This window comes from Aquarana catesbeiana, linkage group LG06 (genome assembly GCF_042186555.1).
Source record: "Aquarana catesbeiana isolate 2022-GZ linkage group LG06, ASM4218655v1, whole genome shotgun sequence".
Lineage (NCBI taxonomy): Eukaryota > Metazoa > Chordata > Amphibia > Anura > Ranidae > Aquarana > Aquarana catesbeiana.
The window spans coordinates 55,686,148-55,812,473 of NC_133329.1; the positions used below are offsets into that span (position 1 = coordinate 55,686,148).

The 126,326-nt window shown below is 46.3% G+C and overlaps 1 pseudogene; it reads left to right on the plus strand.

Moving 5' to 3' along the window:
* Positions 1 to 17,319: 17,319 nt before the first annotated feature.
* LOC141147571 (zymogen granule membrane protein 16-like) lies at positions 17,320 to 77,342 on the plus strand (annotated as a pseudogene).
* The last annotated feature ends 48,984 nt before the right edge of the window (positions 77,343 to 126,326 follow it).

Genomic DNA, 126,326 nt, shown 5'->3' on the forward strand with positions numbered 1-126,326 from the left:
TGCAAATGTGTGACTTACTCCCATCACTGTTAAATTGTATTGGCAGGGGCAGGACTTGCATATAAGCTGGGGTCACATGCTTGGAAGAGGAGATTCAGGAGGAAGAGGAGTTGGAACCATGTAAAGAGTGCTGGAGGAGGAGGCTTGAAGGCCTGGGGGTTCAGAGACCCCAGTGCTGGATAGCAGGAGGAATTCGGGGGTGCTGGAGGAGGTTTGAAGGCCTGGGGGTTCAGAGACCCCAGCGCCGGTAGCAGGAGCAGAGGTCATCATGTAGACCAGAGGAGAAACCGGGCCTCCCAGCTGGGGATGTACCAGGCCATGAGGATGAGGAATTAGGAGCAAAGCGAACAGAGGAAACTGGGAATTGACTTTCTGTGAGTACCATGGACTCTTTGTTTCCCTGCAAAGGTAAAGCATAATGGGCTACTATGTATTGCATAGTAGCCCATTATGTGTCACTTGCCTAACACAGGAGCCTGCGATGTCCCCGATTTCCTCGCTGGCTGGAAGCGTCCATCTTCCTTCCGGGGTCGGGGACTCCGGCTCTGCGACTGGCTGGAGTCGCGTGACGTCACTCCCGCATGTGCGCACGGGAGCAGCCAGTCACGGCATGACCCTCACTTGGAACGGCACAGCGAGAGATTTCTAAAGGGCGCATGCGCCGAACAGGTTGGCGCATGCGCAGAAGAAATCCTTGTACGGGGAATTGTAAATATCTCCTAAACCATATAGGTTTAGGAGATATTTACAGCACCTACAGGTAAGCCTTAATATAGGCTTACTTGTAGGTAAAAGTGTGTTGTAAGGGTTTACGACCACTTTAATTGGGTGTGAGCAAAGGGAGTGCAACCCAGTGGTGCTTATCCGTAAACTTGCTATGAGCTCAAGGACTTATGCCCCGTACACACGATCGGATTTTCCGACGGAAAATGTGTGATAGGACCTTGTTGTCGGAAATTCCGACCGTGTGTAGGCTCCATCACACATTTTCCATCGAATTTTCCGACACACAAAGTTTGAGAGCAGGCTATAAAATTTTCCGACAACAAAATCCATTGTCGGAATTTCCTATCGTGTGTACACAAATCCGACACACAAAGTGCCACGCATGCTCAGAATAAATAAAGAGATGAAAGCTATTGGCCACTGCCCCGTTTATAGTCCCGACGTACGTGTTTTACATCACCGCGTTTAGAACGATCGGATTTTCCGACAACTTTGTGTGACCGTGTGTATGCAAGACAAGTTTGAGCCAACATCTGTCAGAAAAAATCCTAGGATTTTGTTGTCGGAATGTCCGAACAAAGTCCGACCGTGTGTACGCCCTATTAGTGTGAAGTACTTTTCTGAACTGACAGGGATTGATTGCAAGAGTCAAGGAATTAGGCGGTGGAGGCCTGGGATTTTGGAATCTTTTATCCACAGCATTATTCAGAGTGATGCTGGTCAGCTCAGAAAAAAAGGAAAGTACACAAGACCAGAGACAGGAACCAGAATTAATAGAGGCATCTCATATTTTCTATCTACTTGTTTACCAACCCAAGTTCAAGAATAAAGTTCTTTAAAAAATATAAAGACTGTCTGGTGTTCTGAAGTTGCATGGGAAGGAAGATCGGGGGTCATTGACAAAAAGGTAATGAACAACTTTGCAGCTCCCAAGGGAGTAGTGCGCTACATGGAGGTCCCACCGAGATTATCTTTATTGTCAACCCGTTACCCATGGCAACTATGTTGGATTTAAACACTGTCTTGCATCACAGTTCGAGATGTGTATGGGGCTTGTAGATGTCGCTGTTGCCCTTGGAAACATGGACACAAGGAGTGGCATGGCCGGGGACTATGGAGAAATTGATCCCTTACAGTGGGACATCGCAAGAGGAACATTTTCATTTACTGTGAAAATCATGACTGCTGCTTTAGCCTGCAATTCTACAGTGCCTGCCACCAGGTGTCGCTGGGGTGCACAAAGAAAATGTAGTGTTGCAGTTCCTTGTGCGCTGAATCAACGATTGAAGGGGCGGAGCCTCGCCCAGGAGGAGAAGATACCAGCGTTCAGCATGCCACATGCCACACCCAAGGTGGAGGAAGATGACGGAGGGTGTTCAGAGCACACCTGCCATGTAGCGGTTATCTGATCAGCAGGACAAAGTCCTTGTGGACACCAGTATTAGACTGGAACATCTCCGGAGGACTGGCGCTAGGAGTAGTAGGAGGAGTGGAGAGGCTCTGCATGTTGTGTCACGGCTGTCAGAAGCCTATCGTAGGAGTCAATGCCTGGGCCGGTGTGGGCATTGTGGTATGCAACTGACACGCCTGGGACCTGTACAGCAGGAGCTCCAGTACTACTACTACTGCCAGTTCTGTAACCGGACTATGTCTGCCGCAAATCCAGAAGACCCGGAGGGCTGGAGAGGGCCGCGTGTCACCTGTGTCTGCAGTGGAGGAGTTCCCGACTGGTTCAGGGGAATTGGAAGTACAGGTAGGACCTGATGGGGAAGCCTGTGGCCTGGCCAGGGACCTGGGGACTGCTGGTGTTATTGGGCAATCCCCGGGAGAACACCCTGAAGAGCCGGCTGCTTTAAGTAAGCCCCTTGCTGACCCCTTTTGGAAGGAGCCACAGTTGCAGGAGGAGGATCCCTCGGGTGAGCCAGACAGGGTAGGCAAGGGCCGGGCTGTGGACTGGAGGTCACCAGAGGTGCTGGACAAGTATGGATCCATGGAGCGTCTTTTTGAGTGGTCATCTCCAGAAGAAGGTGATTGCAGTGAAGAGGAGGAATGGCTCCTAATAAGTTCTACCTCCGCAGGAGCTTCCACTGGAGTTCCTGAGAGTAAACCAACCTACTTAAAACCCTCAGTATCCCCATTAGACTTTCATCCAAGTCATCAAAGACTCTTTCTTCTGGAACATTCTCCTACCAACAATGGGCTATAAGAGCCCCAGCCTCATGCGTTCTGCCTGGGCGGGGAAGGCCAAAGGAACTGCCACGGTTGTCTCGATACCAGAGGGATATGCAAAAAGGAGTCGCACAGGAGTGGGGTCTTGATTATTCGTACGTTCCAGATCAGGCCATGGAGACAGTTGAGGCCTCCCGGGAACAGTGGGAGAGTGACCTGATCTGGGATTACTTGCATGTCCCTAAGCCCCAGTGGACACCTGACAGTGAGGTATGGGTCAGATTCCAAGATATTTATAGACAGTGGAAGCTTGGGAGGACCATCTATAAGGACAGGGTTTTAGTCCTTAAAGCGGGGCAACACATCCGCAGTTATTACATCTCTGTGAAAGGGGAAGGAGACACTAGTAAAAGGCTACCAGACCCTTGGTATTATCTTTTAACAGGATCACAGAAAAGATGGTCACAGATGTTCTGGAAAATACCTATTGACTGCAAGTGGGCAGCTGGGTTAGGGTGGGTCTATCCCCATTGACTGCCTATACAGGGCTGTAGCTCCGGGTGCCTGACAAACAAGAGTTATGGACACTAGAGCGTGCCATTCCTGTTCATTTTCCCTTTGTTTAAAAACAAAAACAAAAAAAATGGGACTTCTGTTTAGAAGCCAAACAGAAAGTAGTTTGGCATACGGACATATGTATATTGTCATAGGCGTGTCTGCTCAGGTTGCATCCTGTAGAAATCTTCTAGATTTCTTTTGAGGGGATGGCAAAGCTGGCAGAAGAACCCATGGCAAGTTGTCTGTCAACAGACAGACGATAATAACCCCTTTGTTTGTTGAAGTGTTAAGTGATTAGATAAGTTGTAGATTAGGATGAATATTATTTGTTTTCTCTTAGGAACCATCGGAAGTGACGGTTGTCTGTCCCCCTTATGGAAACAGATGAAGACCTGCGGCAACCAGAGTGTTCCTCCTGAGGGAACCATGCTCTGGTTCTGTTTGTAGGGATTATTAACTATAGGGACCTATAGTTAGGCTGTATTAACCATTTCTGGACCGGCGCACGCCGATGTACGTCCAAAGTTTGGCGGCGGATATCGTTGTTATGGCAGCAGCTAGCTGCCATAACCCCGGTATCCCTGTTTTCATGCGGCGGCTGTCTTTCTCATAAAAGTGGTCCCTGGGGCGGATTCGCCGCGAGATCACTTTTATCGGTGGCGGGAGAGGGCCCCCCTCCCACCGCGATCGGGTGCTCTCCGCCGCTTACCGGAGCCGTCAGTAGCGGCGGAGGCAATTGCATCTGTCTCCCTTCTGTGCCTGGAGACGAGCGAGGCTAAGATGGCTCCCACTCATCTCCATGACACTGCTGGGCGGAAGCGATGTCAAAACGTCACTTCCAACCACGCCTCTTAAAGGCATATTTTTTTCAATGTCATTTTTTTAAATGACTTTTTTTTTTTTTAATTGCATTTTAGTGTAAATATGAGATCTGAGGTCTTTTTGACCCCAGATCTCATATTTAAGTGGTCCTGTCATGCTTTTTTCTATGTTTACATCCCATTTAAACATTTAAAACAGTGTAAAAATAAATAAAATAATGTAAAATAAATAATAAAAATAAAAAATAAAAATTTTAAAACCCCCCCGTTCCGACGAGCTCGTGCGCAGAAGCGAACGCATACGCGAGTAGCTCCTGCATATGAAAACGGTGGTCAAACCACACATGTGAGGTATCGCCGCAACCGGTAGAGTGAGAGCAATAATTCTAGCCCTAGACCTCCTCTGTAACGTAAAACATGCAACCTGTAGAATTTTTTAAACATCGACTATGGAGATTTTTGAGGGTAAAAGTTTGACGCCATTCCATGAGCGGGCACAATTTTGAAGCGTGACATGTTGGGTATCAATTTACTTGGCATAACATTATATTTCACAGTATTAAAAAAAATTGGGCTAACTTTACTCTTGTCTTATTTTTTATTCAAAAAAGTGAATTTTTTCCAAAAAAAGTGCGCTTATAAGACCGCTGCGCAAATACAGTGCAAAAAAAAGTATTGCAATGACTGCCATTTTATTCTCTAGGGTGTTAAAAAAACCATATATAATGTTTGGGGGTTCTAAGTAATTTTCTAGCAAAAAAAACTGTTTTAAACATGTAAAATCCAAAAGGAGGCTGGTCCTTAAGTGGTTAATGTGTACAAAAATAATGTCTGTGTTGTTTGTACATTTTCTATTAATGTTACCCTTATGTTCCCTTCCTTTATGATAAGGAGAATATGAGATGCCTTCCTCTTTGAACAAAAAAGGGAAATTTTTCAATTTCCATTTTTACCCACAAACTAAGGACAGTTTGAATTTTTAGAGGGGGTGTATTCCATTCAGGTGGGTGCTTAATGTGTTCTGTGATAGGTAAATTTGGCCTAGGCCTTGCATTTTTTTTCCTTAGGCCTGGTTGTTTATTTGTGGGTGGGAGTGTTAGAGTAGAGATCGGCGTGGCCACCTACACTCTGGCTCAAGGAAGTCCCCTCATCCTTCCAGTGGAAATGTTCTGGAAGGGAGGCAGGATTTGGGAATTGAGTGTCAGGCAGCTTATATGGAGAGCTCTGGACCAATAATTAAATTGTATTGGCAGGGGCAGGACTCGCATATAAGCTGGGGTCACATGCTTGGAAGAGGAGATTCAGGAGGAAGAGGAGTTGGAACCATGTAAAGAGTGCTGGAGGAGGAGGCTTGAAGGTCTGGGGGTTCAGAGACCCCAGTGCTGGATATCAGGAGGAATTCGGGGGTGCTGGAGGAGGAGGCTTGAAGGCCTGGGGGTTCAGAGACCCCAGTGCTGGATAGCAGGAGGAAATCGGGAGTGCTGAAGGAGGAGGCTTGAAGGCCTGAGGGTTCAGAGACCCCAGTGCTGGATAGCAGGAGGAATTCGGGGGTGCTGGAGGAGGAGGCTTGAAGGCCTGGGGGTTCAGAGACTCCAGTGCTGGATAGCAGGAGGAAATCGGGAGTGCTGAAGGAGGAGGCTTGAAGGCCTGGGCGTTCAGAGACCCCAGCGCTGGATAGCAGGAGCAGAGGTCATCATGTAGACCAGAGGAGAAACCGGGCATCACAGCTGGGGATGTACCAGGCTATGAGGAGGAGGAAGTAGGAGCAAAGCAGACGGAGGAAACTGGAATTTGACTTTCTGTGAGTACCATGGACTGTTAATTGGGTGTGAGCAAAGGGAGTGCAACCCAGTGGTGCTTATCCATAAACTTGCTATGAGTCCAAGGACTTAGTGAGAAGTACTTTTCGAACTGACAGGGATTGATTGCAAGAGTCAAGGAATTAGGCGGTGGAGGCCTAGGATTTTGGAATCTTTTATCCACAGCATTATTCAGAGTGAAGCTGGTCAGCTCAAAAAAAGGAAAGTACACAAAACCAGAGACAGGAACCAGAATTAATAGAGGCATCTCATATCTTCTATCTACTTGTTTACCAACCCAAGTTCAAGAATAAAGTTCTTTATAAAATATAAAGACTTTCTGGTGTTCTGAAGTTGCATGGGAAGGAAGATCTGGGGTCATTGACTAAAAAGGTAATGAACAACTTGTCAGCTCCCAAGGGAGTAGTGTGCTACACAAGCAAAGCAACAACTGTGGAGGCTTGCTGTGGGGGCACGTAAGTATACATGTGTTTGTCATTTGTTATCGATTTTGTTTTGTGTTTTTTATGAAGGTGATATTTACAGTGTTATCACTTGCATTAAAAAAACTTTTTTTAATGCAAGTGATAACACTGTAAATCTCACCTTCATAAAAAACAAAATCAATAATTATTCAAATGAAACAAATGCAAAATAGCAGCCAGCAATAAATAAATGATTACCTTGGATCGAGTAAGGTAGCGATGCAGTAAAGTGGATTGTAAAGTGGATTGTGGATTGATTAAAGTGGATGTCAGAGAACATCCTTCTGCAAAGCACCAAGCAATGTGTTCTTCATCTTTTTAACACCGTGGTCCTCATGCACTTCTTTCAATAATAATCGCTGTAGCACAGTGACTGCAGGAATTATATCTGAGCAGGGCCGGACTGGCCTACTGGGATACTGGGAAATTTCCCGATAGGCCGCCTGCCCTGGGGCTGCTTTGATCTCCGCTCCCCTCTCTCTCCTCCTGTGTATAACGGAGCTGGGTCTGTGTTCGGTTGTGCTGTTACAAGGTCCCGCCCCCCCTGGACTTTCTCATGTGATAGGTGGAACCTTCAATCTACTATCACATGAGCCTAGGGGGGCGGGACCTTGTAACAGCGTGGCTGCTGAACACAGACCCAGCTCTGTGATGCAACACGTGAGATATGCGCTGTCTCTGTGTGTGTGTCTTACAATGGTGGGAAAAGTGAGGCTGAATTCACGGGCACAGGCTGCAATGGTGGGCACATGAGGCTGAATTCATGGGGACAGGCTGAATGCACGGGCACAGTGAGGCTGCAATGGTGGGCACAGTGAGGCTAAATTTAGGGGCACGGGCCTGCAATGGTGGGCACAGTGAGGCTGAATGCACAGGCACAGTGAGGCTGCAATGGTGGGCCCAGTGATGCTGCATTCATGGGCACAGTGAGGATGTAATGGTGGGCACAGTGAGGCTACATTCATGGGCACAGTGAGGCTGCAATGGTGGGCACAGTGAGGCTGCATTCACGGGCACAGTGAGGATGCAATTGTGGGCACAGTGAGGCTGAATTCACAGGCACAGGCTGCAATGGTGGGCACAGTGAGGCTGAATTCATGGGCACAGGCTGCAATGGTGGGCACAGTGAGGCTGAATTCATGGAAACAGGCTGCAATGGTGGGCACAGTGAGGCTGAATTCATGGCAGAGTGAGGCTGCAATGGTGGACACAGTGATGATGCATTCATGGGCACAGTGAGGCTGCAATGGTGGGCACAGTAATGCTGCATTCACGGGCACAGTGAGGCGGCAATGGTGGGCACAGTGAGGCTGAATTCATGGGCACAGTGAGGCTGCGATGGTAGGCACAGTGATGCTGCATTCACGGGCACAGTGAGGATGCAATGGTGGGCACGGTTATGCTGCATTCACAGGCATAGTGAGGATGCAATGGTGGGCACAGTTAGGCTGCATTCATGGGCACAGTGAGGATGCAATGGTGGGCACAGTGAGGTGGAATTCATGGGCACAGGCTGCAATGGTGTGCACAGTGAGGCTGAATTCACGGACACAGTGAGGCTGCCTTTACGGGCACAGTGAGGATGCAATGGTGGGCACGGTTAGGCTGCATTCACAGGCATAGTGAGGATGCAATGGTGGGCACAGTTAGGCTGCATTCACGGGCACAGTGAGGCTGCAATGGTGGGCACATGAGGCTGAATTCATGGGCACAGGCTGAATGCACGGGCACAGTGAGGCTGCAATGGTGGGCACAGTGAGGCTGAATTTAAGGGCACGGGCCTGCAATGGTGGGCACAGTGAGGCTGAATGCACAGGCACGGTGAGGCTGCAATGGTGGGCCCAGTGATGCTGCATTCATGGGCAGAGTGAGGATGTAATGGTGGGCACAGTGAGGCAGCATTCACGGGCACAGTGAGGCTGCAATGGTGGGCACAGTGAGGCTGCATTCACGGGCACAGTGAGGATGCAATGGTGGGCACATTGAGGCTGAATTCACGGGCACAGGCTGCAATGGTGGGCACAGTGAGGCTGAATTCATGGGCACAGGCTGCAATGGTGTGCACAGTGAGGCTGAATTCATGGAAACAGGCTGCAATGGTGGGCACAGTGAGGCTGAATTCACGGCACAGTGAGGCTGCAATGGTGGACACAGTGATGTTGCATTCATGGGCACAGTGAGGCTGCAATGGTGGGCACAGTAATGCTGCATTCACGGGCACAGTGAGGCTGCAATGGTGGGCACAGTGAGGCTAAATTCACGGGCACAGTGAGGCTGCAATGGTAGGCACAGTGATGCTGCATTCACGGGCACAGTGAGGATGCAGTGGTGGGCACGGTTAGGCTGCATTCACAGGCATAGTGAGGATGCAATGTTGGGCACAGTTAGGCTGCATTCATGGGCACAGTGAGGATGCAATGGTGGGCACAGTGAGGTGGAATTCATGGGCACAGGCTGCAATGGTGTGCACAGTGAGGCTGAATTCACGGACACAGTGAGGCTGCCTTTACGGGCACAGTGAGGATGCAATGGTGGGCACGGTTAGGCTGCATTCACAGGCATAGTGAGGATGCAATGGTGGGCACAGTTAGGCTGCATTCACGGGCACAGTGAGGCTGCAATGGTGGGCACATGAGGTTGAATTCATGGGCACAGGCTGAATGCATGGGCACAGTGAGGCTGCAATGGTGGGCACAGTGAGGCTGAATTTATGGGCACGGGCCTGCAATGGTGGGCACAGTGAGGCTGAATGCACAGGGACAGTGAGGCTGCAATGGTGGGCCCAGTGATGCTGCATTTATGGGCACAGTGAGGATGTAATGGTGGGCACAGTGAGGCTGCATTCACGGCCCAGTGAGGCTGCAATTGTGGGCACAGTGAGGCTGCATTCACGGGCAGAGTGAGGATGCAATGGTGGGCACAGTGAAGCTGAATTCACGGGCACAGGCTGCAATGGTGGGCAAAGTGAGGCTGAATTCATGGGCACAGGCTGCAATGGTGGGCACAGTGAGGATGAATTTATGGAAACAGGCTGCAATGGTGGGCACAGTGAGGCTGAATTTATGGCACAGTGAGACTGCAATGGTGGACACTGTGATGTTGCATTCATGGGCACAGTGAGGCTGCAATGGTGGGCACAGTAATGCTGCATTCACGGGCACAGTCAGTGAGGCTGCAATGGTGGGCACAGTGAGGCTGAATTCACGGGCACAGTGAGGCTGCGATGATAGGCACAGTAATGCTGCATTCACGGGCACAGTGAGGATGCAATGGTGGGCATGGTTAGGCTGCATTCATAGGCATAGTGAGGATGTAATGGTGGGCACAGTTAGGCTGCATTCACGGTCTCAGTGAGGATGCAATGGTGGGCACAGTGAGGTGGAATTCATGGGCACAGGCTGCAATGGTGTGCACAATGAGGCTGAATTCACGGACACAGTGAGGCTGCCTTTACGGGCACAGTGAGGATGCAATGGTGGGCACAGTGAGGCTGCATTCATGGGTACAGGCTGCAATGGTGGGCACAGTGAGGCTTCACTCTTGGCCACAGTGAGGATGCAATGGTGGGCACAGTTAGGCTGCATTCACGGGCACAGTGAGGATGCAATGGTGGGCACAGTGAGGCGTAATTTATGGGCACAGGCTGCAATGGTGTGCACAGTGAGGCTGAATTCACAGACACAGTGAGGCTGCCTTTACGGGCACAGTGAAGATGCAATGGTGGGCTCAGTGAGGCTGAATTCATGGCACAGGCTGCAATGGTGGGCACAGTGTGGTTGAATTTGCGGGCACAGGCTACAATGGTGGGCACAGTGAGGATGAATTCATGGGCACAGGCTGCAATGGTGGGCACAGTGATGCTGCATTCATGGGCACAGTGAGGCTGCATTCATGGGCACAGTAAAGCTGTATTTGATAGGCACAGTGATGCTGCATTGATGGGCAGTGAAGCTGCAATGAAGACCACAGTGAGGCTGCATTGGTGAGTACAGTGAGGCTGCATTGGTGAGCACAGTGAGGCTGTAATGATGGGCACAGTGAGGCTGCATTGATGAGCACAGTGAGGCTGAATTCATGGGCACGGTAAAGCTGCATTTGATGGGCACAGTGATGCTGCATTGATGGGCAGTGAGGCAGCATTCATGGCAGTGAGGCTGCAATGATGGGCACAGTGAGGCTGCATTCACGGGCACAGTGAGGATGCAATGGTGGGCACAGTAGGGCTGAATTCTCAGCACAGGCTGCAATGGTGGGCACAGTGAGGCTTCATTCACGGGCACAGTGAGGATGCAGTGTTGGGCACAGTGCGGCTGAATTCACAGGCATAGGCTGCAATGGTGGGCACAGTGATGCTGAATTCATGGGTACAGGCTGCAATGGTGGGCACAGTGATGCTGCATTCATGGGCACAGTGAGGCTGCATTCATGGGAACAGTAAAGCTGCATTTGATAGGCACATTGATGCTGCATTGATGGGCAGTGAGACTGCAATGAAGGGCACAGTGAGGCTGCATTGGTGAGTACAGTGAGGCTGCATTGGTGAGCACAGTGAGGCTGCAATGATGGGCACAGTGAGGCTGCATTGATGAGCACAGTGAGGCTGAATTCATGGGCACGGTAAAGTTGCATTTGATGGGCACAGTGATGCTGCATTGATGGGCAGTGAGGCAGCATTCATGGCAGTGAGGCTGCAATGATGGGCACAGTGAGGCTGCATTCACGGGCACAGTGAGGATGCAATGGTGGGCACAGTGAGGCTGAATTTATGGGCACAGGCTGCAATGGTGGGCACAGTGAGGCTGAATTCACAGGCTACAATGGTGGGCACAGTGTGGCTGAATTCACAGGCTGCAATGGTGGGCACAGTGATGCTGCATTCATGGGCACAGTGAGGATGCAATGGTGGGCACAGTGAGGCTGCATTCACGGGCACAGTGAGGATGCAATGGTGGGCACAGTGAGGCTGAATTCACGGGCACAGGCTGCAATGGTGGACACAGTGAGGCTGCATTCACAGGCATAGTGAGGATGCAAAGGTGGGCACAGTGAGGTTGAATTCACGGGCACAGACTGAAATGGTGGGCACATTGAGGCTGCATTCACGGCACAGTGAGGCTGCAATGGTGAGCACAGTGATGCTGCATTCACGGGCACAGTGAGGCTGCAATGGTGGGCACAGTGAGGCTGCATTCACGGGCACGGTGAGGATGCAATGGTGGGTACAGTTAGGCTGCATTCACAGGCACAGTGAGGATGCAATGGTGGGCACAGTTAGGCTGCATTCATGGGCTCAGTGAGGATGCAATGGTGGGCACAGTGAGGCGGAATTCATGGGCACAGGCTGCAATGGTGTGCACAGTGAGGCTGAATTCATGGGCACAGTGAGGCTGCCTTTACGGGCACCGCGAGGATGCAATGGTGGGCACAGTGAGGCTGAATTAATGGTCACAGGCTGCAATGGTGGGCACAGTGAGGCTTCACTCATGGGCACAGTGAGGATGCAATGGTGGGCACAGTGAGGCTGAATTCACGGCACAGGCTGCAATGGTGGGCACAGTGAGGCTTCATTCACAGGCACAGTGAGGATGCAATGGTGGGCACAGCGCGGCTGAATTCACAGGCACAGGCTGCAATGGTGGGCACAGTGAGGCTGAATTCATGGGCACAGGCTGCATGGTGGGCACAGTGATGCTGCATTCATGGGCACAGTGAGGTTGCATTCATGGGCACAGTAAAGCTGCATTTGATAGGCACAGTGATGCTGCATTCATGGGCAGTGAGGCTGCAATGAAGGGCACAGTGAGGCTGCATTGGTGAGTACAGTGAGGCTGCATTGGTGAACACAGTGAGGCTGCAATGATGGGCACAGTGAAGCTGCATTGATGAGCACAGTGAGTCTGAATTCATGGGCACAGTAAAGCTGCATTTGATGGGCACAGTGATGCTGCATTGATGGGAAGTGAGGCAGCATTCATGGCAGTGAGGCTGCAATGATGGGCACAGTGAGGCTGCATTCACGGGCACAGTGAGGATGCAATGGTGAGCACAGTGAGGCTGCATTCAGGGGCATAGTGAGGATGCAATGGTGGGCACAGTGAGGTTGAATTCACGGGCACAGGCTGCAATGGTGGGCACAGTGAGGCTGAATTCACAGGCACAGGCTGCAATGGTGGTCACAGTGAGACTGCATTCATGGGCACAGTGAGGCTGCAATGGTGGGCACAGTGAGGCTGAATTCACGGGCACAGTGAGGCAGCGATGGTGGGCACTAGGGATGAGCCGAACACCACCCCGTTCGAACAGGAAAAAAGTTTGCTTGAACACGCGAACACCGTTAAAGTCTATGGGTCACGAACATGAATAATCAAAAGTGCTAATTTTCAAGGCTTATATGCAAGTTATTGTCATAAAAAGTGTTTGGGGACCCGGGTCCTGCCCCAGGGGACATGGATCAATGCAAAAAAAAGTTTTAAAAACGACCGTTTTTTTCAGGAGCAGTGATTTTAATAATGCTTAAAGTCAAACAATAAAAGTGTAATATCCCTTTAAATCTCGTACCTGGGGGGTGTCTATAGTATGCCTGTAAAGGGGCACATGTTTCCCGTGTTTAGAACAGTCTGACAGCAAAATAACATTTGGAAGGAAAAAACCCATTTAAAACTACCCGCGGCTATTGCATTGCCGACAATACACATAGAAGTTCATTGATAAAAATGGCATGGGAATTCCCCACAGGGAAACCCCGAACCAAAATTTAAAAAAAAAATGACGTGGGGGTCCCCCTAAATTCCATACCAGGCCCTTCAGGTCTGGTATGGATATTAAGGGGAACCCCGGCCAAAATTAAAAAAAAAAAATGACGTGGGGTTCCCCCTAAATTCCATACCAGACCCTTCAGAAGAGAAAGAAGAGATGAAGAGAAGAAGGAAGAAGAGAAGAAGAGAAGAAGAAAGAAGAGAAGAGGATGAAGAAGAAGATGAAGAGAAGAGCGGGAGCCTCCCCCCATGCCATGGGTACGGAGCGGCCCGAGGAGAAGAAGATAGAAGATGCCGCGGAGGAGATGCTGAACGAGAACGCCGGAGGAAGAACCAGAAGAGCCAGAAGAACCAGAAGAAGAAGAAGATGAAGGAAGATAGAAGAAAGAAGAAGCATTTAAATAAAGGAATTGTCAAAAACTGTCTCTTGTCATTTTTAACATTTTTGACAGTTTTTTAGTGAAATGGTAGGGGTAAGTACCCCCTTACCATTTCACACAGGGGGGGGCCGGGATCGGGGGGTCCCCTTGTTAAAGGGGGCTTCCAGATTCCGATAAGCCCCCCGCCCGCAGACCCCCACAACCACCGGCCAGGGGTGTGGGGATGAGGCCCTTGTCCTCATCAACATGGAGACAAGGTGTTTTGGGGGGCTACCCCAAAGCACCCTCCCAATGTTGAGGGCATGTGGCCTGGTACGGTTCAGGAGGGGGGGCGCACTCTCGTCCCCCCCTCTTTTCCTGCGGCCTGCCAGGTTGCGTGCTCGGATAAGGGTCTGGTATTGATTTTTGGGGGGACCCCACGCCGTTTTTTTTTTTTTTTTGGCGCGGGGTTCCCCTTAAAATCCATACCAGACCTGAAGGGCCTGGTATGGAATTTAGGGGGACTCCCACGCCATTTTTTTTTAAATTTTGGTTCGGGGCTTCCCTGTGGGGAATTCCCATGCCGTTTATATCAATGAAATTCTATGTGTATTGTCGGCAATGCAATAGCCACGGGTAGTTTTAAATGGGTTTTTTCCTTTCAAATGTCATTTTGTTGTCAGACTGTTCTAAACACAGGAAACATGCGCCCCTTTACAGGCATACTATAGACACCCCCAGCTACGAAATTTAAAGGGATATTACACTTTTATTGTTTGACTTTAAGCATTATTAAAATCACTGCTCCTGAAAAAACGTCTGTTTTTAAAACTTTTTTTTGCATTGATCCATGTCCCCTGGGGCAGGACCCGGGTCCCCAAACACTTTTTATGACAATAACTTGCATATAAGCCTTTAAAATTAGCACTTTTGATTTCTCCCATAGACTTTTAAAGGGTGTTCTGCGGCATTCGAATTTGCCGCGAACACCCCAAATTGTTCGCTGTTCGGCGAACTTGCGAACAGCTAATGTTCGAGTCGAACATGAGTTTGACTCGAACTCGAAGCTCATCCCTAGTGGGCACAGTGAGGCTGCATTCACGGGCACAGTAAGGATGCAATGGTGGGCACAGTTAGGCTGCATTCACGGGCACAGTGAGGATGCAATGGTGGGCACAGTGAAGCAGAATTTTTGGCCACAGGCTGCAATGGTGTGCACAGTGAGGCTGTATTCACGGGCACAGTGAGGCTACTTTTAGGAGTACAGTGAGGATGCAATGGTGGGCACAGTGAGGCTGCATTCATGGGCACAGGCTGCTATAGTGGGCACAGTGAGGCTTCACTCATGGGCATAGTGAGGATGCAATGGTGGGCACAGTGAGGCTGAATTCACGGCACAGGCTGCAATGGTGGGCACAGTGAGGCTTCATTCACGGGCACAGTAAGGATGCAATGGTGGGCAGAATGCAGCTGAATTCACGGGCACACGCTACAATGGTGGGTACAGTGAGGCTGAATTCATGGGCACAGGCTGCAATGGTGGGCACAGTGAGGCTGAATTCATGGGCACAGGCTGCAATGGTGGGCACAGTGATGCTGCATTCATGGGCACAGTGAGGCTTCATTCACAGGCACAGTAAGGATGCATTTGATGTGCACAGTGATGCTGCATTGATAGGCAGTGAGGCAGCATTCATGGCAGTGAGGCTGCAATTATGGGCACAGTGAGGCTGTATTCACGGGCACAGTGAGGATGCAATGGTGGACACAGTGAGGCTGCATTCACAGGCATAGTGAGGATGCAAAGGTGGGCACAGTGAGGTTGAATTCATGGGCACAGACTGAAATGGTGGGCACATTGAGGCTGCATTCACGGCACAGTGAGGCTGCAAGGGTGAGCACAGTGATGCTGCATTCACGGGCACAGTGAGGCTGCAATGCTGGGCACAGTGATGCTAAATTCACAGGCACAGTGAGGCTGCGATGGTGGGCACAGTGATGCTGCATTCACGGGCACGGTGAGGATGCAATGGTGGATACAGTTAGGCTGCATTCACAGGCACGGTGAGGATGCAATGGTGGGCACAGTGAGGCTGCATTCATGGGCACAGTGAGGATGCAATGGTGGGCACAGTGAGGCGGAATTCATGGGCCCAGGCTGCAATGGTGTGCACAGTGAGGCTGAATTCATGGGCACAGTGAGGCTGCCTTTACGAGAACCACGAGGATGCAATGGTAGGCACAGTGAGGCTGAATTAATGGGCACAGGCTGCAATGGTGGGCACAGTGAGGCTGAATTCATGGGCACAGGCTGCAATGGTGGGCACAGTGAAGCTGCATTCATGGGCACAGTGAGGCTGCATTCATGGGCACAGTAAAGCTGCATTTGATAGGCACAGTGATGCTGCATTGATGGGCAGTGAGGCTGTAATGAAGGGCACAGTGAGGCTGCATTGGTAAGTACAGTGAGGCTGCATTGGTGAACACAGTGAGGCTGCAATGATGGGCACAGTGAAGCTGCATTGATGAGCAGAGTGAGTCTGAATTCATGGGCACAGTAAAGCTGCATTTGATGGGCACAGTGATGCTGCATTGATGGGCAGTGAGGCAGCATTCATGGCAGTGAGGCTGCAATGATGGGCACAGTGAGGCTACATTCACGGGCACAGTGAGGATGCAATGGTGAGCACAGTGAGGTTGAATTCACAGGCACAGGCTGCAATGGTGGGCACAGTGAGACTGCATTCATGGCACAGTGAGGCTGCAATGGTGGGCACAGTGATGCTGCATTCATGGGCACAGTGAGGCTGCAATGGTGGGCACAGTGAGGCTGAATTCATGGGCACAGTGAGGCTGCGATGGTAAACACAGTGAGGCTGCATTCACGGGCTCAGTGAGGATGCAATGGTGGGCACAGTTAGGCTGCATTCACGGGCACAGTGAGGATGCAATGGTGGGCACAGTGAGGCGGGATTCATGGGCACAGGCTGCAATGGTGTGCACAGTGAGGCTGTATTCACGGGTACAGTGAGGATGCAATAGTTGGCACAGTGAGGCTGCATTCATGGGCACAGGCTGCAATGGTGGGCACAGTGAGGCTTCACTCATGGGCACAGTGAGGATGCAATGGTGGGCACAGTGAGGCTGAATTCACGGCACAGGCTGCAATGGTGGGCACAGTGAGGCTTCATTCGTGGGCACAGTAAGGATGCAATGGTGGGCACAGTGCTGCTGAATTCACGGACACAGGCTGCAATGGTCGGTACAGTGAGGCTGAATTCATGTGCACAGGCTGCAATGGTGGGCACAGTGAGGCTGAATTCATGGGCACAGGCTGCAATGATGGGCACAGTGAGGCTGCATTCACAGGCACAGTGAGGCTGAATTCACAGGCAGAGTGAGGCTGAATTCACAGGGCATGGTGAGGCTGCAATTGATGAGCACAGTGAGGCTGCAATTGATGAGCACAGTGAGGCTGCATTTGATGGGCACAATAAGGCTGTATTTGATGGGCACAGTGAGGCTGCATTTGATGGGCACAGTAAAGCCGCATTTGATGGGCACAGTGAGGCTACATTTGATGGGAACTGGTGAGGCTGAATTGATCTCCCGTATCATGTCTGCAGTCTCTGACCATCTCTTGTAGCATGTCTGCATTCTCTTACCATCTTTGTTATGATGTCATCAGTCTCTAACCATCTCTTGTATCATATCCGCAACCTCTGACATCTCCTGTATCATAAAAGTAATAAAAGGTCTTGCGAGCCACAAATGGATTAATGCCTCTGGAATGAGTTCCATTTAGAGATAAGCTGCAAACACTAACCACGTTTCATTTCGTGTGCATACCAAAGTTATATAAATAATTGTGTCTGCGCTGGGAAGTAGATAATATAAAAATGAAAAAAAGTATGTGATAAATAATAAATATCGATAATTCAATAAGAAAACTAACAATGTCAATAATCAAAGAAAATCAAAATTATATACTAAGCAATAATATGTGCAATTTGTCTGTGATATATGACCAAAGTGCAATATGCAGAAAAAATATTAATGTAAAATCCAGATCCCCAGATGAAGGCACGTGATCCCTGTGCCGAACACGCGTAGGGGAGGGGCCAGGACGGAGCTGTCAGCACGGAGGATCAGAGGAGACTAACACACCACACCGCACGCCATACAAGCATTCCCTGCACATTATATTCTGGATAGGATGGTGCACTCACGCACCTGCACATTGTGAGTACCCTCATGAGGGGAATTTTTTAGTTTATTTAATAAATCCCTGACTTTATTACGCTATGGAGTTTCTTCTTTCTTATATGTGAAATCATTGATGTTATATGAGCGAGCTGGAGATCAGCATCAACACACCCTGTATGAGCCCAGGAGTGACTCCAATGCGTGTTAGACACTGTTTAGTTACTGTGTCACACGCTCAGAGGTGAGCGCATACACGGTTGGGGGTCACAGAAGGGCACTGAAGCATGTTTTATTCTGTACACTGTTAAAGATGAGCATGATGGATACCAGTTTTTATGGACACTATGTTTATGCACTTTACGGTTGTTACTTATGAACTTTTTTGAACTTAGACGTGGATACTCTATTGTTATGCAATCAGCACTTGGATTTTACATTAATATTTTTTTGCATGTTGCACTTTGGTCATATATCACAGAAAAATTGCACATATTATTGCTTAGTATATAATTTTGATTTTCTTTGATTATTGACATTGTTAGTTTTCTTATTGAATTATCGATATTTATTTATCACATACTTTTTTTCATTTTTATATTATCTACTTCCCAGCGCAGACACAATTATTTATATAATCTCCTGTATCATGTCTGCAGTCTCTGAGGGAGTATGCAGAGGAGTCAAGAATGGGAGCACTGCCGGGATGGGGGTCATGGGAGAAGTCAGACATGTGTGGACTGTGGTGAGGAGACTGTAGAATAAAACCAGAGCCACCAAGCTGGAGCCAACTGACTGAGCCCTGCATGGTGCACCTGAGAGGAGGTCAGTGACAGCACCGCAAGGCCAGTCGGACTGTCCAGAGAGACAGTGGTGGTATTCTTCTCCTCAAGCTCATCTGGGGCCAGAGGACCGAGTTCAGTGGAAGGCAGAAACCACTAAGAAAAGACTTCCTGGATTGGCGGTACCTCCTTGGGGGTCATCATCTCCTCTGTCTGCAGCAGGTTTAGAGGAACAGTCCCCACTCAGCACACAGGGTCACAGCAGCTCGTGGTGGAGCTGTCTTTTAAGTGGTTCTTGGCCTTCTGAGACCACATTGTACACAGGGGTTGGTGGGAAAGGCTGTTTGTCCACACAATTGGGGTGCGTTCCCACTTAGGTTTCAACTTGCTACCTCTTTCACATTTCAGGTTCTTTACCAGGACCTGGCCCAGTCAGGTCAACGCCCTCAACCCGATACAACACCTTTGGGATGAATTAGAGCAGAGGCTGTGAGCCAGGACTTCTCGTCCTACATTAGTGCCGGACCTCACAAATGCGCTTCTGGAAGTTCCCATAGACACACTCCTAAACCTTGTGGATGGCCTTCCCAGAAGAGTTGAAGCTGTTATAGCTGCTAAGGGTGGGCGAACTCAGTATTGAACCCTACGGACTAAGATTGGGATGCCATGAAAGTGGTAGTAGACTCTGTGCTATTTGTACCTACAGGTAAGCCTATCATAAGGCTTACCTGTAGTTACTGTGAATATCACCACAGTACCTAGTGTTCCTGGCGTGCACTCTGAAAGTCCGACTTACAGTGTAGGGCCTTCAGAGCAAGGGCCAGAAATGCAGCAGTGATGTCATCGTGTCCCCAGCTGTCTCAGCAGTGACATTGCGGAGTGGGGGGCTTTGTTCTAAGGTAAGTTTCCCATAATGTGCTAGTATGCAAAGCATACTAGCATATTATGACATTGCCTTGCGGGATTTTTTTTTTTATAACAACCAGCGCTTGACTAAAGTGTGCATGTAAAGGTCCCAATACTCTTGACAATATAGTGTATATAGACACATGTATATATTGGAACTTTGCACTGTGTTATCTCTTGCAACGCCCCTTTCTTCATATTATTATTAGTGGGAATGCTTTAGCAGTCCCACTATTGTTATTCAATTTTATTTATTTTTAATTTTAATTTTAATTTTATTCCGTACGTTTTTCGGTAATGCGTAACTTCTGTATACTTTCAGCTATTAAAACCATTCAACTATCAAAATGTTCGTCTCTTTTAGCTGAGGTGTGCTCTTTTTCAACTTTTTTTCTACCATTTATACTTTTTAAAATATTAAGCTTTTTATCACTTTTTTTTAACATTGAAGTCAATGGGAGCATGCTTGAAATCCTTAAATTTTTCTTCCGCTCCCAAAAGTTTCAGCTCCTTCATACTTTCACCTAGAGACACCAAACAAACTTTAAAATGTTCACAAAATATTCAGCTATCTGGCTATATCTTTTCAGTTTGATATCTTTTACAGTTTTTGAGAAAAAGCTTTTTGTTTAGAGGTCATTTCAAGAAATTTTAGCCATTAATCAGAGTGTACTGTGTGTGTTTTGTTGCCATGGTTACCAAAGCTTCTGTTATACACAGGGTGGGAGGTGGCTGGAGCATCTCAGCTCTGATTAGAGCCCGGGGGAGGGGACAAAAGCTGGAAAATCAGAACATGATTTCTAAACTGCCGCCACTCCCTCATTTTCAAGCCCACCTACATAAATCTTATATCAAAACGTTAAGCTATCCCTGCTGCCACTAAACATGTCCACGGCTAAGCCATAGTCCTGATAGTTTTCACAATATGACCATTTGTTTGCAACTCACGCCGTCCATTGACATTCATTGAAACTACACTCTAGCCCCTTCAAATTTGAAGGGCAATTTCTAAACTGCGACTGTGCCTTCATTTTTAATATTTCAGAGACATACTATACATCAAAATCTAGGTCTGGGTCTTGTGATTCTCACAATATAAAGATCTTCGCTGTAGGATGTATAGTTTTTAAAATACGGCCATTTGTTTAGAGGTCATTTCAGGAAATTTTAGCCATTAATCAGAGTGTACTGTGTGTGTTTTGTTGCCATGGTTACCAAAGCTTCTGTTATACACAGGGGGGGAGGTGGCTGGAGCATCTCAGCTTTGATTACAGAGCCCGGGGGAGGGGACAGACACACCATGTACTGATTTATAATAGAGGAATATGATGGGGCAGTTTTGATGGGGTAATTCTGATGGGGCAGTTTTGATGGTGGCAATATGATGGGGCAGTTTTGATGGTGGCAATATGATGGGGCAGTTTTGATGGTGGCAATATGATGGGGCTGTTTTGATGGTGGCAATATGATGGTGCAGTTTTGATGGGGCAATTCTGATGGGGCAGTTTTGATGGTGGCAATATGATGGGACAGTTTTGATGGGGCAATTCTGATGGGGCAGTTTTGATGGTGGCAATATGATGGGGCAGTTTTGATGGTGGCAATATGATGGGGCTGTTTTGATGGTGGCAATATGATGGTGCAGTTTTGATGGGGCAATTCTGATGGGGCAGTTTTGATGGTGGCAATATGATGGGACAGTTTTGATGGCAATATGATGGGGGCAATTTTGCTGGGGGCCGTTTTAGCAATTCAGCATTCCCACGCATTTTCCCCAGGAAATGCATTTTCTAGTTATTATTAGTGGGACTGCTTTAGCAGTCCCACTATTGTTATTCGATTTTATTAGTGGGAATGCTTTAGCAGTCCCACTATTGTTATTCGATTATATTTATTTTTATTCCGTACGTTTTTTGGCTCTGCGTAACTTCTGCATACTTTTAGCTATTAAAACCATTCAACTATTAAAATGTTCATCTCTTTCAGCTGATGATGGGACTTTTTCAACTTTTTTTCTACCATTTATACTTTTTAAAATATTAAGCTTTTTATCACTTTTTTTAACATTGAAGTCAATGGGAGCATGCTTCAGATCCTTAAAATCTTCTTCCGCTCCCAAAAGTTTCAGCTCCTTCATACTTTCACCTACAGACGCCAAACAAACTTTAAAATGTTCACAAAATATTCAGCTATCTTGCTATATCTTTTCAGTTTGATATCTTTTACAGTTTTTGTGAAAAAGCTTTTTGTTTAGAGGTAATTTCAGGAAATTTTAGCCATTAATCAGAGTTTACTGTGTGGCTTTTGTTGCCATGGTTACCAAAGCTTCTGTTATAATCAGGGCAGAGGTGGCTGGAGCATCTCAGCTCTGATTACAGAGCCCGGGGGAGGGGACAGACACATCATGTACTGATTTATAATAGAGGAATATGATGGGGCAGTTTTGATGGGGCAATTATGATGGGGCGGTTTTGATGGTGGCAATATGATGGGGCAGTTTTGATGGGACAATTCTAATGGGCCAGTTTTGATGGTGGCAATATGATGGGGCAATTCTGATGGGGCAGTTTTGATGGGGAAATTATGATGGGGCAATTCTGATGGGGCAGCTTTAATGGTGGCAATATGATGGGGCAGTTTTGATGGGGCAATTCTGATGGGGCAGTTTTGATGGTGGCAATATGATGGGGCAGTTTTGATGGGGCAATTCTGATGGGGCAATTCTGATGGTGGCAATATGATGGGGCAGTTTTGATGGGGACAATTTTAATGGAGCAGTTTTAAAGGTGGCAATATGATGGGGCAGTTATAATGGGGGCAGTTTTGATGGTGGCAATATGATGGGGTAGTTTTGATGGGGAAAATGTTTATGGGGCAATTATGATGGGGCAGTTTTGATGGTAATGTGATGGGGGCAGTTTTGCTGGGGGCCATTTTAGCAATTCAGCTATTCAGCATTCCTACGCATTTTCTAGTTATTATTTATTATTTAATTGTATTCCGTATGTTTTTTGGCTCTGTGTAACTTCTGCATACTTTTAGCTATTAAAACTATTCTACTATTAAAATGTTCGTCTCTTTCAGCTGATGATGGGACTTTTTCAACTTTTTTTCTACTATTTATACTTTTTAAAATATTAAGCTTTTTAACACTTTTTTTAACATTGAAGTCAATGGGAGCATGCTTGAAATCCTTAAAATCTTCCGCTCCCAAAAGTTTCAGCTCCTTCATACTTTCACCTACAGACGCCAAACAAACTTTAAAATGTTCACAAAATATTCAGCTATCTGGATATATCTATTCAGTTTGATATCTTTTATAGTTTTGTGAAAAAGCAGTTTGTTTAGTGGTCATTTCAGGAAATTTTAGCTATTAAACAGAGTGTACTGTGTTGCTTTTGTTGCCATGGTTACCAAAGCTTTTGTTATACACAGGGAGGAGGTGGCTGGAGCATCTCAGCTCTGATTACAGAGCCCGGGGGAGGGGACAGACACACCATGTACTGATTTATAATAGAGGAATATGATGGGGCAGTTTTGATGGGGCAATTCTGATGGGGCAGTTTTGATGGTGGCAATATGATGTGGAAGTTTTGATGGGGACAATTTTGATGGAGCAGTTTCGATGGTGGCAATATGATGGGGCAGTTTTGATGGGGCAGTTTTGATGGTGGCAATATGATGGGGCAGTTTTGATGGAGCAATTCTGCTGGGGCAGTTTTGATGGTGGCAATATGATGGGGCAGTTTTGATGGTGGCAATATGATGGGGCAGTTTTGATGGGGCAATTCTGATGGTGGCAATATGATGGGGTGGTTTTGATGAGGCAATTCTGATGGGACAGTTTTGATTGTGGCAATATGATGGGGCAGATTTGATGGGGACAATTTTGATGGGGCAATTCTGATGGGCCAGTTTTGATGGCAGTATGATGGGGGCAATTTTGATGGAGGCCGTTTTAGCAATTCAGCATTCCCACGCATTTTCCCCAGGAAATGCATTTTCTAGTTTATATTATTATTTCTTTATTATTCCGTACGTTTTTTTGGCTCTGCGTAACTTCTGCATACTTTCAGCTATTAAAACCATTCAACTATTAAAATGTTCGTCTCTTTCAGCTGATGATGGGACTTTTTCAACTTTTTTTCTACCATTTATACTTTTGAAAATATTAAGCTTTATAACACTTTTTTTAACATTGAAGTCAATGGGAGCATGCTTCAAATCCCTAAAATCTTCTTCCGCTCCCAAAAGTTTCAGCTCCTTCATACTTTCACCTAAAGACGCCAAACAAACTTTGAAATGTTCACAAAATATTCAGCTGTCTGGCTGTATCTTTTCAGTTTGATATCTTTTACAGTTTTTGTGAAAAAGCTGTTTGTTTAGTGGTAATTTCAGGAAATTTTAGCTATTAAACAGAGTGTACTGTGCTGGTTTTGTTTTCATGGTTACCAAAGCTTCTGTTATACACAGGGGGGAGGTGGCTGGAGCATCTCAGCTCTGATTACAGAGCCCGGGGGAGGGGACAGACACGCCATGTACTGATTTATAATAGAGGAATATGATGGGGCAGTTTTGATGGGGCAAATCTGATGGGGCAGTTTTGATGGTGGCAATATGATGGGGCAATTCTGATGGGGCAGTTTTGATGGTGGCAATATGATGGGGCAGTTTTGATGGGGCAATTCTGATGTGGCAGTTTTGATGGTGGCAATATGATGGGGCAGTTTTGATGGGGACAATTTTAATGAAGCAGTTTTAAAGGTGGCAATATGATGGGGCAGTTTTGATGGGGGTAGTTTTGATGGGGCAGTTTTGATGGTGTCAATATGATGGGGCAGTTTTGATGGTGGCAATATGATGGGGCAGTTTTGATGGGGCAATTCTGATGGGGCAGTTTTGATGGTGGCAATATGATGGAGCAGTTTTGATGGTGGCAATATGATGGGGCAGTTTTGATGGGGCAATTCTGATGGGGCAGTTTTGATGGTGGTAATATGATGGGGCAGTTTTGATGGTGGCAATATGATGGGGCAGTTTTGATGGGGGAATTCTGATGGGGCGTTTTGATGGTGGCAATATGATGGGGCAGTTTTGATGGGGCAATTCTGCTGGGGCAGTTTTGATGGTGGCAATATGATGGGGCAGTTTTAATGGGGACAATTTTGATGGGGCAGTTTTGATGGCAGTATGATGGGGCAGATTTGATGGGGGCCGTTTTAGCATTTTCTAGTTTTTATTATTATGACATATTAGTGAGACAGAATGTCTGCGTCTCCTCCAGCTCTCACCTCCCCCCTCCAGTCACAGCAATGTAGAGATCACAGGAGGGGGAGGAGGTAAAATCTCCTCATGTCTGACCAGCCCCTCCTATCAGCACACATAGAATGCAATGATTTGTGGGACTTGTCGTGTCTTCTTATCTCAGGGAACTACAACTCCCAGATGACATTACCAGGCGGAAACAGGAAGTAGAAGAGAAGCTCTGAGTGTATTTTGTAGAAGAACTCAGAAGAGATCCAGAACATCGGGGTATGAAATGTTTAGAAAAGAAAGAAATTATTCTGTACATGAAGATTGTCCTCTGTTAGGAATGATTTAATTTTTAGTGCTGAAGGTGAACTTATACGTTAACCGCTTAAAGTGGTGTTCAAGCCGAAATTATACTTTTTAAATAAAAATACCCCTATAATACACAAGCTTAATGTATTCTAGTAAAGTTAGTCTGTAAACTAAGGTCTGTTGTGTTAGTTTATAGCAGTAGTTTGTTATTTTATAAACTTACACCAGGCCGTGGCCATCTTAAGTGTGGGCATCTGAAGCCAGACTGTATTTCTTCCTGGATCTCATCCTTGCAGATCTCGCACATGCTCAGTGCAGCACAAGCAGTGTAATAGGTTTCAGGTCAGGTTTCCATAGCAATGGCAGTGTCAGAGGAAGTTGCCGCCCCTTCCCAAAAGGCATTGCAAACAGGAAATGATGCGATGGGCCACGGCCAGGGAGGAGGAAGTAAAAAATGAATTAAGCAGATATACAGTAGGTGCTGAGAAAAAAAAATATCTAATTCGTTTACAGTGCACAGTTTAGTGAGGGATGCTAAAGGGACACTAGTTAATGGGAGGTCAAGCCTAGAGAGAAGCTCGTGGATGTAAACTGGCAACCGAGCGGCGTGCGCCTCAGCTGCGCTCCACACTCTCTCTGACTTCCGCATGTGACGTAGGTACGTAGCTCTGCCTTATGCGTTTCGTCATCGACGTTGTCAAAGGCGTGTTTTTTAAAGGGGGGCTGCAAGCCTGGGTCCGTGAGCGCGGAAACCTTTCTCTATTACTAAGCATCTTTGGGGTGGTTTGGGAGCACTGTATGCAGCGCTCCTAAACCGCCCCTGCCTATTGAAATTAATGGGCAGCGCTTCCGAAACGCCTGAAAAGTGCTTCGGAAGCGCCCCAATATGTGAGTTTTTAACCCTTTCTTTGGGGGTTAAAAGCACCCCACTAGCGGCCCAAAAGCACCGCTTAAACAGCACTAAAGCGAGCAGCACTTTATCGCTGACGGCCAGCACTTTGTGTGAAAGCATTCTTGGGCTACTTTCACATAGAGGCGTTGGGGCGTGTCCGCGGTAAAGCTGCTATCTTTTGCGGCGCTTTTTGGACACTAGCGGGACGCTTTTAACCCCCGCTAGTGGCCAAAAAAGGGTTAAAACCGCTGGCAAATCGCCGATGTAGCAGCACTTTGCCGGCGGTTTGGCTGCGCTGCCCATTGATTTCAATGGGCAGGGGCGCTTTAGGAGCGGTGTATACATCCCTCCTACAGCGCTGCAAAGATGCGGCTAGCAGGACTTTTTTTTCCGTCCTGCCAGCGCACCGCTCCAGTGTGAAAACACTCGGACTTTCACATTGGAGTGAAAGGGCGCTTTGCAGGCGCCATTTTTAGCGTTATAACACCTGCAAAGCGCCTCAGTGTGAAAGCAGTCTTAATATTTTCCACAAAATGAAGGCCCAATTTAACCTGAACAAATGTGGTATAATTCACCAGGATACAATTAGTAGTTGCAATGTTATGTGCTGTTTTACTAACACAAGATGTCAACTTTCACTATGAAGGAGTCCATTTGCACGTCCAAAGTGAAGATATTTTGAACTCATATAATTGTTTTTTCTTGTTTTTTTTTTGCATGATCTCTTTTTCTTTTTGTCCCATTTTCCTTTCTATTGTCCTTTTTCTCACCCTTCCTCTCACCATCTCTCTCATTCATTCATTTTTTTTTATTCATTCTGGATAGCCAAGGGAAGGGTAATAATCCCTGTAATTGTTATTTTGCCTTTTTTATGTGTGCAGAAAATGAGCGGATGTTTTTCCAGTGTGAGGGAGATCTCTTCTTGCACAGTTGTCACAGGATCAAATGTTTCCAATGGAAGAATTTGTATTTCACTTTTATGCTGCTTTTTATTATTGGGGAGTGGGCACAGCTATATTAATCAGTTAATATTAAATATTGCCTTTTACTACAAGGTCCACTTGAAGGACATATTCACATCTACACTTATATCATAGACACATTCCAAATAGATATGGCACCAGAATAAGTCTGGATGCATCTATGGTGTAATCAGTGTGTGGGCAGCTTGAATAAAATATCGGAGAGTATTGGACAAAATAAGTGGACAAAAAAGTAGTGGACAAAAAACGTGGTCAAGAAGTTGGAAGAACAGGTTCAGTTGCCAAAGCTAACACATCAGGATGAGGATTCTTATTTTCAAAGGGGCAACATTATAAGATTCCAATAAGATTTTTAAAAAAATCACAGTCACATGGTTAAAATAAAGATCCTTATCCTTGTTTTAAAGAAAATGTAAACCTGAAATTTCATATTCCTGATATGTGGCTGCTGTACCATGTACTTGTATGAAAAAGTCTCCTGTTCTCTTTGTATTTCTTCCTTTGTGTGAAATCCCTGGTGTTCCTGCCAGTCCTTCTGCTTTCCCATTAAAAACTGATCACACTAGGCAGGAGAGCGCAGCCTGGTCAGTTCTTTAGCTGTGTAGGGAACTCAGCCTGCTCTTATCCACAGATCAGACTTGTACTGACATGTTGTACCCATCAGCATGCCCCTTAACTTAAAATGTGCCCATCAGAGTGAACCTTAACATAAAAAAAGGGGCATGCTGATGGACACATTTTATGATAAGGGGCACTCTGATGGGCACCACAAAATGTGCCCATCTGCATGTCCCTTAACATAAAATGTGCCCATCAGAGTGAACCTTAACATAAAAAAGGGGCATGGTGATGGACACATTTTATGATAAGGGGCACTCTGATGGGCACCACAAAACGTACCCATCTGCATGTCCCTTAACATAAAATGTGCCCATCAGAGTGCACCATAACATAAAATATGCCCATCAGAGTGCACTATAACAGATTATGCCCCACATACCTTGAGGGCAGGAGAGAGCACATTCTGCAAGCCGCAGAGGGGCGGCAGCTGTGAGATATACCTCACATGAGAGCCAGGAGAGGGGGGAGTTGGGGGCCGCAAGCAGCAGGGGGCGGGGTGCGCGTGATGTCACGCCCGGCTGGGATTAAGAGCCGCGGTGAGGAGCAGGAGGTGGGGTGCACACACGCATCATCACTGGTTGCTGGGAAACACATGGTCCCAGCAAACCAATGACTGGTACCCTGTGCAGTGGCATCCCTTTGCATTGCACTTAAAGCCAGAAATAAATAAGACTCTCCACCTTAGGGGGGAAAAAATGAGGAAAATAGGAAACAAATTTTGAGCCTAAATGTTTTTTTTACACATGACATTTACTATTATTTTTCAAGATAATGAAGCTGCTCTCACCACTGCTTGTTGTTCGTTTTTCCTGCTGCATCCAGCATCTTGGTATGGCCAAGTAAACCAGCAGGGAACATGAAATCCATCTGTCGGGTACGATCGATTCGTTATTGTAACGGTAACTCTACAATACAAAAAGCAGAGGATGGTCTCGGAAAGACACATGCAGGAAAATGTTAGGCGAGAGACAATGTGGGACAATGATGTAACAGCACTCACCGGCCGCCATGCAGGACATGTAAGAAGAAAGCAACAGAACAGACAATGTGGGACAATAACAGCACTCACCGGCCGCCATGCGGGGACATGGTGTAAGGACGCTCGCCATATGGGGCAGCCATTTAGCACTAGCAACAGACATGTCATGTGGGATGTAACAGCACTCACCGCTATGTGGTTAATGGGATATTTATTTGTATCTTTTTATTTTTTTGGTTGAAGTTCAGCTTTAATTAACAAAGTATAAGCTAAAATCTTCCATTAAACAGGGACATGATGGTCTGACTGCAGACTCAGTATGCTACTTATTGTAAAAAAAATTTTAATTAGGAAGAGCATAATTTTTCTATTGGGAATTGGCTGGTTCCTCTGCTCCCTGCCGCCTTTTAATTTGCACTGACAAGAGGCAGGATTGCTTTCTTAATTACAGATAGATTTCAGTTGGTGTCTTGGCTTTCCATGCCCATTTTGCACCTCCCTTTCTTCATGTGTTCAATACTTTTTCCCTGTGCCATTCCATTTTATTACACATAACTTCATTTCTGAACCTATTTGTTTTGGTTTCATTGTATCAATGGTGGCTAGTGATATATTTTTTATTTTTTGGGGGAGCGGCAAACAATGCACCCACAGCCTAACCTGAACCCCCCGGTCAGTCGGGTCACCCCCCCAATGAGACGGTTGGTTGGTCACACAGATGTCTACACCGCACATTGTACTGCATGCCTGCCTACAGCAGCACCATATCTAGAGAGATCATGCAGTGCCTGCGGATGCACGATGTGGTCTCTGGGACTTGTAGTCCCCCTGGGATTGTACAGGTCAGGCTCAGTATACATACTGGGGACTGTCGCTCCTCTCTGCCCATACTCTGCACGGCTCTGATCAGCAACTCATCCTCCGTACAGCTCCGCTCTCTCCCGGTGGCCGCAAAACTCTCCAGCACCCAAACCACTTGCGGGATCACCCCGGACCGCACTGCTCGGCAGGGGCCTTGCTAGGTCTGCAAAAGATCTGAGGCTAGAGCCCATAGCAGCAGTCACCAACCTTTTTGCAGGCCGGGGGGGGGTTACTTGCCACGGTCACCTGTCACCAGATGCAGCTTGTTGCTTGCCACCGTCACCTGCCACTAGATGTGGATATTCACTTGCCACGTCACCTGCCATCATTTGCAGATTGTCACTTGCCACGTCACCTGCCACCATTTGCAGATTGTCACTTGCCACGTCACCTGCCACCATTTGCAGATTGTGGGTTGTCACTTGCCAAATGATGTGGATTGTCACTTGCCATGCCAGCAAATGCCACCAAATGTGCATTGTCGCTGCATTGGTGGCAGGCTGGCAGCAATGGTCCATTTAGTGAGGGCAGGAGAGCGGAGATGCGGGGCGGGCAGTAAGAGATGTCATCTCTCTGCTCCCCGCTGCACCTCAGACATTGAAGAGGCCTGTGTTCTGACAAAATGAGCACCAGCGCTGTGAGGGCGGAAGAGCGCTGATGTGTGGCGGACAGTGAGAGATGATGTCATCTCTGCTCGTCTGCCCGCTTGCCTCTAATGCAAATCGCCGCCCACCCACAACCCGCTGGTTAGGCAGGAACCCTGCGGCAAGAGACTCGGGGCTTCGGGCCCCAGATTCAGGGCTGCAATAGCCACCCCCTAGCGATGCCACTGCTGCTCGGTGAGGCTCTGCAGCTTGGAGCCCAGGCTCTTGGAAATGCTGTACACATCTTCCAAGGACAGAGCGGCAGGAACCCACCACCATACCTTCCCCATCCTCCTCCTCCTCGTAGGTCAATGGACTCGCTTCTCCTTTCCATGAATTGGGAAACGGGTCTCACAACCAGGTGGGCTCAGGGCGCAGTGCTTTGCACCCCGAGCCCATCCTTTTTTGAAGCCCATTAGAGCCTCAGGCTCTAATCATGTGCTTCTAAAAAAAAAAAAAACTTGATTGGAATCCATGCATCCAGTGCCCCGCATGTAGATTAGGGGGCCGGACGCAGGCATAGGTGCCCCTAATGGACAGGCCACCACTGCTTTGTATGTATGGATTGCATGGGTTGTTACCAACATGTGGTAAAAATTTCATATCAACAGCACCTTTAGAAACATATTTATCTAGAAAAATGATGACGTGTTCACAGCAGAAGCTGATCAGCGGGTCCCCCAGACCCAATGTCCCCCGGCACCCGCTGATCGCTCTGTACACAGCCAGAACAGCAGTCTGCTTATGTAAACAAGGCAGATTGTCATTCTGTCAGTACAGAGGACACGGATCCTGTGTTCCTGTAAAGCAGAAACACTGATCCATGCCTTCCCCTAGTAAAAAGCACCTCCCCCACTACACTGAAACACTGGCTAGGCACACATTTAACCTTTTGGTTGCCCCTGATATCAACCCCTTCCAAGTCAGTGTCATTAGTACAGTGACAGTGCATATTTTTTAGCACTGATCTCTTTATTAGTGTCACTGGTCCCCAAAAAGTGTCAGATTTGTCCGCCGCAATATCGCAGTCCCGCTATAAGTTTCTGATCACCAACATTACTAGTAAAAAAAGAAAGAATAAAACACAAAGAAAAATACCCCATATGCTGCGTACACATGATCGGACATTCCGACAACAAAATCATGGGATTTTTTTCAGACGGATGTTGGCTCAAGCTTGTCTTGCATACACACGGTCACACAAATGTTGTTGGAAATTCCGCTTGTCAAGAACGCGGTGACGTACATCACGTATGACGAGCCGCAAAAAATGATGTTCAATAGCTAGTGTGGCTCTTCTGCTTGATTCTGAGCATGCGTGGAACTTTGTGGGTCGGAATTGTGTACACACAATCAGAATTTCCGACAACGGATTTTGTTGTTGTAAAATTTGAGAACCAGCTCTCAAATTTTTGTTTTCGGAAATTCTGACAAAAAATGTCTGATGGAGCCTACACACGGTCAGAATTTCTGACAAAAAGCTCCCATCGAACATTTGTTGTCGGAAAATCTGATCGTGTGTACGCAGCAATAGTTTGTAGACGCTATAACATCATTATAAGCTTATTGGGATTTTTTTTACAAAAAATATGTAGCAGAATACATATTAGCCTAAATTTATGAAGAAATTAGATCTTTTAAAAAAATAATTTTATTGGATGTGTTTTATAGCAGAAAGTGAAAAATATAATTTTTTTTTTCAAAATTGTCAGTCTTTCTTTGTATATAGTGCAAAAAAAAAAAAAACACGGCGGTGATTAAATACCTCCAAAAGAAAGATCTATTTGTGGGGAAAAAAAGGACATCAATTTTATCTAGGTACAGCGTCGCACGGCCGCGCAGTTGTCAGTTAAAGTAGCGCAGTGGCGTATTGCAAAAAATGTCCTGGTCAGGAAGGGGGGTAAATCTTCCGGAGGTCAAGCGGCTAACGATGGAATGCGTATGATTACCTGCAATACAGGATGTGGCCAGGAGGGGTCTCCACAGTCCAATGAGTGCAGCACACAGAGAGTCACCTAAAGATTTTAGCAAATATATTATTTTCTAAAGTTAGCCGGGGCTGCCTGGGGGGCGAATGTCTTCTCCGAATCTTGTGGCTGGGTCGATGTGGCAGAGTTTCTAACTAAAAACAGGAGAGAGAATAAATGTGTTTTCAGATCCAATATACCTCTTCAAACCTGGACTGGAGGGGTTAATGTAATGCTGGACAAGAGAAAGTAGAGGGTCTTTAGGGTACATCGCCTCTCATATGGTTTACTTCCATATTATACAGCTTTTGGTAACTTCATAAGTCTGCATGAAGAAATTCCTGAGAGGTCACAATAGACAGCAACAGTATAGTTTTTCAAAAAAGCAAACATTGTAACAAGTCACAAGGAAGACTTGGAAGACTCACAAGCAGTGGCTGATCTGTCCCAAGACCTTTGTGAACACAGCCAAGAACTGCACAGGCACCAGGATTTACATGCTTGCGTCATCTCTAAGCTGGCATCTCAGCCCAAGAAGTAGATGGTGACCCTGAAGGGTGCCTGAATAAACATGGCGTCATCCTTCTGGAGAGAAAAGCACATTAAAGGTTGTCAGGAGGTGTCCTGTGATCTCCGTGAGAGCTAATAAATGCCTGAAAATATTACACTGACATTACTTATCATTCATAGACTTAACATACAGTATCTCACAAAAGTAAGTACACCCCTCACATTTCTGTAAATATTTTCTTCTATCTTTTCATGTGACAACACTGAAGAAATGACACTTTGCTACAATGTAAAGTGAAGTGGAATCAATACGGTATTTCTATATACCTGACAAGACCAGCTGGGTATATTCACAGCAATTACCACACCCACAAGACCCTCTCAGTACTGAGGAGATAGCTTCTTGGTGAACACAAAAGAGATGACTGCAAAGTCTAAATGTTCAAAGCTATCTGATTTCATTCTGGGCGGGTATACCACTTATATACATTATTATTAGCCAATCATAATAGGGAACAAGGGGGTGGTCAATACAGGGGTGTACATTTCATATCATTACATATCATTACATATTATTAATACTCAAATGCCCAACCCCTTAAACATGGCTGACATAGCAACTATAGTAACCATGCCATCTGCTTCCATGACTCCTAGTCATGCCTTTGGTGTTCCCCTTTACACAGGACAATGTCCCAGACCGCTCTACACCACATAAGCTTTATATAGAAAGGTACGGAGCAAAGATGCTGCTGTAAGCTATATTTTCTTATATGTGTGCCTTGCAAAAACTGTTACAGTCTGTCACGGTCTGAGAATACAGAACTTAAACTAACTAGCAGATTATAGTGGTAAAGAGAAAATGTATTTTGAATGGGACTTTAACCACTTAAAATGGTGTTCCGGCCGAAATTATACTTTTTAAATAAAAATACCCCTATAATACACAAGCTTAATGTATTCTAGTAAAGTTAGTCTGTAAACTAAGGTCTATTTTGTTAGTTTATAGCAGTAGTTTGTTATTTTATAAACTTACAGCAGGCCGTGGCCATCTTAAGTGTGGGCATCTGAAGCCAGACTGTATTTCTTCCTGGACAGTGTAATAGGTTTCAGGTCAGGGTTCTATAGCAACGGCAGTGTCAGAGGAAGTTGCCGCCCCTTCCCAGAAGGCATTGCAAACAGGAAATGATGCAATGGGCTGCGGCCAGGGAGGAAGAAGTGAAAAATGAATACAGCAGATATACAGTAGGTGCTGAGAAATAAAATAAAAAAATATCCAATTTGTTTACAGTGCACAGTTTAGTGAGGGATGCTGAAGAGTTGTAAAAGTGGGTGGAACTCCACTTTAAGGACCAGCCTCGTTTTGGATGTTAGGTGTTTACATGTTTAACCACTTCAGCCCCGGAAGGATTTATCCCCTTCCTGACCCGAGCACTTTTACAATTTGGCAATGCGTCGCTTTAACTGCTAATTGCGCAGTCATGCAATGCTGTACCCAAACAAAATCTGTGTCCTTTTCTTCCCACAAATAGAGCTTTCTTTTGATGGTATTGGATCACCTCTGCCGTTTTTATTTTTTGCGCTATAAACGGAAAAAGACCGAAAATTTTGAAAAAAAATGATATTTTCTACTTTTTGTTATAAAAAAATCCAATAAACTCAATTTTAGTCATACATTTAGGCCAAAATGTATTTGGCCACATGTCTTTGGTAAAAAAATGTCAATAAGCGTATATTTATTGGTTTGCGCAAAAGTTATTGCGTCTACAAACTAGGGTACATTTTCTGGAATTTACACAGCTTTTAGTTTATGACTGCCTATGTCATTTCTTGAGGTGCTAAAATGGCAGGGCAGTACAAACCCCCCCCCAAATGACCCCATTTTGGAGACACCCCAAGGAAATTGCTGAGATGCATGTTGAGCCCATCGAAAAATTCATTTTTTTTGTCCCAAGTGATTGAATAATGACAAAAAAAAAATTACAAAAAGTTGTCACTAAATGATATATTGCTCACACAGGCCATGGGCATATGTGGAATTGCACCCCAAAATACATTTAGCTGCTTCTCCTGAGTATGGGAATACCACATGTGTGGGACTTTTTGGGAGCCTAGCTGCGTACGGGGCCCCGAAAACCAAGCACCGCCTTCAGGATTCCTAAGGGCGTACATTTTTGATTTCACTCCTCACTACCTATCACAGTTTTAAAGGCCATAAAATGCCCAGATGGCACAAACGCCCCCAAGTGACCCCATTTTGGAAAGTAGATACCCCAAGATATTTGCTGAGAGGCATGTTGAGTCCATGGAATATTTTATATTTTGCCACAAGTTGCAGGAAAATGACAAACTTTTTTTTTTTTGCACAAAGTTGTCACTAAATGATATTTTGCTCACACAGGCCATGGGCATATGTGGAATTACACCCCAAAATACATTCTGCTGCTTCTCCTGAGTATGGGGATACCACATGTGTGGGACTTTTTGGGAGCCTAGCCGCGTACGGGGCCCCAAAACCAAGCACCGCCTTCAGGATTTCTAAGGGCGTAAATTTTTGTTTTCACTCCTCACTACCTATCACAGTTTTGAAGGCCATAAAATGCCAAGATGGCACAAAACCCCCCCAAATGACCCCATTTTGGAAAATAGACGCCCCAAGCTATTTGCTGAGAGGCATTTGAGTCCATGGAATATTTTATATTTTGCCACAAGTTGCAGGAAAATGACAAACTTTTTTTTTTGCACAAAGTTGACACTAAATGATATATTGCTCACACAGGCCATGGGCATATGTGGAATTGCACCCCAAAATACATTCTGCTGATTCTCCTGAGTACAGGGATACCACATGTGTGGGACTTTTTGGGAGCCTAGCCGCGTACGGGGCCCAAAACCCAAGCACCTTCTTCAGGATTTCTAAGGGCATAAAGTTTTGATTTCACTTCTCACTACCTATCAGAGTTTTGAAGACCATAAAATGCCAAGATGGCACAAACCCCCCCAAATGACCCCATTTTGGAAAGTGGACACCCTAAGCTATTTGCTGAGAGGCATGTTGAGTCCATGGAATATTTTATATTTTGGTACAAGTTGTGGGAAAGTGACCAATTTTTTTTTTTTTGCACAAAGTTGTCACTAAATGATATATTGCTCAAACATGCCATGGGCATATGTGGGATTACACCCCAAAATACATTCTGCTGCTTCTCCTGAGTACGGTGAGTACGGGGATACCACATGTGTTGGACTTTTTGGGAGCCTAGCTTCATACGGGGCCCCGAAAACCAATCACCGCCTTCAGGATTTCTAAGGGCGTAAATTTTTGATTCACTCCTCACTACCTATCACAATTTCGAAGGCCATAAAATGCCAAGATAGCACAACCCCCCCAAATGACCCCATTTTGGAAAGTGGACACCCCAAGCTATTTTCTGAGAGGCATGGTGAGTATTATGCAGCTTTCATTTGTTTTTGAAAATGAAGAAAGACAAGACTTTTTTTTTTCTTTTTTCAATTTTCAAAACTTTGTGACAAAAAGTGAAGTCTGCAAAATACTCACTATACCTCTCAGCAAATAGCTTGGGGTGTCTACTTTCCAAAATAGGGTCATTTGGGGGGGTTTTGTGCCACCTGGGAATTCCATGGCCTCCGAAACTGTGATAGGCAGTGAACAGTGAAATAAAAAATTTACGCCCTTAGAAAGCCTGAAGGGGGTGCTTGGTTTTGGGGCCCCCAAACTTGTGTCACAATATAAAATATACCATGGACTCGACATGCCCCTCAGCAAATAGCTTGGGGTGTCTACTTTCCAAAATGGGGTCATTTGGGGGGTTTGAACTGTCCTGGCATTTTATGCACAACATTTAGAAGCTTATGTCACACATCACCCACTCTTCTAACCACTTGAAGACAAAGCTCTTTCTGACACCTTTTGTTTACATGAAAAAATTATTTTTTTTGCAAGAAAATTACTTTGAACCCCCAAATATTATATATTTTTTAAAGCAAATGCCCTACAGATTAAAATGGTGGGCGTTTCATTTTTTTTTCACACAGTATTTGCGCAGCGATTTTTCAAACACATTTTTTTGGGAAAAAACACACTTTTTTAAATTTTAATGCACTAAAACACACTATATTGCCCAAATGTTTGATGAAATAAAAAAGATGATCTTAGGCCAAGTACATGGATACCAAACATGACATGCTTTAAAATTGCGCACAAACGTGCAGTGGCGACAAACTAAATACATTTTTAAAAGCCTTTAAAAGCCTTTACAGGTTACCACTTTAGATTTACAGAGGAGGTCTACTGCTAAAATTACTGCCCTCGATCTGATCTTCGCGGTGATACCTCACATGCGTGGTGCAATTGCTGTTTACATTTGACGCCAGACCGACGCTTGCGTTCGCCTTTGCGTGAGAGCAGGGGGGGACAGGGGTGCTTTTTTTTTTTTTTCTTTATTATTTTTTTGCTTTTTTATCTTATTTTTAAACTGTTCCATTCATTTTTAATTTTTTTTAATCATTTTTATTGTTATCTCAGGGAATGTAAATATCCCCTATGATAGCAATAGGTAGTGACAGGTACTCTTTTTTGAAAAAATTGGGGTCTATTAGAACCTAGATCTCTCCTCTGCCCTCGAAGCATCTGACTACACCAAGATCGGTGTGATAAATTGCTTTCCCAATTTCCCAATGGCGCTGTTTACATCTGACGAAATCTAAGCCATGAAATGCTCGTAGCTTCCGGTTTCTTAGGCCATAGAGATGATTGGAGCCATTCTGGTCTCTGATCAGCTCTATGGTCAGCTGGCCGAATCACCGGCTGCATTCTCGGGTGCCCTGTTGGGACAGGAGAGCCAGAGAAAAACATGGAAGACTGTGTGGGGGCATTCCCTCCCACTGCTTGTAAAAGCAGTCTAGAGGCTAATTAGCCGCTAGGATTGCTTTTACATGAAAGCCGACCACTGGCTGAAAAGAATGATACCAAGATGATACCTAAACCTGCAGGCATCATTTTGGTATAACCACTCAAAGTCCAGCAACATACCAGTACGTTGCTGGTCCTTGTTTGGCATATATTGTAAACTTTTTTTCATGCAGCCTGTGGGCTGAACGAAAAAAAGATATTGATCGGTGGGTATGCCCACCATTAGAATACCTCCCTTCATCCACCCACTTCTAATGATGGGCATACGAGCACCGTTTATATATGCCGAAGCATGGGGGCATTCTTCCGCAAAAGGTATGAGCAAATCGCTCCTCCACCCACTGCTGCCCCCACGCTTCGGCATATATGCTGAAGTATGTAACTGTGGTGGTGAAATCACCTCCGACAGCGCTGGAGTCATGGCTTTATGTATCGTGGGAGCAAACGCTGTTGCTGTCAAGATAAATAAGTCCGCTCTGCAGCTGAATTGCGTACCTGCTAAGCAAATGATGGTTAACAATAAAACAAAGTAACATTACAGTATAACAGTAAGACTTACCATCCCTGCAAAGCAAATACAAAAAAAAATAGTAAAAAATAAAACATTTAAACGCAACCTGTGTCTAAAATATATATATGCCGAAGCATGGGGGCATCCTCCCGCAAAAGGCAGGAGCAAATCGCTCCTCCATCCACTGCTGCCCAAATGCTTCAGCATATATGCTGAAGTATGTAACTGTGGTGGTGAAATCACCTCCGACAGCGCTGGAGTCACGGCTTTATATATTGTGGGAGCAAACGCTGTTGCTGTCAAGATAAATACATCCGCTCTGCAGCTGAATGACGTACCCGAAAACAAAAAAATGGTTACCAAACATGATAAAAACATAACAACAGTAAAACATTGCAGAATAGAATACAGTAAAAAAGAGAATAACAATAGAGAGAGAATTAGAGAGAGAGAACAATAAAACGACAACTATTTTTGGTTTTTATTATTTTATTTTTTTTGTGTTTTCTTTTACTTTTTTTGTTTTGTTTTTTTTTTACACTTTTTTTGTAACTTTAACTTTTGTAACTGGTACCAAGTTTGGGTCTCTCAAAATGCGATGGCATCTTGGGAGACCCTGTGAAAGTGTGTCCTAGTCTGTGCAGTGCTGTACCCTACGCTAATACTCAACTAGTGTATGGTAACGTTCAAAACATTCACCAATGCAAAGACCAGGATTGTCAGGACAGAAGGGACAATAATACCGGGTGTCACGCCTAAATCTGTGCTTGCTGCAGACACGACATCTTTTTTGGGGGGCTCGTTGGGTAGGGGTACTCGGGAGGACATAAAGAAAATGCCTCTCATGCAGCCGGCTTACTGCATTTGGTTGGGAAAGGTGAGGTGGAGCACTGTCTGGAGACAGAAGAGCTCTGACGATCTCTTCCTGGAATTTAAGGAAGGATCCAGTCCATCCTGAAGCTCTGTATAGCACATAAGCGTTCAGCAAAGCCAATTGAAATAAATAGACACTTTTTTGTACCAGCGTCTGGCCTTACAGGCAACTAGGTACAGTGCCAACAACTGGTCATTGAGGTTCACCCCTCCCATATTTTGGTTATATTCGGGGACACAGAGGGGTTTCTCCACAACACCAGTCGCCGTAGTAATTTGGACAGTCGTGTCTGCATGAAGGGAGGTAAGAATGAAAACATTCTTATTGTCCCTCCACTTCATAGCGAGCAAATTATTACACTGCAAGCAGACCCTCTCCCCCAGCCTAAGATGGGAATCTACAAGCCACTGGCGATTAGGTCGCACGGTGCCACATGCTCCAATCTGATGATCAAAAAGGTGACTAAAAAGTGGCACGCTCGTGTAATAATTGTCCACATACAAGTGGTACCCCTTTCCGAATAAGGGTGACACCAAGTCCCACACCATCTTGCCAGCACTTCCTATGTAGTCAGGGTAGTTTGTCGGCTCTACGTGACTATCTTTGCCCTCGTAAACCATAAAACTACATGTATAGCCTGTGGCCCTGTCACAGAGCTTATACATCTTGACCCCATATCTGGCACGCTTGCTGGGAAGGTACTGTTTGAATGACAAGCGGCCAGAAAATTTAATCAGGGACTCATCAACGCAGACAACTTGATGGGGAGTAAACAAGTCTGAAAAACGTTGTTTGAAGTGGTTTACGAGGGGCCGAATTTTGTAGAGCCGATCGTATTCAGGGTCTCCACAAGGACGACAGAGTTCATTGTTGTTGAAGTGCATGAACCGCAAAATCTGCTCGTATCGTGCCCTGGTCATGGAGGCAGAGAACAAGGGCATATGGTGAATTGGGTCAGTGGACCAATATGACCGCAACTCACTCTTTTTAGTTATGCCCATGTTGAGGGAAAGGCCCAGAAAGAGCTTAAATTCGGAGACCGTATTTGGTCTCCAATCTCTGGCAAGGGAGGACAGGGGAATAGTGGCGATGTGTTGACCAGCGTATAAATTGCTTTGGTCCACAATAGATCTATAGAGATCTTCGGTGAAAAACAGTGAATAAAAATCAAGTGGCGTAAAATCAACTGTTTCCACCTGAATTCTGGATTGGCCAGTGAATGGGGGAAGTACGGGTGCTGCAGAAGTGGTGGGTACCCAATTCGTATTGGCGGATGCAGCAAGAAGGGCACTATGGGCACAACGGACCTGTGTTCGTCTTCTTGGTGGCAGCGGGACATTACTTGTGCTTGCCACCTCGCCAGCTTGAACTGCACTTATGGGAATCGCCACGTCACCACATGATACTGTAGTGCTGGATGTACGACCACGGTGTACTAGGCCGCTGGTGCTTGCCAGTTCACCAGAAGGAATAGCGGCGCTAGTACTACTCTGCTCCATACGAGGGACCTGCGGTTCTTTTACTTTAAGGACAGAAGAAGAAGATTGGGGTCTGGTACGCCTGACCTTGGCAGGGACCACAACTCCGTCGTCAGAGCTATCTGTCATGGAGCCGCTGTCATCTACAGGATCGTATTCTGAGCCTGAATATGACAGATGAGTGACTTCCTCTTCACTATCTGTCATGCTCAGAAACGTGTAGGCCTCTTCACTAGTGTACCTTCGATTTGCCATTTTGGGCTCTAAATTAGGGGTACACTAGTGAGACTCACAGGCAAAAAAGCTCCTGACTGTTAACGAGTGATTCAAAACACTACCAAAAAACTGTTAGCGATCTCAGGGATCAGGCCTGACTCTGCGAACGCTGCAGTTATGTGTGCCTAGTGTTTTGTAAGTGTCAGTGATCGATCGATACTGCACTTGGGTGGGCTGGGCAGGGCTGGGCCGAGGGGCAAAACGCAGGTGCTAGCAGGTATCTGGGCTGATCCCGCTAACACTGTGTTTTTGGGAACCCTAAACTGCTGGGGACGCTAGTATAGATCTGATCGGATCAGATATCGATCCGTTCAGATACTATAGCACTAAGGGAGGTGCATGCTACGTGCGTGGGTGTTAGCGGTACTGGCGCTAAACTGACGCTGCCTGGGGCGACGCAGACCTTATCTGACCCTAAAACCGTAACTTATATCACCGCTGGGCAAGTAGGGGGTTAAACCTTTATAAGGTAATAAACAGCGGGTGCCCTAAAACTCTAATAAACTATAATAAACAATCTAACTAACCAGCGTCACCCATAACAGTTATACGGTGATCACTGGTGAAAGGGTTAACTAGGGGGCAATCAGGGGGTTAAAACCTTTAGTAGGTAGTATATGGGGGTCCCTGTCGCTATAAAACGCTGACGCGAACCTAAATATTTACCTCCCTAACTCACCAGTGACACTAATACAGCGATCAGAAAAACGATCGCTTAGTGACACTGGCGATGGGGGGTAATCACGGGGTTAATCTTTATTAGAGGGGGTTAGGGGGTACCCTAGACCTAAAGGGGTACCCCAGACCTAAAGGGGGCTAACCCTAACTGCCCTAACACTTATAACTGTCACAAACTGAGACCAATGCAAAAAAAAAAACTGCTATTGGTGTCACTGTGACAGGGGGTACAGGGGGGTGATCGGGGGGTGACTGGGGGGTGAAAAGTGTGCCTGCCTGTTCTACTGTACGTGTAGTGTTAGTGCAACTCACATTGATGTCTTCTCTCCTCGGCGCCGGAACGAAAAAGACCGGCTCGAGGAGAGATGACATCACTTCCTCTGCCGCTATTTACATTACAGCAGCAGAGGAAAAATTTCATTTGTGGGGAACGATCGCGAGGGGGTGGCCACAAATGAGTGGCCTCCCCCTCAGCCTGTAATGCTTCCCCACTGATGCCGTCCGCCTCGGGCACCGGGGGGGCACGATGCGCCCCCAGCCTGCGGGAGGCAGATCACGTACCAGGTACGTGACTTTGCCTGCCCATGCCATTCTCCCGCAGTATATCTGCATTAGGCGGTCGGCAAGAGGTTAAAACAGGTTTTTTTTGCTAGAAAATTACTTAGAACCCTCAAACATTATATATGTTTTTTTTTTCTAACACCCTAGAGAATAGAAGGGCAGTCGTTATACTTTTTTTTGCACCGTATTTGCGCAGCGGTATTATAAGCGCACTTTTTTTGTAAAAAATTCACTTTTTTGAAAAAAAAATAAGACAACAGTAAAGTTATCCCAATTTTTTTTATATCGTGAAATATAATGTTACGCCAAGTAAATTGATACCCAACATGTCACGCTTCAAAATTGCGCCCACTCGTGGAATGGCGTCAAACTTTTACCCTCAAAAATCTCCAGAGACGACATTTAAAAAATTCTACAGGTTGCATGTTTTGCATTACAGAAGAGGTCTAGGGCTAGAATTATTGCTCTCACTCTACCGGTCGCTGCGATATCTCACATGTGTGGTTTGACCACCATTTTCATATGCGGGAGCTACTCGCATATCCGTTCGCTTCTGCGCGCGAGCTCGTCGGGACGGGGGGGTTTAAATTCTTTTAAAATTTTTATTATTTATTTTACATTATTTTATTTATTTTTACACTGTTTTAAAAAAAAAAATTGTGTCACTTTTATTCCTATGACAAGGAATGTAAACATCCCTTGTAATAGAAAAAAGCACGACAGGACCTCTTAAATATGAGATCTGGGGTCAAAAGCAAAAAGACCTCAGATCTCATATGTACACTAAAATGCAATAAAAAAAAAAAGTAATTTAAAAAAATGACATTGAAAAAATATACCTTTAAGAGGCGTGGGTGGAAGTGACGTTTTGACGTCGCTTCCGCCCAGCAGTGTCATGGAGATGAGTGGGCGCCATCTTAGCCTCACTCGTCTCCAGGCACAGCACGGAGTAGGATGCGATTGCCTCCGCCGCTACCGACAGCTCCGGTAAGCGGCGGAGGGCACCGGATTGCGGCAGGAGGGGGTGGTCCCTTTCCTGCCACCGATAAAAGTGATTTTGTGGCGAATCCGCCACAGGAACCACTTTTATCAGAAAGCCGGCCGCAGCATGAAAAGCTAGCTGCTGCCATGACAACGATATCCCCTTCAAAGTTTGGACGTACATCGGCGTGCGGTGGTCCAGAAGTGGTTAAAGGTACTTCATGTATACACAGAAAAAAAAATTTAATAAAAGTATAAATCATTTATTTGAAGAAAAAATATACACATTTAAGACACAATAACATATGCAACCACAGTTATAGTCATGGTCCTGGGTATGCACACCTATCTAAACCCTGAAAAAACTGGAGTTGCAAATACAGAGTTCCTGCGTCCTAAAATTTCAACATGTTTCACCAAGTCGGCTTCATCAGGAAAAGGACGAACGCATTCATGTATTAAAAATTAAAACCAATGACTTGTATGGAGCCTTAGGTGTATAAACAGAAAGCAAAAAAATGAAATTAATTAACATATCACAATACACAGAGAAAAAAATTAAATTTTAACACGATATAGCATTGTAAGTGCATGATTCACGTTGGCATGAAGTAATAAAAAAAAAAAAAACCCAAAAACAACCCAACCCCCACAACCCGGAACCCTTGCCCCATACCTTGATGGGTCCCGGAGTGAGCACTGCTGGGAGGAGGGGGGAGAAGGGGAGTCACATGCCCCCACCGCCTGGACCCCAGACCACTGCCTATAGTGTCAGACTTCCCGTAGGGGGGATTTGGTTTTCACTTAGGTCAAACAGGTAAGCAGTGCAGAAATATCTGCAATGAATTATACATCAAAGTATAAGTAATTATAAAACAACTTGAGGGTAGGGGAAGCACCAGTCCATGACCAATAGTAAATTAACCTTACTCACCACACTCCCATATCTCTATAAGTATAATAGTGTACACGCCCATATCTCATGCGGACAGGGCAGTTATTAACGACATCAATAGATTCACTTCATATGGTAAGCTTCACGTCATCTACACAACTAATAAGACATATAGGCATCTATCTGACATTGTCTTCTACGAAAACACCCAAGCCCCACCTCATAATGCAAAAAGTGTATATAGAATAAGAGGTATTCTCACCTCATAATGACTGATGCTTAAGCTAATCCCGTCCTCAATAGGCACAAAAAATGAGAAAATGCATGGGGGTGGCAGAGAGGCACAAAGCCAAATTGCCAAAAAGGAAAGAAGGCTGGAGGCGATCTCTGCAACATAAAGAGTGTATCAGGATCAATATGGAATCCCTCAGATTTCCAAGTGGGAACACAGGCAGTCAAAAAGCCAAAATGAAAAAATTACCTTACAAAAACCCCACTGTCAAGTATCATGAGCTCCCAGGCTGTGTCAACATGCATCTGCGCAATCTGAAGTTTAAATATCCCCCCGTGGCGCCAAAGCGGGCGTGTGACGTCACGCCGCACTGACGCCCCGCAGACGCAAAGGAGGAGGTGCATGCAGCATGGACTGACATCCGGAAACCGGAAATGATGACCGCATCCGATTTCCGTCTAGCAGGGTGAAAGACAGACCCTGCAGACAGTGCAGGACAGAAAAGCTGTCCTGCAGATGTAATATACAGCTGGGATGCCATGAAAGAAAATGTACCTCGGGGCGGGCATGCATTGGGACAGTGTCACCCATACGGGTGCATTACTAATCCCAATGCACACCCTTGGGCGTCTGTACGGGAGTCAAAAGACAGGGATAGGACAGACCCCAGCCAGAGGAACGATGTGACAGAAAAAACAAAAACCCAAAACCCATCCACCAACCCCTCAAAATAACATCCAAACCCAACGAGGGCATGCATATACTTTCCATTTATCAATACTCAATCAAAGTAGACAAGTGATCAAAATCTATACACAATTGTATCACATGTATCATTTGATCATTTAGATTTCCATTTGCTACCCGGCGGGTGAGTGGCCAACAACACCATCTAGTAGGTAGCAGCTAGGCCAATGCCAGGGCACATGCACACAGGATCACCAGAGGACCCAAAAAGATGGCATAAAGGAAAGAAAAACCATGAATGACAGAGAAACTGTGGTCAGGAGGGCTCAAGATGCAAACATGGCTGTTCCCAAGAAAAAAAAAAGGGGGGACACAATTCACAGAAAAGGCTTGTAACTAATCCCCTCGTTCAAACCTGGAGAGCGGGTGGCCTGTAGCGTGTAGATCCACCTGGTCTCCAGCTGGAGAAGCTTGTTGTCAATGTCCCCCCCACGTTCATGTTGAGGTAGATGTTCCAGGCTGAAAAAGCCAATTGACTTGAGATTGAAGTTATGATACAATCCCACATGGCGGCTTATGGATGTCTCCATTTTATGTTTTGAAATCAGCGATACATGGTCCCTGATTCTACAAAACAGTAGGCACTTTGTTTTACCCACGTAAAAGGCTCCACAATGGCATTGCATCAAGTACACAGAGCCAACCGACTGACAGTTGGTTCTGTGTTTTGGAGTCCATAGATTTCACTTGGGGAGCTCAATGCTCCTTCCTGCAGTGATAAATCAGCAAAAATTACATTTGCCGCATGGGTAAGTCCCGGGGGAGTTATTTTTAACCATATTTGTACTGCTGTAGTGGCTAGTGACCAGAGTGTCTCTAAGTGAACGGGATCTCCTATAGGTTATTTCTGGATGAGGTTTAATAAATTTACAGACTTTTTGAGCAGCGGTCAATAGATACCAGTATTTGTTCTAAATTTTACGTATCTTAGCATGTTGTCGGTTATATTTCGTATTGATTCCCGTTGATGTAGAGGATTTGTCTTACCTAGGTTTGTACAGCAGCCTATGTCTATTAAGATTTTTCACTTAATTGAACGCTTTCCTTAGGCATGTTCTGCTATAACCCCTAATCAAAAGGCGATCGTGTAAAGCATTGACTTCCCTTTGAAAATCTGCATCATGTGTGCAGTTACGTTTAAGTCTTGAGAATTGACTGTACGGTATGCTTTTGATCAGTTTTTCAGGATGGGAACTACTAGCGTGTAGCAAACTATTTCCCGCCGATGGTTTCCTAAACAGGATAGAACAAATCATCCCTGTATCGTCTGTAAAGATTTCCACATCCAGAAAGGTTATGCTTGATTGGTCAAATGTGTATGTGAATTTTAAATTATATGTATTCACTTGTAGACTTTCCAAGGATTTTTGCAAGTTTTCTTTTGATCCTGCCCATACCATGAATACATCGTCGATGTAACGATGCCATGAAATAATTTGACCAATATCCACCGACCTTGACTCATCCGAAAACAGGTCACTTTCCCACCCCCCCAGGTACAGGTTTGCATAAGAGGGGTTACACTTGGCCCCCATAGCAACACCCTGCACCTGGAGGTAGTGGGAACCTTTAAATACAAAAACATTGTGTGTTAAGATAAATTCCAACAACTCAATAACAAATTCGTTATATTTCCAAGAGTCAAGGTCACGTTCACAGAGAAACAACTCCAACCCCTCTAGCATGTGGGATTGAGTTATACAGGGCCTCTATGGTTTTTTTTTAATTTTATTATTTCATACCAACGTGAATCATGCACTTACAATGCTATATCGTGTTAAAATTGATTTTTTTTCTCTGTGTATTGTGATATGTTAATTCATTTCAATTTTTTGTTTTCTGTTTATACACCTAAGGCTCTATACAAGTCATTGGTTTTAATTTTTAATACCTGAATGCCTTTATCCTTTTCCTGATGAAGCCGACTTGGCGAAACATGTCGAAATTTTAGGAGGCAGGAACTCTGTATTTGCAACTCCAGGTTTTTCATTAGGTCAGGGTTTAGATAGGTGTGCATACCCAGGACCATGACTGTAACTGTAGTTGTATATTTTATTGTGTCTTAAATGTGTATATTTTTTCTTCGAATAAATGATTTATACTTTTATTAAAGCGGGATTTCGGCCACTATAATTTTTTTTAAAAAGTCAGCAGCTACAAACACTGTTGCAGCTGACTTTAAATAAGTAGACTTACCTGTCCTGGGTGCCCGCGATGTCGGCCGCCCGAGGCCAATCCGTACCTCGGCTCTCGGGTCCCGGCACCGCCATCCTAAGTAAGGGAAACAGGCAGTGGAGCCTTGCGGCTTCACTGCCAGTTTACTACTGCACACGCGCAAGCGGTGCAGCAATCTGTGAATGGCCCTGTGGTTTTCTGGGAACACACACAGTTCCCAGAAGGCAACGGGGCCACTCAGCTAGGAGCAGAACACAACGTGGAATAGGAAGAGGCAGATTAGGAAGACTGCCTAGCAACAAGGGTTCAGGTAAGTTTAAAAAAAAACATTTTTAATTTTTTAAAAGATTTTTCATGCTATTTTCTATCTTAGGGTGGCCCGCCACTTTAAATTGTTTTTCTGTGTATACATGAAGTACCTCTAAAGTCCCATTCCCAATACATTTTCTCTTTACCACTATAATTTTGTAGGGATGTTGGTACATTTGTATTATATGTTTCTTGTCTGGTGCTGACCTCTTTCCATATACATTTAGATAATTAATCTTATATGAACTTATATAAAGATGGACTCACTTCTGTTCAGTCATATTACCACACAGTGAATTCAGAACTGTCTAGTACCGCCGACCGAATCCCTCGTATGCTGCGTGGCATGCTCTCTCTCATACTTACCTTCCAGCTCCGCTCAGGCCAATGCGAACAACGGAGCTGCAGCCTGCCGACGTCACTTCCAGTTTCCATCTGTTCCACGAAACCTGGAAGTAACCTCTACATTTAAACAACAATGTTCCTGCCCGTAGTGATTCTATGGGCGGAAGCTGCTCGGCGATTTCGATTGCGCCACAGAGCAGGTAAAAATCCTGCAAATTAAGTGCCATAACCTTAAGATTTTTATCTATACCGTGTCTACTATAAATGAATCAATAGTGGCGCTGTCACGTACCTGGTAGGTTTTGGGCCTGAAGTGCAGAGAAAGACCTCCCTTACAGCTCCCGCTCCTGGAATGGAGACAGAGGGCCCAGGAGTGAGGAGTGGTATGGGTGCCTGGCAGGATCAACAGTCACCGGAAGTTCAGGAGTGGTGGCACCCTCTGGAACCTGAAGCTGAAGGGGAGACTGGAGACTGAAATGCTGGACTGGAACCAGGAACAAGCAGCAGGTAGTAGACTGGAACGCTGGACTGGAACCAGGAACAAGCAGCAGGTAGTAGCCTGGAACGCTGGACTGGAACCAGGAACAAGCAGCAGGTAGTAGACTGGAACGCTGGACTGGAACCAGGAACAAAGCAGCAGGTAGTAGCCTGGAACGCTGGACTGGAACCAGGAACAAAGCAGCAGGTAGTAGTCTGGAACGCTGAACTGGAACCAGGAACAAAGCAGCAGGTAGTAGCCTGGAATGCTGGACTGGAACCAGGAACAAGCAGCAGGTAGTAGCCTGGAACACTGGACTGGAACAGATCTGGACTCAAACAGATCTAGAAAGTCTTGTAAAACATCATTGATGAAGTACTAAAAATGTAGCAGGGGCATTGCACAGACCGAAAGGCATCACTAGGTACTCAAAATGTCCATAATGGGTACGAAAGGAGGTCTTCCATTCGTCTCCGTCCCTAATACGAACTAAATTGTAGGCTCCGCGGAGGTCAAGCTTAGTGAATATGGTAGCTGTCCCAAGTCTTTGGAACCACTCTGGTACCAGAGGAAGAGGGTAACGTTTTTTTACAGTGATTTTATTTAGCTCGCGGTAATCCACACATGGTCTGAGGGTCTTATCTTTCTTCTGTACAAAGAAGATGCCTGCACCTGCTGGAAACGTGGACGGACGAATGAAGCCTTTCTTTAGGTTCTCATCGATATATTCCTTTAAAGCCCCTTGTTCTACTTCAGACAAAGGAAAGATTCTTCCAAAAGGAATCTCAGCACCAGGAAGTAATTAGATAGGACAGTCATAGGCCCGGTGAGGGGGTAAGACCTCTGCCCCCTGCTTGCTGAATACGTCTAAGAAATCTTGATAGGCAGAAGGAATGGAGAGGTGTAGACTAGGATCTGTATCTAGGCAGAGCAAGGTAGGGTTCTCCTGAGCGTTCTGAACTCTGCAAGACTGTTGGCAATATGAAGAAGAAAAGGTAATTTCACCTGTGATCCAATTAATGTCAGGATTGTGAGCCTGTAACCATGGCATTCCGAGGATTATGGGAAACAGGGGTGAGGCGATGATATCCAGGCGTAGCAGTTCTTGATGAGAGTTGGAGATGGAGACGGGTATTGGAACAGTCTCTTGGGTAACAGGTCCAGATTTAATGGTGGTTCCATCAGCTAGATGGATGGAAAGTCCATGGGCCTTAGGCAACAAAGGTATCTGGTGTTGGGTAGCAAAGAGGGAGTCCATGAAACCACTGCAAGCTCCAGAGTCAATAATGGCGGTTATTTGCAGAGTCTCTCCTGGAAGCTGTAACAGGATAGAGAGAGCAAGGTTAGTAGTATTCTTAGCCAGAGGTGCAACATAGTCAGTGGACAGGGATAGGCACTTACGAAGTTTAAGGGGACAGTTCCTGACATAGTGCCCAGGTTCCCCGCAATACAGGCACAGATTATTCACTCGACGACGTTGTCGTTCCTCCTGGGTAAGGGAAGGCCGCAGGACCCCTACTTGCATTGGCTCAGGTGGGTTAAACGTGGAGGTAGGTGGTGTTGGTGACATATGATGAAGAACTTTAGGGGTAACCCACGTTGGGTGAGAAGATCCCATAGCTCTCTCAGTCCTACGTTCTCTTAGGCGTCAATCGATCTGGATGGCTAGATCAATCAAGGCATTTAAAGTCTGTGGTGTACCCACCCTGGCCAATTCATCCTTCAGAGAGTCAGAGAGTCCCACCTGAAACTGATAGCGGAGAGCCGCATCCTTTCCAAATTGTATCCGCATTCCACTTTCTGAATTCAGCCACATAGTCCTCTGCTGCCCTGCAACCCTGTTGAAGGGTGTGCAAAGCCACCTCTGCAGTCACGGACAGCTGGGGGTCATCGTACAGCTGACCCAATGCGTCAAAGAAGGTGGAGAGATTGGTCAGAGATACGTCCTTTTGCTCTAAGAGGCGATGAGCCCAGGTTTGGGGGTCACCAGAAAGCAGAGAAATTACTTAGCCCACCTTGGTAGCCTCCAGGGAAAAGGTATGTGGCTGAAGAGCAAAGAATAATTCACAGGAGTTGCGGAAGACCCTGAATTTAAAGCGATTCCCGGAGAAACGTTCAGGCGTCGGGACTTTGGGTTCTGGAGGGAGCATTACCACCGTTGAGGAAGGCCCAACTGAAGGAGCAGGAGCGGAAGGAACTCCCTGGACCCCAATGGGATTAGACAAGGTTAGCACTCGTTCCTCCAGCCTGGTGTATCCTTGCTGCAGATTCTTGACTGCTTCAGTCAATCCTGCCAGGTGTGCAAAAAGTTCCACCATGGGAGACGTTCCCTGCTCAGGCTCAGACATGGCTGTCTGCTACTGTCACGTACCTGGTAGGTTTTGAGCCTGAAGTGTAGAGAAAGACCTCCCTTATAGCTCCCACTCCTGTTCCCCTGGAATGGAGACAGAGGGCCCAGGAGTGAGGAGTGGTATGGGTGCCTGGCAGGATCAACAGTCACCGGAAGTTCAGGAGTGGTGGCACCCTCTGGAACCTGAAGCTGAAGGGGAGACTGGAGACTGGAATGCTGGACTGGAACCAGGAACAAGCAGCAGGTAGTAGCCTGGAACGCTGGACTGGAACCAGGAACAAGCAGCAGGTAGTAGACTGGAATGCTGGACTGGAACCAGGAACAAAGCAGCAGGTAGTAGCCTGGAATGCTGGACTGGAACCAGGAACAAGGCAGCAGGTAGTAGTCTGGAACGCTGAACTGGAACCAGGAACAAAGCAGCAGGTAGTAGCTTGGAACGCTGGACTGGAACCAGGAACAAGCAGCAGGTAGTAGCCTGGAACGCTGGACTGGAACCAGGAACAAGCAGCAGGTAGTAGACTGGAATGCTGGACTGGAACCAGGAACAAAGCAGCAGGTAGTAGCCTGGAACGCTGAGCTGGAACCAGGAACAAAGCAACAGGTAGTAGCCTGGAACGCTGGACTGGAACCAGGAACAAAGCAGCAGGTAGTAGCCTGGAACGCTGAGCTGGAACCAGGAACAAAGCAACAGGTAGTAGCCTGGAACGCTGGACTGGAACCAGGAACAAAGCAGCAGGTAGTAGTCTGAAACGCTGGACTAGAACCAGGAACAAGGCAGCAGGTAAACAGACTGGTATCAGACAGAGGGATGGTCAAACAAGCCGGAGGTCGGTATCGGTCGAGCAGCAGAGGTACCAGGGATTACACAGAGGGATGGTCAGGCAAGCCAAGAGGGTCTGGTGCAGGCAGATAGCAGGATGGTCTAACAGGAAGCCGGGTCAGATAGCAGAGTACACAGGTCAGATCAGGTTAAGGCACACGGAATGCTGTAGAGCAGACAGCGGGGATTGAGTGTGACAGGCCGGTTTAAATAGCCCGCCTGGCACTAGCGGGAGTGCGCGCGCGCCCGTGCGTGACAGCACCCGTGAACGTGCGCGCATGCGCAGTGGAACCCGTGGCCGTGTTCCCGTGCGTATGGATCGCCGATTACTGTCAGGATCTTCATGACAGGCGCTCCCTAAATACGTGTATCACTCTTATAGTGACTACTTGTTATAATTCGTGAACACCTATTAAAGTGTACACCAAAAAAATTTCATAAAAAATTTTTATGTATAAAGATAATATGTATAAAGATATGGTGAACATCAAGTGATCAAAAAACATTACAAGTTGTGACCCAGTATCAATGCTGCAGAAAAACTATTATTTTAACAATATCTAAAAAATAATAGTGAGTGTACCTATAGCATATATGAAAATAAGTGACCCAGTGATAGGGTAAAGTTCATTCAGAATTCGTGCCTTAAGTCCAAACAAAAATTTGTGGAATCTTCTTTCCAAAACCTTCCACCACACCCTGGTGTTCAGTGAATCCACCCCCAATGAAATCTCACTCACCAGCTCCAATTGCCCACACTTGCGTGTAAGGCTAAAAAAGCTTAATGGTTCCAAATCACCGGAATAAGACCACCAAATTATCCATCCAAAGGAAAGTGTAGAATACGTTCCATATGTGAATAAAAAAATGCTCCAAATAGTGTGATAACGTACAACCAGTTTATTAGCACACACTTAAAACAAATCTCCAATGGTTAAACTCACATTTTAACAATATAAAATATGCACAGCAACCTCCACAGCAAACTGCATATACAATGCACAGCACAACAACTTATAAAGCCTCCTGAGGGTTTGCGGTCACAGCGGACCCGAGATAAGCAGGCGTCTGAACCAATTCTCTCACCCGCTCCTCGCTCGTCCGACTACTGAGACCAGTCTCTCCCTTCTTAAGGTTACACCGCAACGCCCGCCCCTCTTTACAATGCACAGCACAACAACTTATAAAGCCTCCTGAGGGTTTGCGGTCACGGCGGACCCGAGATAAGCAGACGTCTGAACCAATTCTTTCACCCGCTCCTCGCTCGTCCGACTACTGAGACCAGTCTCTCGCTTGGTAAGGTTACACCGCAACGCTCGTCCCTCTGTACGTTACTCGTTCACGATGTCCACCCCTACACGGCCACTCCCCGACATGTTTCGTCACACCTGTGACTTATTCATGGGATAGGCCGCCCCGGTTCGGTGACCGCAAGGTTAGGGGAATATTTGGACAAATTCCTTCAGCCCAGTGTAAAAGAAACAAGAGCCTATTTAAAGGATACTTCGGACCTGTTACACTTATTGGAACAAGTAAAATTGGATCCATTATCAACATCATACCTGGTAACGGCTGATGTAGCCTCTTTATATACAATTATACAGCATGAGGATGCATCTTTGGCTCTGAATTGGGCATTAAGTAGGAGAGATGACATCCCATATGTACAGAAGAGGTTTGTGGGACATGCATTGGAATTTTGCATGTCCCACAATTATTTTTGGTTTAACGGGCAGTTCTTCTCTCAGCAGGTTGGCGTGGCGATTGGGGCAAAATATGCTCCCAGCCTCGCCAACCTGTTTATGTCTGAATGGGAAGATAGACAGGTGTTTAATATTAACAGGCCCCGGCTAAAATTTTACCGTAGGTTTATTGATGATATTTTGTTTATTTGGGAGGGATCAAAAGAGTCTGTGGAGGAATTTTTAGAACATTTGAATCAAAACACGAATAATATTAAATTAGAATATCAAATTAGTGATAGTACTATTAATTTCTTGGATGTCACTATAGAAAAAGACTCCAATGTGCTTAAGACTAAGGTATATTTTAAACCGACGGACCGCAATAGTTATTTGTCCACTAGGAGCGGTCATCATCCGTCTTGGATAAGGAATATTCCGAAAGGACAGATATTGCGGATCCATCGGAATTGCACACAGTTGGACGATTACTTAGTGCAAGCAAATGTCTTGAAGGAGAAATTCATGCAGAAGGGGTATAACAATGAGAAACTCACGGAAATAATTCAGGAAGTGGTGGAAATCCCTAGGGAGCAGTGCTTGAGGAAGAAGAGCCCCAAACAGGTGATACTCAGCACCAACTGAGTTTTATTTCAGGGTTCCATTGCCAGTATAGGGAAATAGAAAGTATTTTTAGGAAATACTGGTATATCCTGTGCAAAGATAGACACTTAAGGAAAATACTACCGACACAACCTAAATTCATATACAGGAAGGCCCCAAACATAGGTGATCAAATAGTTAAGAAAATTTTGGATCCACCTAATCTAGGAGCTCTGAGATTTGATTTTAGGGGGTTTTATTGTTGTAGGAAATGTGTTTGTTGCAAAACAGTGAGAATGAGCAACAGGGGTATTACAAGTGTCACCAATAGGGATGGAGAGACATTTGAAATTAAGGAGTTTAGTACATGTACCACCACGCATGTGGTTTACCTAATGTGGTGCCCATGTGGCCTTTTTTATGTTGGGAGAACCAAGAGACAGTTGAAGGTTCGGATAAGTGAACACTTGACCAACATTAAGAATGGATACAAATACCACAGTGTGTTTTGGCACTTTAAGGAAAAACACCAACAAGACCCGTATTTATTACAGTTTTGTGGCATTGATGTAGTGCACCCTTCCTGGAGAGTAGGGATGAGCCGAACACCCCCCCTGTTCGGTTCGCACCAGAACCTGCGAACAGGAAAAAAGTTCGTTCGAACACGCGAACACCGTTAAAGTCTATGGGACACAAACATGAATAATCAAAAGTGCTAATTTTAAAGGCTAATATGCAAGTTATTGTCATAAAAAGTGTTTTGGGGACCCGGGTCCTGCCCCAGGGGACATGGATCAATGCAAAAAAAAGTTTTAAAAACGGCCGTTTTTTCAAGAGCAGTGATTTTAATAATGCTTAAAGTCAAACAATAAAAGTGTAATATCCCTTTAAATTTCGTACCTGGGGGGTGTCTATAGTATGCCTGTAAAGGGGCCCATGTTTCCTGTGTTTAGAACAGTCTGACAGCAAAATGACATTCTGAAGGAAAAAACTCATTTAAAACTACCCGCGGCTATTGCATTGCCAACAATACACATAGAAGTTCATTGATAAAAACGGCATGGGAATTCCCCAAAGGGGGACCCCGAACCAAAATTTAAAAAAAAAAATGACGTGGGAGTCCCCCTAAATTCCATATCAGGCCCTTCAGGTCTGGTATGGATATTAAGGGGAACACCGGCCAAAATAAAAAAAAAAAACGGTGTGGGGTCCCCCCAAGAATCCATACCAGACCCTTATCCGAGCACGCAACCTGGCAGGCCACAGGAAAAGAGGGGGGGACGAGAGGGCGCCCCCCCCTCCTGAACCGTACCAGGCCACATGCCCTCAACATTGGGAGGGTGCTTTGGAAGAAGAAGAAGAGAAGAAGAGAAGAAAAGAAGAAGAGAAGAGCGGGAGCCTCCCCCCCATGCCATGGGTGCAGAGCGGCCCGAGGAGAAGAAGATAGAAGACGCCGCGGAGGAGATGCTGGACGAGAACGCCGGAGGAAGAACCAGAAGAGCCAGAAGAACCAGAAGATGAAGGAAGATAGAAGAAAGAAGAAGCATTTAAATAAAGGAATTGTCAAAAACTGTCTCTTGACATTTTTAACATTTTTGACAGTTTTTTAGTGAAATGGTAGGGGTAAGTACCCCCTTACCATTTCACACAGGGGGGGCAGGATCTGGGGGTCCCCTTGTTAAAGGGGGCTTCCAGATTCTGATAAGCCCCCCGCCCACAGACCCCCACAACCACCGGCCAGGGTTGTGGGGATGAGGCCCTTGTCCTCATCAACATGGGGACAAGGTGTTTTGGGGGGCTACCCCAAAACACCCTCCCAATGTTGAGGGCATGTGGCCTGGTACGGTTCAGGAGGGGGGGGCGCACTCTTGTCCCCCCCTCTTTTCCTGCGGCCTGCCAGGTTCCGTGCTCGGATAAGGGTCTGGTATGGATTTTTGGGGGGACCCCACGCCGTTTTTTTTTTTTTTTTTTTTGGCACGGGGTTCCCCTTAAAATCCATACTAGACCTGAAGGGTCTGGTATGGAATTTAGGGGGAACCCCACGTCATTTTTTTTTTTAATTTTGGCTGGGGTTCCCCTTAATATCCATATCAGACCTGAAGGGCCTGGTATGGAATTTAGGGGGACTCCTACATCATTTTTTTTTTAAATTTTGGTTCGGGGTTCCCCTTTGGGGAATTCCCATGCCGTTTTTATCAATGAACTTCTATGTGTATTGTCGGCAATGCAATAGCCGCGGGTAGTTTTAAACGAGTTTTTTCCTTCAAAATGTCATTTTGCTGTCAGACTGTTCTAAACACAGGAAACATGTGCCCCTTTACAGGCATACTATAGACACCCCCCAGGTACGAAATTTAAAGGGATATTACACTTTTATTGTTTGACTTTAAGCATTATTAAAATCACTGCTCCTGAAAAAACAGACATTTTTAAAACTTTTTTTTGCATTAATCCATGTCCCCTGGGTCCTGCAGGACCCAGGTCCCCAAACACTTTTTATGACAATAACTTGCATATTAGCCTTTAAAATTAGCACTTTTGATTTCTCCCATAGACTTTTAAAGGGTGTTCCGCGGCATTCGAATTTGCCGCGAACACCCCAAATTGTTCGCTGTTCGGCGAACTTGCGAACAGCCAATGTTCGAGTTGAACATGAGTTCGACTCGAACTCGAAACTCATCCCTACTGGAGAGGTTCCAATAGGATAAGGGATTTATCACGTAGAGAAACGGAATGGATATTCCTTTTTAAAAGTTTGACTCCGAGAGGACTCAATATTGAACTAGATTTGAACTGTTTTATTATTGATTTTTAATTTGATAATTGTTTTAATTAGAATTTGTCTGAGTGATGTAGCATCCACCTATATAAGAGATAGTTTCAGAAGAGATTAACATAACATTGTCGCTTCATTTAGGGGTAATGTATAGGCTGTTGGAGAGGATAAGGATAGCCCACAGGTATGAAATATGAAACCTTGGTAGGTTTACCATATGTATGAGTTCATACACTTGTATATGAGGCATGCATGTGGTAACAGAGAGGTGAATACCCACTGAGGGATGGGCAAAGTGCAGTCTCTCCATGTGGGATCACCCAGTAAGAATATAGATTATATTGCAATAAAGAGGGAAACATCTGGATATAGGGAATATAGTTGTGATCTATACAGTTTCATGTTGAGGGGGGAGTTAAAGATAAATTTCTGACCGACACCTACCAGTGGTCGTTGGGAGTGAACCCCAGTGGCTTTTGCACCCCAGATTATAGATTGATACCCACCAGGGATTATTGGGAGCAAGCCCTAGTGGACTGTGCACCCCTTAATATACATGGTATTGTATATTATGTGTGGGGGAGGGGTGGCATTGACACTTGACCAAGTGAGATTATAATATCTGAAAGACAGAAATGAGATATAAATCATCCGTTCAGTAATACATCAGTCTAAATGAGTTAGGATTACTAAATTCCAGCCATCCATAGTTGCTTTTATGGAGATATATTGCCAATGTATTTGTAATATTTTGAATATTAATCTATTTTAAATATTGTTTTTAATGAATAATCTTAAATGAGTGGTTTTATTATTGTGTACAACCATATTTTATATAGATTTTTTATGATTATTGGGGAGTGGGGGTTGCTCTGTGATGTTTTATTTGTTTTAGTAATAGTGCTGAAGCAACCAGCACGTTATGTGTAACATTCGGGGTCAAGTACTCAGATTTAGAATTAGTGAAGTGAGTACTGTATAATAAAAATATTAGATTTGAAGATAATTGACATCTTAGTAGCGCATATCTATACAGGTAAAATTGTATATTGAGCGGTGCAACCCGATACTTCAGTGTCTATTGAGCGGCGGCCCTGAGCAATAGGGGTTTGTGCTTACGGGGACACAAGGAGTGTGCAGGCGCGACGTGTATAGGGGGCGCATGCGCACTATACGTTCCGCTGTCAGTGATTGATGGGAGGACATATAGGGATTGATGAACACTCGGGGCGGCCTATCCCATGAATAAGTCACAGGTGTGACGAAACATGTTGGGGCGTGGCCGTGTAGGGGTGGACATCGTGAACGAGTAACGTAAAGAGGGACGGGCGTTGCGGTGTAACCTTAAGAAGGGAGAGACTGGTCTCAGTAGTCGGACGAGCGAGGAGCGGGTGAGAGAATTGGTTCAGACGTCTGCTTATCTCGGGTCCGCCGTGACCGTAAACCCTCAGGAGGCTTTATAAGTTGTTGTGCTGTGCATTGTAAAGAGGGACGGGCGTTGCGGTGTAACCTTAAGAAGGGAGAGACTGGTCTCAGTAGTCGGACGAGCGAGGAGCGGGTGAGAGAATTGATTCAGACGCCTGCTTATCTCGGGTCCGCTGTGACCGCAAGCCCTCAGGAGGCTTTATAAGTTGTTGTGCTGTGCATTGTATATGCAGTTTGCTGTGGAGGTTGCTGTGCATATTTTATATTGTTAAAATGTGAGTTTAACCATTGGAGATTTGTTTTAGGTGTGTGCTAATAAACTGGTTGTACGTTATCACACTATTTGGAGCATTTTTTTATTCACATATGGAACGTATTCTACACTTTCCTTTGGATGGATAATTTGGTGGTCTTATTCCGGTGATTTGGAACCATTAAGCTTTTTTAGCCTTACACGCAAGTGTGGGCAATTGGAGCTGGTGAGTGAGATTTCATTGAGGGTGGATTCACTGAACACCAGGGTGTGGTGGAAGGTTTTGGAAAGAAGATTCCACACATTTTTGTTTGGACTTAAGGCACGAATTCTGAATGAACTTTACCCTATCACTGGGTCACTTATTTTCATATATGCTATAGGTACACTCACTATTATTTTTTAGATATTGTTAAAATAATAGTTTTTCTGCAGCATTGATACTGGGTCACAACTTGTAATGTTTTTTGATCACTTGATGTTCACCATATCTTTATACATATTATCTTTATACATAAAAATTTTTTATGAATTTTTTTTGGTGTACACTTTAATAGGTGTTCACGAATTATAACAAGTAGTCACTATAAGAGCGATACACGTATTTAGGGAGCGCCACTATTTTTATTGTCAAGTGTGATTCATTTATAGTAGACACGGTATAGATAAAAATCTTAAGGTTTCAACAGTTGTTTACAATGTGGCAGCCGTAGTTAGACACTTGCACCAACATTTGTCATTTAATATAGCTGGTGTTTACTCCGAGGTGCAGTGGTGGGTAACAAGGTATAGGTGGGCTTGTGTACTTTGGAGACCAATTGGTAGCAAATTAAGTGCCATGTCTGCAATCTTGTGATTTCATGGACGTGGCCCTTCCCATAGTGCACCGTGTCTGGGGCCTGAACACAGTGCACTTAGTTAAAGGACTTTTTTTTCTTATAGGGGCCATTTAAAAAAAAACTTTTTTTTAAAAATTTTTTTTTGGTGACTACAGGAGAGTGTGCGGCGCCCTAGCACCCCCTATGGATGGGCTGCCACTGCTCTCAGGGCTTCCATTTGTCTGTACTTGTCATAATGGCTGTGTCTAGGGTGGCAGTGTAAGACGGGGTGGGGGAAACACCAAGGGGTGTATATATATAGATATTAATATATATGTTAATCAGAGCTATTTTTTCTATGCAACTGCATGTACATTCATTCTGTGCAAATGGGTGGCAAAGTCAAATGTCACTATATTCTCTCCAGGAGAAAATACTGCATTTTGGCCACTAGATGGCTCTGATGATTAAATACTCATTTACTATGATCATCAGCTCCATCTAGTGGCCATATTGTGGTATGTTTCCTAAAAACTCTTGTTAGAGCGAACCTTCAGTCATTTTTGTTCATCTTTCCATCTATCAAATCTTCTGCCCTTGTTGTTTTAACTTTGGATAGTAAAACATTTTTTTTTCTGCCAGTAAATCCCTTATACAGCCCACTTCCTGTTTCTTGTCTGGTTATTAGCCTAGTCCTATGACAGCATGCACAGCTCTCTCTCTCTCTCTCTTCTTTTGTACAAGCTCTCTCTCTCTCTCGAATGTAAATACAGCTAACACAACATGCGAGGATTGCACAGTAATTGATGTAATAAATGGTGTAGCGCTAATTAAAACTGTATAATGAGCTTTCAGTATTTCAAATGAATAAAACAACAACTTCACTTTAGCCCATAATTACAGTGATGAATCTTGTGAGATCCGCTTGCAAAGAAGCACTTTTGCCCCCAAGTGTTAAACTTCAAGAAGTCGTACCAGAAAACTCCTGGCATTACCTTAATCTTTTTCTTCTTCTTCGTACTGGGGGCGGTGCTGTGCGGTGTTTGAGGTGCGATGCTCTGCGGGACTGGGGGCGGTGCTGTGCGGTGTTTGAGGTGTGATGCTCGGCAGGACTGGGGGCAGTGCTGTGCGGTGTTTGAGGTGCGATGCTCTGCAGGACTGGGGGCGGTGCTATGCAGTATTAAAGATAGTGTTGTGCAGTATTGAAGCTACAATGCTCTGCACTACTGAGGGCAAATCTACGCAGTATTTGAGGTGTGATGCTCTGCAGTACTGGGAATAGTGTTGCGCAGTATTTGAGGTGCAATGCTCTGCTGCATATGTATTATATAATAATGTAAATTTTGTTTTATAACAGAATGTTGCTGTGGATTCTTGTCAGTGTGTGCGCCATCGCTGCAGGTAAGAGATCCTCTTCTCTCATCTGATATATTCACATCTCATGTCATCATATGTCACTCTTCTTATATCTGGAGAGCGGTGATGTCACTCGTGTGTAATATATTATATATAGAAAATAGTGATGTCACTCTTCTATAGTATATCTTATATCTGGAGAGCAGTGATGTCACTCCTGTGTAATATATTATATACAGAGAATAGTGATCTCACAGCTGTTTTGCCTCCTTTAATTTCAAATTTAAGGAAATCATTCTTGAAATCATTCTTGAAATCATTCAAAGTTGGTGGAGCAGAGAGCAAATTTTACTTTTTTCCTCAGCTCAGCAGCGCAGCTCCTCGTACTCCGGTGAACATGGCGGTGTGGATGGAAACCAATTTTCACAGTCTGGAAACCAACTGGATGGACCAACCGTCGTACCAACCGTCTCTACATCACCGGGTGAGACACACTTTTTCCTTTTCTCACCAGCTTCATACTAATACATGTGTATATTGGGGGGATTCTCAGTGTCTGTCCCTATTCTATATTATCACTGAGCTCAGCTGCTCCGGGTTTAGAGAACAGAGTTTGGCAAACTTCAAAGAAGTTCAGATGCCAAACCCAATGGGAGCCAAATCTGTCCAATCAAAATGCTCAGGGCAGTGGCGGGACAAGGTCATTCGGTGCCCAGGGCGAAGATGGCAAACTGTGCCCCCCCGGCTGTAAAGAAAGAGTCAGTGTCAGTGGGAATCAGCTATGTTTCCTGTGTGTGCTGCTTTTTACTGTAGATCGATTTGTTCTTCTTCCTGCTTTGCAGGGAAAAGAAAAAAGCGATTATTCCTTATTACCTCTGTAAAGAGCCCAGTATTAATTATCAGCACTAGGGATGAGCCGAACACCCCCCTGTTCGGTTCGCACCAGAACATGCGAACAGGAAAAAAATTAGTTTGAACACGCGAACGCCGTTAAAGTCTATGGGACACGAACATGAATAATCAAAAGTGCTAATTTTAAAGGCTAATATGCAAGTTATTGTCAATAAAAGTGTTTGGGGACCTGGGTCCTGCCCCAGGGGACATGAATCAATGCAAAAAAAAGTTTTAAAAACGGCCGTTTTTTCAGGAGCAGTGATTTTAATAATGCTTAAAGTCAAACAATAAAAGTGTAATATCCCTTTAAATTTCGTACCTGGGGGGTGTCTATAGTATGCCTGTAAAGGGGCGCATGTTTCCCGTGTTTAGAACAGTCTGACAGCAAAATGACATTTTGAAGGAAAAAACACATTTAAAACTACCGCGGCTATTGCATTGCCGACAATACACATAGAAGTTCATTGATAAAAACGGCATGGGAATTCCCCCCAGGGAAACCCCGAACCAAAATTAAAAAAAAAAAATGATGTGGGAGTCCCCCTAAATTCCATACAAGGCCCTTCAGGTCTGGTATGGATATTAAGGGGAACCCCAGCCAAAATTAAAAAAAAAAATTGACGTGGGGTTCCCCCTAAATTCCATACCAGACCCTTCAGGTCTGGTATGGATTTTAAGGGGAACCCCGCGCCAAAAAAAAAAAAAAAAAACGGCGTGGGGTCCCCCTAAAAATCCATACCAGACCCTTATCCGAGCACGCAACCTGGCAGGCCGCAGGAAAAGAGGGGGGGACGAGAGTGCGCCCCCCCCCCTCCTGAACCGTACCAGGCCACATGCCCTCAACATTGGGAGGGTGCTTTGGGGTAGCCCCCCAAAACACCTTGTCCCCATGTTGATGAAGACAAGGGCCTCATCCCCACAACCCTGGCCGGTGGTTGTGGGGGTCTGCGGGCGGGGGGCTTATCGGAATCTGGAAGCCCCCTTTAACAAGGGGACCCCCAGATCCCGGCCCCCCCCCTGTGTGAAATGGTAAGGGGGTACTTACCCCTACCATTTCACTAAAAAACTGTCAAAAATGTTAAAAATGACAAGAGACAGTTTTTGACAATTCCTTTATTTAAATGCTTCTTCTTTCTTCCTTCATCTTCTTCTTCTTCTGGTTCTTCTGGCTCTTCTGGTTCTTCCTCCGGCGTTCTTGTCCAGCATCTTCTCCGCGTCGTCTTCTATCTTCTTCTCCTCGGGCCGCTCCGCACCCATGGCATGGGGGGGGAGGCTCCCGCTCTTCTCTTCATCTTCTTCTCTTCTTCATCTTCTTCTTCATCTTCTTCTTCTTCTTCTCTTCTTCCTTCTTCTCTTCTTCATGTCTTCTCCGGGCCGCTCCGCAGCCATGCTGTGGCATGGAGGGAGGCTCCCGCTGTGTGACGGCGTCTCTTCGTCTGACGGTTCTTAAATAACGGGGGGCGGGGCCATCCGGTGACCCCGCCCCCCTCTGACGCACGGTGACTTGAGGGACTTCCCTGTGGCATTCCCCGTGACGTCACAGGGAAGTCCCTCAAGTCACCGTGCGTCAGAGGGGGGCGGGGTCACCGGATGGCCCCGCCCCCCGTTATTTAAGAACCGTCAGACGAAGAGACGCCGTCACACAGCGGGAGCCTCCCTCCATGCCACAGCATGGCTGCGGAGCGGCCCGGAGAAGACATGAAGAAGAGAAGAAGGAAGAAGAGAAGAAGAAGAAGAAGAAGATGAAGAAGAAGATGAAGAAGAGAAGAAGATGAAGAGAAGAGCGGGAGCCTCCCCCCCCATGCCATGGGTGCGGAGCGGCCCGAGGAGAAGAAGATAGAAGACGCCGCGGAGAAGATGCTGGACGAGAACGCCGGAGGAAGAACCAGAAGAGCCAGAAGAACCAGAAGAAGAAGAAGATGAAGGAAGAAAGAAGAAGCATTTAAATAAAGGAATTGTCAAAAACTGTCTCTTGTCATTTTTAACATTTTTGACAGTTTTTTAGTGAAATGGTAGGGGTAAGTACCCCCTTACCATTTCACACAGGGGGGGGGCCGGGATCTGGGGGTCCCCTTGTTAAAGGGGGCTTCCAGATTCCGATAAGCCCCCCGCCCGCAGACCCCCACAACCACCGGCCAGGGTTGTGGGGATGAGGCCCTTGTCTTCATCAACATGGGGACAAGGTGTTTTGGGGGGCTACCCCAAAGCACCCTCCCAATGTTGAGGGCATGTGGCCTGGTACGGTTCAGGAGGGGGGGGGCCGCACTCTCGTCCCCCCCTCTTTTCCTGCGGCCTGCCAGGTTGCGTGCTCGGATAAGGGTCTGGTATGGATTTTTGGGGGGACCCCACGCCGTTTTTTTTTTTTTTTTGGCGCGGGGTTCCCCTTAAAATCCATACCAGACCTGAAGGGCCTTGTATGGAATTTAGGGGGACCCCCACATCATTTTTTTTTTTTTAATTTTGGTTCGGGGTTGCCCTGTGGGGAATTCCCATGCCGTTTTTATCAATGAACTTCTATGTGTATTGTCGGCAATGCAATAGCCGCGGGTAGTTTTAAATGAGTTTTTTCCTTCCAAATGTCATTTTGCTGTCAGACTGTTCTAAACACGGGAAACATGCGCCCCTTTACAGGCATACTATAGACACCCCCCAGGTACGAAATTTAAAGGGATATTACACTTTTATTGTGTGACTTTAAGCATTAATAAAATCACTGCTCCTGAAAAAACGGCCGTTTTTAAAACTTTTTTTTGCATTGATCCATGTCCCCTGGGGCAGGACCCGGGTCCCCAAACACTTTTTATGACAATAACTTGCATATAAGCCTTTAAAATTAGCACTTTTGATTTCTCCCATAGACTTTTAAAGGGTGTTCCGCGGCATTCGAATTTGCCGCGAACACCCCAAATTGTTCGCTGTTCGGCGAACTTGCGAACAGCCAATGTTCGAGTAGAACATGAGTTCGACTCGAACTTGAAGCTCATCCCTAATCAGCACAGGGCTCAGAGCAACATGTCACTTACCACCGTCACCTGCTGCCAGATGCCACGTGTCATTTACCACTGCCAGATTCAGCATGTTACATAGTTACATAGTAGGTGAGGTTGAAAAAAGACACAAGTCCATCAAGTCCAACCTATGTGTGTGATTATATGTCAGTATTACATTGTATATCCCTGTATGTTGCGGTCATTCGGGTGCTTATCTAATAGTTTCTTGAAACTATCGATGCTCCCCACTGAGATCACAACCTGTGGAAGGGAATTCCACATCCTTGCCGCTCTTATGCCCTGTACACACGGTCGGACTTTGTTCGGACATTCCGACAACAAAATCCTAGGATTTTTTCCGACGGATGTTGACTCAAACTTGTCTTGCATACACACGGTCACACAAAGTTGTCGGAAAATCCGATCGTTCTAATCGCGGTGACGTAAAACACGTACGTCGGGACTATAAACGGGGCAGTGGCCAATAGCTTTCATCTCTTTATTTATTCTGAGCATGCGTGGCACTTTGTCCGTCGGATTTGTGTACACACGATCGCAATTTCCGACAATGGATTTTGTTTTCGGAAAATTTTATATCCTGCTCTCAAACTTTGTGTGTCGGAAAATCCGATGGAAAATGTGTGATGGAGCCTACACACGGTCGGAATTTCCGACAACAAGGTCCTATCACACATTTTCCGTCGGAAAATCCGACCGTGTGTACGGGGCATAACAGTAAAGAACCCTCTACGTAGTTTATGGTTAAACCTCTTTTCTTCTAATTTTAATGAGTGGCCACGAGTCTTGTTAAACTACCTTCTGTGAAAATTTTTTATCACTATTGTGGGGTCACCAGTACAGTATTTTTATATTAAAATCATATCCCCTCTCAAGCGTCTCTTCTCCAGGGAGAATAAGTTCAGTGCTCGCAACATTTCCTCATAACTATTATTCTCCAGACCCTTTATTGGCTTTGTTGCCCTTCTTTGTACTCGCTCCATTTCCAGTACATCCTTCCTGAGGACTGGTGCCCAGAACTGGACAGCATACTCAAGGTGCGGCCGGACCAGAGTCTTGTAGAGCGGGAGAATTATTGTTTTATCTCTGGAGTTGATCCCCTTTTTAATGCATGCCAATATTCTGTTTGCTTTGCTTGCAGCAGCTTGGCATTGCATGCCATTGCTGAGTCTCTCATCTACTAGGACCCCCAGGTCCTTTTCCATCCTAGATTCCCCCAGAAATTCTCCACCCAGTGTATAGATTGCATTCATATTTTTGCCACCCAAATGCATTATTTTACATTTTTCTACATTGAACCTCATTTGCCATGTAGTTTCCCACCCCATTAATTTGTTCAGATCTTCTTGCAAGGTTTCCACATCCTGTGGAGAAGTTATTGCCCTGCTTAGCTTAGTATTGTCCGCAAATACAGAGATTGAACTGTTTACCCCATCCTCCAGGTCGTTTTTGAATGCCGATTACTGGTAATGATACCGTTCTCATTACTAAAATCTTGTATATAGTCCCTTATCATCCCATCCCCTCCAAGAGTTTACATACTATTGATGTTAGGCTAACTGGTCTGTAATTCCCAGGGATGTATTTTGGGCCCTTTTTAAATATTGGTGCTACATTGGCTTTTCTCCAATCAGCTGGTACCATTCCAGTCAGTAGACCGTCAGTAAAAATTAGGAACAATGGTCTGGCAATTACTTGACTGAGTTCCCTAAGTACCCTCGGCTGCAAGCCATCTGGTCCCGGTGATTTATTAATGTTAAGTTTCTCAAGTCTAATTTTAATTCTGTCCTCTGTTAACCATGGAGGTGCTTCCTGTGATGTGTCATAAGGATAAACACTGCACTTTTGGGTACTGAAGCCCCCCGATTCCCTTGTGTAGACTGAGGAGAAGAATACATTCAATACCTTCGCTATCTCCCCATCCTTTATATGCAGATGTCCTTCCTCATACTTAAAGAATTTCTTGGGATTTTTTTTTGCTCTCCTCCGCTATGTGTCTTTCATGTTTTATCTTAGCCGTCCTTATTGCACCCTTACATTTCTTGTTGCATTCTTTATAAAGTCTGAATGCTGATGATGATCCCTCAACCTTGTATTTTTTGAAGGCTTTCTCCTTTGCTTTTATATGCATTTTTACTTTGGAGTTAAGCCATCCAGGACTTTTGTTCGCTCTTAAATTTATTACCCAATGGGATACATTGGCTAATGCCCTTATTTAATATGCTCTTAAAGCAAACCCATCTCTCCTCCGTGTTCTTTGTTCCTAAGATTTTGTACCAATTTATGCCTTTTAGCAAGGTCTGTAGTTTAGGGAAGTTGGCTCTTTTGAAATTCAGTGTCTTTGTATTCCCCTTATGTTTCCTATTTGTGTGATTTATACAGAAGCCAATTGACCTGTGATCGCTGTTACCTAAATTGCCCTGTATTTCCACATCCTTGATCAGGTCTGTATTGTTGGTAATCAGTAGATTCAGTAACGCTTTATTTGTAGTTGGTGCATCTACAATCTGACCCATACAATTGTCCTGCAAGACATTTAGTAACTGGCGAGCCTTAGATGAATGCGTGGTTCTCTCCACCCAGTCTTTGTCTGGATTATTAAAATCCCCCATTATGATAACACTTCCCATCCTTGCTGCTAACCCAAATTGTGATAGGAGGTCTGTCTCCCCTTCCTCCCTCAGGTTAGGGGGCCTATAGCATACTCCCAGTATTATTTTCCCCTTAGCTTCATCCCTTTGGAGCTCTACCCATAAGGATTCCACCTCTTCCCTAGCTCCCTTAGTGATGTCATCTCTCACATTCACTTGTACATTATCCTTGATATATAGGCATACCCCTCCCCCTTTTTTTACCCTCTCTATCCTTGCAGTATGGGGTATACCCTTGAATGTTTGCCAGCCAATCATGAGAGCTGTTGAACCAGGTCTCTGAAATTCCCACAAAATCCAAATCCTCTTTGTACAACAGTATCTCTAGTTCGCCCATCTTGTCTACCAGGCTCCAGGCATTGGTAGTTTATTGTCACGTAGTTTAGACCGGTCAAATATTATCCTCTTATTGGGTGTTCTGAGATTGCAACTAGGACTTGCTACTATACTTACCTTGGGTTTATGCGCTTTGGTCAACCTACCACTAATGCCGCCAATACTTCCCTCTGGAATATGTTCCACGCTGACTAGCTCTACCTCTGGACCCTCCCCCACCACCTAGTTTAAAAACCCCTCTAACTTTTTGTCCATCTTCATTCCCAGCTGATCTGCACCCTCCTCATTTAGGTGCAGCCCGTCCCTTCTATAGTACTGGTTATCGAGAAGTCAGCCCAGTTCTCCAGGATCCCAAACCCCTCCTTACTACACCAGCTCTTCAGCCAATTGTTTACTTCCCTCATCTCCCTCTGCCTTTCTGGTGTGGCTCGATGTATCGGTAGTATTCCTGAGAATACTACCTTGGAGGTCCTTTTCAATTTAGCTCCTAAGTTCCTAAAATTGTTCTTTAGGACACTCCATCTGCCTCTGACTTTGTCATTGGTGCCAACGTGCACCATGACAGCTGGGTCTTCCCCAGCCCCTCCCAGTAATCTGTCCACCAGATCCGTGATGTGCCGAACCCGAGCGCCCGGTAGACAACATACTGTTTGGCACTTCAGGTCTTTGTTACAGATCGTCCTCTCTGTCCTTCTAAGAATTGTGCCCTACCACCATAATCTGTCTTTCCTTTCACTTCGCTTCCCCCCTTCTCACTGGAGGAGTTCTTTCCCCTGCAGCTAGGAGAGCACCTCACCTCCAGCAGTGTAGGTCCCTGACTGGTTTCACCAATGTCACTCAATGGAGTGTATTTATTGGGATGCTCCAGCCCTGGATTGGCCTCCATTAGACTTCCCCCTCTACCCTTCCTGACTGTCACCCATCTACTCTTTTCTAGTGCCTGCACCTCTTTGTCTCCACCCACCTCTGTGCTGGCCCCTGCCGGCACCTGCCATGTACGTTCCTGGCTCTCCTTTAGTATGGAGGGACTTCTCAGTGCTGACAGTTGCTTCCCCAGGTTCAGAACCTGGGCTTCCAGGGAAACAATGCTCTTACATTTTGCACAGTAGTATTCACCCTCGATCGGATGATCAAGGAACGCATACATGCCGCAAGATGTACAACAAGTCACCTCTCCACACCCGCTGGGCATCGTACCTATTAAATTTAATGAGGATTGGGGATTATACCCTGTCCAAATTATCTAACATCTAGCTTCCTGACACTAATACTCAAGACAATACACAGGTACTCGCAGACCTACGTGCATTTACAGAACTACGTGCACACGCAGACCACTCGCAGAACTACATGCACTCGCAACACACAAGTATACAGTACACAATACACAAGTACTAACGATCCACACACACTACTCAGACAACACTCAGGTACTTACACTACACAGGTACTATGACCCCTGTTATAATCTCCTGTTTTAAACTCTGGTTTTAACTCACCACTTAGACCAGTTCCACCAACTTTGGTTTTAATTCACCACTTAGACCAGTTCCACCAACTTTGGTTTTAACTCACCACTTAGAACAGTTCCACTTGGACAGAGTTCCAGCAGACTCAAAGATGAGCAGGCTCATAATGAGTTCTACACAAGGTTATATAGGCCTCAAGCACCTGTGACCAATTAACCACTCCGCTAATTAGTAGGCTGAAGGAAGCAAAGAAAAAAAAACTGTTTAAAAAGTGTCAGAAAAGGGCGTTAAAAAATTACAAGGAAAAGCCCCAAAAAGAGCCTAAAAAATGCAACCAAGCAATCACCAGCAGTCAAAAAGCAAGACTTGTTCACTCTCCACTCAAGGACCACACTGTTTAGCTTCCAATCAGATGTCACTTGCCAACATCACCTGCTGCTAGATGCAACATGTCACTTACCAAATGTCAATAGGAGTCACAACAATATCAGATCATTCCCCTGTAAGGTTGAAGATGAAAATACATGGGGAATCCATGGGGCGAGGTACATGGAGAATTAATGAAGCTCTATTAGACGACAGCGAAACCTAAAAAATTATAACGGAAGAGATTGAAAATTACTTTGCGGAGAATGACACCCCTGATTTGTCAAGAGCAACTATATGGGAAGCACATAAATCAGTTATTAGGGGCAAACTAATATTGATTGGGGTAGGAAAAAAGAAAGAAAGAAACGAAAACATGATGCGATTGATAAAAGAAATTCATAACCTGGAACAAAGACACAAAAACCAAGTTGAAAAAGAAACATATAGGGCTTTGACCCTAAAAAGAGATCAATTAAAAGAACTAATGGAACACGAAGAGAGAAAAGAACATAACAGGGTATTGCAAAATAGATATAAGGATGGAAACAAACCGGGTAAATATCTCGCTAACATGTTAAAGAAAAAGAAGACTCTAAATTATATAGAGAAAATAAAAAACGATAAGAAAGAAATAAAACACATGACAACAGATATCGCGCAAGCCTTTTCGCAATATTATAGTTCACTTTATTCAATAAAAAAGCAAGAACCACAATCCAAAAAAGAAGCAAGAAGGAAGAAGATTCAAACCTATTTAAAAAGAGCTAATTTACCACAAACCACATCTGAACAACTGAGAGAGTTGGAAAAAAAGATAACGCAAGATGAAATCAGGACAGCCATGAAAGATACACCTTCAGGAAAAAGTCCCAGGCCAGACGGGTTCACGATTAAATACCGTATTTATCGGCGTATAACACGCACCGGCGTATAACACGCACCCCAATTTAGGAGGGAATTTTAAGGAAAAAAAAACTTTTAGGAGGGAAGTTGAAGGGAAAAAAACTTACATTTAAATGCCCATCATTGCAGCCTTCTTAGTGCAGCCTTGTCAGTGCAGCCATGTCAGTGCAGCCATGTCAGTGCAGCCATGTCAGTGCAGCCTTGTCAGTGCAGCCTTCCCCAGTGTCCAGTGCAGCCTTGTCAGTGCAGCCTTCCCCAGTGTCCAGTGCAGCCTTGCCCAGTGTCCAGTGCAGCCTTGCCCAGTGTCCAGCGCAGCCTTGCCCAGTGTCCAGCGCAGCCTTGCCCAGTGTCCAGTGCAGCCTTCCCCAGTGTCCAGTGCAGCCTTCCCCAGTGTCCAGTGCAGCCTTGCCCCAGTGTCCAGTGCAGCCTTGCCCCAGTGCAGCCTTGCAGGATCCCATCTCCATCTCCTGAGGTTAAAAATCGCCGACCGCGATTTGAAAATGGTGCCGCCGGCGCCGAAATACACAGAGCAGGTCCTCGGCTCTTCTCGGCGGCTCTCGTGCACTTTCGGCTCCACTCGTAGTCCCGCCCGGGATGGGCGTGACTGTGAGCGGAGCTATCCGAACCTAGCCGAGTACACTCGGCTAGGTTCGGGCGGCGACGAGTGAAGCTGAAAAAGGCCGAGAAGAGCCGAGGACGGGCACTGTGTATTTCGGCGCCGGCGGCGCCATTTTCAAATCGCGGTCGGCGATTTTTAACATCTGTGAGCTCAGGATCGCAGGGGATCGGCGTATAACACGCACCCGCGATTTTCCCCTGATTTTAAGGGGAAAAAAGTGCGTGTTATACGCCGATAAATACGGTATTATAAAAAATTCCAGGAACAGTTGATACCAAGGTTCTGCGAGCATTTGAACAAAATTGGAGAAGATGAAGAGGTAAGAAGAGAAACATTACTAGCATATATAACAATAATCTCCAAGGAGGGAAAAGATAAAAGCAATTGCTCTAGCTACAGGCCCATAGCCTTATTAAATGTGGATACAAAAATTTACGCAAAAATCTTAGCCAGTAGATTAAAAAAACTCATGACACTTTGGATAGACCCGGACCAGACCGGATTTATTCTGGGCAGAGAAGGAAGAGACAACAGTATTAAAACATTATTGATGCTGCGAAAGAAGAAGACCGGTGGATCCTCAGTACTACTCCTGTCGATTGATGCAGAGAAAGCATTCGACAGGGTAGACTGGGGATTTATGATGGATACGATGCAGCATCTCGGACTGGGTCCTAAAATCATGAAGTGGATCAAAAATTTATATAATGGGCCCATGGCAACGGTTAAGGTTAATGGGAGACTCTCACCAATTTTTGAGATGTACAATGGAACGCGCCAAGGCTGCCCGCTCTTGCCACTCCTATATGTCATGTCATTGGAACCCTTTTTGGCGACCCTGTGAAACAGCCAGGGGATAGGGGGAGCGAGAGTGGGGGATAAAGAATATAAAATTGCTGCGTATGCTGATGATATTTTAATGTACGTAATGAAACCCTAAGACGACGCTGGTGAATATAATTAGGGAAATAAAAGATTATGGAGAACTCTCTAATTTCAAAATTAACCCTATAAAAACAGAAATACTAAATATTGGATTGGGAAAAAATGAAATTCTTGCTCTTCAAAGAAAATAGCCAATTACGTGGGTAAAAGGCGAACTATCATATCTGGGAATCAAAATAACATCAAACTATAAGAGAATATACCCGGCAAATTACATCCTATTAATAAACGAGATAAAGGAAGAAATAAAAAAGATAAGTCTACAAGCAACATCCTGGATGGGTAGATTAAATATGTACAAAATGGTGATATTACCGAAAATAGTGTACAACTTCCAGATGTTACCTATTGCGATCCCTCAGAACTTTTTCAATATAATAAAAAACATACAGATGAAATATATATAGCATAATAAAAAGCCAAGAGTAAATTATACACTAATGACCAGGAAGAGAAAGCACGGTGGTTTAGCTTCTCCAGATATAATAAGGTACTATAAGGCGGTAATATTAGCACGTATGGTACAGTGGACAAAAGAAAATAGGGAAAAAAAGTGGGGTAAGATAGAAAACACTTTAAGTAGAACCACATTGCACAAAAATATTTGGACACCAAGTAAGTTTAGAACACTGGATTTAGAATCACACGAACTGACTAAAAACGTATTTAAAGTATGGGACGCACTTCATCGGAAGGAAAAATGGGTATACAACTCACCCTTGATCTTGCTCACAGGAACTAATTTTTTTATACCCGGAAAAGAAATATTTTTTAAATTTGAAACAAAAAATCCACAAGTTAAAGACATCACTATAAAAGGTAAGAAGAAAACAGCACTAGAATTAGAAGTCACGAATGGGTGGAAGATGAGAGAATGGGAACTATTTCAATTACATCACTTTGTAAATTTGTTGCCGCAACCAATAAGAGACAGAGGAGAGCTAAACCCATTGGAAAAACTGTGCGCCACACAAATGGAATCTCAAAAATCTATGGAATACTGACAGATCTTGAAGGATTAGGAAGATCCTACTATATAGAAAGATGGGAAAAAGAACTGGATATTAAATTTGAAGAACAGCAGGTCGAGAGGATGATCGGGGCCGGATACGACCACGCCTGGGACATGAACACCATCGAGATGAACTATAAATTCCTGGCGAGGTGGTATCTAACCCCAGTGAGAATTCAGAAATACCAACCGGATAGCTCGCCATGTTGTTGGAGAAACTGTGGAGGGAGAGCTACAATGACACATATTTGGTGGGAATGTCCAAAAATAAAGAAATTATGGCTGGAAATAGTCGATCTTATAAATGAGATAACAGAAGAGAAGATAGACTATAATGTGTTGTAGACATGTGCAAATATTTCGTTTCGGAATTTCGTTTTCATCTGAAAAATAAATTTATTTAGTTACTCCCGAAATTAGTTTTTATTTATTTTGTTTTTCGTTAAAAATTGCATTCGTCTGAAAATCCAAATTAAGATCGAATCTGTCATTGAAGGCTTATGGTGTCTGTCGAATGTTCAAAGAAGATTCGACGGAGCAGCTAAACTGTACAACGCCGTATAGTTTACCTGCTCCGTCAAATCTTCTTAGAACTTTCAACAGACACCATAAGCCAAAGTACGTGTGCACTTAGTTCTAGCTATTTTACTGCTCCTCCTCTTTGGTTACAATCAGCCAATAACATTCATCATCATCATTATTTTTATTTATCTTTTCTCCCCTACGTCGAGTCTTTTCTCCCCTACGTCGAATCTTTTCTCTCTGTCGAATCTTTTCTCTCTATTTAGAATAATCTTGGACTAATAGAGTTAAGGTTAGGCACATTCGACCACAGGTTTGATGGACACAGATTGTTATTGTCATTATCATGTCGAATCTCCTATCTATATCGAACTGTTGTAGCAACGAAAACGAAAATAAAGCATTTGTTTATGTCGGATCTTTCGTTTTTCGGATTCTGCACTTTCGATAACGTAAATACCTGAAATTCGGACGAAAATGCATTCGGACGAAAACGAATGCACATGTCTAATGTGTTGATATGTTTATTCCACATCTCTAAAACCCCAAGGAAACAATACATAAAAACAATAATTCCAAAGTTGTTGAATGCTGCGAAGGGGCTGATCCCAAAGAGGTGGCTAGGCAGCGAAGGACCAGATATAAGAGATTGGTTCAAACAAGTGGATTATTATAGCAAAGTGGAATTTCCTAGGAGTAGAGACAAAGACCAAATCAAAAAATTTAATAACATCTGGGGTGTATGGAATAAATTAAAAACCTCAGACAAATACTGGGGGAAGATGTTAGAAGGCACAGGGCCCTGAGGCACGAAGACGGGGGATAGACTGAAACAAACCTGTGGGGGGAGGGAGGGTGAAAAGTTTGATTGGGGAAAGGAGGTCTTTTCGTAGTTTATAAAACTTGAAATAAATATTTTTCTTTCTTTTCTAAATAAATGTATAAAAGAATGGAAAATCCCACAATGATGTGAAAATGGGAAGGGATAAAAATTTGAACTGGGAAGTTGAAATAACCCTCCCTAATGAAGTCACTGAAGTGGGAAGAAAAAAAAACAAAAAAACAATAGATTCCCAACAGCATCAACAGATCTCCGCACAGCCAGCATTAAAAGACTCTCCGGCAGCCATCAACAATAGACCCCTCCCCCCAACAGTAGATCTCTTTCAGCAACAACTGACCCCCCAGCAACATAAGACCCACCCCCAGCAACAATAGGTCCCCCACCAGCAACAATAGACCCCCTTAGCAACAATAGACCCGCCCTGCAAAATATATCCCCTTCAGCTAGAATAGATCCCCCAGCAGTGAGTGTCAATACCCTGCAACACACCCCAGCACCCCTTACCATTACATACAGTCAGTCCAGGAGGTGCCGGAACTGCGTTCCCCAGCGTTCCCGCTGAAAAAAAGCCCTGAGACTCACCCCTTACATCAGGATCTCCATTAAGTCCCCCCTTACATCAGGGTCCCTATTGGAGTTTACCCTTATTTCAGGGTCCCCATTAGAGTGTCCCTTACATCAGTGTCCCTGTCAGAGTCCACCTTTACGCCAGGGTCTTCATTAGAGTCCCCCTTACATCAGGGATTGTATTAGAGCCCACCCTTAAGTCAGGGTACCCGTTAGAATTCCCTGTTACATTGGGGTCCCCATTAGAGTCCCATGGTACATCAGGGTCCCTATTAGAGTCCTCCCTTAAGTCAGGGTTCCCTGTTACATCGGGGCCCTTCTTACATCAGAGACCCCCTTTACACCTGAGTCCCTATCAGAGTCCCCATCATAATGCCCCTTACATCAGGGTCCCCATTAGAGTCACCCTTTACAAAGTCTGGGTGCGCGTTGGGGGGTTAAAGTGGAGACCATGGGCGACCTCTGCTGACCTGAATCCTCAATCAGTGCACACTGAGTATACCTCACTGACCCTAGCGGTGGGCCGGATAAGACCTTGCAGAGGGCCAGATGTGGTGTAGTTTGGAGATCCCTGATTTAGGACTATGACATGACTATTGAGAAATAATTGTGCTCCTCATCACCATCTTGTGGCCATAATGTGGTATTTTCCCCATTCACACATTCCAATTGCAGAGAAAATAGACTGAAGAACATTTGATCTTGCCCCATTCACACAGGATGAATGTACAGTACATGCAATTTCGATAGAGGAACTGCTTTGTAATTTTTTGATTTTTGCATTTGTGTTTTATTTTGTGTATTTCATTGTTACATGTGTAAAGTAATTTTTAGTGCCGCCTCATCAGTGCCCATCAGTGCAGCCTCATCAGTGCCTATCAGTGCAGTATCATTAGTGCCCACCAGTGGCACCTCATCAGTGCCTATCAGTGCAGCCTCTTCAGTAACAATCAATGCCACCTCATTAGTGCCCATCAGTGCCGCCCCATCAGTGCAGTGCTAATCAGTCCCCACCAGTGCTGCCTCATCAGTGCTCATCAGTGCAGCATCATCAGTGCCTATTAGTGCTGCCTCATCAGTGCTCATCAGTGCAGCATCATCAGTGCCTATTAGTGCTGCCTCATCAGTGCCCACCAGTGCAGCCTCATCAGTGCCCATCCATGCAACTTCTTCAGTGACAATCAGTGTAACCTCATTTGTGCTAATTAGTGTCCACCAGTGCTTCCTCATCAGTGCTCATCAGTGCTGCCTCATCAGTGCCACCTCATCAGTGCCCATCAGAGCAGCCTCATCAGTTCTGCCTCATCAGTGCCTATTAGTACCGCCTCATCAGTACAGTCTCATCGGTGCCTATTAGTGCCGCCTCATCAGTGCCCATCAGTGCAGCCTTATTAATGCTCATCAGTGCTGCCTCATCAGTGCCTATTAGTGCCACCTCATCAGTGCCCATCAGTGCAGCCTTATTAATGCTCATCAGTGCTGCCTCATCAGTGCCTATTAGTGCCACCTCATCAGTGCCCATCAGTGCAGCCTCATCAGTAACAATCAGTATTCATCAGTGCAGCATATTAGTGCCTCCTATCAGCGCCCATCAGTGGTGCCTTATCTGTGCCCATCAGTGAAGAAGAAAATGATTAATTTGTAAAATTGTATTACAGAAATGATAAAAAAGGTTTTTTTTTATTTCAAATTTTTCAATCTTGTTTTCATTTGTTTAGCAAAAAAGAAAAAATCCCAGTGGTGAATACCACCAAAGTAAAGTTCTATCTGTCTCAAAAAAATGAAAAAAAAAATGTAACTTGGCTACAGTGTTGCATGAGCGCGTAATTGTCATTCAAAGTGTGACAGCGCTGAAAGCGGAAAATGAGCCTGGGCAGGAAGGGGGTGAAATCGGCCGGTATTGAAGTGGTTAAAACAATGCATAAATCATGTGATTTTTGGGGGAAATAGCTGCAGCACTGGCAGCAATCCGTCTCTGTATCTCGGCGGTACCATTTTTAAACTGAAAGGCTACACTGACAAGTCTGAAAATGACACTGGAGCAAGGCTACACTGACACTGACAAGGCTGCAGATGGACACTGATAAGGCTGCACTGATGGGCATTTAAATGTAAGTTTTTTTTCCTTAAACTTCCCTCCTAAAAGTTTTTTCCTTAAAATTCCCTCCTAAACTTGGAGTGCGTGTTAAATTCTGGCGCGTGTTATACGCCGATAAATATGGTAATTATCATTTTATCCATTTTTATTACTTTTATTAATCGTGGACCCAGGACAAATACCAGTACAGTATCCCCCACTTACACGCTTATATATTATCCACTTTTGTGAGTAGCCATTTGGCTGTTTTGTCTTGTCCAATTAAACAGAAGTTCTTTAATACTGCACTGAGTCTGGCGCACCTTGTCCTTTTCTATTTCTGTTTTATAGAGCTGTGCATATGTATAGAAGGGTAGGGCCCGAAAGTGACTCAAGCCCAGGGGCCCCCACCACCCTAAGTCCTGCCCTTCTTATGGCAGTTTTATTCATATTATTTATCTTATGTTACGATTTTAGATATTCTTTCTCTATTTCTCTTCTGAAGAATGACGTGGGTTTGTTCCCTCCACAGGATCCAGGTGCGATATGGGACGACGTGGTCAGAGTACCGCGTGGGCACAACGGGTGATCTGGAGGAAATTCTCCTTCAACCCGGGGAGTACATTAGCCGGGTAAATGGGAAATATACCTCCACCGTCCGCCAGCTGGTATTTATCACCAACAAGGAGCGTGTGTTCAGTTTCGGCAAAGATATCGGAACCGCCTTCAGCAGCTCCCCTCTGTTGCCCAGCACCTTCCTGAGGTACATCAGCGGAAGCTCCAGCTTCGCCATCAACACCATCGGCTTCCACTGGGACTATCCCTCCAGCAACTGCATCCACTGCAACAAGTAATTTCCAGACCGCTGTGCCGACCTGAGCTGTAGAGTATCGCCCCCCCGTCTGTCATCTGTCTACCTTACCCCCCATCTGTATCAGCTCCCAATATTCCGTGTATCCTCTCCTCATAATAAAATCTGCAGCTACAATGCCTGTCTGATTCTTTTATATTAAAACAAAAATTATAGACTACACTATATTACCAAAAGTATTGGGACACATGCCTTTACACACACAAGAACTTTAATAGCATCCCAGTCTTAGTCTGAAGGATGGCTCCTTCCTGTTCCAACATGACTGCCCACCAGTGCACAAAGCAAGGTCCATAAAGACATGGATGAGCGAGTTTGGGGTGGAGAAACTTATCTGGCCTGCACAGACTCCTGACCTCAACCCAAAAGAACACCTTTGGGAAGAATTAGAGTGCAGATTGCGTTATTTGCTATTTGTTATTAGCTGCAAAGGGTGGGCCAACTCAATATTAAACCCTGGGAAGACTGGGATACCATTAAAGTTCATGTGCGTGTAAAGGCAGGTGTCCCAATACTTTTGACAACATAGTGTATATAAAGGGCCCATTTTCTTCTTTGTGGCACGTTAACGTGTGTTTCCTTGCGTGCTGTCAACACACCTCAACTTGCTAAAAAATACACGACCCATTTTTTAAAACCCCACAAGGCACCAGTGTGCGTTGCGAAGCGTTTCAACACAGGTGTGTTGCCTTTAGTACAGGAGTCTCCAAACTATCTAAACAAAGGGTCAGTTTACTGTCCTTCAGACTTTAGGGGGGTTGGACTGTGGCCATTGGTAGTAGAAAATATCCTGGTGTCAGTGGTCGTAAATAATGCCAAATCTTTAGTGGGAAGAATAGAGCCCCATCATTGGTGTCAATGGGAGAAAAAATGCCCCATCATTGGTGTCAGTGGAAGGAATAGAGCCCCATCATTGGTGTCAATGGGAGGAATAGCTCCCCATCTTTGGTCTCAGTGGGAGGAAGAGTGCCCAATAATTAGTGTCAGTGGGAGAAATAGTGCCCCACCCATCATTGGAGCACAGGTGTGTCAGGAGGAAGGTCTCTCTGAAGCTGCTCCAGGTGATCCGTGTGAGAGGGTAGTGGTGGGGAAATCTCTCCCAGCTCTCCTGGCCCCTTTCTGGGGAAGCCATGGAGGCCAGCAGGACCTCTCCTGCTGGAAGCTCGCAGCCATCTCCTGGGCCATCGGGTGACATGCCTGCCCCTGTACAAGCCATGGCTTGTGATCTCTCTGCCCCTGGTGAGAATGAAGGCTCAGAGGCAATTCAGGAGTGAGTGGTGGCCGGGATTAAGGTCCTGAATAGAGAAAGAGACAAGCTGTACAAACTCAGAGCGGAGGTGAAGCGCTTGAGAAGGCAGTGTGAGGGCTTGCATTGCCAGAGACGTGGGTCCATGGATCCGGTGATCCAACTGGCCAAGGTCCGGGTGGAACACCAAGAAACCATTGTGGCCATGATGGAAGGCAGAGATGGGCCCTTTAGGGAAAAATTCTGCAATGACCGAAGGTTTGCCAGGATGACAAAAATGGAGGTGGAGGAGGAGACCCCCAGTTCAGACCCCCTGCCCCCTCAGGGAGAGGTAAGCAGCCCCATGCCTTCCCAGGACTCAGGAGGCATGCTCAGGGCCATCCAGGCAATGGAGTCTCCTATGCGGGGTGATCAGCTGGTGTTTCATGAAGAGGACATTGCTGATAATGTGCCTGACAAGGTAACGCCTGTCAAGCCCCATGTGGTGCATAAAACTGTTTTTGTGAACACTGTGACTGATACAGACAATGTGCCCAGTGACAATCAGGCTGCTAGTCCCATGTGTAGCAATGCTGTGCTTGCTGATGCTGCAGTGCAGCAAAAAATGCATTTAAAAAATGACATTCCTGCAGATGAACTGCAACATTCAGCAGAGCCAATTAACCCCCCTTTAGCTGAGTCTGAAGCTGTTTGCCCCAAACCTGCTGAGGACTCTACAGCACAGCTTCAGGAGACAGCTGGTATTACATCAGAAACTGTGACTATTCCTGATGGGAATGTGAATGTTTGTGTGACTGATAAAAATCATCCCAGTACAAGTGTGATGGACAGTCCTACCAACTCCGTTCCAGCAGATAATAATAATAATAATAATAATTGTAATGAACAGACTAATGTGACATCAGTGTGGGGCCTTGGCCCTAATAAGCCTACATTTGCTCAGGTGGTACGCTCTGCTCCTGGTAGCTCCGCCCCCAAGAGGCTTTTCCCCCTGCGACCTACCACCTTGAGCACCCCGGGATCTGGTCTTGGGTCTCTGGCTTCTGCTGGGGGTCCAAGAAGAAATGTAGTCATTCTTAAATGGGAAGGTGGTGCAATCCCTCCAGCACGGCGTGCAGTGGTGGACATGATTTTGGAGATGGGTTTTGGGGCAAACGATCTGTATGCCCTAATACATGTTGCTGGGAGCCAGGAATATACTATTAGTTTCACCAGGCCAGAGGGTCTTGACCTGTTCTGGGAGAGATATGAGGCTCGGTGCAGGTCGAGACCCGAATGGGAAGGTCTGGCCCCAGTTGCGGTTTCACAAAGATCTACAGTGAAAAAAATCACAATTATTCTCACTAATGAGAGTGTTCCTGCTCGAGATTTAGAGGTCTGGTTAAAGAATTATGGTGAGGTATTGACTAAGCCCGATAAAATACTTGATGAGCGTAACATCTGGACTGGGGGTTGGACGGTTACAGTCAGGTTGGCCAGGGATGGGAATGTTGTCCGTCACCTGCCCTCCTCAGCTTTTATAGGGAGGGATAGGATGACTATTTTCTACCCTGGTCAGCCGAAACTGTGTCACTGCTGTGGAGAAAAGGAGCATTTGAGTTCCTCCTGTTCAGCCTTGATATGTTCAGTGTGTCGGGGTCAGGGTCATATGGCCAAGGACTGCACCGAGATGATCAGGTGCAACCTGTGCCTGCACCTTGGCCACCCCTATAGCAGATGTCCTGAAGCCTGGCACAATATGGCGAAGGAGGTACTAGATGACTTGTCAGGGCTGGACAGGATGGAGGGTGAGGCCCCTGGTGTACCACCCGCCTCTGCGGTGACTGACTCCCCTGGTCCTGCTCAGGATCCCTCTCCAGTTCCTGTGGCCACCCCTCCTGTGTCTGTAAGTATTCCTTCTGTATCTGTCTCTGTGTCCCCCCCGCCTACTGTATCCCCTCCTCTTGTGTCAGAACCTTCCAAGTCTGTGCCCCCCGAGTCAGTTCCCCCCAGGAGTCTACCCCTCCTAAGTCTGACTCAAAGGGAGCACCCACCCCACCAGGAGTGGTAACATGTACTAAAAAGGTTGCTTCTTCCTCTGTAAAGAAGTCTTGTGGAAAGACTTCACAGAAAAAAGTAAGAGATGAGGGCATCTCTGAAGCTGACTGTCATGAAAGACGTCCTGTTAGTTCAGCCGTCGGCGGAAGATCGGTTAACAGAACTATTGTCAGTAGAACCAGAGGACGCGTTCGGAGACGCGTTGACACGAACGGACACATGCGGGTGCACGCTAATACGAGCGGGTGTACGCGGGTACACAATGAGACGAACGGGCACGTACGATCGGTACTCGGGCGTGCACGTGTGCACGCGGCAGCGCGTAGACGTGCGGTGTGACAGCTTTTGGCGCCATTAGGCCTATTTAAAGGTGCCTGTCAGCATGCTTCCTTGCTGTCCGGTCTACAGCGTTCCCTGTGACCCTAAGCTTCCAGTATACCTGTTTACCTGATTCCTGTTACCCGGCTTGTTCCTGACTTCTCCTGTTTGCTGCCAGTCCCTGACCTCGGCTTGTCTGACGATTCTCCTGCCTCATCCTTCAGTTACTACCTGCCTGTCTGTTGCCGACCCGGTCCGTGCCCTGACTACTCTCCTGGTTCCGTTTTGTACCTGCTCTGCTTACCTGTGTTTTGACCCGGCCTGTCTGACTTTGTAAAGTGCTTCCAGTGGTACTACAGAACACCTCCCTGCTGTTTGCTGGTTCGTGGGTGTCTACTAGCTACAGTGCTTCCCTATCCAGTCTACAGTTCCAGTGTTCCTGCCAAGAGTTCCGGTTCGTCTACCAGTTGTTCCAGTGCTTCAGTTGTACTACAGAACACCTCCCAGTTGCCTGTTGTTCCTGAGTTCCTGCCAGTGGATCCAGTGTTCCTGATAGTTCTCCTGCTGCTGCACCAGAGGTCCGGATCAACCCTACACCTGCCACTCACCAAGCACTTGTGGCCCCCTGCGCTCTTGAGTCCCTGTCTTCTCTATCAGGGGCTCTCGAACCAGAGGCACACGAGAGGCTACTCCTTGCATTCTGGGCTCCACCACCAGGTACGTGACAGTACCGGACAGCCATGTCTGAGCCCACGCAGGGAGCCTCTCCTATGGATGAACTCTGCCGCCATCTTGCTGGACTTACCCAGGCAGTAAAGAGCCTACAAGAAGGCTACACCCAGCTGGAAGGCCAAGTCCAGGCCCTAGCAGCTTCTACACCTCCAGTATCCGGGACTTCTGCTTCACCATCAGTGGTCATGTTGCCGCCTGAACCCAGGGTCCCCACGCCTGAAAGATTTTCGGGTAACCGGAGCAAATTCAGGTCCTTCCGCAATTCATGTGAGCTCTTTTTTGCCCTTCAACCAAGGACTTTCTCCCTGGAAGCCACCAAGGTGGGGTTCGTGATCTCGCTGCTGACAGGCGAGCCCCAGTCCTGGGCCCATCGCTTGTTAGAAAAGAAAGACACCTCACTTGATACTCTGGATACCTTCTTTCGGGCTATGTCATCCCTATATGAAGACCCACAGCTGACTGCCACGGCAGAGACAGCCTTGCACACCCTACAGCAAGGCCGCAGACCTGTTGAGGACTATGCATCAGAATTCAGACGCTGGAGTTCTGATACAAATTGGAACAATGCCGCCCTACGGTATCAGTTCCGTATGGGCCTTTCAGAATCCTTGAAGGATGAACTAGCCCGAGTGGGCCTTCCTGAGACTCTAGAGGACCTCATAGACCTTTCCATCCAAATAGACAGACGCCTAAGAGAACGACGTACAGAGCGATCTTCTGGCCCTGCTCGTCCTGTCTGGATGCTGCCCCGGGTGCCTAGTTCTCCCCACTCCGCTCCTCCAGCTTCTACTACCATGACTTCAGATACACCAGAACCAATGCAGCTGGGACTCTTACGGCCATCCCTCACTCCTGAAGAGCGTCAACGCCGTCGGGCTGGTAACCTGTGCCTATATTGCGGGGAACCCGGACACTTTGTACGGACATGCCCGGCCAAGCTTCGTAAGTGCCTCTCTGTTTCTCCTGCTCTTACCCCAGCTTCACTGAATAATATATCTCACCTGGCTGTCCCGCTTCTTTTACAGCTCCCAGGAGGGAATATACCAACCAGCGCTATCATTGATTCCGGGGCCTGCAGCGGCTTTATAGACTTGTCCTTCGCTTCCAGACATCATATTCCCATCCGGCCCAGGGCGAAAGGACTTTCAGTATATCTGGCCGATGGTTCTACCCTCAGATCAGGACCAGTAACCCAGGAAACAGTACCCATGCTCACCACCATTGCTGGCACTCATCAAGAGCTACTTTGTCTGGACGTCATTGAATCTCCTCTATTCCCCATCATATTGGGCATGCCTTGGCTCAAGGCCCATAATCCACAAGTTGATTGGGCCTCAGGGAAAATTGAATTTCCTTCCTCTTATTGCCACCAACACTGTCTACCAGAAGTTACTCAAGCTCCCTCTGCCCTGTTGTGCATGGAAACTGATGCCGAGACCCGTCAAGTTGTACCTGAAGTCTACCATAGCTTTCTGGACGTTTTCAGTCAAAAAGGGGCCGAGACCCTTCCTCCCCACCGGCCATATGACTGTCCGATTGAACTTCTCCCAGGGGCAGAGATTCCTTTTGGGAGAATATTTCCTTTATCAGAGTTAGAACTAGGAGTATTAAAAACTTACATTGACGATAATCTTAAGAAAGGCTTCATCCAACCCTCCACATCCCCGGCAGGAGCAGGAATCTTTTTTGTGGAAAAGAAAGACCATTCTTTGCGCCCTTGTGTGGATTATCGGGCACTCAATAAGATTACAATCAAGAACCGTTATCCCTTACCATTAGTGCCAGAACTTTTTCAGAGGCTGGGGTCTGCAGTAGTGTTTTCAAAATTAGATCTTCGTGGTGCCTACAACCTTGTCCGCATTCGCAAGGGAGACGAATGGAAGACTGCTTTCCGTACCCGGTTTGGGCACTTCGAATATTTAGTTATGCCTTTCGGACTCTGTAATGCTCCTGCCACATTTCAGCATTTTGTAAATAACATTTTCAGAGACTACCTTGACCTGTTTGTTGTTATTTATCTAGATGACATTCTAATCTTCTCTTCTTCCCTAGTTGAACACCGTGAACATGTCAGAAACGTTTTGACCCGACTTCGCCTGCACGGCCTTTACGCCAAGCCTGAGAAATGTGTCTTCGAGCAGGAGAGTATTCAGTTCCTTGGTCTTATTATCTCTGTGGAAGGCATCAAAATGGACCCTCAGAAGGTCTCCGCCATTCTGGACTGGCCCGCTCCCACTGACAAGAAAGGGATTCAACGTTTTGTGGGATTTGCAAATTTTTATAGAAAATTCATTAAGGGATTCTCCACCATCATTGCTCCCATTACAAGGTTGACCCAACAGGGCCTCAAGTTCCACTGGTCTACGGAAGCTCAGATGGCCTTTACTACACTGAAGGATCTGTTTGTCTCAGCCTCAGTTTTAAAACATCCTGATTCCACGTTACCCTACATCCTGGAGGTGGACGCTTCAGAGATAGCGGTCGGTGCAGTACTTTCCCAAAGACAGGGGCCTAGGGCTCTTCTGCACCCAGTCGCTTTTTTTCCCGTAAATTATCAGAAGCAGAAAGGAACTATGATGTGGGTGATCGAGAATTGTTAGCGATCAAAGCTGCATTGGAGGAATGGCGATACCTGTTAGAGGGAGCAGCCCACCCGATTCTTGTTTATACAGATCACAAGAATCTAGAATATTTAAAGACTGCCAAGAGGTTGAAACCACGACAGGCCAGATGGGCACTGTTCTTTACTAGATTTTCTTTCCATATTACCTACCGCCCCGGGTCAAAAAATATCAAGCCTGACGCTCTGTCACGGATGTACAGCGATTCGGAAGCACCTTCTCCACCAGATACCATCTTGTCCGCAGGGAACTTTCTGTTACTCCAAGGGGATCTACTGTCACAGATCAAGCAAGCCTCCAGGAACGTTTCCGCTCCACCGGATACAACCCTACAGGCCAGAGATGATCTTCTGTGGTTTAAGGATAGGATCTTCGTACCTCAGGAGGTGCGAACGGCAGCTCTTAGTTCTTGCCATGACCATATGTTAGCCGGCCACTTTGGAGTACATAAAACATCTGAACTTCTTCAGCGCACGTTCTGGTGGCCATCATTAAGAAAGGACTGCAAGGATTACGTGGAAGCATGTGTCACCTGTATCCAAAATAAAGGTAGCAAGTCTAAGGCCTGGGGCCTGTTAAAACCACTATCTGTCCCGGAGAAACCATGGAGGATGATCTCCATGGATTTTATTGTCGAGTTGCCACCTTCTGAAAGCTACACTACGATCTTCGTAATTGTGGATAGATTACCCAAGATGGCACACTTCTTACCAATGAAAGGTACTCCTACTGCTGCTGAAACTGCCAGGACATTTATTAAGGAGGTGGTGAGGCTTCATGGCATCCCTGCCAATATTACTTCCGATCGGGGCGTACAATTCACCTCGAGGTTTTGGAGAGCTCTCTGTGAATCCCTGAAAATTGATCTTGCCTTCTCTTCTGCCTATCACCCCCAAACAAATGGCCAGACGGAGAGAACGAATCAGACGCTGGAGCAGTATCTGCGCTGCTTTTCCTCGTTCTCCCAGGATGATTGGGCTCCGCTTCTTCCCCTTGCCGAATTTGCATACAATAACTCTGTTCATTCCGCTACAAAACAAACACCATTTTTTGCAAATTATGGGTTCCATCCTCTGTTCTTGTCCACTAACGTTCCGGAGTGTCCAGTACCAGCTGTTCAAGAAAACCTAAACTTCTTTGAATCAAATAATAAGCTTCTGCAAGAGACTATGGCAAGGACCCAGAACTACAACAAAGAAGTGTTTGATAAGAAGAGAAGGGGGGAGCTTGATCTTAAACCTGGAGATTTGGTTTGGCTATCTACTTTGAATCTAAGATTGGCCTGTCCTTCCAAAAAATTGGGTCCCAAGTTCGTGGGTCCTTTTCCAGTGACAAGAAAAATTAATAATGTGGCCTACGAACTAAAGCTACCAGAATCATTCCGGATTCACCCGGTCTTTCATGTTGCCCTACTCAAACCCGCAGTTCCTGATCCTTTTGTCAACCGGAGGGTCAATCCCCCTGAACCCGTGATCATTGACGGAGAAACCGAATATGAGGTCGAGTCCATTCTGGATTGTAGGAAGAGACGTAACCAAGTCCAGTTCTTGGTAAAGTGGAAGGGGTATGGGCCTGAGGAAAACTCCTGGGAGCCGGAGTCCAACATCCATGCTAGGAGATTGATACTTGCCTTTAAAAGATCTCATCCAAGTAAGATGGCACAGTTGGGCATCCGGAGGCTGCCCCTTGGGGGGGGGCAATGTCATGAAAGACGTCCTGTTAGTTCAGCCGTCGGCGGAAGATCGGTTAACAGAACTATTGTCAGTAGAACCAGAGGACGCGTTCGGAGACGCGTTGACACGAACGGACGCATGCGGGTGCACGCTAATACGAGCGGGTGTACGCGGGTACACAATGAGACGAACGGGCACGTACGATCGGTACTCGGGCGTGCACGTGTGCACGCGGCGGCGCGCAGACGTGCGGTGTGACAGCTTTTGGCGCCATTAGGCCTATTTAAAGGTGCCTGTCAGCATGCTTCCTTGCTGTCCGGTCTACAGCGTTCCCTGTGACCCTAAGCTTCCAGTATACCTGTTTACCTGATTCCTGTTACCCGGCTTGTTCCTGACTTCTCCTGTTTGCTGCCAGTCCCTGACCTCGGCTTGTCTGACGATTCTCCTGCCTCATCCTTTAGTTACTACCTGCCTGTCTGTTGCCGACCCGGTCCGTGCCCTGACTACTCTCCTGGTTCCGTTTTGTACCTGCTCTGCTTACCTGTGTTTTGACCCGGCCTGTCTGACTTTGTAAAGTGCTTCCAGTGGTACTACAGAACACCTCCCTGCTGTTTGCTGGTTCGTGGGTGTCTACTAGCTACAGTGCTTCCCTATCCAGTCTACAGTTCCAGTGTTCCTGCCAAGAGTTCCGGTTCGTCTACCAGTTGTTCCAGTGCTTCAGTTGTACTACAGAACACCTCCCAGTTGCCTGTTGTTCCTGAGTTCCTGCCAGTGGATCCAGTGTTCCTGATAGTTCTCCTGCTGCTGCACCAGAGGTCCGGATCAACCCTACACCTGCCACTCACCAAGCACTTGTGGCCCCCTGCGCTCTTGAGTCCCTGTCTTCTCTATCAGGGGCTCTCGAACCAGAGGCACACGAGAGGCTACTCCTTGCATTCTGGGCTCCACCACCAGGTACGTGACACTGACCTGCAGTACCTGGAGGAGAGAAGGAAGGTTGGGAAGCGGAAGAAGCAGGTGGTAAGGATAGAACAGGCTCCAGTGCCTGTCTCCAACCGTTATAGGTCCTCTAATTGGGATATTTCTTCATCTGGAGCTTCTTCGGAGCGAAGTTCTGATTCCGAAATGGAGTTTGAGGCGGCCTCAAGAAAGAGAGAGGCATCTGGTGATGAGCAGCAGAGGGGAGCTAAGAAGCAATCCATCCAATAACCCAAATGGCGGTTCCCCCTCCGTTAAAAGTGGTGACAATAAATGTCGCCAGCATTAAGTCAGTAAGAGCTCGTTCTATGGCCTTCTTTTTGTTCAGCCAATTAGACGCTGAAATTTTATTTTTGCAAGAGACTAGGCTTACCTCCTTGGCAGATATTCATATGGCCAAGAGAGAGTGGAGGTATGGTCCATCTTACTGGTCTCCTGCGGCCGAGCCTTATGGCAGTGTGGCGGTGTTGTTTAAAACCGGCATGGTAACTGTCCGGCGGGTTATTGAGGTGGAGATTGGGAGATGTATAGTCTTAGACGTCCTTGTGGGAGGGCAGGACCTGCGCCTAATTAATGTTAATGGGCCGCACACAAAGTGGGACAGGAAGTGCCTTCTTACAAGGATCAAGCCATTTCTTTTTACATCCCGACAAGTGGTCTTTGGAGGTGACTTTAATACAGTAACTAGGCCCAAGGACAGGAAGGACTTCAAGGACAGGCTGGGATATGATAGCGTTTTTTTAAATAGTATGGTTAGGGATGCTGGTCTTGTGGATGTGCACATTAAGCACCTCCCGGATGACACCGGGTTCACCTTTCATCGAGGTAATAGTCAGAGTAGAATAGATAGTTTTTTTTTGAAGGAGACCTCTGCTTTCTCGCCCCCAGTGGTGCAGGCAGTAGAGTTCTCTGATCACTGTATGCTATCTGTGGTCCTAAATGCTTCAGATGCCCCTCAGAGGGGTAAGGGCATCCGGAGATTGAATTCGACTCTACTCAAGGAAGAACATGTTAGACAATCCTTTGAGGAATTCTTTCAGGCACAGGTGACCATCCTGGACTTTTGTAGCAGCAAGGCTGAGTGGTGGGAGCTGACCAAAAAGAGGATCGCTGGATTCTTCAGGGGCCTAGCCAATAGAAAACAGTTTAATAAATACATGACCTACAAACGTTTACGGAGGAAGCTGGATATTCTTGTCTCGAGAGGAGGAGATCCTGGGGCAATCTCCGAAGTGAAACTCCTTCTCAGGAAGTGTCAATATGACCGGCATGCCTCTTTGGTTCTGGAGAGGGACTATGGGAAGTACCACTCGCCTGACCCTTACCAGAACTGCAAACAAGGTGTAGCAGTTAAAACGGTCGTTGGCCTTAAGGACCCTACAGGTTCCTTGACAAAGTCCAGGTCAGGGATTCTGGAGGTCGTGAGGTCCTTTTATGCTGACCTTCTTGGGAGGAAAGAGCTTGACCGTGACAAGATGCAAAGCTTTTTGGACTCTACTCCAGGTCTAAATGATGAAGATGTCCCATTGATGAATTTGACAGAGGAGATCACAGTTGAAGAGGTGATGAGGGCAATTGAACAGCTTGCCATTAAAAAGTCACCTGGACCGGATGGCTTGACGGCTGAGTTTTACAAAGCTTTTAAGCCTATTCTGGCCCCACATTTGGTAGAGGTTTTTAACAGGTGCCTTGCAGAGGGGGTACTTCCCCCTTCCATGAGGCACTCGGCTGTGATTCTTCTTTCAAAGGGTAAAGATCCTTCGATGATTGAAAATTGGCGCCCCATCAGCCTTCTCAATGTTGATAGATACTGGCAAAGATATTTTTCTGGTGCCTATCGTCAGTAGCAGAGTCTTTACTTTCTCGCCATCAGCACTGTTCGGTCCAGGGTAGGAGCACCTTCACAGCGGTTTTAGCTGTCCGGGAGGCCTTGGAGCGATGCAGGGCTGCAGGCTGGGGAAAGTATTTGCTGACATTGGATCAGGCAAAGGCTTTTGATCGTGTCAACCATGAGTACCTGTGGTTGCTCCTTAGTAAGTACGGTCTGCCGGGTGGTTTTGTCGATTGGTTGAAAGTCTTGTATAAGGGGGCAGAAAGCTTTCCTCTTGTTAATGGTTGGGTTGGGCAGTCCTTTGAGCTTGGCTCTGGAGTGCGTCAAGGTTGTCCCCTGAGCCCCCTGCTCTATGTGTTTGCAATCGACCCTTTCATCAGGAAGCTAGAGAGTGGCATGTTGTGTGGGGTGCCAGTGGGGCTCCCAGGTGAGCCACCTTTGAGGGTTGTTGCCTATGCGGACGATGTGTCAGTGATTGTCACTGGGGCGGATGAAGCAGAGGAGGTGGTCTCTCTGACATCACGGTATTCTGAAGCATCAGGCTCCAAGATCAATCAGGAAAAGAGTGAAGTTTTCTGGATGGGAAAGGAAGGTGAGGGGTTTGATCTCCCGGACACCTTTCCAGTGCCCCAGGAAAGAATTAAGATTCTAGGCATTGAATTTGGACCTGGCGATTATGGCCTCAAAAACTGGGAAGGCAGACTGGAAATTGCCAATACTAAGGTGGTCAGCTGGAAGAGATGGAAATTATCTATGAGGGAAAGGGTTGATCTGATTAAGACTTACCTGATTCCGATCTTCTTGTATGTCAGCTTTGTCTGCATCTTGCCAGTGTCTCTCTCTATGCTAGGGTCAGTAGTGTGTTCTTCCAGATGTTGTGGGGGAACAGACTGAACCCCATCAAGAGGAATGTCGCCTATCTATCCAGGAGGGAGGGTGGCTTAGGTATGGTCAACCCAGTTCTTTTCTTTTCACTGCTTTTTCTCAAGTTTAACATTGGTAATATGCTTGCAGTGGAACCTCCTGGATGGGTAGGCATATTTAGATCTTGGTTTAGGCCTTTTCTGCGACTTTGGGAAGAAGGTGGCCAAGTGAAGAATCTCAGGGGTCATCGTGGTCAGCTACCAGCCTATGTTGCTCCGTGCCTGAAGTTATTACGTCAGTGGCGATTGTCGGCTGAAGATCTCAGATCGGTTCCGAGGAAAGTCCTTATGAGTCGAGTCTTGAGCGAAGTCTTTCATGACCCACTGGCCTTAAGGGATTGCCCAGGCCCAGTTTTGAGGGCAGGGTTAAGACTTATTAATTTGGACAGAGTACCCCCTAAATTCAGGGATCTGGCCTGGTTGTGCTTCCATGGGAGGCTCTATGTTAGGGGCAATTTGAAATTCCGCAGTGGGATGGATCGTAGCTGTCCTCGGGAGGAGTGTGCAGGTGAGGAGGAGACTATGGACCATTTTCTGCTTCATTGCCCTTTTAACATAGAGGTATACAAACAGGTGGGGCGGGCCCTCGGTGTTCCTTTCCTCTCCAGGCTGGGTTATGCTGAGTGGGTGTATGGAGCATTCAATACTGGTGGGGTTTTTTGTTTGGATACACTTTTTCTAATTAGCCTAGTAGTCCGTTATTTTCACTTGGAACACACGGTGTCAGGTCTGCATTTGGGGTAAAATCCTTCCTGTTCAGGTGGTGGTGTATGACATTCTGCATGAGGTGGAGAAGATTCGGGTGCTTGAGAGAGACAAGCGGAGTCAGGGGGCTTGATTGAAGGCGTGGAGGGGTTTCAAGCCTCCCTGACTGCCAGGAGTCTCTTTCCCGGGTGTGGCTGTCTGTCTCTTATCACCCTAGATTATTATTTTTTTGGGATTAATTTTTGATAAATGGCTGCGTACATAGGTGATGGGTTGTGCCTCTTAGGCCCTCTCTGCTGCTTTATGTAAATAGTTTTCTAAAAATGTGTTTGTAATGTATATATTGTAAATATTCTGAACATGGATGTGTATTCCTTGGATTTCTGTTGAAGTTTTGTACTATGGTTTTGTTTTTTACTTTTGTATAAAATTGGTTGCTTGATTCTTTTCAATAAAAGATCAATAGGGCCCCATCATTGGTGTCAGTGGGAGGAATATGGCCCCATCATTGGTGTCAGTGGTAGAAATAGGGCCCTGTCATTGATGTCAGTGGAAGGAATAGTGTCCCGTCATTGGTGTCAGTGGGAGGAATAGTGCCCCATCATTGGTGTGAGTGGGAGGAATAGTGCCCCATCATTGGTGTCAGTGGGAGGAATATGGCCACATCATTGGTGTCAATGGGAGGAATAGTGCCCCATCTTTGGTCTCAGTGGGAGGAATTGTGCCCAATAATTAGTGTCAGTGGGAGGAATAGGGCCCCATCATTGGTGTCAGTGGGAGGAATAGTGCCCCATCATTGGTGTCAGTGGGAGGAATAGTGCCCCATCATTGGTGTCAGTGGGAGAAATAGTGCCCCCTCATTGGTGTCAGTGGGAGGAATAGTGCCCCATCATTGGTGTCAGTGGGAGGAATAGTGCCCCATCATTGGTGTCAGTGGGAGGAATAGGGCCCCATCATTGGTGTCAATGGGAGGAATTGTGCCCCATCTTTGGTCTCAGTGGAAGGAATTGTGCCCCATCTTTGGTCTCAGTGGGAGGAATTGTGCCCATTAATTGGTGTCAGAGGGAGGAATAGGGCCCCATCACTGGTGTCAGTGGGAGGAATAGTGCCCCATCATTAGTGTCAGTGGGAGGAATAGTGCCCCACCCATCATTGGAGCACAGGTGTGTCAGGAGGAAGGTATCTCTGGAGCTCCTCCAGGTGATCTGTGTGAGAGGGGAGTGGTGGTGAAATCTCTCCCAGCTCTCCTGGCCCCTTTCTGGGGAAGCCATGGAGGCCAGCGGGGCCTCTCCTGCTGGAAGCTCGCAGCCATCTCCCGGGCCATCGGGTGACATGCGTTCCTCTGTACAAGCCATGGTTGGGGATCTCTCTACCCCTGGTGAGGGTGAAGGCTCCGAGGCAATTCAGGAGCGAGTGGTGGCCGGATTAAAGCCCTGAATAGGGAGAGAGACAAGCTCTATAAACTGAGAGAAGAGCTGAAGCGCTTGAGAAGGCAGCGTGAGGGCTTGCATAGCCAGAAACGTGGGTCCATGGATCCGGAGATCCAACTGGCCAAGGTCCGGGTGGAACACCAAGAAACCATTGTGGCCATGATGGAAGGCAGAGATGGGCACTTCAAGGAAAAATTCTGCAATGACCGAAGGTTTGCCAGGATGACAAAAATAGAGGTGGAGGAGGAGACCCCCAGTTCAGACCCCCTGCCCCCTCAGGGAGAGGTAAGCAGCCCCATGCCTTCCCAGGACTCAGGAGGCATGCTGAGGGTAATCCAGGCAATGGAGTCTCCTATGCAGGAGGATCAGCTGGTGTTTCATGATGAGGACATTACTGATAATGTGCCTGACAAGGTATAGCCTGTCAAGTCCCATGTGGTGCATAAAACAGTTTTTTTTCAACACTGTGACTGATACTGACAATGTGCCCAGTGACAATCAGGCTGCTAATCCCATGTGTAGCAATGTTATACCTGCTGATGCTGCAGCACAGCAAAAAATGCATTTAAAAAATGAAATTCCTGCAGAGGAACTACAAGTTTCAGCAGAACCTATTAACCCCAGTCCAAAGCTGTTTGCCCCACAGCTGCTGAAGACTCTACAGCACAGCTTCAGGAGACAGCTGGTATTGCATCAGAAATTGTGAATATTCCTTGTTGGAAGGTGAACGTGTGTGTGACTGATAAAAATCATCCCAGTACCAGTGTGATGGACAGTCCTACCAACTCCATTCAAGCAGTTAATAATAATAATAATAATAATAATAGTAATGTACAGACTAATGTGACATCAGTGTGGGGCTTTGGCCCTGATAAGCCTACAATTGCTCAGGTGGTATGCTCTGCTTCTGGTAGCTCCACCCCCAAGCAGGTTTTCCCCCTACGGCCTACCACTTTGAGCACCCCGGGATCTGGTCTTGGCTCTCTGGCTTCTGCTGGGGGGTCCGAAACTAAATGTAGTCATTCTTAAATGGGAAGGTGGTGCAATCCCTCCAGCACGGCGTGCGGTGGTGGACATGATTTTGGAGATGGGTTTTGGGGCAAACGATCTGTATGCAATAATACATGTTGCTGGGAGCTGGGAATATACTATTAGTTTCACCAGGCAAGAGGGTCTTGACCTGTTCTGGGAGCGATATGAGGCTCGGTGCAGGTCAAGACCCGAATGGGAAGGTCTGGCCCCAGTTGCAGTTTCACAAAGGTCAACAGTGAAAAAAAATCACAATTATTCTCACTAATGAGAGTGTTCCTACTCGAGATTTAGAGGTCTGGTTAAAGAATTATGGTGAGGTATTGACTAAGCCCGATAAAATACTTGATGAACGTAACATCTGGACTGGGGGTTGGTCAGGTTGGCCAGGGATGGGAATGTTGTCCGTCACCTGCCCTCCTCAGTTTTTATAGGGAGGGATAGGATGACTATTTTCTACCCTGGTAAGCCGAAGCTGTGTCACCGCTATGGAGAAAAGGGGCATTTGAGCACCTCTGCCGGGTTAGCCCCCATATCAAAATTTTTGAAAAAATCTTATGCAGTTTGTTAGATCTTTGTTAGATCAGGTTAGATCAGGTTAGATCAACCGTTGTTTGCGTTAGATCTCACACAGAAGAAGCAATATTAATAGTTATTTGCTGGGGGGGCTAACCCGTCATCAGTCCCCCCTTATCAAAAAATTGACCAAACAGTTAGCTATTTTAGAAGCAATTTGTTAGATCCGGTAAGATCAAGTGGTTTTAACGTTAGATCTAACATGATTGGAGACTTATTAAGTGATTAATGAGGGGGGCTGCCCCCCTTATCAAATTTTCTGGCCAAAAATCATTCAGGCTAATAGATATTCGTTAGATCCGGTAAGATCAAGTATTTTTAACGTTAGATCTCACATGATTAGAGACTTATTAAGTGATTAATGAGGGGGGGTTGCCCCCCTTATCAAATTTTCTGGCCAAAAATCATTCAGGCTAATAGATATTCGTTAGATCCGGTAAGATCAAGTGGTTTTAACGTTAGATCTCACATAATTTCAGAGATATTCCACATCAAAATAGAGATATTAGGTGGTACATATGGACAGGTTAGCCCCCCCTTATCAAATTTTCTGGTAAAAAATCATGCAGGCTTAGATATTCGTTAGAACCGGTAAGATCAAGTGTTTTTAACGTTAGATCTCACATCATTTCAGAGATATTCCACATCAAAATAGAGATATTAGGTGGTACATATGGACGGGCTGCCCCCCCTTATCAAATTTTCTGGTCAAAAATCATGCAGGCTTTTAGATATTCGTTAGATCCGGTAAGATCAAGTGGTTTTAACGTTAGATCTCACATAATTAGAGACTTATTAAGTGATTAATGAGGGGGGCTGGCCCCCTCTTATCAAATTTTTTGGCCAAAAAATCACCCCACCTAATTGATATTCATTAGATCCGGTAAGATCAAGTGATTTTAATGTTTGATTATCCATAATTACAGGGATATTATGGATATTTGGTAGCGATGCACGCATATCCATACTAGTGTCTATATTGGAGGCGGTGATGAGCATTTTCATGTGTACCAGTGAGGAGTGCCATTGAGCATACCGAGGTATGCTGAAATTATGTGGGACATGAATCAACAGGTGTGTCCAAGCCCAGTGAAGCCTGAAGCACAGTGCCAGAAGCCAGAGGGAAACTTCGGAGGGCTCTGGTGAAGGAGCCAACCGGGTGCCCATCTATGGTAGCTGGCTCAAAACCAATGACACGAAGAGACAGCAGCGAAAGTCCAAACCCTTGCAGAGGGCCCCCCGTTGTTGCCTCCAAGCAACCCAGTGTCCTGTTTCTTTTTGACAAATGCTGCCTGGTGTCGGAGAGTCAATGCACACCAGACTCCCAGAACTTAGCGCAGACTTAAGCCCAATCAGAACCTCGCAGAGAGGAGCACGGATACAAACCACCACTTCCTCCATGCTCCCTGACAAGCTGGTGGGACCTTCTCCTGTTGTTCCCATCCAATAAAGGGAGTCTAAAACAAGGCCCTTCTGGATATTGGAGCTTAAGTGAACCTTCTCTACAGAGACTTCTATGACAGGCACCTCAAGCACCTGCCTTTGCAGAAGTTGGAAGAGTTGCAGATATGGGGCATTGTGACTCAGAACTTCCTCTATGATGGCTATCTACCGGTCAAGCTGACCTTCAATCCCTCCATGGCAGGGAAAGCCGAGACTTTTGAAACTCAGGCAGTGGTCTGTCCTCGCCCACCAGGGGCCAGTAAGAGTTCTCTCATCATAGGGACCAATACTGATCTTGTCAGAACGCTGTTGACACCTCTTGTTCTGGAGCCGGGCACTTCAACTACAAGTTTGCACCCCATGCTGAGACAAGCCTACCAGCACCTGGTACAAAAACAGAAGGGAAAGATCTGGCGCTTGGACAAGTGTGAGAAGGTGTTACAGCCTGGTAAAGTGGCCTATTTACGAGCATCTGTCAAGCTAAATTGGAAGCAAGCAGGCCCTTTCATTGTCCTTCAATCAGACGGACAGACATGGGAGTGGAGATAATTCCCGAGGTGGTTTCAAAAAAAGGTTTGCAAAGAAGTAACGGGAAGATCTTGGTTAGTGTCCGCAACATAACAGCCTCGCCAGTGAAGATGCTGGCTCAGATGTTGCTGGGACAAGTGAATCTGGCCACCCCAGTCCCGACCGTCTGATTTGGTGGGGGGAGCAAAGGATGGGATCTCTGTGGAGGAACTCTATCCGAAAAATACTCCCCTTTTGCCTAAATGGAAGGAAAGGGCCAAGACTCAGCTCCTGAGATGGCAGGCTGCATTCTCCAAGAGGGAATTTGATGTGGGGTGTACAAAAAGTGCCCAATACCAGATCCATCTCTTCGAGTGCATAAGCCGTTCAGGGAAAGCGTTTGATGGATTACTTTAGGGGATTTGGAGGATCTGCATGAACAACTGGCAGAGTTGAAGAGGGCAGGTATCATCCGAGAGTCCCAGAGTCTATACGCTTCCCCAATAGTGGTGGTACGGAAGAAGAATGGGTCACTGAGGCTAGGTATTGACTACCGGACGCTGAACTGAAGGACCATTCCCGACCAATATACCACCCCAAGGATATAAGATGACTTGCAGAGCCTGTCAGGGGCGAAGTGGTTCAGCATGCTGGATTTGAAGAGTGGGTATTACCAAATCCCCATGCACCCTGAGGATCGGGAGAAGACCATTTTGATTACCCCGCAGGGGATGTTTGGATTTGACTGTATGCATCAAGGCCTGTCTGGTGCCCCAGCCACCTTCCAAAGGCTAATGGAGAAGACCGTGGGTGACATGAAACTGATTGAGGTGTTGGTATACTTAGACGACATCATCGTTTTCAGCAAGACCCTGGAAGAGCACGTAGAGTTTCTGCAGAAGGTCCTTAAGAGACTCCATGGTGAGGGGGTTGAAGCTGTCTCTGGAAAAGTGCCAGTTTTATCAACCCTCGGTCAACTACCTTGGTCACATTGTGTCTGCTGATGAAGTAGCCACTGACCTCCTGGCCGAGGCCTACCAACGTGACTGAGCTTAGGTCATTTCTGGGATTCTGCTCTTATTACAGAAGATTTGTCAAGGGATTCGCTAAGACGCTGACCCTGATCTGGCGAAGCCTGTCAGACCAGCTGGAGGGCCCAGAAAATTCAGGAACAATTGACTCTGAAGTGTGAAGAGGTTTTAGACAGCTGAAGTGAAGCCTAACAACCGCTCCAGTTGTGGCCTATGAAGATCCAACCAAGCCATACGAGCTACACTTTGACGCCAGTCGAGATGGGTTAGGTGGGGTGCTATATCAAGAGCATGACTGCCATCTCCGGCCTGTTGCCTACGTGAGTCGGAACTTGGCCCCCGCCGAGAAGAACTATCCCAAGCACAAACTTGAGTTCCTGGCCTTGAAGTGGGTGGATAAGCTGAGTAATTAACTGTATGGAGCGGAGTTCGTGATCAAGACCGACAACAATGCTCTCACCTACATCCTCACTTCCACCAAGTTGGACGCCACGGGTCACAGATGGTTGGCTGCTCTATCAGGGTTTATTTTCAGCCTGAAGTATCGACTGGGGTCAGGAAACAAGACGCTGATGCCCCATTGTTCCAGAGACCCTCCAGAAGAATAGGCCCAACTGACACCTAAAGGGTACGAGCCTTATGTCAAGCAGCAGAACATCAACCTGGAGTAGGATCCAGGACCGAAGAGGTTGTAGTGTCAGCCGTTGGTGTCCCAAGATTTTATTGCAATGTCGCCCAAGTCGGGGATGAAGGTCTGCCCAAGCTGTCAAAGGCCTGTGGAGGGACCAGTTGGAGGACCCTCCCTGTAGCTTGGCATTGAAGGCCTTGGAGAGCCAATGCCCTGACTTGCTCCTCACTGACTCCCCGAAGGAAACCCATCTGCTGCATCGAGAGTGGGATCGGTTTCAGGTGCACAGAGGGTTGGTCTACCGAAGGGGCCCCTCTGATGATTCTGAAGAAAAATGGCAGCTATTCCTACCTTAAAAACATACGGAGACGGTATTAACTGCCCTACTGTCAGGAACCATGAATCAGACTGAGACAGAAGTATAGTTAAATCACACTTGTTTAATAATAATAATAATAATAATAATAAGGTAAACAGAGTAAGCGTAGTCAAAACAAGCCAGAGTTCAGTAACCAGATCGGGTAGTCAGCCAAGCAAATGTCAGAGAGCCAGAGATAAACGTAGTAGTACAGCAAGCAGGATCAGGAGCCAGAAGGAATGTTAGCCTAGCAAGTCTTCAACAGGAACGCAGGAGAAAGACTCTGTGATGTTGACAAAGGTGAAGGCAGAGATCAAGTGAGCTGAACGACTTGCTGGGTAACTGTGGAGAGAAATGGGAACTGGCAATTAGCTGACAGCTGAGCGGCCAGCTCAGAGAAGGAAGGGCTGAGCCCAGCCTTGACACCTACATGACAACCATGGCCACCTAGGGACCAAAAGGACTTTTCTCCTGGTGAGTAGGGATGAGCTTCGTGTTCGAGTCGAACCCATGTTCGACTCGAACATCGGCTGTTCGACCGTCCGTCGAATTGCGAACGATATGGGCCGTTCGCGCCAAATTCGTGTGGCGCGTCACGGCCCATAATTCACTGCGGCATCGCAGTGCATTGCTGGCTGATGATTGGCCAAGCATGCACTATGACCCGCATGCTTGGCCAATCACAGCGCCGTCAGTAGAGAGAGCTGTAATTGGCCAAAGCCAGGGTGGCTTTGGCCAATTATGGCTCAGGGGATTTAGTACACACCCCACACTATATAAGGCCGCCTGCACGGCGGCCCTGTGTAGTGTGTGTTCCGGTGTGCTGAGAGATAGAGAGAGAGAGAGACAGTGTCATTTGATTTGAGTTAGATAGATTAGGCAGAACAGTCAGTCAGTTAGCTGCACTTACAGTGTATTGTGTATATATATGCATCCCAGGTGTTGCATATATATATATACTGTATTCAGTTTAGCTAGATCCGTTCCTGTTATCTTCTATCTAGACTATTTACATTTAGTGCAGTGCGTCCTGCTCACAGTGTTCAGCTAGATCCGTTCCTGTTATCTTCTAGACTATTTACATTTAGTGCAGTGCGTCCTGCTCACAGTGTTCAGCTAGATCCGTTCCTGCTATTTACATTTAGTGCAGTGCGTCCAGCTCACAGTGTTCAGCTAGATCCGTTCCTGCTATTTACATTTAGTGCAGTGCGTCCTGCTCACAGTGTTCAGCTAGATCGGTTCCTGTTATCTTCTAGACTATTTACATTTAGTGCAGTGCGTCCTGCTCACAGTGTTCAGCTAGATCCGTTCCTGTTATTTACATTTAGTGCAGTGCGTCCTGCTCACAGTGTTCAGCTAGATCCGTTCCTGCTATTTACATTTAGTGCAGTGCGTCCTGCTCACAGTGTTCAGCTAGATCCGTTCCTGCTATTTACATTTAGTGCAGTGCGTCCTGCTCACAGTGTTCAGCTAGATCCGTTCCTGCTATTTACATTTAGTGCAGTGCGTCCAGCTCACAGTGTTCAGCTAGATCCGTTCCTGTTATCTTCCTACTGACAGGCAGGCTTGTCTGGTTACAGTATATAAAGCTACCTGAAGAAAATTACAGGTGTTCTATTTGATCCTATTAGTACCACGGTCAGGCAGCTAGACTATTTACATTTAGTACAGTGCGTCCTGCTCACAGTGTTCAGCTAGATCCGTTCCTGTTATCTTCCTACTGACAGGCAGGCTTGTCTGGTTACAGTATATAAAGCTACCTGAAGAAAATTACAGGTGTTCTATTTGATCCTATTAGCCAGGGTGGCTTTGGCCAATTATGGCTCAGGGGATTTAGTACACACCCCACACTATATAAGGCCGCCTGCACGGCGGCCCTGTGTAGTGTGTGTTCCGGTGTGCTGAGAGATAGAGAGAGAGAGAGACAGTGTCATTTGATTTGAGTTAGATAGATTAGGCAGAACAGTCAGTCAGTTAGCTGCACTTACAGTGTATTGTGTGTATATATATGCATCCCAGGTGTTGCATATATATATATATACTGTATTCAGTTTAGCTAGATCCGTTCCTGTTATCTTCTATCTAGACTATTTACATTTAGTGCAGTGCGTCCTGCTCACAGTGTTCAGCTAGATCCGTTCCTGTTATCTTCTAGACTATTTACATTTAGTGCAGTGCGTCCTGCTCACAGTGTTCAGCTAGATCCGTTCCTGCTATTTACATTTAGTGCAGTGCGTCCAGCTCACAGTGTTCAGCTAGATCCGTTCCTGCTATTTACATTTAGTGCAGTGCGTCCTGCTCACAGTGTTCAGCTAGATCCGTTCCTGTTATCTTCTAGACTATTTACATTTAGTGCAGTGCGTCCTGCTCACAGTGTTCAGCTAGATCCGTTCCTGTTATTTACATTTAGTGCAGTGCGTCCTGCTCACAGTGTTCAGCTAGATCCGTTCCTGCTATTTACATTTAGTGCAGTGCGTCCTGCTCACAGTGTTCAGCTAGATCCGTTCCTGCTATTTACATTTAGTGCAGTGCGTCCTGCTCACAGTGTTCAGCTAGATCCGTTCCTGCTATTTACATTTAGTGCAGTGCGTCCAGCTCACAGTGTTCAGCTAGATCCGTTCCTGTTATCTTCCTACTGACAGGCAGGCTTGTCTGGTTACAGTATATAAAGCTACCTGAAGAAAATTACAGGTGTTCTATTTGATCCTATTAGTACCACGGTCAGGCAGCTAGACTATTTACATTTAGTACAGTGCGTCCTGCTCACAGTGTTCAGCTAGATCCGTTCCTGTTATCTTCCTACTGACAGGCAGGCTTGTCTGGTTACAGTATATAAAGCTACCTGAAGAAAATTACAGGTGTTCTATTTGATCCTATTAGCCAGGGTGGCTTTGGCCAATTATGGCTCAGGGGATTTAGTACACACCCCACACTATATAAGGCCGCCTGCACGGCGGCCCTGTGTAGTGTGTGTTCCGGTGTGCTGAGAGATAGAGAGAGAGAGAGACAGTGTCATTTGATTTGAGTTAGATAGATTAGGCAGAACAGTCAGTCAGTTAGCTGCACTTACAGTGTATTGTGTATATATATGCATCCCAGGTGTTGCATATATATATATATACTGTATTCAGTTTAGCTAGATCCGTTCCTGTTATCTTCTATCTAGACTATTTACATTTAGTGCAGTGCGTCCTGCTCACAGTGTTCAGCTAGATCCGTTCCTGTTATCTTCTAGACTATTTACATTTAGTGCAGTGCGTCCTGCTCACAGTGTTCAGCTAGATCCGTTCCTGCTATTTACATTTAGTGCAGTGCGTCCAGCTCACAGTGTTCAGCTAGATCCGTTCCTGCTATTTACATTTAGTGCAGTGCGTCCTGCTCACAGTGTTCAGCTAGATCCGTTCCTGTTATCTTCTAGACTATTTACATTTAGTGCAGTGCGTCCTGCTCACAGTGTTCAGCTAGATCCGTTCCTGTTATTTACATTTAGTGCAGTGCGTCCTGCTCACAGTGTTCAGCTAGATCCGTTCCTGCTATTTACATTTAGTGCAGTGCGTCCTGCTCACAGTGTTCAGCTAGATCTGTTCCTGCTATTTACATTTAGTGCAGTGCGTCCTGCTCACAGTGTTCAGCTAGATCCGTTCCTGCTATTTACATTTAGTGCAGTGCGTCCAGCTCACAGTGTTCAGCTAGATCCGTTCCTGTTATCTTCCTACTGACAGGCAGGCTTGTCTGGTTACAGTATATAAAGCTACCTGAAGAAAATTACAGGTGTTCTATTTGATCCTATTAGTACCACGGTCAGGCAGCTAGACTATTTACATTTAGTACAGTGCGTCCTGCTCACAGTGTTCAGCTAGATCCGTTCCTGTTATCTTCCTACTGACAGGCAGGCTTGTCTGGTTACAGTATATAAAGCTACCTGAAGAAAATTACAGGTGTTCTATTTGATCCTATTAGTACCACGGTCAGGCAGCTAGACTATTTACATTTAGTACAGTGCGTCCTGCTCACAGTGTTCAGCTAGATCCGTTCCTGTTATCTTCCTACTGACAGGCAGGCTTGTCTGGTTACAGTATATAAAGCTACCTGAAGAAAATTACAGGTGTTCTATTTGATCCTATTAGTACCACGGTCAGGCAGCTAGACTATTTACATTTAGTACAGTGCGTCCTGCTCACAGTGTTCAGCTAGATCCGTTCCTGTTATCTTCCTACTGACAGGCAGGCTTGTCTGGTTACAGTATATAAAGCTACCTGAAGAAAATTACAGGTGTTCTATTTGATCCTATTAGTACCACGGTCAGGCAGCTAGACTATTTACATTTAGTACAGTGCGTCCTGCTCACAGTGTTCAGCTAGATCCGTTCCTGTTATCTTCCTACTGACAGGCAGGCTTGTCTGGTTACAGTATATAAAGCTACCTGAAGAAAATTACAGGTGTTCTATTTGATCCTATTAGTACCACGGTCAGGCAGCTAGACTATTTACATTTAGTACAGTGCGTCCTGCTCACAGTGTTCAGCTAGATCCGTTCCTGTTATCTTCCTACTGACAGGCAGGCTTGTCTGGTTACAGTATATAAAGCTACCTGAAGAAAATTACAGGTGTTCTATCCCAGCTTAGTGCAGCTACAGGCCATTAGTATGTCTGGAAGGCCAAGAAGGAGAGGCAGACAGTCACAAGCCAATAAGAGAGGGCAAGCAGGCTCTGTGTCTAGTGCTGGTCGTGGAGACGGTGCATCCTCATCAGCACGTGGCCATGGGACACGCTTGGCCTTTTTTTCGGCAGCTGGCCGTGTTGAGCCGCAACATGCGGAAGACTTGGTCGAGTGGATGACCAAGCCGTCCTCATCCTCCTCATCCTCTCTCACCCATGCCCAGGGTGCTTTGTCTGGCAAAGCAGCGGCCTCTTCCCTCAGCTCAATGTCATCAGTGACTCCTTCCCTAGCTCCACCATGTCCTCATGAGGATTCCCTCGAACTGTTTGACCACAGTGTTGGGTACATGCTCCAGGAGGATGCCCAGCGTTTGGAAGGCTCTGATGATGATACTGAGCTCGATGAAGGCAGTAACATGAGCACGGACAGAGGGGGTGCCCAAGAAGGACAGCAATCTGGCAGTCATGCTCCCCCTGCTGCAGCATACTGCCAGGTTTGCTCCAGTGATGAGGAGGGAGGGGATGATGAGGTCACTGACTCAACGTGGGTGCCTGATAGGAGAGAGGAGGAGGAGGAGGAGGAGGAGGAGGCGGCACATCACCAACGAGGCAGGATGCCCTCCAGGGGCCAGCCTAAGGGCAGCACATTGACTGCATCACACCCCAAAGCTCCACATGTGCAGGGCGCTGCAGTCTCTGTGCGTTATTCAAAAAGTTCTTTGGTGTGGGCCTTTTTTGAGACGAGTGCATCAGATCGCACCGCTGCTATTTGCAACATATGTCTCAAGCGTATCTCGCGTGGCCAAAACATCTCCCGCTTGGGTACCACATGCTTGACCAGACATATGTTGACCTGCCATGCAGTTCGTTGGCAAGCGTATCTAAAAGACCCACACCAAAGAACAAAGAGGATCTCTCCTTGCTCCTCATCAGCTGAGATTTCCAACCCCACTAGACCTTCAGTCCTCTCTGAGACCTGCAGTGAGAGGAATGAAGGTGTAGAATTAGGTGTGTCACAGCCAAGTACTTGTGGGCAATCTGCTTTTGGTACACCGACGTCAGATTGTACCAGGCAAATTTCCCTGCCCCAGCTGCTGCACCGCCGAAAGAAGTTTGCTCCCAGCCATCCACATGCCCAGCGGTTGAATGCTAGCTTGGCAAAATTGCTAGCACTTCAACTGCTGCCTTTTCAGTTGGTAGACTCTGCCCCCTTCCGTGAGTTTGTGGAATGTGCGGTTCCTCAGTGGCAGGTACCCAAATGCCACTTTTTCTCACGGAAGGCGATTCCGGCTCTCTACCGGCATGTGGAAGGCAATGTCCATGCCTCGCTGGACAGGGCGGTCAGCGGTAAGGTGCATATTACAGCTGACTCATGGTCCAGCAGGCATGGACAGGGACGTTACCTAAGTTTCACGGCGCATTGGGTGACTCTGCTGGCAGCTGGGAAGGATGCAGGACAAGGTGCAGTAGTGTTGGAGGTTGTTCCGCCACCACGCCTCCAAAATGCTGATTGTGACACACCTCTCTCCTCCACCCCCTCCTCTTCTTCTTCCTCCATGGCCTCTTCCTCGGAACCAGCGGTGCTCCGTAGGCGTTCAAGGGGCTACGCAAGTATGCAGGCCAAAAGATGCCATGCGGTGCTTGAGCTGGTGTGCTTGGGGGACAGGAGCCACACTGGGGCAGAGGTTCTGTCAGCTCTGCAGGGGCAGGTTCAGAGGTGGTTGACGCCACGCCAACTTAAGGCAGCAATGGTGGTTTGCGACAATGGCACCAACCTCCTCTCTGCCCTCCGACAGGGACAAATGACCCATGTGCCCTGTTTGGCTCACGTCCTTAACTTGGTGGTGCAGCGGTTCTTGGGCAGGTACTCGGGCTTACAGGATGTCCTGAGGCAGGCCAGGAAAGTCTGTGTGCATTTCCGCCGGTCATATAATGCCAGTGCTCGGCTGACGGACCTCCAAAAGGAGTTTAACCTGCCCAAGAACCGCCTAATCTGTGACATGCCCACCAGGTGGAACTCAACGTTGGCCATGCTGCAGCGGCTGCACACGCAGCAGAGGGCCATCAATGAGTACCTGTGCGACTATGGCACCAGGACAGGGTCAGGGGAGCTTGGTTTTTTTTCCCCACGCCAGTGGGCCATGATCAGGGATGCATGCACTGTCCTGTCACCATTCGAGGAGGCCACGAGGATGGTGAGCACTGACAGTGCATGCATCAGTGACACTGTCCCCCTTGTCCACCTGTTGGAGCACACGCTGCGTGGAATAATGGGCAGGGCACTTGAGGCAGAACAGAGGCAGGAAGAGGAGGACTTCCTTAGCTCTCAAGGCCCCCTTTATCCAGACAGTGTTCCTGCGTGCCCGCCGATCACACAGGAAGAGGACGAGGAGGAGGAGGAGGAGGAAGATTGTGTCAGTATGGAGGTGGAGCCTGGCACTCAGCATCAGCAGCAGTCTTTAAGGGATCAGTCCCAAGGAACACATGGACTTGTACGTGGCTGGGAGGAGGTGGCTGTGGACGTTGTTGTCCTTAGTGACCCAGAGGACTCCGGACCGAATGCCTCAGCAAACCTACGCTGCATGGCCTCCCTGATCCTGCAAAGCCTGCGTAAGGATCCTCGTATTCGTGGTATCAAGGAGAAGGACCAATACTGGCTGGCAACCCTCCTTGATCCACGTTACAAGGGTAAGGTTGCGGACCATATCTTGCCATCGCAGAGGGAGCAGAGGATGAAACATCTTCGGGAGGCCTTGCAGAAAGGTCTGTGCAACGCGTTCCCAGAGACTGGGAGGTTACAAACTCCTGTTTCTGGACAACGTGTTGCTGAGGCTTCGGTCAGTCAAAGAAGGAGCGGTGGAGAAGGTGGCCGTCTGACCGATGCGTTCAGACAATTTTTTGGTCCGCAGCCCCAAGGTATGATCGGTTCCAGCAACCATCGCCAGCGTCTGTTTTACATGGTGCAGGAATACCTAGGGGCAAGATCAGACTTGGACACCTTTCCCACCGAAAATCCTCTGGGTTACTGGGTCTTGAGGATGGATCACTGGCCAGAGCTTGCACAGTATGCAATTGAGCTACTGGCCTGTCCTGCATCCAGCGTTCTTTCGGAACGCACATTCAGTGCTGCTGGAGGCGTGGTAACCGATCACAGGGTGCGTCTGTCCACCGACTCGGTCGATCGGCTGACCTTCATAAAAATGAATCAGTCTTGGATCACCACCAGCTACCAAGCACCTGATGCTGATGTAACCGAATAATTTTTTTTGAAATCTCAGATCCCTTCAAAGACTGCCTATGCTGATGCTGAGTGACTATCCCTGAGTAATTATCCTCTTCCTCCTCAATCATCACGCTGATAGCTTGTAAGAACATTTTTGGTTCTGGGCGCCACCACCAGTGCCTAAGGCACAATTTTTCAGCCCCTGTGTAACAGGGGCGTGTAATTACAATTTTTGATGTAATACTTTGCAGCAGGGCTCGTTCCTGCATTCCAACTAGAGTGTCTGTGAGGGGTTGCAGTGTTGTGGCACCAGCACCAGTGCCTAAGGCCCAATTTTTCTGCCCCTGTCTAACAGGGGCGTGTAATTACAATTTTTGATGCAATACTTTGCAGCAGGGCTCGTTCCTGCGTTCCAACTAGAGTGTCTGTGAGGGGTTGCAGTGTTGTGGCACCAGCACCAGTGCCTAAGGCCTAATTTTTCTGCCCCTGTCTAACAGGGGCGTGTAATTACAATTTTTGATGCAATACTTTGCAGCAGGGCTCGTTCCTGCGTTCCAACTAGAGTGTCTGTGAGGGGTTGCAGTGTTGTGGCACCAGCACCAGTGCCTAAGGCCCAATTTTTCTGCCCCTGTCTAACAGGGGCGTGTAATTACAATTTTTGATGCAATACTTTGCAGCAGGGCTCCTTCCTGCGTTCCAACTAGAGTGTCTGTGAGGGGTTGCAGTGTTGTGGCACCAGCACCAGTGCCTAAGGCCCAATTTTTCTGCCCCTGTCTAACAGGGGCGTGTAATTACAATTTTTGAAGCAATACTTTGCAGCAGGGCTCGTTCCTGCGTTCCAACTAGAGTGTCTGTGAGGGGTTGCAGTGTTGTGGCACCAGCACCAGTGCCTAAGGCCTAATTTTTCAGCTCCTGTTCAACAGGGGCATGTAATTACAATTCTTGATCTAATATTTCACAGCAGGGCCCTGTGAGGGCTTACAGTGTTGTGGCCACAGCAACACCTAAGGCCCAAATTTCTGCTGAGTATATAGGGCAGGACCCTACTTTCAAACATGTAACTTACAAACGACTCCTACTTGCAAACGGAAGGAGACAACAGGAAGTGAGATGAAATCTACCCCTAGGAAGGGAAATTCTCTCCTGTAATGCCGCGTACACACGGTCGGACTTTTCGTCTACAAAAGTCCAACGGATGCTGACGGACTAAAGCTGGCTGGTAATCCGATCGTGTGTGGGCTTCTCCGGACTTTCAACGTACTTTTTTAGCCTCAAATCCGACGTACTTTAGATTTGAAACATGCTTCAAATCTTTACGTCGTAACTACGACGGACCCCGAAATCCGCTCGTCTGTGTGCTAGTCCGACGGACAAAAACCCACGCTAGGGCAGCTATTGGCTACTGGCTATGAACTTCCTTATTTTAGTCTGGTGTACGTCATCACGTACGAATCCGTCGGACTTTTGTGTGGTCGTGTGTAGGCAAGTCCGTTCGTTAGAAAGTCTGCCACAAGTCCGCCGCAAGTCTGCCGAAAGTCCGCCGGAAGTATGTCGGACAGGCTGTCGGACTTTTGTAGCTGAAAAGTCCGACCGTGTGTACGCGGCATAAGAGTTAATATGGGAAAACAATTTCTCCTTTCCACTGATGCTTTCCAATCCTTGTTCCACAAAAAAACCCAAATTTTCAAAAAACATTTTTCATTGGGACAAAAAAGTGAGGTGAAATCTTCTGAAGAGGAGGAAAGACAGCAAAACAAATGTCACAGGGGTGATAACCCTTCCCTATGTTTTCCAAAAAGCTTAGAAAAGATTTTTTGGCTGGAGCTAAACACGTTAAAAATGTTCAAAATTACAAACAGATTCTACTTAACAACAAACCTACAGTCCCTGTCTTGTTTGCACCGCCTGTATACTGCTGTTCAGAGTATATAGGGCCTGGTGGCCCCACACCTTTCCTTATTTTAATTTGGGTGCGGGGTTCCCCTTAATATCCATACAAGACCCAAAGGGCCTGGTAATGGACTGGGGGGTACCCATGCCGTTTGTCTCACTGATTTTCATCCATATTGCCATGACCCGACATGACATTAAACCCGCAAGCAGTTTTAAATGAGATTTTTTCCTTTAAAAATGACATTTGGTGCAGGGACTGTTCTAAACATGGGAAACACGCGTCACTTTACAGGCATACTATAGACACCCCCCAGGTACGATATTTAAAGGAATATTTCACTTTTTTTTTTTTTACTTTAAGCATCATTAAAATCACTGCTCCCGAAAAAACGGCCGTTTTTAAAAGTTTTTTTTGCATTGATACATGTCCCCTGGGGTAGGACCCGGGTCCCCAAACCCTTTTTAGGACAATACCATGCAAATTAGCCTTTAAAATGAGCACTTTTGATTTCGAACGTTCGAGTCCCATAGACGTCAATGGGGTTCTAACGTTCGTGCGAACTTTCGGTCCGTTCGCGGGTTCTGGTGCGAACCGAACCGGGGGGTGTTCGGCTCATCCCTACTGGTGAGGGACCGGTTCTACTGGCCCTGCATGCAGGCTGAAGTTGAGGACTATTGTCACTCCTGCATCAGATGTATCCACAGATGTATCCAAAGGAAGACTTTGCTTCATGAGCTGCCCTAATGGACCATCTTCAGAGTCAATGACCCATGGAGCTGGTGTGCATTGACATTCAGTGCTTGGAGCCTGATCTGAGCGGGCAGGGAAATATCCTGGTAGTGACTGAACATTTCACTCGGTATGCCCAGGCGTTTTCCACGAGGGACCAACAAGCATCCATGGTGGCCAAGATCTTCGCAGAGAAATTCTTTGTGCACTATGGTCTGTCCCAACACATCCACTCTGATCAAGGGAGAGATTTCAAGAGTAGTTTCATCAAGAGACTTTCAGACCTGTTGACCATCAGGAAGTCTAAAACCACCCCTTATCATCCTCAAGGGGATCCTCAACCAGAGAGATTCAACTGAACCCTCCTGGATATACTTGGAACTCTAAGTTCAGAACAAAAGCAGCACTGGAGCAAGCATATAGTGGCTATTGTGCATGCTTATAACAGCACCACCAATGATGCCACAGGTTACTCTCCCTATAGTTTGATGTTCGGACCGTAGGCCTGGCTGCCAGTAGACTTGGCCTTCGGCACATCCCTCGACCATACCTTAGCAACTTTCCACAGAGGGTATGTGGATCGCCAGCAGAGACCTCTGAAAACCACCTTTGATAAGGCTCAAGCTGCCTCATATGCCTGAGGACAGAGAAACAAAATAAACTTTGACCTTAGGGTACGAGTGCAGGACCTACAGCCGGATGACAAGGTACTGCTGAGAAACCTGGGTGTCCCTGGAAAGCACAAGTTGGCTAACCTATCATTTGCACGCATCTGCCCAGACACTCAGTATATCAAATCCGGCCAGAGGGATGCACAGGCCTGCTAAAGACTTAGCATCACAATCATCTGTTGACTCTGTCAGAAGCAGTTCATGTGCCACCACAGCCAGATTTACAGTCCACACCCATGGCCTCTGAAAGATCCCAACCAGTGACTAGATCTCTGTACCCCTTGCTGAAGATGAAAACAGCGAGGATGAAGAGAAAGATTGTCTGTGGCCATCTCAAATGCCAGGGCCTGCCATCCACCCCCACCCCCTTTCTTCTCCTCCCAAGGTGACAGAGGTGACTCTCAGGCCAGAGGCTCCTGAGTTTGTACCTCAAAGTCCACCCTTTGAAGAGTTGGAAGACCCTCAATCTTCCCTGCTGACAAGAGACCCCTAAGACTTTCCCTCCTTCATTGAGGAAGGTGAAGCTGATATTCAGGAAGAAGAAGAGACCAGTGTGCGTGTAACCCCAGAACCTAAAGAACAGCGAGAGCGAAGGGTTATTCACCCGCCCAAAAGACTAACATATGATACTTTGGGTGAAAGCTCTGAGGAGGTCGTTCTCATTGCAAAAAGGACTCTTGAAGAAACTGACCCTTCCACCGCAGATTTGGTGGTGGACAATCCCAGCTCACTGTCAGGGCTGGGCTCAGCCCTTCCTTCTCTGAGCTGGCCACTTAGCTGTCGGATAATTGCCAGCTCCTATCTCTCCACAGTTACTCAGCTGTTGATGATATCCTGCTTGTCAGTCCTGCCTACTTAAGCCGTCCAGTCCAGAGGATCTTTGCCTTCGCCTTGGTCAACATCACAGAAACAATCTCCTGCGATCCTGTTCAAGACTTGCTTTGCTGACATCCCTTCTGGCTCCAGATCCTGCTTGCTGTTCCACTACATTGATCCCTGACTTCTGGCTTGGCTGACTATCTGTTCCGGTTATTGAACTTTGGCTATGTTTTGACTACGTTTGTTCTTTTTACTTTTATTATTAAACAAGTGTGATTTAACTGTACTTCTGTCTCGACCTGATTTCTTGGTTTCTGACACTCAGCCCCTGGTACATCTAGCTGGGCCATTCCAGTTAACCTCCCCTCCTATGCTAATTGGTGGGATGTTCTTCTGCCAGGGTTTTATGCAGATGTAAATTGTATGGTTTCCTGTGCACACTAACCTGTTTTTTTTCCGTGTGTATATCAAAAGCATGTAACAGGTCATAGACTCTTTACCTCCTTTGGCGGACCAAAGGTTCTTTGGTGGGGGAGTGTGTAGCGGGGGCTACTCTATCACCCATGGTCCCGCACCTCCCGCCATTCCTGCCAGCGACCGCCGGACTAAATAGACACTGACACAGGCACTCACTGAGGGAGAGCACGCCTGTCAGTCTCTGTGGGGGATTTCTCCCCCTCCCTCTCCTCTTCCTGTGTTCCTATTGGCAGGGAGAGGGAGTCAATCAAGCAGCAGCAGAGGACCACGGGCCACAATATAGCCCCATTGATTCTACAGGGGGTGGAACTACCAAGCCCAGCCTGCTCTGCAAAAAGGGGGGGCTAGCTAAAGACTTAAGCTTGTTGGCCTGAGAAGAGATCACCATGAGGTGAGGTGAACGGAGGTGTGAGGAGAGACTACAGGCACCCGCTGAAGAACCATGCAAGGAAGGTTCCAGAGACCATCCAGAGACGGTTGAAGATGGATGTACCTTCTGTACCACCTAATATCTCTATTTTTTATGGAATATCTCTGAAATTATGTTAGATCTAAAGTTAAAACCACTTGATCTTACCGGATCTAACGAATATCTATTAGCCTGAATGATTTTTGGTCAGAAAATGGCATGTGGGGGGGCCAACCCATCCTTATGTACCACCTAATATCACCTAATATCTCTATTATTATGTGGAATATCTCTGAAATTATGTGAGATCTAACATTAAAACCACTTGATCTTACTGGATCTAATGGATATCTATGAGCCTGAATGATTTTTGGCCAGAAAATTCGATAAGGGGGGGCTAACCCGTCTATATGTACCACCTAATATCTCCATTTTGATGTGGAATATCTCTGAAATGATGTGAGATCTAACGTTAAAAACACTTGATCTTACCGGATCTAACAGAAATCTATTAGCCTGAATGATTTTTGGCCCGAAAATTTGATAAGGGGGGGCTAACCCGTCCAAATGTACCACCTAATATCTCTGAAATGATGTGAGATCTAACGTTAAAACCACTTGATCTTACCTGATCTGATGAATATCTATTAGCCTGAATGATTTTTGGCCCAAAAATTTAATAAGGGGGGGGCCAGCCTGTCCATATGTACCACCTAATATCTCTATTTTGATGTGGAATATCTCTGAAATGATGTGAGATCTAATGTTAAAACCACTTGATCTTACCGGATCTAACAAATATCTATTAGCCTGAATGATTTTTGGCCCGAAAATTTGATAAGGGGGGGCTAACCCGTCCAAATGTACCACCTAATATCTCTATTTTGATGTGGAATATCTCTGAAATGATGTGAGATCTAACGTTAAAACCACTTGATCTTACCGGATCTAACAAAAATCTATTAGCCTGAATGATTTTTGGCCCGAAAATTTGAAAAGGGGGGGCTAACCCGTCCAAATGTACCACCTAATATCTCTGAAATGATGTGAGATCTAACGTTAAAACCACTTGATCTTACCTGATCTGATGAATATCTATTAGCCTGAATGATTTTTGGCCCAAAAATTTAATAAGGGGGGGGCCAGCCTGTCCATATGTACCACCTAATATCTCTATTTTGATGTGGAATATCTCTGAAATGATGTGAGATCTAATGTTAAAACCACTTGATCTTACCGGATCTAACAAATATCTATTAGCCTGAATGATTTTTGGCCCGAAAATTTGATAAGGGGGGGCTAACCCATCCATATGTACCACCTAATATCTCTATTTTGATGTGGAATATCTCTGAAATGATGCGAGATCTAATGTTAAAAACACTTGATCTTACCTGATCTAACGAATATCTATTATCCTGAATGATTTTTGGCCCAAAAATTTGATAAGGGGGGGCCAGCCCGTCCATATGTACCACCTAATATCTCTATTTTGATGTGGAATATCTCTGAAATGATGTGAGATCTAATGTTAAAACCACTTGATCTTACCAGATCTAATGAATATCTATTAGCCTGAATGATTTTTGGCCAGAAAATTTGATAAGGGGGGGCTAACCCGTCCATATGTACCACCTAATATCTCTATTTTGATGTGGAATATCTCTGAAATGATGTGAGATCTAACGTTAAAACCACTTGATCTTACCGGATCTAATGAATATCTATTAGCCTGAATGATTTTTGGCCCAAAAATTTGATAAGGGGGGGCCAGCCCCCTCATTAATCACTTAATAAGTCTCTAATTATGTGAGATCTAACGTTAAAAACACTTGATCTCACCGGATCTAACGAATATCTATTATCCTGAATGATTTTTGGCCAGAAAATTTGATAAGGGGGGGCCAGCCCATCCATATGTACCACCTAATATCTCTATTTTGATGTGGAATATCTCTGAAATGATGTGAGATCTAACGTTAAAACCACTTGATCTTACCGGATCTAATGAATATCTATTAGCCTGAATGATTTTTGGCCAGAAAATTTGATAAGGGGGGGCTAGCCCCCTCATTATTCACTTAATAAGTCTCTAATTATGTGAGATCTAACGTTAAAAACACTTGATCTTACCAGATCTAACGAATATTTATTAGCCTGAATGATTTTTGGCCCAAAAATTTGATAAGGGGGTGCCAGCCCGTCCATATGTACCACCTAATATCTCTATTTTGATGTGGAATATCTCTGAAATGATGTGAGATCTAACGTTAAAACCACTTGATCTTACCGGATCTAACGAATATCTATTATCCTGAATGATGTTTGGCCAGAAAATTTGATAAGGGGGGGCCAGCCCGTCCATATGAACCACCTGATATCTCTATTTCAATAGAAAGCAGTTTAATAAATACATGACCTACCAACGTTTACGGAGGAAGCTGGATATTCTTGTCTCGAGAGTAGGAGATCCTGGGGCAATCTCCGAAGTGAAACTCCTTCACAGGAAGTGTCAATATGACCGGCATGCCTCTTTGGTTCTAGAGAGGGACTATGGGAAGTACCACTCGCCTGATCCTTACCAGAACTGCAAACAAGGTGTAGCTGTTAAAACGGTCGTTGGCCTTAAGGACAGTACAGGTTCCTTGACAAAGTCCAGTTCAGGGATTGTGGAGGTCGTGAGGTCCTTTTATGCTTCTTGGGAGGAAAGAGCTTGATCGTGACAAGATAGAAAGCTTTTTGGACTCTACTCCAGGTCTAAATGGTGGAGATGTTCCAGTGATGAATTTGACAGAGGAAATCACAGTTGAAGAGTAGGGATGAGCTTCGAACAGCGAACAATTTGGGGTGTTCGCGGCAAATTCGAATGCCGCGGAACACCCTTTAAAAGTCTATGGGAGAAATCAAAAGTGCTAATTTTAAAGGCTTATATGCAAGTTATTGTCATAAAAAGTGTTTGGGGACCCGGGTCCTGCCCCAGGGGACATGGATCAATGCAAAAAAAGTTTTAAAAACGGCCGTTTTTTCAGGAGCAGTGAATTTAATAATGCTTAAAGTCAAACAATAAAAGTGTAATATCCCTTTAAATTTCGTAGCTGGGGGGTGTCTATAGTATGCCTGTAAAGGGGTGCATGTTTCCTGTGTTTAGAACAGTCTGACAGCAAAATGACATTTTGAAGGAAAAAACCCATTTAAACTACTCGTGGCTAGTGCATTGCTGACAATACACATAGAAGTCCATTAATAAAAACGGCATGGGAATTCCCCACAGGGGAACCCCGAACCAAAATTTTTTAAAAAAATGACGTGGGAGTCCCCCTAATTTCCATACCAGGCCCTTCAGGTCTGGTATGGATATTAAGGGGAACCCCGTGCCAAAAAAAAAAAAAAACGGCGTGGGGTCCCCCCAAAAATCCATACCAGACCCTTATCCGAGCACGCAACCTGGCAGGCCGCAGGAAAATAGGGGGGACGAGAGTGCGCCCCCCCTCCTGAACCATACCAGGCCACATGCCCTCAACATTGGGAGGGTGCTTTCGGGAAGCCCCCCAAAACACCTTGTCCCCATGTTGATGAGGACAAGGGCCTCATCCCCACAACCCTGGCCGGTGGTTGTGGGGGTCTGCGGGCGGTGGGCTTATCAGAATCTGGAAGCCCCCTTTAACAAGGGGACCCCCAGATCCCGGCCCCCCCCTCTGTGTGAAATGGTAAAGGGGTACTTACCCCTACCATTTCACTAAAAAACTGTCAAAAACGTTAAAAATGACAAGAGACAGTTTTTGACAATTCCTTTATTTAAATGCTTCTTCTTTCTTCTATCTTCCTTCATCTTCTTCTTCTTCTGGTTCTTCTGGTTCTTCCTCCGGCGTTCTCGTCCAGCATCTCCTCCACGGCGTCTTCTATCTTCTTCTCCTCGGGCCGCTCCGCACCCATGCCATGGGGGAGGCTCCCGCTCTTTTCTTCATCTCTTCTTCCTTCTTCTCTTCTTCTCTCCTTCATTTTCTTCTCCGGGCCGCTCCGCACCCATGCTGGCATGGAGGGAGGCTCCCGCTGTGTAACGGCGTCTCCTCATCTGACGGTTCTTAAATATCGGGGGGCGGGGCCACCCGGTGACCCCGCCCCCCTCTGATGCACGGGACATGACGGGACTTCCCTGTGGCATTCCCCGTGACGCCACAGGGAAGTTCCGTCAAGTCACCGTGCATCAGAGGGGGGCGGGGTCACCAGGTGGCCCCGCCCCCCATTATTTAAGAACCATCAGACGAGGAGACGCCGTCACACAGCGGGAGCCTCCCTCCATGCCAGCATGGATGCGGAGCGGCCCGGAGAAGAAGAAGAGAAGAAAAGAAGAAGAAGAAGAGAAGAGGATGAAGAGAAGAGCGGGAGCCTCCCCCCATGCTATGGGTGCGGAGCGGCCCGAGGAGAAGAAGATAGAAGACACCACGGAGGAGATGCTGGACAAGAATGCTGGAGGAAGAACCAGAAGAGCCAGAAGAACCAGAAGAAGAAGATGAAGGAAGATAGAAGAAAGAAGAAGCATTTAAATAAAGGAATTGTCAAAAACTGTCTCTTGTCATTTTTAACATTTTTGACAGTTTTTTAGTGAAATGGTAGAGGTAAGTACCCCCTTACCATTTCACACAGGGGGGGGATCTGGGGGTCCCCTTGTTAATGGGGGCTTCCAGATTCCGATAAGCCCCCTGCCCGCAGACCCCCACAACCACCGGCCAGGGTTGTGGGGATGAGGCCCTTGTCCTCATCAACATGGGGACAAGGTGTTTTGGGGGCTACCCCAAAGCACCCTCCCAATGTTGAGGGCATGTGATTTTTGGGGGGACCCCACGCCGTTTTTTTTGTTTTTTTTGGCGCGGGGTGAATTTAGGGGGAACCCCACGTCGTTTTTTTTTTATTTTGGCCGGGGTTCCCCTTAATATCCATACCAGACCTGAAGGGCCTGGTATGGAATTTAGGGGGACTCCCACGTCATTGTTTTTTTTTAAATTTTGGTTCGGGGTTCCCCTGTGGGGAATTCCCATGCCGTTTTTATCAATGAACTTCTATGTGTATTGCCGGCAATGCATTAGCCGCGAGTAGTTTTAAATGTTTTTTTTCCTTCGAAATGTAATTTTGCTGTCAGACTGTTCTAAACACGGGAAACATGCGCCCCTTTACAGGCATACTATAGAAACCCCCCAGCTACGAAATTTAAAGGGATATTACACTTTTATTGTTTGACTTTAAGCATTATTAAAATCACTGCTCCTGAAAAAACGGCTGTTTTTAAAACTTTTTTTTGCATTGATCCATGTCCCCTGGGACAGGACCCAGGTCCCCAAACACTTTTTATGACAATAACTTGCATATAAGCCTTTAAAATTAGCACTTTTGATTATTCATGTTCGTGTCCCATAGACTTTAACGGTGTTCGCGTGTTCAAACGAACTTTTTTCCTGTTCGCATGCTCTGGTGCAAACCGAACAGGGGGGTGTTCGGCTCATCCCTATTGAAGAGGTGATGAGGGCAATTGAACAGCTTGCCATCAAAAAGTCACCTGGACCGGATGGCTTGACGACTGAGTTTTACAAAGCCTTTAAGTCTATTCTGGCCCCACATTTGCTTTCTCCTTCCATGAGGCACTCGGCTGTGATTCCTCTTTCAAAAGGTAAAGATCCTTTTGATTGAGAATTGGCGCCCCATCAGCCTTCTTAATGTCGATAGAAAGATACTGGCAAAGATAATTTTCTAGCGCCTATCGTCAGTAGCAGAGTCTTTGCTTTCTCGCCATCAGCACTGTTAGGTCCAGGGTAGGTGCACCTTCACAATGGTTTTAGCTGTCCGGGAGGCCTTGGAGCGATGCAGGGCTGCAGACTGGGGAAAGTATTTGCTGACATTGGATCCGGCAAAGGCTTTTGATTCTGTTAACCATGAGTACCTGTGGTTGCTCCTTAGTAAGTACGGTCTGCCGGGTGGTTTTGTCAATTGGTTGAAAGTCTTGTATAAGGGGGCAGAAAGCTTTCCTTTTGTTAATGGTTGGGTTGGGCAGTCCTTTGAGGTTGGCTCTGGAGTGCGCAGGGTTGTCCCCTGAGTCCCCTGCTCTATGTGTTTGCAATGGACCCCTTCATCAGGAGGCTAGAGAGCGGCATGTTGTGTGGGGTACCAGTGGGGCTCCAAGGTGAGCCACCTTTGAGGGTTGTAGCCTATGCGGACAATGTGTTGGTGATTGTCACTGGGACCGATGAAGCAGAGGAGGTGGTATCTCTGGCATCACGTTACTCTGAAGCATGGGGCTCGAAGATCAATTAGGAAAAGAGTGAAGTTTTCTGGATGGGAAAGGAAGGTGAGGGGTTTGATCTCCCAGACACCTTTCCAGTGCCCCAGGAAAAAATTAATATACTAGGCATTGAATTCAGGCCCGGCGATTATGGCCTCAAAAACTGGGAAGGCAGACTGGAAATTGCCAATACTAAGGTGATCAGCTGGAAGAGATGGAAGTTATCTCTGAGGGAAAGGGTTGATCTGATTAAGACTTACCTGATTCCAATCTTCTTGTATGTCAGCTTTGTCTGCATCTTGCCAGTGTCTCTCTATGCTAGGGTCAGTAGTGTGTTCTTCCAGATGCTGTGGGTCAACAGACTGAATCCCATCAAGAGGAATGTCACCTATCTATCCAGGAGGGAGAGTGGCTTAGGTATGGTCAACCCAGTTCTTTTCTTTTCGCTGCTTTTTCTCAAGTTTACCTTGGTAATATGCTTACAGTGGAACCTCCTGGATGGGTAGGCATATTTAGATCTTGGTTTAGGCCTTTTCTACGACTTTGGGAAGTGAAGAATCTCAGGGGTCATCGTAGTCAGCTACCAGCCTATGTTGCCTAAAGTTACTACGGCAGTGGCGATTGTCGGCTGAAAATCTCAGATTGGTTCTGAGGAAAGTCCTTATGAGTCGAGTCTTGAGCGAAGCCTTTCATGACCCACTGGCCTTAAGGGATTGCCCAAGCCCAGTTTTGAGGGCAGGGTTAAGACTGATTAAGACTGATTAATTTGGATAGAGTCCCCCTTTAATTTAGGGATCTGGCCTGGTTGTGCTTCCATGGGAGGCTCTATGTTCGGGGTAATTTGAAATTCCGCAGTGGGATGGATCGTAGCTGTCCTTGGGAGGAGTGTGCAAATGAGGAGACTATGGACCATTTTCTGCTTCATTGCCCTTTTAACATAGAATTGTACAAACAGGTGAGGCGGCCCTCGGTGTTCCTTTCCTCTCCAGGCTGGGTTATGCTGAGTGGGTGTATGAAGCATTCAATACTGGTGGTGTTTTTTGTTTGGATACACTTTTTTTAGTTAGTCTAGTAGTCCGTTATTTCACCTGGAACGCACGGTGTCAGGTCAGCATTCGGCATAAAATCCTTCCTGTTGAGGTGGTGGTGTGTGACATTTTGCATGAGGTAGAGAAGATTCGGGTGCTTGAGAGAGACAAGCGGAGTCAGGGGGGCTTGGTTGAAGGCGTGGAGGGGTTTCAAGCCTCCCTGACTGCCAGGAGTCTCTTTCCCGTGTGTGGCTGTCTGTCTCTTATCACCCTAGATTATTATTTTTCTTTTTGATTAATTTTTGATAAATGGCTGCGTTCATAGGTGATGGGTTGTGCCTCTTAGGCCCTCTCTGCTGCTTTATGTAAATAGTTTTCTTTTTTTTTTTTTTTTTCTTTTTTTTTTCTTCTTGCCACATCAGTTAACTATATCCAGAGACTGCCTTCAGAGTAATATTCATGTATGTCTCTAATCCAGTCACATCATTGTGGCCATTCAAAGATTTTTTTTTTTTTTTTTTTTTTGAAAGGTATTGTATAACCATATGCATTTTAGTGTATAATTAGTTATAAAAGTGCCGCGATACAAGTATAGAGCCTGTTTCCTGCCTCTCGGGATCAATTGGCCGCGTCACCTCGTATTACTATTGTATGTATTTGTGCATTGGTACTTCTCTCGCTGGTGCACCCCCCCCCCCCCGCCCCCCTTTTAACCCCCCCTTATTGAACCCCCATGTTTCTCGGGCGCATACTTTGGTCAATCTTACTTTGATACATTGTTCTCTCTCGACTCTAATCTGTAAACTACTACTCGCTCAGCCTCACTCCATTAGTGGGGAGGACAGGTAAATTCAGTACTAGATAACACTGCTGAAGGACAAGGCATTGCTTGGATCCACGGGTTCCACATTTTCGCAAACTTTTTATGGTTGCCTAACCTAGTGTAGGATGTTCTTTCGCTCCACACAGTGGAGTTGACGGTTCTAATCCAGTCTTCCGGAGTAGGGGGAGTTCTTGATTGCCATGACTGTGCAATCAGTTTCCTGGCCTGGAACAGGCATCTTGCTGCCACTACCGCCGTGCTTCTATCTCCCAGACCGTTGGTGACGTATCCCAGCACGCAGGTTTTGGGATCTAACTCTAAGTTAGTTTTAAGCGTGGTATTTATTTTCTTTAAGATCTCAGGCCAGTACCTGACTAGTTTTGGGCACCTCCAGAACATATGGATTAGGTCGCCTGTATTTCCACATCTAGGGCATTCATCATTAGCTCTGTGACCAAATATAAAAAGCTTTTTCGGTGTATAGTAGGATCTGTGTAGCAGCATCAGGTGGGAGACTTTTTGCGCGGGAGAAACCGACACCTCTGGTCCAAGTTCCAGAATCCTTTTCCACTGCGTGTCCGTGATTTCCCCCACGTCAGCCGCCCACCTGTCCCTGCCCCCAGGAAAGCCTGCCTGTGTGTTTATTTTCTTTATTAATTGGGTATATATCACTGTGATTAGCCCCTTGGAAGTCTCTGATTTTATTATTGTTTGTAGTAGTGGGATCTTGCACCATATGAGGGGTTGTCTTCCAAACTGTTTACTCAAGGCGTGCCTGATCTGTAGATAACTAAAGAATACTCGATTTGGCAACCCGTACTCATGCCTCAGTTCCTCGAAGGGTTTCAGGGTGTCCCCCTCGTATAGTTGTTTCAGTCGGCTTATCCCACTCCTTTCCCACAACTTGTTCCTATCAATTGATAATAGTTCCTGCAGGAACCTGTTGTTCCAAATTGGTGAGTATTCCGAACTTCCCTTATACCCCATTATTCGCTTAGCTGCCTGCCAAACCTTAGTAATCATTTTAAGTGTTGGGATCTCCCGTTGTAACGAATCTGCCTCCAGTGCTTCAACTAATGAGCTATGAGGGCTTCCCTGTAGAATAATTTGGACACTCTTGCCTCCCCCTCCATCAGTGGTGCATCCGCCAATTTGCTGCAGCTGGGCAGCCAAAAAGTAGGCATACGGGTGGGGGATCGCCAGTCCCCCCTCCGTATCGGGGCACTGTAATTTTTGTAAGCCTATCCTGGCCTGCCCTTTTTTCCAAATTAATTCCCTAAAAAGGGATTGAATTCTTTGGAACCACTTCTCCCCAATCCACACTGGTGAATTGTGGAGCAGGTATAACAACTGGGGCAGCCATATCATTTTAATCAAGTTGGCCCGACCCGCTGTAGAAAGAGGGAGTCTACACCAGATGTCGCACTTTTTTTTAAATTTCAGTAAGAGAGGGACCAGGTTGTCCTCAATAAACACTTCAGGGTTCCTGGACAGCACAACACCAAGGTACTTCATTTTCCCCGTGACTCTTAATTGAGGTAGGCTCGGTGGAATAGGGTTGGCCAATGGATCAATCGGCAGAAGCGATGATTTCTCCCAATTGATGGTCAGGCCTGAGAATTTGCCAAAGTCCTCCACCAAATGAACCACTTTCTCCAATGAGGAGCTCGTGTCCCCAAGGAAGAATAAAACGTCGTCCGCAAAAAGCGCTATTTTCTCTTCCTCGCCGTTCCTATGGTAACCCTGTATTTCGGCCGATAATCTTACTGCTCCCGCCAATGGCTCCATAGCTAAAACAAACAGCAAAGGCGACAAGGGGCAGCCCTGCCTAGTTCCTCTTTCAAGGGGGAAGCTTTCCGAGAAGTCATTATTTACCTTGAGACTTGCCTTTGGATGGTTATATAGGGTTTTTAACCAACCGATAAATACGGGGCCAAATCCAAACCTCTCCAGGACCCACCAAAGGTATCCCCACTCCAGGCTATCGAAAGCCTTGGCGGTATCTAAGGACAATATGGCTCTAGACCCCTCGTTCTCTGCCGGTACCTGAAAATTCAAGTAGGCCCTTCTGATATTGGTACTGGTGGACCGACCGGGGATAAACCCCGATTGGTCCGAATGCACAAGTTTTGTGATACATTTATTTAGTCTGGATGCCAGTACCCTTGCGACAATCTTGGCATCCGTGCACAGTAATGATATTGGCCTGTATGAGGAAACTTCCGATAAGTCTTTCCCCTCCTTTGGTATCACCACTATATCGGCCTCTGACATCCATAGGGGTAACCTTCCGTCCTTAATCGACTGCTCCAGTACTTTTAGGAGCTCTGGAAGTAGCACTTCCCCATACTTTCTATAGATCTCCAATGGCAGGCCATCCGGGCCTGGAGATTTCTGACCTGACAGCTCCGCGACAGCTTTTTGCAACTCCTCTAGGGTCAGGGGGGAATCCATCTCGCCCCTGTCCCTGTCCGAGAGCACAGGCAACTCTACCCCTTCCATAAACCTGTCTATCTCGCGCCGGTCCGGCCCCCTACGCGACCTGTACAGGTCCCTGTAGAACGCCGAGAATGTCTCCAGGACCTTGGCGGGGTCGGAAGTGATTTCTCCGGACGGTGTCTTAATTGAAAAAATAGCTGATGGAGATTTATTAGACTTGGTTATACGGGCCAACATCCGGCCCACCCTCTCCCCTTCGCCAAAATAATTTTGCTTCTGGAAGAGTCTTTTATTTTCTACTCTTCTGTTAATTACTTCTCTATACTCTTGTTGTCTGCTGAGCCATTCCGCCTGCTTTTCCGGGGTTGGGTCCGCCACATAATGTGCTTCTGATACCATAGCTTCCCTGCTAGCCCTCTCCTCCCATTCCCTAGACGTTTTCTTAGCTATGACCACCTGCTGGTGTAATAGTCCCCTAAGAAACGCTTTTAAGGTGTCCCACACTACTCCCGCGGGGGCTGAACCAGAGTTGAACGTTACGAATTCTTTTAGTTTAGAGGTTACTTCTGCTGGGCCGCTTATTAAGTCCAACCACAATGGTTTTATTGTCCACCTCTTGCGGCTAGACTTAACAGTTAGATTCAGAGTCAAGATCAAGGGAGAATGATCCGAAATTCCTCTCGGCTTGTACTCTATGTTCCCTATTAATTGCATAGCGTCCCCATTGCCTACCGCCATGTCTATGCGCGAGAGAGTGGAGTGTGTCCCTGAATAACAGGAATACTGTCGGATATTTGGGTTGCGGGATCTCCATAGTTCACACCACCCCACCTCCTCCAGAAGTTGGCCTAAACGGCCCTCTGATAGCCTTTCCGCCCGATTAATGGGCGGAAAACGGTCCAATTTGTTATCTAAAACTGTGTTAAAGTCCCCCACTAATATGATCGGTATATCTACTTTACTTTCCACAAACTCCAGCAGGTCCAAAATAGCCTCTGTTTTGAACGGAGGGGGAATATAAATATTTGCTATCACCAGGGGCTGATTTTCCACCACACAGCTCAGGAAGACATAACGACCCAACGCGTCTATTCTGGCATCCCTGCAGGAAAACGAGAAACCTCTCCCCACCAATATGCTCACCCCTCTTGAGTATGAGGTGTAGACTGAATGATACTGTTCTTGGAATTTGTGGTTCCGAACCTGTGATTTAGTATCGTTGGTAAGGTGGGTTTCCTGCAGACAAGCCAGACCGACGCCGTGAGCTTCCATTGCCAAGAATACCGCTGCTCTTTTAGCGGGATCACCCATGCCCCTGATATTCCAGGAGCCTATCCTTAATGTTTTAAAAGGCATCTTGGAAGAAAAAAAAAAAAAAGGGAAAAGGAGAAAATCATTTGTGAATTTGTGGGTTCCAAGCTCATCGTAAACTCTGTGGTTGTGTTAGCCAAGAAAAAATACAGAGAAAAATAAAAGAAAATGAGGTGAGGAGGGCAGCGGGCCCCTGCGTCCGGGGACCCCCCCCCTACAATTTCTGACTGCAAATACAGATTACTTGTGCTAATATACATTACATTTGTTTTTGTGAACCAGCCCTTCATGCCTATGTGTGACTTACTTCTACGCCGTTGCCCATCCCTGTGACTCACTATAACCCCCCCATCCCACCCCCCTTCAACTATATCCAACCCCCCTCTTCCCGCCCTAATTCGTGACCCCCCCCCCTGCCTAGTTAGGCTAGCCCCAGGGGCTATGCATGTGACCTTTTTCCCCCCTCCCAACCATACAAGAAGTGACTTCCCACACATACACTGAAAAGATACATTGTGATTTGCTGACACATTCGTCCCCCCCACCCCCCCTCCCACGACCCTCTTCCAAGCCCACAAAAAAATATATGCAACTAGTGGAATCACCTCCTTCATCCGTGCTTCCACTCTCGTGCTCCCCCCAACCCCCCACCCCCGTGTCGTCTACTAATTTATTATAAGAAAAACAGACAGAAAAAAAGGAGGAAAAGGAGGAAAAAAAAAAAAAAAAAATACTTTTACCTCCTTTCCTGTCCAGGTTTAAATAGCCTTATTTGGCCCTTAGCTCTGTAGGCCCGTTTTATTGTCTTCCAGCCATTTTGTTGCCCCTGCTATTGTGTCGAAAAAATGGGTGGATCCTAAGGCAGTAATGCGTAGCCGTGCAGGATATAACAGGGCGTATTCTATGTTGTAAGTCCGTAAGTTACGCTTGATGTCCTTAAATTCAGCCCTTCGTTTCTGGAGGTCTGGGGAGTAGTCAGGAAAAAATAATATCTTAGCTCTATTGTACAAAATATCCCCCAGTTCTCTGGCCCTACGCATCAATGTTACCTTGTCTCTATAATTAAGAAGCTTCATTATTATTGGCCTGGGGTACCCCCCTGATGGTAGGGTCCTAGTTGGTACTCTGTGGGCTCTTTCAATGGCAAAAAGATGGGAGAAAGTTTCCGTCCCAAATATATCCCTAAGCCAATTCTCCAAGAACTCCTCAGGGTGGGGGCCCTCGCACCGCTGCGGTAGGCCTACCACTCTTACGTTGTTCCTGCGGGACCTATTTTCGATTTCCTCCATTTTCACTTTATATAGTCCCATCTGCGTTTTTAGTAGCTTGAGATCTTGCTTTAGTGGGGTTAAGTCGTCTTCAACCTGGCTTACTCTCTCCTCCAGTTCAGATGTTCTAGTTATAGTCCTTTGCAGTTCTTGGCTTACCCTAATTATCTCTTCCTTTAATCCCGTCAGCTGATCGCTCAGGTCATTTAAAGAGGCCCTGCAGGAGTTGACAGCCTGCAAAACGTCTTTCAGCGTGGGTTCAGCATCTGCTGATGCGTTTTGCGCAGCAGCATTGCTGGTTGCTAATCCCGCGGAGTCGCCCGCAGAGCCTTTACTGGCCGCCGCTTTTATTGTGTGCGTTGCAGCTGGTCCTTTTCCTAAGCTCTTTCTATCCCCTGAGCCCCCTGCTTGCGGCCTGTGTAAATAGTTTTCTAAAAATGTTTTGGTAATGGATTATGTATATATTGTAAATATTCTGAACATGGATGTGTATTCCTTTAATTTCTGTTAAAGTTTTGTACTGTGATTTTGTTTTTTACTTTTGTATAAAATTGGTTGCTTGATTCTGTTCAATAAAAGATCAACAGTGCCCCATCATTGTTGTCAGTAGGTGGAATGATGCCCATCATTGGTGTCAGTGGGGGGAATAGTGCCCCATCATTGTTGTCAGTGAGTGGAATAGTGCCCCATTATTTGTGCAAGTGGGAAGAATAATTCCCGACCATTAGTGTCAGTGGAAGTGACCCATCATTGGTGTCAGTGGAATAGTGCTCTGTTGTTTGTGTCAGTCGAAAGGATTATGCCCCCATTGTTGGTATCAGTAGGAGGAATAGTGCCCCAAGGGTCAGATAAAGGCAAGTAAAGGGCCCACAATTTGGAGACCACTGCTCTAGTGTGCTGGGTGCCGTTCATAACATACTGTACACGTGTGACCGCAATCCAGAAATGTAAATGAACCCATAACTCCTTGCTGCTGCCACCTGGTGGTCCTTTAAGTGGATGTTAATGGAAGAAAATTCTCCATCATAAGAACCCTGTGATTGGTTGTCATGTGGTCATGTGATCGGGATCCAGTACCACTTGCTCCTGGTTGCAATTTTTGGGGGGGAGCAGCAGTGAGAGATGATATCATCGCTGCTCGTCCGCCCATTCGCCTCTAATGCAAACCGCCTGCCCACCCGCCGCAGCTGTGACCCGCTGGACAGGCAGGGACCCTGCGGCAAGAGACTCGGGGCTACGGGCCCCAGATTCAGGGCTGCAGACCCAATAGCCACCCCTAGCGACGCCACTGCTGCTCGGTGAGGCTCTGCAGCTTGGAGCCCAGGCTCTTGGCCATGCTGTACACATTTTCCAAGGACAGAGTGGCAGTAGCCCGTCACCTTACCTTCCCCATCCTCCTCGGTCAATGGACTCACTTCTCCTTTCCACGAATTGGGAAACGGGTCTCACAACCAGGTGGGCTCAGGGCGCAATGCTTTGCGCCCCGAGCCCATCCTTTTTTGAAGCCCATTAGAGCCTCAGGCTCTAATCATGTGCTTCTAAAAAAAAAAAAAAACTTGATTGGAATCCATGCGTCCAGTGTCCCGCATGTGGATTAGGGGGCCGGATGCAGGCATAGGGGCCCCTAATGGACAGGCCACAACTGCTTTGTATGTATGGATAGCATGGGTTGTTACTGACATGTGGTGAAAATTTCATGTCAACAGCACCTTTAGAAACATATTTACCTAGAAAAATTGTGAAGTGTTCACAGCAGGTGCTGATCAGCGGGTCCCCCGGCACCCGCTGATCGCTCTGTACACAGCCAGAACAGCAGTCTGCTTATGTAAACAAGGCAGATTGTCATTCTGTCAGTACAGAGGACACGGATCCTGTGTTCCTGTAAAGCAGAAACACTGATCCATGCCTTCCCCTAGTAAAAAGCACCTCCCCCACTACACTGAAACACTGGCTAGGCCCACATTTCACCCTTTGGTTGCCCCTGATATTAACCCCTTCCAAGTCAGTGTCATTAGTACAGTGACAGTGCATATTTTGTAGCACTAATCTCTGTATTAGTGTCATTGTTCCCATAAAAGTGTCAGATTTGTCCGCTGCAATATCGCAGTCCTGCTATAAGTTTCTGATCGCCACCATTACTAGTAAAAAAAAAAAAGAAAGAAAAAAATATAAAGAAAAATATCCCATATGCTGCGTACACACGATCGGACATTCCGACAACAAAATCCTGGGATTTTTTTCCGCCGGATGTTGGCTCAAGCTTGTCTTGCATACACACAGTCACACAAATGTTGACGGAAATTCCGAACGTCAAGAGCGCGGTGACGTACATCACGTACAGCGAGCCAAGAAAAATTAAGTTCAATAGCCAGTGCTTGATTCCGAGCATGCGTGGAACTTTGTGCGTCAGAATTGTGCACTTTGTGAATTTCCAACAATGGATTCGGATTTTGTTGTCGTAAAATTTGAGAACCAGCTCTCAAATTTTTGTTGTCGGAAATTCCGACAAAAAATGTCTGATGGAGCCTACACGCGGTCGGAATTTCTGACAGAAAGCTCCCATCGAACATTTGTTGTCGGAAAATTTGATCGTGTGTACGCAGCAATAGTTTGTAGACGCTATAACATCATTATAAGCTTATTGGGATTTTTTTTACCAAAAATATGTAGAAGAATACATATTAGCCTAAATTGATTGAAAAATTTAAGAAATTAGATTTTTTTACATTTTTTTTATTGGGTGTGTTTTATAGCAGAAAGTGAAAAATATCAATTTTTTTCAAAATTGTCAGTCTTTCTTTGTTTATAGCGCAAAAAAGAAAACGCAGAGGTGATTAAATACCTCCAAAAGAAAGCTCTATTTGTGGGGAAAACGGTTCAACAAATTTATCTAGGTACAGCGTTGCACATCCGCGCAGTTGTCAGTTAAAGTAGAGCAGTGCCGTATTGCAAAAAATGGCTTGGTAAGGAAGGGGGGGTAAATCTTCCAGAGGTCAAGCGGCTAACGATGGAATG